Consider the following 118412-nt stretch of genomic DNA (forward strand, 5'->3'; position numbering starts at 1 on the left):
ACTTATGCTCTCTCTCTCAAAAATAAATAAACATTAAATAATAATAATAACAATACTTTGGTGAAAGGAATGTAATTAAATAAGTCTTTTTTTTTTTTTCAAGTAGGCTTCATGCCCAGTCATGGAGCCCAAAATGGGCTTAACCAACTGAGCCACCAAGTGCCTCTGAAAATAAGTCTTTTTATAACATTGTGGTTTGATAATCTATAATAAACTGACTTGATATTCTGAACCTAAGTACAATGTATTTCTGCATTTTTTAATAGTTATTATAAAATCTATAGGTACAAAAATCACCATAACTTGATTTGGATGGCTATAAAGAAAACCTCTCTAATACACAAAGATAGAAATCGAGAAGATAATTGTTGGCGGATTATATTTTCTCCAGTCTTTTTCTAGGTTCAGTATCTTCATGTTGCCAAGAGGTATGGGCTTCCTCTCGAGATTCACTTCCTCCTGATGATGTACCATTTCTGTGGTATTCCCTCTGAAGAGCTAGACAGAAAATGTTTGTAGATACCGTCATGTGGATTCACCAGTTTTTCCCCTATCACCTTCTGCCCATACCCGAAATTCACATCAATAGGTGGGTGATGTCTGGAGACTTTTCCTTTGAAGGAAGTCACATGACCCCTTCATCTGATGAGAGAACACCAGTCACTTTTTATTGATACAAGACACCCAACTGGTGAATGAATGAACAAAAAAGGACAATTATTAGGTTTGTGCCAGAATAAGAGTTTATTAGGAAGTTAATAAGGGACCCGTACTGTAGTATCTCCAAAGACCAAAAGAGTGACAAGGAAGATTTTTTTCCAATTATGTTCAGTTTTGTAGCCTGCCCATCAGCTCCATCATTCTTTCATGCAATTATTTTGAAATCACATTTAGGTAAGTATTTGTTCAAGCATAACTTGTTACACGAGTGCATCATCGTGATAATAGATATTGCACGATTCTGTTGTAGATTTCTCTATGTGCTCAGAAGACGAACGAACTGGTACAGACTTTGCCATCTAAAGGATCAAGCCAGGCAAATCAGTAGAAGGTAGAGTTGACACTTAGAAGCTGGTGCTGGTAGAAATTTTTCCTTTGTCCAAATTGTGGTCGCCATAGGAGATGCTTGCATGAAGTAGAGTTGACATGTGACTTTGAAACCCTTCCCCTCCTGCTGGCACCGGGGCTTCTAACGCACAAAGGTGTTGCAAGGCCCGCACCGAGCACGTTGGACACAAGGACTGGTGACGCAAGGCCCAATGGGTTTGTCACATGCATTGGTTGTGGCACATGGGTTGCAGGGGAGCCTGGAGAGAGAAGATCATGGGGGCAAATTAGAGGGAAATGAGCTGAAGACATAGGAAGATACTAAATGCACTCTGTGTAAGAATATAGCACTTCCTCACACTGCCTCCAACCAAAAGCTTGAAATTATAAATTTGTCTCCATCAGGATGATTTCTCATCCCCACGCAACCTCATGCACCCCCAAGGGAAATAGTACTAGCTTCCCACTCACTTGCAATCCTCGCTCTCCAGCAGGCCCCGGTACGTGTTGATCTCGCCCTCCAGCCGGGCCTTGACGTCCAGCAGCACCTGGTACTCCTGGTTCTGCCGCTCCAGGTCACAGCGGATCTCGGCCAGCTGGGCCTCCACGTTGGTGATCATGCACTGCACCTGGCCCAGCTGGGCGCTGTAGCGCGCCTCGGTCTCCGTCAGCGTGTTCTCCAGGGAGTCCCTCTGTGAGGGGAACAGACGGAATGTCACAGAGCCGCTTCTCAGGGGGCGACTCCGTGGGATTCCAGAGAAGTCACGGGCTTCACCAGGTGAGGAGAGGGTGGGCAGCACCCCGAGCGACACCCACCAGCTTGTGCTGGGCCTGCAGCTCGATCTCCAGGGCGTTGACCGTGCGTCTCAGCTCGATGATCTCCGCCTGATAGGACTGCAGCTGCTCCGAGCTGGACACCACCTGCTTGTTCAGCTCCTCGGTCTGAAACAGCACAGGGGACGAGACAGGGTGAGACCCTGCCTCAAGGGCCGCGAGGGGCCGAGGGGCCCGGGCGGCCGCGTGCCGAGATGCCCACCTGGGTGGTGAACCATTCCTCCACGTCCCTGCGGTTGGTCTCCACCAGGGCCTCATATTGGCTCCTGGTCTCGTTGAGCACGCGGTTCAGGTCCACGGTGGGGGCCGCGTCCACCTCCACGTTGAGGCGGTCTCCGATCTGGCAGCGCAGGGTGTTGACTTCCTAAAAGAGGAAGGGGAAGATGGAAAGAATCACAAAGGGTTCTGGTGCTCTCTTCTAAGAGAGCAGGTCAGCTTGTGATCATTCTTCAGCTTTCAGCAGCTCTGTGCCACCAGATCCTCTCATAACTGGGTTCTGTAATCAGTACCTAATCCGTGTATTCCACTTGGCAAAGTATTTCACCCCTAGGACCACTTTCCACCCCCATATTCGGGCTACACCTCCTCATTTAGAGCAGCGATTCAGCCTCCAAGCTGAGATATGAGAGACCACCATGTACACTGTGGACCCCAAGCACCCAGTTCAGTGTTTTTGCTCATACACCACACAGCCTCTTAGGTTTGATTCTTAACCATGGCTAATAAAAAGGATAGAGTCCTACTAAAGAAGAAATAAAGAGTGTTTACTTCAAAATCTCCCATCTGGGATGGAATAGACCTAACTGGTGGTTTGGTGATTCTATCAAGCTAGATTCTGCTGAAGGAAATAAGTATCCATTCATTTCCCTGCTATCTCTTCATAAAGCCAATATAACTTGGTCCTTGGGCTTAGGTGGTTATCAAGCTTGAGTTGAGGGCCATCTCTACCACTTACTATATGGCTTCTAGAAGCTTCTAGGAGTCTCAAGCTCTCCATCTACAAAATGAGAACTACCTCTGGAGTTCTAAAACACTTAGCACAATGTTTGGCACACAATAAGCTCTTGATTACTATTAACCATCGCTATTTACATTGTTCTGGTATTTAAGGTTTGCACGAAATGTCTGTCTCCTTTATCACGCAACTGACCAAGAAGTGACAGTAAGCATTTTGCTCAGCATTTTCTCCAGACAGCACTGACTAGCAGAGAAAGCTCTGGAGGAGAAGGAGGAGAGGTGGTTTTGTTTCCAGCTGAGCCCTCTCTGCTGGGTAGCCATCCTGGCCTCTGCAGGTGCTTAATGGGGAACTGGGATACAAGATCTCTGCATCCCTGCAGAGCGGAGGAGGCTGGGAGCGGAGGAAGCTGTGGGCACTGCCTGGTTGTTGGTCTTTCCTCATTACTGGGCTTGCCAACTTCCTTCACTCTCACCCCCGCCTCTGGCAGATACATCCTACTCTCATATCACAGGTTTTCAATTGCTCATTCTCTACAAATCCTTTTGTTTGGAAGACAGATTCCTCAGCACGTAGAGCCTCTCCCACACCCCACAGCAGTTGGAAACAGGCTTTGGCGAGTTTCAGCCTGTTGCTCTTTGGGGAACCTCACCTGCTCGTGGTTCTGCTTGAGGCTCAGCAGCTCCTCCTTCAGGGACTCCACCTGGGCCTCCAGGTCAGACTTGCACAGGGTCAGCTCGTCCAGGATCCTGCGCAGGCCGTTGATGTCCGACTCCACCAGCTGCCGCAAGCCCAGCTCCGTCTCGTACCTGTGGTACAGGGGCATCAGGGACCCGCCAGACGGGAATAGGCCTGGCCCTGACTCTGGTTTCGTTCAGTGTGTCAGACAACTGGAAGTTTGGGGCTTATGGTTTCTACAGGCTTGTCTCTCATTCAGGTTTTTAACACTGAGCAGTAGCTCCTAGAGGAAAATGCTCTGGGAATCGGTTTTTGGTTTTGTTTTTTGTTTTTTGGGTTTTTTTGGATAAATAAAGAGCCAGTAGACTTAGGCAATAAAAGTTGATACACTGTGAAATTTCCGAAATTAATTCACCTCTCACATTCTCCTGATTGCATTCTGTGCAGAGCAGAGCAATGGCGGGAGACGGAGGGATGCCTGACTTCTCTCCTAGATTGGAGGGATGTCACCTTACAGAGAAGCTGGAGGAAGGGTCTGCATCTAGAGATGAGAGCTCTGAGCTCTGCTGAGCAGTGGCTCTGTGGATCCTGGGGGAAACGTCTAGGGAAAAGCTTTGTCAGTGTTGAGGACCGGCTAAGGGGCAAGAGGAGAGAGGGGACACCCCACTCGTCCACTCACTTGGTCCTGAAGTCATCTGAGGCCAGCTTGGCATTGTCAATCTGCACCACCAGCCTGGCGTTCTCTGCCTTGCTGCACAAGATCTAGAAGACCCAAAACAATCTAGGATAAGCTTGGTTATTTCTAACCAACACCAATTCCTGCTGATGCACTTACATGGAAGGGACAGAATGAGAAATCACACTGGATCTTATATAAGATTATTAAATGCTGTCCACGCACAATAGGTGCTCAGTAAATATTTGACAAATCAAATTTGAAAAAAGAATACTGAAATATGCGAGAAAAGTATCAGTAGCTAAGTAATCTTTTTCTTTCCTAGTAAGCAATACTGAGAGGCTGATAATAATAATAACTAACATTTTTTTGAGATACATATAGAGAGAGAGATAGCACGAGTCGGGGAGGGACAGAGAGAGGGGGACAGAGGATCTGAAGCAGGCTCAGTGCTGACAGCAGAGAGCCCTGTGTGAGGCTTGAACTCACAAGCCATGAGATCATGACCTGAGCCAAAGTCAGACACTCGACTGACTGAGCCACCTAGGTGCCCTTAACATTTATTTTTTTTTTTTTAATTTTTTTTCAACGTTTATTTATTTTTGGGACAGAGAGAGACAGAGCATGAACGGGGGAGGGGCAGAGAGAGAGGGAGACACAGAATCGGAAACAGGCTCCAGGCTCTGAGCCATCAGCCCGTAGCCTGACATGGGGCTCGAACCCACGGACCGCGAGATCGTGACCTGGCTGAAGTCGGACGCTTAACCGACTGCGCCACCCAGGCGCCCCAACATTTATTTTTAAAAACCCATCATAAATCTGGCATTGTTCTAGGAACCGAAGATACAAAAATGAGTCAACACTGGATCCACCCTCAAGAAACGTCCACTCGGCTGGGGAAAATGAATTCGTAACTGGCCACTGGAGGCACTGGGTCAGGGAAGCAGCCATGCCCTCCCAGCCATCCTGGATGGCTTTGCACGATTTCCTCCTAGGAGGTTTCTACCCTTTCTGATTTTAGCTAACCATTTTATGCCCTCACTGAACACGGAACACCAGGAGAAGTCCAGAAGCATCCAGGTCAGGAAAATAATTCGGGTAATTAAGTACCCAGAAGAGGACAGCAGCAAGAAGTCAGAGTAGTCAAAAGTCCAGATGAGGCAGAGAGAAAATGGTCCAATTCTTACAAAAGGTTCTGCTTCCTCAGCTTCCTTCTTGGGTTCGGTGCTTTTCTTTTACCTCAGGGTAATAAATCTGGAGCTTGGCAAATGCACAGAAGCATTTGGAGGCGGCTTTAATTACAGCTTATTTATGCAAAGTGCTGCTACCTTCACATAGACTTGCACTATGCAAATATTGAGGCCTAACAGTCCTGAGCCTCATATAAAATGGGCCCTCAAGAAAACAAAATGGAAAAGCCGGACATAACTGAGAACCTGTATTGTTTCTTAATCAGACCGCAGATTCCCTCCCTACCATTCCGGCTGGAGGCCATGTGGTGCCCACCCCCTCACCTTCTGCTGGAGCTCCTCGATGGTCCGGAAGTAGGACTGGTAACTGGGGCACACGAAGGGCACCTGCTGCTGGCACCACTCCCGGATCCTGGTCTCCAGCTCCGCGTTCTCCCGCTCCAGCTGGCGCACCTTCTCCAGGTAGCTGGCCAGGCGGTCGTTCAGGAACTGCATGGTCTCCTTCTCGCTGCCATTGAAGGAGCCCTCGCAGAACCAGCCGCAGTTGCCCACGTTGGCGGGGATGTTGCAGGCCCCGGGCAGGGTACAGGTGTGGCAGCTGGGGGGCACGCAGGGCCGGGTGCTGCAGGTGGAGCGGCAGCTCAGGTTGGGAAGGCAGCAGTTGTAAGGCATGGTGCAGGAAGGAGGGAGCGAGACGCCCGGCTGAACACGGAGTTCAAGTTCTCCAAGCCACAGAGCTATGGGTCTCCTGCCCCTGGGAAGCATTTATACCCCTTCCACAGAGGGTGTGGACATGGAAGGCCTCCCTTTTTTTCTTACTCATTTGGTGATTGTCAAAAGCCCTTCCCCCCGGTTTGTTATGTTTCCTCAGAAGAGTCCCTCACCTCGTAAAAGACTTTACTTGGGCTTCTCGCTAAGTCAGGACTCCTCTGCCATGCTGTGCATCAATGAAGTATGAGCTTCATAGAGTGGCTTCAAAGAGCTGGGCTCATGAATGCCCTGGGCTTCATTAGTGGGGTGGGGCAGGTCCGGGGACACTATTGTGCTTTGCCTCCTGGCTTGATGGCCCGGACTCCTTGGCAAGCCCCCAGCTCTTCTTGCTAAGATGCGAAAGCACAGTTCTTGCCCGTGTATCTTTTGCCAGATCAAATTTCCAAATGCCAAATGCCAAATTCATGGTTCTCAGAGAGAGGAATAGATCCCTTCTGGAATACTTAAAATAGCCTGGCTCCCAGTGGCTCTGTTTCTTGATATGGCAGAAATTTCCATGATAATATAAATCAACCAAATAACAGATAGTCACCAGGATAACAGTATGTCCGGGGCACTGTAAGGAATGGAAGTTTGGCCCAGAGCTGCCAGAAGGAGCTCACACTTGTTGAGCACCTGTACAGGCTCACCTTGGTGCTAAGCCCTTTTCACAAACATGATCTCATTCATGCCTCACCATGACCCTACAAGGTACATGATATTATTCCCATTTTACAGGTGGGTAAATGGAGGCATAGAGGGTAGGAGGTAATGTGTTGTGAAGCCAGGATTCCAACACAGAGAACAGTGATCTCTGTTCATCACCCCATGCTGCTTAAATACAAATGAACTATCTCCTTCCCTAACTTTTTCAGACAGATAATTTCTTCCTCCTCTGTGAGGTCTCATCTCACTTTAAGCATGGCAGTGCACAACTTCTGTGCTCATCTATCTCTGTATCTGAGTTCCCTGAAGGCAGCAGCAGAGTCTAATTCTCTGAATCCTCAGCTTTAAGTGCATGGTACTCAGTAGACACTCAATGGATGTGCGTTGAGTGGATGAGGAATGAATGTGGAATCATAATCTAAGGCAGGGGATGGTAAGTGATAAGTGAGAGATTGAGGAAATGGGCAAGAGGGCACTGCCAGGATGGGAAGTTCACAAGAGCATATATGTGCTGGGGCGCAAGGCTTCTGAGACGCAGAGGAGAAACATGGGCCCTGCAGGTGGAAGAATGGCGTGCACACACAGCGGGCAGGTGTGACACACACAGTCAATGAGACTAGTGGCTGGGAGGGAAGAGGTGTGTAGGGAGGTTGGAAAATAAAGCTGTATGGGGAGGTCGAGGCCATATGGTAGAAGTTCTCTATGGCAAAGCTAAAGAGCTTAGACTGTCCTGGAGGGAGATGTTTTAGGAAATATTTAGCAAACATTTATCTTTTTTAGCAAAATGAAGGTAAGGCTGGAGGCAGAGGGGCCAGCAAGGAGGCGACTGCAGTAATCCAGGCCAGCGGTGAGGTGGGGCTTCATTTAGGTGTCTGCAGAGGAAGCATAAAAGAAGAAATGGTGTTAAGAATCATTCTCAAAGAAGACATTTTTTTTAACCAGCAATCATTTAGAAAGATGAGATGTGGGAGAGGATAAAGAATGAACCCAAAATTTGGCAAGCAAAATATTTGAGAGGAACACAGACTGTTTTGCTCATCAAGGATGAGCTAGCCCACTTCCTTTAGCAGACATTTAACTGAGCCCTTCATGTGCCAGGAACCGAGCAGGCACGGTGAGCGAGAGAGGCAAGCCTACAGTCTGGTGGAGGATGCACACCAGCTGGGTGCAGGATACATCTGTGACAGGGCAAGCCCCAGCGGCTCTAGGAACGAGCAAGAGGACCTTACCAGACTGAGTGGGGGGTCTAGTAAGGCTTTTTGGTGCAAGTGCACATTGTATTCACGCATGCTTCCCATTTTTCACACAAAAGCTTATATAGGAAATGATCACACTTTGTGGCTCACTGGGGCAGTGACTGGGCTGCCTTGGCCAGCCACTCCAAGGATTCAGAGCATGAGTACCATGGACCCTCCAATCCATTCACCTCAGTAAGGTTAGGAGGTTCTGCAACAGAGGAACCGAGAGAAGCTCAGTAAGCACCATGTAAGTCAGGGAGTGATAGATGAGGGTGGAGGAGAAGTAAACTCTGTCCATCATCTCATGTTGTTTAGATATAAATGACCTAGCTCTTTCCCTAACTTCTGACAGATTATTTCTTCCTCCTCTGTGAGTTCTCGTCTCACCTTGAGCACATGGCATTGTCATGACCTACATTCTTCTCTCTCTCTCTCTCTCTCTCTCTCTCTCTCTCTCTACTTGAGTTCCCTGAAGGCATGGAAAGACTTTCATATGAAGGACCTTGTATACCTCCTTGAGGAGTTTAGGCTTCCTCAGGAGGTCAAAGGGAAGCCATTGAAGGTTCTAAAGAGAGCAGTGATATAGTTTCATTCTTGATCAGCTATACTGGAAGGAATGGTGGAATCTATACAGGAAAATGTTCATCAGGTCCTTGGAGTAACAAAGCTAGAATTCATGGTGGGTATGAGCCTAGTGAAGGTGTGAAAGCTGGAGAAATGAACCAAGAGAGAATGTACGAAGAGAAGAGCAACAAGGGCTTGAGGACCAAACTTTGGGGATTCCCCAACCTAAGAGCAGGAGAAGGAAAAAGAGTCATAAAGAAATGGAGAAATGGTTGGAGAAAATGAAGAGAGCCAGTTCATGGCATCAGAGAAGGTTAGGGAGGAGAGCTTCAAAGTGGAGGTGAAGGTCAAAAGTGTCAAGTGTGGCAAAGGGACCCTATAAGATCAGAATCATGGAAAGGGTCTTGGATACATTGGCCAACAAGTTGCCAGGACCTTTCCATGGTCACATGAGTGTGTTTACTGTAAACAGTACCTGTGTTCTTGAAGTACCTCCACACTGAACTTTAGGCAATCAAGATTTTAAATAACCCAGAGGTGAGATGTCCATTGTTTAAAGAAGTCCTGCCACAGTCCGTTTGTACACCTGATTATAAAGATTGTGAGCTTTGGTCTTACCAATACAAACTTTCTACAATAATTAGAGTGTGCTTTAAGTAGTTTAAAGATGTCAAGCTTGTTTGGATTTGATGATTCATAATAGTTGATGATTTAGGAACATCTACCCAAGAAGCACAAGCAATCAGAAATGCTCATGAATAGAACACAATTTCTGGGGGTTTTTTTCAAGGCATAAGATGAGACTTATTTGGTATCTTAAAGAGAAGCTATGAGGAAAGAATTCAGTTGTGTGCCTAGGTGAAGAGAAAGGCTCCTTACTGCTGTTCTAGCGGAAGACAGCAGAACTCAGGGACATGCTCACAGCAAGAGTCCACGATTCAGCTATAGCTGCAGATCCAAAACCAGGCTGCTTTGCATTTGGCTTTTCTGATCCTCCCTTCCACTTCCTAATGTAAATCCCAAAAGCCAAAATTGTCAGAGAGGGAGAAAATCTTGGAAAAAGAGTGAGATCAGAGATCATCATGATCATCTTATCCAAGCCTCTCATTCTATAAATGAGGGAACTGAGGCTCAGAATGGAGAAATGGCTTACTTAGGATCATATAATTAGAAGCCAAATCTGCTAATCCCCATGGATTCCCAGCCCCCATCAGCAGACTGCAGAAATGTTGAATAATTTCACAACCAATATGATCTGTCAACTACTTAGGGGCAGATATCAAAGACAATAAAAAAAACAGAAAAAACACACTTGTTACCCATAGATATGCCATGTTGAAGAAGAATAAAGGGTGAATATGGAAATGATACAATTCAGTGATATTAAGGTTCCTTATTGCCATCCCGATTTCAATCATTATTTCTAAATTGATGATACAATTTTGTTTCAATAGTTTGGAACAACTTAGATATAATTATATCCCATTGGTTGAAACAACTTAGAACCACAAATAGTGACCCTACTCAAGAGCAGTATAGTTACCCAAAATAACACACAGTCATAACAAAATTAATGTACATGATTTTAACAATGGGGACAACTGAGAGATAAAAAGAACCACACTATAATGATGACACTGGATGCTTTTAAATGGTATGGTTATGAATGCTTCCCCCGCCCTTCTCTGTACTTTTTTGTTCTCTCCAAATTTTTTGAAAACATACCTATTCCTCCTACACAAGCAAAAAGAATAAAATTTACATGAAAAAATCCAAAAGGAAATTCTTGTAAGTGTTCTAGATAAGTAAAGTGTTGTAAAAAAGACCCAAGTAAGCCTCCTATTCCAATATAATCACTAAATTACACTTGAGCTTGTTGTTCCGAAAATAAAAGTTTTGTCACGATTTTCACTGTCACAACTTGTGATAACTGCTGACTTTGCCAATTCTGAAGGGGAGCTATTAGGAAGTGAGGAAAGGACACCAAGCTTCCTATGGGATCAAACAATCTGTAGTTCAAAAGTGACTGAGGTGTGGGTATGAGCTTCAGGCAAAGAGAATGCCAAAAGGAACAACCCCTGGAAAAATGTTCTGCCAATTTACTGCCAGTCCATAGTCCAAGATCATGTATTAGAATCACCTCACACTGAGCCACACTCTAAGAATGGACTTCCCACACAAATAAAGGATTGTAAATTTTCTCTTCTGGAAATCATGTCTGAGTCAGACAAAGCCTAGAATCTTAGAATGTTGGAGCCACCAAGGGCTCAAGTGATCATCTCACCCAACTATGTTACAAATGGGAAAACGTTAACCCCAAAGAGGAAGTGATTTGCTTAAGGTCATACAGAGAGTTTGTGAAGAGGCTAGGTTGAAAAACAGTGAATTAGAAATGAGGGACAGGGGACAAGACCTTCAGTCTATATGAGAGAGTTGGAGCTCAGACAACAGGAAAAACCCGTATCTCTCAAGGGACTGTACCCTTAGTGAAAACGTGATCTAGAAAAAGAAAAAGAGAAAGAAAAAAGTATGCTTATTGTCACAGAAAGATTAAAAAAAAAAAAAAAGCTGAACTTTTATTTGGTCTCTAAATTTAAAACATTATGTAAAAGAAGCCAGTCCAAAAACACCACAGATGTTACGATTCTATCCACATGCAATGCCTAAGCTAGGCGACCCTATAGACACCATCGTGGTTGCCTAATTTGAGGTGGGGTGTCCTAGGGAATGACTTCTGGGTAGTGGGTACACGGTATCTATTTGAGGTGATGAAATGTTCTAAAATTGTAATAATGGCTATACAACTCTATGACTACAATGAAAAGCACTGAATTGTAAACTTCATACAGGGGAATTTTGTGGCATATGAATTATATTTTACATAATATGAATTATACTTCAATAAAGCTATCTTTTAAAAAGGAACTCAGACGTGGAAAATTGAATAAGACAGAAGTAATACACAAACAACACAATGGCTGAGAATGTTCCACTGGTTCTGAAAAGCATGAATCAATTCAAGAAGCACATCAATCCTAATTAGGAAAACAAAACCAGACCCACCCCTAGACAAAATATAGTGAAGCCACACAGCACTTCAAGACAAAGAAGCAATCTTAGAAACAAAGAGAGGGGGAAATAAATAAAAGGATTACCAACATGGAACCATACTTAGATGGGTAATATGCTTTTTAGCATCAGCAACAAAATGCGAAAGACAATGGTATGATAATCTTGAAAAGACCGGAGGAAAATAGCCACCCTTCTGGAACTCTACACTGAACTACACCATCGTTCAGGAGGGACCACTAAGAAGAGACATTTTCAGACAGAAACTGGGAGAAATTATCACAGGTACTGTAGGAACTAACTACCAAAGAATGCATTTCAGAAAACAAGAAATTAAAACCAGGGGCGCCTGGGTGGCTCAGTCGGCTGAGCAGCCGACTTCGGCTCAGGTCATGATCTCACGGTCCGTGAGTTCGAGCCCCGCGTCGGGCTCTGTGCTGACAGCTCAGAGCCTGGAGCCTGTTTCAGATTCTGTGTCTCCCTCTCTCTCTGACCCTCCCCCGTTCATGCTCTGCCTCTGTCTCAAAAATAAATAAACGTTAAAAAAAAAAAAATTAAAAAAAAAAAAAGAAATTAAAACCAGAAAGGAGGAAGAAAGTGAAAAAAGCATTGGAAGCAAACAACCCAGTAAACATACAGGAAAATCTAAAAATAATAGTAACAATGACCAAATTTTTGAGCACAAAAACAAGGCAGAACTAGGGGCATCCGGCTGGCTCAGTCAGTTAAGCGTCCGACTTCAGCTCAGGTCATGATCTCACAGTTCGTGAGTCCAAGCCCCTCATTGGGCTCTGGGCTGACAGCTCGGAGCCTGGAGCCTGCTTCATATTCTGTGTCTCCCTCTCTCTCTGTCCCTCCCCCGCTCACGCTCTGTCTCTCTCTCTGTCTCAAAAATAAACATTAAAAAAAATTTTTTTAAAAAGGCAGAACTTAAAAAATAAAGAACATAAATCAAAATTTCTTTGCACCTTGTTTTATATGCAAGAAGAGAGAGATTAGTTAAAATTAGCACTATGTCTGCACATTTAAAAATTAATAAGCAGCAACAAAGAAAACAAGATCAGGCTGATAGATCTCAGGAAAGGGGAAAACAATAAGCTAAGAAAGAAATCACAATTGATAGCAAGCACAAAATAAGATTTTAAAAATAAATCCAAGTGTGTCAGTAGTAAAATTCAATGCAATAGACTAAACCCTATTTTTCTGTCAGACGTTCAGTGCCCTGACCACCCTACCTGAAAGGCTTCTTCCCCCATCCTTCTCTGTCCCCTTGACACTGTCCCCAGTGTCTTAGTCCATCCAGGCTGCTATTGCAGGTTACCAAAGACTGGGCAGCTTATAAACAATAGAAATCTATCTGTCACAGTCGAGAGGCTGGGAAGCCCAAGATCAAGGCTCCTGCACACTCAGTGTTCAGTGAGGGCCCGCTTCCTGGTTCATAGACAGCAGTATTCTCATAGCAGGAGAGGTGAGGGAGCCCTCTGGGGTCTCTGTTTATAAGGGCTCCAACCCCACTCATGAGGCTCTATCCTCAGGACTAATCAGCTCCTAAAGGCCCCCACTTCCCAATACTGTCACAATGGGAGCTAGGATTTCAACATGAGGATTTGGGGGGCACAGTCTACAGCACCCAGCTTTGTTTTGCTTCTTAGCACTTACCATTTGACATAGTTATGTTTGTCTGACTCTTTTTACTGCCTGTCTCCCCACCTGAACGTAAGTTTCTTGAGGGCAGGTCTTAGTTTCTTTCACTCCCCTGTCCTGACACCCAGGACAGCTTTAGGTCATCGTGGGCATTCCATGATTATTGAGTTGAATTTATTGAGTTAATAAGAAACCCAAATGGCCAATCAAAAGATTCTTTAAAGGCTTAATTTCACTAAGAATAAGAAAACTACAAGCTATAACAACACGATGCCATCATACCCACATTTATTGGCAGTATTTGTATCTGTTGGCACTGCACAAATTTGCAAGTGAAAACAGATTGCTGGGTGAACAATTTGATGCTTTTATATACATACACATACATTGTGGAAGGATCACCACAATCCAGCTAAATGACGTATTCATCACCTCTACTGGGTCACCTTCGGGTGTGTGTGTGTTTGGGGGGTTGCAGGTGCACGCATGCATGCTGGGAAGATTTAACTTAGGATTTTTCTTCTTAGAAAATTCCCAAAAATACAATACAGTATTATTATCATCACCACACTGTACATTAGAGCTCTAAGACGTACTCATCCCGTATAACTGAAACTTTGTACACTTTGACCAACAGCTCTCCATTTCCATCACACCCCTGGTCCCTGGCAACCACCTTTCTACTCTCTGTTTTTATGAGTTCAGCTTCTTTAGATTTCACATGTAAGAGAGAGAATGCATAAATGAATGCAACATTGTGTGTCAGCTATACTCAAATAGACAAAGGTTTTTTTTTATTTTTTTTAAAAATGTTAACAAAAAATAGGCCATGCAGTATTTGACTTTCTATGTCTGGCTTATTTCACTTAGCATAATGTCCTCCAAGTTTATCCACTTTGAACACAAATGACAAGATTGCCTTCTTTTTTTCCCCTTCTATTGTGTGTGTGTGTGTGTGTGTGTGTGTGTGTATAATCTGTATTTATATTACAGTTATCTGTGTCTACAGACATTTGTTTCCACTTATGGCTTTTGTGAGCAATGCTGTATTGAACATGGGGGTGCGGTTATCGCTTTGAGACAGTGATTTCATTTCCTTTGGATGTATACCCAAAAGTTTTTACCAAGTTGTAAAACAAAACAAAGAAAAAATAAACAAAACAAAACAGATTGCTGGGCCCTACCCCCGGAGTTTTGGAGTTAGTAAGTCTGGGGTAGGACTGAAGAATTTGCATTTCTGACAGCTTCCCAGGTTTCCAGGACCACACTTTGAGAACCACGGCTCTGGAGAATGACTCACACAGGTACATAAAGAGAGATGTTGACAAGGATGTTCTTGCAACACTGTTTATAATGATTAAAGAAAGGAAGAAACACCCTAACTGTCCTTTAGCAGTGGAATAAGTAAATAAAAACATGATCTGTTTCATTATGAAATACTACAAAGAAGTTAAAATAAATTATAAGAATAATGTGTATTAACACAGATAAATCTCAGACACGTAATGTTGAATGGAGAAAATTGATGGCAAGCTTTATACCACTTGTATTTTCTAATTTAAACTGCTAATTCATACACACACACACACACACACACACACACACTGTACATGGATACCCTATGTATAATTTTTAGAAGTGTTTAAATTGGAGAATAATATATCACCAAATTTAGAATGGAATTTACCTTCAGGGGGACAGAGGGAGAGAAGAATGGGTAACGGATCAGTTAGAGGTCGACTTGTAACATTTTTTCCCAAAAACTAAACCAAACAAACAAAACACACACATAGCAATGGTGTAAATACAGCACAAGGTTACATCTATCAAATCTTGGTTGTGGATTTATAGGTGTCTTATTGTTTTTTTTGTATTTTCAGATGTTTGAAATACTTCATAATTAGCAAGTTAAAATAAGAAATAGCAGCAGTGCCTTGTTTCACCAGGTGGCAAATCACAGCTCACCGGCAGGGGACTTCAGCGCATGTGTCTTGCCCCATATACGAGGTGAGTAGCCCTGAAACCCACCCAGACAGCTCAGAAATCAATCTGGCTTTGTCCTGGGACAGAGTGATTTCCTTGAACTCCTTTCTCTTCTTCACCAAAGAAATCACTGTGGCAGAGACCAAGATTCAGGACAGCCTCCCCCAGACCTAGTCCTCCCATTGACAGCCTTGACTAACATAGAGACAACGTTTTGTTTGATGCTTTACACACTGAGCGGTAAGAGAAAGTGTATTTACTGCGCTGAAACATTGGAGCTCTCACTCGCGCAAGGCAGAGGACTGGTGTCTGGGAGGCACCTGTCCCTGATAAAGGCAGCTGCTGGTACCCATGGGTGAATGGTGGTCCCAGCACATACCCAGAACTGATTGCATAGAGTGCAGAAGTGTATTCATAGCACACATGCAGGTGGCTTCTGGGAAGGAAGGATGAGAGGCTGAAGTACACCAGCTGGATCTGGGACATTCTGAGCACAGCGTGGAGGGTCACTCTGTCATTGTCCAGGGCCACGCCTGAGGTCTGGATAAGGGAGCTCCAGCAGCACCAGTGAAATCAACGACACCGGAGCAGACACTAAGGAAGCTAAGTGTGTTAAGACAAGAGTTTATGACCAACACTGGAGCAGCCATCATCCTAGCAGCAGGACATAGCGTCAGCTGCATCTCAAGGAGAGATTACATAACTAGCACTTTAGCCCAAGATGGGACAGTTGGCTTGCATGGACTCAGCACGCACAACTGTGGGAACCATCAACCATGGCCGGACATCAGGAGGCACCAGCAGGAGCAGGGCACCAGCATAACTGTCGCTTCTGGGCTCCTTACTGGGGGCAGAAGAAAGAAAATGAGTTGTGTAGTTCCTGGTACTTGCTCAGTGTCCAATAAATGTTAGCTCCTGTCCTTCTTCTTGCAGGCACTTAGAAAAGAAAAAGGGGAACTTTCTAGAAATGTTAACCACTGTGCATTATTGAGTCAGCTCCCATAGTGAATATACACCATATTCAGGTGAATCCTGTTGACTTAGTGGTCCTACTGGTTTCCAGCTGGCCCAAGCGGACGCTGGGCTCACTGCACCTAATGAATGTTAATTAATGGTGATGAAGCCCTTTGGGGAGAGGATTAATGACACAGTCCTCCTGTGCTTTCAAGTGGTTTTATAAGAAGCACGTACACACAGAGTGAACACTTTGGAAAGAATGAATACAAATGAGAACCATCACTGCTTTGCAAGAGGAAAGTTTATTAGATTTACAAAGGGATTCGGGGAACTGCAAGGAAGGTCAAAGCAACAGAGAGAACCACAACACACGTCGTATGACACCTTCACAGCCCAGACCTGGCAGACCATCAGGTCACAGCATAACTACAAGAGAGCAGCCTTGAATGATGAGGGTCAGGTGGGCTGGGCTCAGTGCCGGGCCACACCTGGGCGCTTGCTCTCCTTCCAGATCGTGATTTATAGGGATGCCTGGGGCTGGCTCCTGTGGCTGATGCTCGTCAGAGAAGCAGGGCTGGCCCATCGATGGCCCCTCTGTCTTCATGCAATCCTCTTGCTGGCCCCTGGATATCTAGCACCCAAAGGTGTTGCAGGGCCCACAGCGGGAGCGTGGGCCACACGGGGCGCAGGGATTGGTGACGCAGGGCCCGATGGGCTTGTCACACGCATTGGTCGTGGCGCAGGGGTTGCAGGGAAGCCTGGGAGACAGAATTAATAGCTCATCAGCATGAGAGGGATCATTTTTAAAAAGGAGGGAGGTCAACCCAAGGAGACAGAAAAAGCAGAAGCCATTCTCCGACATCTTAGGAAGCCAAGCCTTGTTCAGACTGTTCTTCTACAAAGCTCTGAGACAGTGTCAGAGAAGAGCAAAGAAGACTGAGGGTGGGATTCCAGCCCTCATTCTATAACCCTGGAGCTATGGGGAAGTCCCTTCACCCTTCTGAGCCTCAGTCTCCCTGCCTGTAAGATGGGATTGGTAATACCTACCACACAGAATGTGTTCATGAAAACACTGTGTCATGCTCATATGTGAGTTGGCTATACTGTTCCCACTCCGCCTGCCTCGGATGACTCCAACAAGGATCAATGAAATAGTGGATTTGAAAGCGTGGTTTAAATCTGAAAGCGCTGCTCAAATACATGTGATGGTTGTTGACTTTTGTTTTCCCTTTTGCTGTGACAGGCCAACCGTGAAGGTAGAAGGCTTTATTTACCCATCAGCCTCCAAAAGCTCACAAGCTGGAGAAAACAGTCTAGTCTCCTGAGTATCTTTTGGAAAAGAAAATACCTTTCGGCCAGGCAATGACAACAAAAAATTCCCTCTACGGTACACTATTGTAACAGAAACCTCTGATCTCTACAGACATGCTGGCCTCTGAAACTTAACCCGAAAAGTCTCTGTTTTGTCCTTGAGTAGAACCATACATGTGCCTTTCAGGGATGATGTCTGCTGGCCACTCACTTGCAATCCTCGCTCTCCAGCAGGCCCCGGTACGTGTTGATCTCGCCCTCCAGCCGGGCCTTGACGTCCAGCAGCACCTGGTACTCCTGGTTCTGCCGCTCCAGGTCACAGCGGATCTCGGCCAGCTGGGACTCCACGTTGGTGATCATGCACTGCACCTGGCCCAGCTGGGCGCTGTAGCGCGCCTCGGTCTCCGTCAGCGTGTTCTCCAGGGAGTCCCTCTGTGTGGGGAACATACGGAATGTCACAGAGCCGCTTCTCAGGGGGCGACTCCGTGGGATTCCAGAGAAGTCACGGGCTTCACCAGGTGAGGAGAGGGTGGGCAGCACCCCGAGCGACACCCACCAGCTTGTGCTGGGCCTGCAGCTCGATCTCCAGGGCGTTGACCGTGCGTCTCAGCTCGATGATCTCCGCCTGGCAGGACTGCAGCTGCTCCGAGCTGGACACCACCTGCTGGTTCAGCTCCTCGGTCTGAAACAGCACAGGGGACGAGACAGGGTGAGACCCTGCCTCAAGGGCCGCGAGGGGCCGAGGGGCCCGGGCGGCCGCGTGCCGAGATGCCCACCTGGGTGGTGAACCATTCCTCCACGTCCCTGCGGTTGGTCTCCACCAGGGCCTCATATTGGCTCCTGGTCTCGTTGAGCACGCGGTTCAGGTCCACGGTGGGGGCCGCGTCCACCTCCACGTTGAGGCGGTCTCCGATCTGGCAGCGCAGGGTGTTGACTTCCTGAAGGAGAAGGGAGAGGAATGAACTCAGGAAAAAATGTCTGTCAATAAACTCTCTTTGAGCAAGTTCAATATGATGGGAAGAAGATTGCAATGAATTTAGGAAATATGAGTTAAGGCCCAGTTGACGTAGAACCAGCTGAGTTACTTCTGTGTGATACAGGCCTCTTACCTGAGTGTCTTCTCATCTGCATGATGAGGCTGCTTGAAAAAGTGATTGCTAATGCTTCTTCCCAATCCAGGATTCTATCATTTCTTTCCGATTTTCCCTTTGCTCAGTGATAAGCCTGGTATGGTAACTGGTTTATAATTATTGCTACTTCAATACAGAGAAACCAGGCATAACTCCTCCCATTTATTTCCTGGTCTTCTGCCATTATATATTGTATACAGAGTTTCCTCTTCTACGTTAGCCAACTTGACAATACATTATATTTTTAAAAATCTAATGTTTGATACATGCATCTGACATCCTCTATTACATTCAACCATGAGGTCTGAATCAACCATTATTTCTGTTCCTTCATCTCTCTCATTTTTCCCATCCATCCACCCACCCCCCCACCCATCCATCCATCCACCCCCCCATCCATCCAACCCCCCCATCCATCCACCCACCCATCCATCTATTCATCCACCCACTCATCCATCCATCCACCCACCCACCCATCCATCCACTCCCCCCCATCCATCCACCCATCCATCCATTCATCCACCCACCCACCCATCCATCCACCCCCCCATCCATCCACCCATCCATCCATCCATCCACCCACTGGGTTCTAGTATCTAGGTGACATATAACATGAGGGAGTTTGCTGTCTTCTTCCAGTCTTAGTCCTTCATTTGTCACCTTCAAAAGCTAATAGAACTTGTCAAACAGTAGAAAGTACTTTAAATATATTTGTGTGGACTTTTGGCTGTATATCTGGCCCCAAGGGAAAATAAGTCAGCTGACCACATTCTTTTAGTAAAAGAGGTAAGCTTATGAGCCAGTCCCTGAAAATTCCCCCAAGAGGGTTTTGAGCAAGCAGCAAACTGTTGTGTTAGTTCTGAGGCGCTTAGTAAAGACCGACCTTATCCTGCTCGGGGGAGGTATGGAGTGCTCCATTTGGGATGATGGGGGCTGGGACTCCCTCACCTGCTCATGGTTCTGCTTGAGGCTCAGCAGCTCCTCCTTCAGGGACTCCACCTGGGCCTCCAGATCGGACTTGCACAGAGTCAGCTCATCCAGGATCCTGCGCAGGCCGTTGATGTCTGACTCCACCAGCTGCCTCAAGCCCATCTCCGTCTCATACCTGCACACATGCCAAAAGGTCAAAGGGAGTAAAAAAAAAAAAAAAAAAAAGACTTTTTTCCAGGGCTTTACTTGGCTGGCCCAGTCGAATTAATTACATTTTGCAGGTTTTTGAATTTCTAAAAAGTTTTTTGGAAGGGAAAAAAGTGCTTCCATGCTGAATGAAAAAAGACTTATTTCTTCCCTGAGACCCACAGGGAAGGTATTGGTTGGGGGCCTATGTACAGTCTTAATCTGATATTGACTGCATTTGTTCTAAGAACCCCATGTACAGGCTGCTATGGATTAGGCCTTGTCTTCTTGCCTCTTTCAGTGAGTTGGTGAACTTCATAAGCCTGTTATATAGATTGTCTTACCATCCTTTCCAACCACCTTGAAAGCAAACTGATGTAATGAAAGCATTGAATTAGAAATCAGAACCATGGATAGATTCCTCAATGTCTCTGAGCCTTGACTCCTTCATCTATACAATGGAAACCAAACCAACACTTCACAGGTTGGTCCAAAGATGTAGAAATGGCATAATAATTACAATTACATTGTAAGCTATAAAGTCCCTTAAACATGCAAAGGATTCTTAAGATTGTAAAGATCACACCTAGAAAAAAGTCATTCGCTAAAATGGATTTTGCTTCCTATTTTTGTGATTTAGTAACTTTTTTCTGAGGGGCTGATAGTGGTGAACCTACAATAAGAAACAGGTGTGAAATTCACTTTTAACCTGGGCCCACATATTAAGTTGAAAAAGAGAATGGGTGGGTGGTTTCTTGCACTCCTTAAAAGGAGGCTTAAAATGCAACATTCTTGCATTCAGTGAGGAAACTGACATTTAACCTGGCTATGCAAGAATCCTCCCAGTGTCACCCCAGACATCTGCTTGCTCGCACCCAGGACAGAGTTCATCAGGTCATAAGTCAGCCTGTGTGTTACTAGAGTGCTCTGATCCCCAGAAAAACCTTACTTGGTTCTGAAGTCATCCGCAGCCAGTTTGGCATTATCGATCTGCACCACCAGCCTGGCGTTCTCAGACTTGCTGCACAGGATCTGGGGACAGGATTCATTATGAAATGAGTTATACTGAGAAGGAATGCCTGTGCCTTAAAGTGAAAAGCTTTTTTTTTTTTTTCCAAGCACACATTCTTTCCAAATAGCTTTCAGTCTTTTCAGATTTTCAGTTTGGGAATAAAAGGAAGATGAAACAATTAATAGCACTGTTCATTTCAAAACTAAAACAGTCAAGGAGAAATGTGCCCTTAGTCATTAATTCTTCCTCTCCTTGGTCTGCCTCTGGCTTCTTGCAGGAATTGAGCAAACTGGGTAATGAGCCTCACTTAGGGTGACCTGTGTCCCAGTTTGCTTAGAAATAGGGGGTTCTTGGGGCGCCTGGGTGGCTCAGTGGGTTAGGTGTCCGACTTCGGGTCAGGTCATGATCTCGCGGTTCGTGAGTTTGAGCCCCACGTCAGGCTCTGTGCTGATGCCTTGGAGCCTGCTTAGGATTCTGTGTCTCCCTTTCTCTCTGCCCCTCCCCTGCTCATGCTCTGTCTCTCTCTGTCTCTAAAAAATAAATAAATGTTAAAAAAAAAAAAAAAGAAAGAAAGAAAGAAAGAAATAGGGGGCTCTTGGAAGGCTAAGCCCAGAAGAATCCCAGCCAAACCAGGACAGGGTGGTTTTCCTACCCTTACACCCCTTTACTCCAGCCCTGCTGACCTCTTTCCACTCCCCCTCATATTACCCTTTTCCATGCTTTTGTACAAAGCTTCTCTCTCTATCTGGAATGCCCTGGGATGTCCTTGCCCACCCAGCAAGACCCCTTGAATGACCCACATTCCGCCTCCACCCCGTCCCCAGCTCCCACAGGGGGTCACATCCCCCGTGCATGCCCACAGTACTTTGCACGTAGCCAGTTACACTTCTCACCATGTGTTTCCATGTCTGTCTCCCCTATTAGACTGCGAGCTCCTGAAGGAAAGAGACTAGACTATCTTACTCTGAACTTTATCCCCCACTCAAGCACTGTGCCTTGTGTTCAGTAAATATGGGCAAATGAATACATGATCTTCAAATTGCATGGCCCCTTTTTTGGCATTCACTTTGCCAGCACTACTGAGCAGTGACCAGTCAATCTCCTTAGAGAATCAAAGGCTTGTGCCACTGGATATAAACTATTCATCCATCAAAGCCTCCTCAGATATTCCTCTTGTGGGAAGCCCTCCCTGACCTACAGCATGTATTGTCTCTCTCTCTCTCTATGCTGACTCTATACTTATCCCCACTTCTGCTCCTGCATTTCTGACCCTGAATTCTCACATGCATGCTTGCTCTAGTGGATGGTACAGGGCCTGTGTATATTAGTGAGGCTTATGGGGTCAACAGCTCTTTTGCTTTGCTATGGATGTAGTCTCTTGCTACAGCTTTGAAAGGCTTTAAATATTTGAGGATCTACTCAGGAAATTCCTAGCTGAACTAATTCAGGTGCATGCTTTTTTAAGCCTACAGGCTTATAGGCCTAAAAACAAGACCAGGATATCATAACAGAACTAAAAAATCAGATGCTCTGGTTTTAGGTAAGAAACATCTTACCTGTCTGATGCCTTATCCTGCCCCAGTCTGCATCCTTCCTATAGAGCTTCCCAAACAGATTTCCTAAGATGTCCTACCTAAGCCAATGAAGTCAATGTCTTTATTGGTGTAGCTTTGAACAGCCTTAGATCCATTAAGAAGTTGGTGCGTTAAGTTTAAATAAATAGTTAACCTGGGGCGCCTGGGTGGCTCAGCTGGTTGAGCTTCCGACTTGGGCTTAGGTCAGGATCTCACAGCTTGTGAGTTCGAGCCCCGCGTCAGGCTCTGTGCTGACAGCTCAGAGCCTGGAGCCTGCTTCGGATTCTGTGTCTCCCTCTCTCTCTGCCCCTCCCCACTCACACTCTGTATCTCTGTCTCTCTCACACAAATAAAAACACATTCAAAAAAATTAAACAGTTAACTAAGTCGGCAGTGTGGTGTCCACCCCCTCACCTTCTGCTGGAGCTCCTCGATGGTCCGGAAGTAGGACTGGTAGCTGGGGCACACGAAGGGCACCTGCTGCTGGCACCACTCCCGGATCCTGGTCTCCAGCTCCGCATTCTCCCGCTCCAGCTGGCGCACCTTCTCCAGGTAGCTGGCCAGGCGGTCGTTCAGGAACTGCATGGTCTCCTTCTCGCTGCCATTGAAGGAGCCCTCGCAGAACCAGCCGCAGTTGCCCACGTTGGCGGGGATGTTGCAGGCCCCGGGCAGGGTACACGTGTGGCAGCTGGGGGGCACGCAGGGCCGGGAGCAGCAGGTGGAGCGGCAGCTCAGGTTGGGAAGGCAGAAGTTGTAAGGCATGGTGCTGGAGGGCTTTTCAGCAGAGCTCTGAAGGTCAGTTCCAAAGGCTGATTCCTCTCTCTGGTGTAAGCCCTGGTCCTGTCCAGAGCTTTATATTCTGTCAGCAGTGGGTGTGGTGACCACATGCAGCATTACCCACCTTTTACCTTATTTACCCATTTTTCCACTTGTTATTTAGCTACCTCACACGAGTCCTTCACCTCATAAAACATTTTACTCTGGCTTCCTGCTAAGTCAGGACTCCTCGCCAATTATGCTGGTTGGTTAAGTAAGACCTTCAAAGTGACCAACCCATGACCTTGTCAACAGCAGCGCTTATTCATAGGGTTTTGAGTTAGAGTGACAGCTGTCCCCTGTCCCCCAGAGATGGAGGCACTTCTGTGCCTCTTTCTCCTAAAGGAGGAAACATTTGTGCCTCATCCAGCTCCCATTCAGTGAGGGCTCTGTGAGGAAAGCCACTTAAGGAAGCCTGCCTGGAAACTGGACTGTTCAGTAGGGAATCCTGGAAGCTGAGATCAGAGCAGACCTGTGAGGCCATCCTGTTCAACAGCCCTTTGCCCTTGCATGCGGACCAGTTGGAGGCAACTCTCTGCTCTCCTTAGAGGGGCTGCAGGAAGCCCCTCCGTCCACCACCAGACTCCATTTCTACTGTTACTCAGTGGTCAGCAACGTTAAGGAAACAAACAACTTGGGAGTACCCACCCTGCATGAAGAATGTATTGTGTGCTTACACACAACAGGAGTGTTATCAGAATGGCACCGGATTCCTGAGGACCACTGTTCGATGCACCTCATATGCATTATTTCCTTCCGGCCTCACAAAACCCTGCAGGGTTTGTAGAGGAGGACCCCAAGCCTCTGAGAGGTTGCCTATGGTCCCAGGGCTCCCACACTGTGAGCCAGCATTCAACCCCAAACCTCTCTGACTCCAACAGCCACACTCTCTCCATCACACCAACTGTCTCTTCCAGTCTCCTCACTACTGACTTGCAATAATGCGCAAGTGGATTGAGTTCAGTGAAGCTCAATCACTACCAGGCACTATCCCCTCCTACATTAGAGTGGGCCAAGAAACAAAAGCCTGTTCTCCATCAAAGAACCAAAGGTCCTTTCCATTCTAATGGAAGGAAGTCTGCTAAATGAGAAAGTGTAATACCTGCTAAAAGCTTGAAAAAAAAAAAAAAGAAACCTTTGGTTGATTTGACAGAGAAACATCTGAGCCCAGTTCTCCAAAGGATGTGATCCTGAAAAACCACCACGCCATGACATGCTTAGTAGCATCTTTGACCATCAATATATTTCTGCCCCGGTGCTATTCCAGATGGAGATATGAACTATGAGGATTTTACGTTTCATCTATCAGCACTCAAAATAGGACAGAGACACCTTAAAGCAATTCCTTCTGGAAGCTATGTGCTCATTCCTCCTGTATAGCCACCGCTCACATCACCTCTTCTACAAAGCTGACCTCACACTCTGGGACACTTTCTTTTGGTTAGCCTCATTGAAGACAAATCTTCATCTTCTGAGAGTGTGTCTCTTTTTGAAACTCGCCGGATATCATTTGGAACCAAGCCTAGTAAGTGGATAAGCAACGGAATTTGGTAGCATCTTTAATGGGTCAGAAACACATTGGGACTGTAAAATAATAATGTACTTTTTCTTGGGTAATTCTGAAAGTCATTGCCAACATGAAGCTTCAGATCTGCTCCCATAAAGGGCAGCGAATTTGCAGTAAGTGTGCAGTCTCCCAGAAGGTAATGCTTTGAAGACACGGACATCCTTACCCACGTTCACAATCCACAACTCTCTGCCTCTCCTGCCTGAATCTCTACATTTAGAGAGAGATCGGATGGGCGTGGTAGTTTAAAATCAGTACCAATAACATAAAGCAAATAGCTTTCATCAGATTCATCAGCTTTTCTATTTCGCTCCTTCATTTATTTCCCAACCTTCCAAAGAGGAAAACCGAGACAATGGCACTTTTTTAAAGAATAGGAGAGATGCTGTATTCTGGATTGATAAATATGTCCGCAGGGATTCCTAAACCATGATGGCAGCTTCTGCCTCAGAACAAAATGACCCAGAGATAAGTACCCTGTATCTTCAAAAGTGGAGGGCAGAGTTTAGAAAACATGACTACTCCCACCTGTTCAGCAAAAATAACCATGATTGCTGCATAGCTACATGGTAATTAGATTATAATAGCTGAGAGGACTTGGGTTTATTTAGAAAAGAGCCAAGTTTTATCTCCCAAGATTTCTGGAAGGCAGTTGTTTTTTATTTATTCCACTTACTGTGTGCTTGAATCCTTCCCTTTACATAAGCAATGTCATTGTCTCTAGTTAATGACTCTTCAATAAACATGATGAGCAGATCAAATCCTAACAAACAAAAAAGTTTTAGACCTGCCTGTGTAATTGTGGCAGACGCCACGGTAAGGCTTCTGGTCTCCAGATGTGAGAAAATTGCACTTGAGGTTAAAAGATACTATTTATTATGGAAGCCAAGACTATATCCGTGGGAGAGATCACATGCCAACCCACCGGTGGCACTCAACCACAGAGTGGATTCAGGGCAGATCTACTGAGACCATCCTCCCATGGCAGAACTTTAAAGGTATTAGGAAGCCTCCCTCCTCCTTCCCAAACCCATCTTCTCTGATGGCCAGGTACTGGCACTTGAAATTCTCACCACAAGAAATATAAATTGCATTATTTGGGAAATGCAAAATAACATACTGGGCCACTTACAGATTAATTCTATTTTAATGTAGACAAATGGCAAGAAGAGACCAGGAGTGCCATCGCTGGGCACACATAGACCAAGATACTGATGTTTGCCTAAGAGATGAAGAGTTATTCACTGGAAAATCCGAAAAGCAGAAACACTGTTCATTACCAACCCTAGCCCACCCTGCTGGGCCAGCCCCAGTTAGAGCTGCTTGTAAGAACAAGATATAGGGCTTCCATAGACTATTCCATAAAAGTGTCTATTGCCAGTTTATCGACCACTCAGTCTTACCACATTGAAGGGAGCAATTGTCATGGTGATCCAGGAATTAAACCAACAGGTTTGGCTTTGGGAAGATGTTCAAACAAGATTTGCAATGAGGAACAAGTAGAGGAGGATATGCAGAATGAGCTAGGTCAGTGGTAATATGGGCTGATCAAAATGTACCCCGAAATAGGATTCAGAGCCCATCACTCAAATCCTCTCCAGAACTGCTGTTCTGTCCCTTACACTCAGTCTTCGACTCTCAGTGGGAATGGAGTTTGGAGGTCTTTAAGGGACCAAGCCACATCATAAAAATGCAAAGCTCATCAGTATGTTTTTAACTCTATCCAGTCTAGAATAGAGAAGTCAAGAAGAATGTGAAAAAAAATCCAAGACAATATAACTTAATGGTCCTAATCTGCGAAAGCTGGATTCAGGAACCACTCAGAGAAGGAATGAACACCTGTTTATGTGACTGCTCTGCATATCAAAGGGAAGAGCAGGTGCTAAAACATTTTGAGAGTTCCACAGAGGGGGCACCTGGGTGGCTCATTCAGTTAAGCCTCTAACTTCGGCTCAGGTCATGATCATGGGTTTGAGCCCATGTTGTGTCAGGCTCAGCACTGACTGCTCAGAGCCTGTACAGATTTTGTGTCTCCCTCTCTCTCTCTCTCTCTCTCTCTCTCTCTCTCTCTCTCTGCTCCTCCCCCACTTGTTCTCTCCCCCCCCATCTTTTTCTCTCTCTCTCAAAAATAAATAAACACTTAAAAGAGTACACAGAAGATAAAGCAAAGTAAGCTTCATGTTTAGTATGAATACATTGTGTTGAACGTTTGTGTTAAGTTCACTATTAAGTTGGTAACTTGAAACAGATGTGAAAGTCACTGAACTATGACTTCTTTCCTCAGCAACCTATAGACCCTGCCCTCTCTATGGTCACCAGTGATCTCCCTATTACTATGTCCACTGACTTGTCTGAATTCTCCTCTTTCTCTCCCTTCAAGAGAGACAATATCTTCACCTAATTGAAGCCTAGTGTAAACCATAGAATACTGTAAGTGGAATAAATAAGGAACCATAACACTAATGAGGATTCATGAGAGGGATGCCATTGACCATTCCCTCATCAAAACCCCAATTTCTTTTGACTTCTTTTTTAAAATTTTTTTAATGTGTATTTATTTTTTGAAAGAGAGAGATGGAATGTGAGCAGGGGGTGGTGGGGGGCAGAGAGAGAGGGAGACACAGAATCTGAAGCAGGGTCCAGGCTCTGAGCTGTCAGTACAGAGCCCAATTAAGGGCTCAACTCATGAACTGTGAGACCATGACCTGAGTCGAAGTCAGACGCTTAACCAACTGAGTCATCCAGGCACCCCTTTTTTGACTTCTGTGTTGCTTCAGCTTCCCACTCCCAACTGCTTTTAACCAGATATCACCTCTCTCCTTGGGGACTGGGCCAAATCAAGAAGGAACCTCACGTCAGGGATTTTGGAGAGCCTGAGGCCACTCTGTCATTTCTACCAGTGGTTCCCAAGGTTGTCCATAGTGTAACATCATCCCCTTGACAGTCTTAACAACTCCTATGGTTCTAACTGATCATCTCTGTTTAGGTAACTCTCCGACGTCTCTCCCAAATCCAGTCATTCTCTTCCAGCTTTCTCCACTGGAGCCCCACTGGTGTTTCATTTTCTCAGGCTCAAAAAATGTCTCTCATGTTGACCCAAAGCAGGTATTCAATCAGTACTAGTTTCCTTCCTTCCCTTTCCATTGTTCCTCTACCCCCAATTTGCTTCCACAACCCAGGCTGTGCCTCTGAAATCCACCCCACCCTTGGCTCCCCAACCACCACCCCCATCTCAGTCCTGTTGTCTCTCACCAGCCTCCCAATGATTCTTCCTTCTTTTCCACCCAATCTCACCAACTTCTAGGACTCATCACAACCCGCCTTATACATAGCTCTCGATAGATCATATCCCAAACTTCCTTACAAATAAAGCTCACAGATAACCATGAAAAGCACTGCCAGATATGGTGCTCCATGACTACTTTGCAGTTTCATCATCAGCCACTATATTTATGCTTTGCTCCAGTTAGAAATTGGTCTGCCAAGCTCTAGACACATTTCCTGCTTCCTCTTCTCCTTACCAGGCAACGTTCATGTTTGGGAAAACTTTCCCTCTTGTCAGACCTGCATATACTCATCTGTCCAAACATACCCCATCAAACTTCGTTTCAGAATTATGCTAATATCATACAGTAATCGTTGACTGAAGTTGGAACAAGGGAAGTATATTGAGTTTTAATAACCTTCTCATGAATCCTCATTAGTGTTACTGTTCCTTTATTCCACGTACAGTATTCTGTGGTTTACACTGGGCTATAACTGGGTGATGATACTGTCTCTCTTGAAGGATAGGCAGACAGTATTTATATGAACAGAATATTTGGGTTTTCAAAGCTCTGATTGAGCACTACCTCCTCTCTCTTTTTACCACTCTCTCACACTTAAACTATAGAAATAATTCCTGAAATCATATAGTTTTTTTCTCACAGGTCAGAAATGTATCATTCTTTACTTACACCTTTCTTGGGCCACATGGATGTTTGTCTGCATAAGGGTTGTCTCTTTGTCTTGTCCATTCTAGATTGTGAACATGCTGTGGGCCAGGACCAGGGCTCATTTATTTGTGTATTCTCAGTGCTCCACATGGAACATACACAACAGATGGTTGGTTGCAGTTGTGTAGGTTAGATAGGGTCAAATCGAATGAAGACTTGACACAGTGACCAAGAGAATTGAGAGCTCTAATAATTCAGATATGAATCACGTGGGAGGTAGGGTTCATGTCTGTTGGGGGAGACAATGAGCACTGGTCTTTCTTGAAATTATAAGAAATGAAATGATACAGAAGTTACAGAAGAACATTGTAGATAGGAGAGAAGACCTAGAGGAAAGAGGGAACTTGAAAAGAGGGGGAGGTGGGGAGATGCGCTTACCTGCATTTAAAGGGTCTTTAGATTACGAAGTGTTGGGTGTAACAAGTGGGTAACAAGAGGAACCAGTTTGATGAAGATAAGTTTCAGTCCAATTAAATGTGATGTGGCAGCCTAGTATCAAGTGAAACTGTCCTATGGGCAACTAAAGACCTGGGACTTGAACTAAAATGAGAGCAAGATTCGGAGTTGTCAGCATAGAGGTGCTAGTTCTTCCTGAACAGGGATGGAGGAGAAAAAAACACAGCTGAGGATCTAGGCATTTCCTCCAATTGGGACAGAAAGGAGAAGGCAGGCTAATCAGGAGCTGGAAAATGGGTAGCAGGAGATATAACGAGAGAACCCAGAGTGTGCTGGTTTATGGAAATCATTGAAGGCACGTCTTCAGGGAAAGGCAGGTAATCTACAGTGGGGATGCAGGTACAGTTGACAGGTTGAAAGGAGAGGGTAGCTGCTCTTTGAGCAGTTTCTACAGAAGCTGGTTTTTAGGCAGTTTACGAGAAAGGGGAACAGAAAATCAACCCCTGAATGATGAGGATGACCGTGGGAAATAGCAGTCAGATCTGGGGAGAACTCAGTATTGCCAAGGACCCTGCAGCCAAGGAAAGAGGGGCATGAGTGTTGGAGGCCAGGTTTCCTTCATGGTCGCCCCTTGGCAGGAGCTTCCCAGGAGAACAGTCCCTCCCCCCTCCAGCAGTATTTAACAGTGGAGCATAATGGCTGGGGTTAGTCATTTAACCCATTTCATCCTAACAAAGGGACGTTTTTATGAAATAGCCACAACAGGTACTTTACAGTGCATAAATATGATGAGAAACACATTTATTATGCCAGAGAAATGAAGTTTATTGGGAAGTAAATGAAGTAGCTTCCTTGCATTCCAGAGAATACCAAAGAAGCAAGAAAAACAGGAAACACAATACATACAGGAAATGGCCTAAAAGTAATACCTGGAGCTCAGACACCATGGAGGTGGACATCTTCAGAAACAAAGACACTCGAACTTCAACAGAAAGGGATTTCCCAGACATTGGAAGTTAACCATGTGTGCCTTTGCTTGTTGAATCTGGAAGGCATTTTCATGTCTAGAGATATCATATTTGGCATGGCTAGGCTCCAAAGAAGGCAAGACCCGAGGACCTTTCCTTTGCTTGATCAGAGTGGCTTCATTGTTGTCTTCAAAGAGGGTGCAAGTTCTTAAATTAAGAGCAACGCGTTTGAGAGGCACCACAGGACCCGCAGGAATTGCCACAAGCGTTGGTGGTAGCACATGGGTTGCAGGGAAGCCTGGGAGGACACAGAGGTTTAGAGCGGATTGGGGATGGTTGTGGAGAGAGCCCTAAGGTGCCTAATGAGACAACCCATGAATTCTCAGTGGTTGGAGATAGTTGGAATCAAATTTGATTGCCATCGAATCCTTCTCCCCATCCCAGAATGCCATGTGCTGAGGTGGAAATTGTCCTTTTGAAAAATGTTACGCTCTTGAGCTCTCCTGAAAACAATACACGCTGCCTTACCCAACAGTTATTGTTGCAACAATCTGTCCACCACCACTTCTCTATCATTAGCTCCCTGATGCAGGGGATGTATGCCCTTCACCTCTGACCTTCCTTTTCTGCTTAACTGTCACATCATGGACTCTATACATGCACGTTGTTCTGTGAGTTGAAAACGTGGCCGCCATGTGTATGCTCACAATATCTTGTAGTCCCACCACATGTCCTCCAGAGTTCTTTGCCTCGCACTCACTTGCAGTCCTCGCTCTCCAGCAGGCCCCGGTACGTGTTGATCTCGCCCTCCAGCCGGGCCTTGACGTCCAGCAGCACCTGGTACTCCTGGTTCTGCCGCTCCAGGTCACAGCGGATCTCGGCCAGCTGGGACTCCACGTTGGTGATCATGCACTGCACCTGGCCCAGCTGGGCGCTGTAGCGCGCCTCGGTCTCCGTCAGCGTGTTCTCCAGGGAGTCCCTCTGTGAGGGGAACAGACGGAATGTCACAGAGCCGCTTCTCGGGGCACCGCCATGGGACTCCAGAGAAGTCACGGGCTTCACCAGGTGAGGAGAGGGTGGGCAGCACCCCGAGCGACACCCACCAGGTTGTGCTGGGCCTGCAGCTCGATCTCCAGGGCGTTGACCGTGCGTCTCAGCTCGATGATCTCCGCCTGGCAGGACTGCAGCTGCTCCGAGCTGGACACCACCTGCTGGTTCAGCTCCTCCGTCTGAAACAGCACAGGGGACGAGACAGGGTGAGACCCTGCCTCAAGGGCCGCGAGGGGCCGAGGGGCCCGGGCGGCCGCGTGCCGAGATGCCCACCTGGGTGGTGAACCATTCCTCCACGTCCCTGCGGTTGGTCTCCACCAGGGCCTCATATTGGCTCCTGGTCTCGTTGAGCACGCGGTTCAGGTCCACGGTGGGGGCCGCGTCCACCTCCACGTTGAGGCGGTCTCCGATCTGGCAGCGCAGGGTGTTGACTTCCTGACGGAAGAAGAGGAAGAAATGAACCACAGAAATGGATCTGCTGTATATCTTCCTACTGTAGGAAAGTGAGCACAACCCTGCCAAAAATGTATATTCTGATCATTCCCAAAGACTGACACAGATACGATGTAGGATTAGACCCAAATAGGGATCACATCAATATATTTCCCAAAAAAACTGAAAAAAGCTCACATTTCCAATAAGACTTAGGTCCAAACTCCCTGGCCTGTGCAAATCCTACCTCATTTCCCAACTCACCCCTATAGGTAATGCATGCCCAGCCATATCAATCCATGTGCCAAACTCTAATATACCTGCTCTTCCACTCTGTGTCTTTGCTCAGTCTCTTCCCCCAGATTGAAACATCCAAGTGTGAAAGCCTCGTTCTTCCCATGACATGTCTCTGAGAACATTCCCTGTCTCCTTCCAGGTAGACTGGACTATTCCCTGCATATGTTGCTCATACTTCTCATATGGAACTACTTTCCTCTGTCCATATTCTACCATCGTTTGTACATAGCCATCTGCCTAGACCACTGGGAGCCCGTTGAAGAGAGGGAACATGTCTTAGTTCTTTTTTTCCTTCCATCTCTACCACCAAATTTAAAAACTAACAGTGAGCAGCAGCGAGCAGGGCTCAATAAATGGATGCCTTTTCTCAGCATCTCCAACACCTGCCCAACCTCACCCAGTTGCTGGAGAATAAGCAACCCACCTCCCTACATGCTATGGGTATAGTATCATCATTCTCTGAAGACTCTTGAGTTCTTCAGAGAAGAGTCCCAGCTCAAGAAGCCTGATGGCACTTGCCTCCTGGTTGCTGATGCTAAAGGCTTGGATCTGAAACCTACTTTTTTTTTCCTTTTCCTCTCACCTCCTCGTGGTTCTTCTTGAGGCTCAGCAGCTCCTCCCTCAGGGACTCCACCTGGGCCTCCAGGTCAGACTTGCACAGAGTCAGCTCGTCCAGGATCCTGCGCAGGCCGTTGATGTCTGACTCCACCAGCTGCCTCAAGCCCATCTCCGTCTCATACCTGCACACACAGATCAGAAAGGATGAGGCAGGAAAGAAGCCGGTCCCCTGTTCTGTGTCTTGTGTGCATGGACTGGCCTCCATCTCTTTGAGCTGGTACAGTTTTCTTCCCCTTTTCTTCCATGTTTCCCTCAAGCTCTGCACAAATAGATTGGAGAGGGCCCTGACTCACCCTAACACCAGAAGGTCCCCACAAGAACTCATAAGATGGAGTCTCTCATTTTCCTCTCAGTTTTGTTGGTTAATATACCACCACTCCCCATAGAACAGTCTCTGTCAATCTCTGAATTTGGGGATTTAAGAAGGCCTTCCATAGATAGCAATATAGGCTGAAGTGCACACAGCATATGAGTCTGGATCTCTGTTTGAAACCAGTTTTAGATAAAGCCAGGCTTGAGAAGAGAAATCAAAAGGGAAAAATGGCTGCCTCTCCCCTTCCAGGAAATGTTAGTCCCACGGGGCCGTGAGAGAGCCATAAGGACCTTAGGGGTCACCTAGCCTAAAAGTCTCAACCTACTTGGTTCTGAAGTCATCAGAGGCCAACTTGGCGTTGTCGATCTGCACCACCAGCCTGGCATTCTCAGACTTGGCACACAGAATCTGAAAACAAGATTCTACTGTGAGGGCCACTTGAACTTGAGAATGTCTTATTGTTCAAAGACAGTCAGCTGCTGCTGTGCCCCCACATGGCACCCCCTCACCTTCTGCTGGAGCTCCTCGATGGTCCGGAAGTAGGACTGGTAGCTGGGGCACACGAAGGGCACCTGCTGCTGGCACCACTCCCGGATCCTGGTCTCCAGCTCCGCGTTCTCCCGCTCCAGCTGGCGCACCTTCTCCAGGTAGCTGGCCAGGCGGTCGTTCAGGAACTGCATGGTCTCCTTCTCGCTGCCATTGAAGGAGCCCTCGCAGAACCAGCCGCAGTTGCCCACGTTGGCGGGGATGTTGCAGGCCCCGGGCAGGGTACAGGTGTGGCAGCTGGGGGGCACGCAGGGCCGGGAGCAGCAGGTGGAGCGGCAGCTCAGGTTGGGAAGGCAGCAGTTGTAAGGCATGGTGCAGGGAGAGGTGATGGAGAGCAAGTAAGCTAATCTAGGTGGATGTGGTGAGGTTTGAGTTTCTCCTTCCTCCATGGTCCTTTTATACCCTTAATGGTGGGTGGGGGTTGGCATACAGCATAATTTCCTTTCCTAATGCTTCAGCTAATTTTTTCTCCAAAATATGCTAGTTAGATGCCTGCAAAGAGTCTCCTCAACCCATAAAATTATTCCATTTAGCTTGTGTCACACCAGGTTCCTCATGGGTGCTAGTGGTTGGTGAAATCAGAATTTCATCAGATGGCTTCAAAGGAGACAGAATCATCACAACCCCAAATGTCTCTCTCCATTACTCAGAGGGTAGGACAGCCAGGGACATGGGGTGGAGTTGTTTGGAACTCCTCACCCATGAGGTTATGCCACTAGATTCCCTGGAAAGAGAGTCTGGAGTGAACAGTCTTCCAAGGGGCTCTCTTTTCCCAGTCCTACCCATGGTTCAGTGTTTGGTTCAACTTGACTTCATAGCAGAAATTTGTCCTGTATTAGTTGCAAGAAACCTGGGCCCTACTTATGAGAGTATTAATTGGGGCTGTGGAAATTTATCAATACATGGAGATTGAAAACAATGGAGTGTTCATGGCTAGGAAGTAAAACTGGCTGGATGGATGGGAATAGCCCTGAAGCAGATATCAGCAAACTAGGGCCCACAGACCAAGTTCTGCCTCCTGCCTTTCTTTCTAAATATAGTTTTATTGGCACAGCCATGTTCATTTATTTAGGTATTGTCTATGGCTGATTTTGTTCTACAATGGCAGAATTGAATAGTTGTAACAGGGACCATATGGTTTGCAAAGCCTAAAATATTTAGTCTCTGGCCCTTTATAGAAAAAGTTTACCAAACTGTACTGAAGCAACAATCTTCCTAAAGATGAGAAGGAGAAGAAATATCTAGAAGGAAAATTATGCCTGGACTAGTCCATAGAGAGAGTTCAAGTGGCAATGTTGAAGCAAACTTCAGACTCAACAAGAATGGAAAAACCAGAATGAGGAGCTCAGAGCTATCTTTGTGTGCATGGTGACCTTATCTCAAAGTCTCTGGATATTTCTCTCTCCTCGTTCCTAGACTTAATCCTCTTTGTGAGAGCATCATACGTCCCTAGAGTTGTGACTCTGCCAACCTGAGATGCTCCCAAAACCAGTCACAACGCCCATGAGAACGCACCTTCACTCTGTCATCCCTAAGAAGTGGACACCATCCCTGATGAGTGGGTGCCTCTCTATCACCTGTGGGGTCAGATACCCTTGGACCCTTCCAAATTCCTGGGAGTCTCCCTATTGCCCAATAAGGAATCTTAACGAAGTAGCCCTCCTCATCTCACCTTCTGTTCCTTGTCACTCTGTCTGTCCTTTATTCCACACAGAAACAAAATCACGGTTCAGACAGAAGTCCCAAAAAGTTATTTGTGGAACACAATATGAGTCATTTATGAAGGATGTGTCCAGATTTCAAAGGCAGTATCAAGGTAACAGAAAAGCACACACTTGGAGCTAAACCACCTGAGTTCACATTCTTACTGATGATATGAGCTCCAAGAAGTGAGTTCCCCTTTTTCACTCTTGTTTTCTTCATCACTTAAATTTAAGTAGGAATAATGCTGCCCACCTCATAGTTCTGTTACAAAATTTAAGTAATGTATTGTGTGTGAATATGGTTGGGGGTGAGACCAGTGATTCTTTCTTTAACTTTTATCCTTACTAGTGTTGGCCAGGTGGCCCAGACGTAGAATTTTTTTGAAAATTCAATTCTGTTGAGCAGACACATGGGTACATTGCCCAGGCCAATCCAATAGTGATAATACCTCATTCACCTACCTTGCGAACACTAGGGACATAGAACTAAATTCATGAATTAATCAACAAAAATACAAATTTTAACATTGACTTGGTAGCCAGAATAGGAAGTTGGCAGAGGGCACACTGTGCCTACATTCTCTGCTAGGTTACTGATCTTGTGGGTTTGGTTATCTTGTCTGGGGTGGTTTTTGAGAAGACAAGTTCTCTACATGGAGATTGTATTGCCACCAAAGCCTCCTTTCTTGTATTGGCATTGAAATGGGCTCTACTCATTTTCTGAGATTTCCCCAGCCTTGCATTTCTGTGCTAATATCCATAATAATGATGACAGTGGTTTTGGTGATACTGATGATGTTACCACTTCATGAGTACTTATTCTGTGCCAAACAAGCTAGGTGCTAAGTGTTATGGCACATTTCTTATTTGACCCTCTCAACAACCCTATAATATCGGTCTATAAAATTATTCCCATTTTACGGATAAATTAACAGCTTAGGGAAGGCTCGGAATTTTCCCAAGACACAAATAGTAAGTGGCAGAGTTGGGATTTAAACAATTCATTGTCTAACTCTTGAGCCCAAATACCTAAACACAATGCAAACATTTGGCACAGAAATTTCTCTGATTTTTTAAGGGGAAGAAAATCTTAGATTCCTTTCTTCCCATTGCCCCTCTCTTTATCATTTTTGCTTCTGATTCCCTCTGGGACCCTATTCCCAACCCTTTCCCAACCCCATCAGTCCTCCAAAGCCTTGTCTGCCCAAGCAGCCCTTTCCCTCAGCTACTTTTTATGGTACCCTCTTGAACCAAAACCAAGTTACACTTATTACTTTTCTCCACAGGGAAATGGTTGTCCTTTTGCATTACTGATTGACACATCCAGATTGGGGATTACACTGCCTCTTCTTAGCATCTAAACAAATCAAAATGCACAATGGCAGGACCTAAGGTGATTTAGAATCTGAGAGACAGGCTTTTTGCCTCACCCTGAACTTTTAGCCCTGTAAAAGTTCACCTCTCAGAAGTAAGATCTATTTTCTAAGAATCAAAGAATTCTAAAGCTAGAAAGACCTGAATTTATGGAAAAGAAAACTGAGGTCCAAATGGTGAGGCAGGAAAGTAATGAGTATCAATATGTCATTTCCTCATCGGGTAGTCTACTAGAACTCTTCACGTATGGTATTCTACCCTCACCCCAAACTATGAATGCTTCAATGCCATTATTGTCACCATGTATCAGAGATAAATAATCTGAAAAGAAGTGAACTTGTTCAAAATGATACAAATAAGTAGACTTGAGTCTGCTGGGCCCTCACTGTGAGGTAGAGAGATGAGACACTGGCCAGGGTGTGACAAAACACGAGAACTAGAAGAAAACAAAGAGGTGAGCTCATGAATTCCAATGCCAGCTCTGAGCATGGATGGCAAGACACACCTAGGCTTCCTGCATATTGCTTTGCTTCTTAGTAAACTGGAGGTTAAAAAGTGACAAATCCCACAAGCTTGTGATGAGGCATGCCTCCTGGAAGTAATGAAATGGGCTTTTACAGAGAAAAATGCTATGCGTTCCTGGACCATCCTGCTCTTCCTGCAGACACTGACAGTAGCCTCAGGCCTCAAAGAACTCAGTGAATGACTTTGACCCCAGATATAAGGATGCAAAAAAGTGCCTTAGCTTACCCATAGCAAATACAAAATTTTCAAGGAAACAGGAAAAGAACCAGCAAAAATATTCAGGACACAAGCTTGGAGTTGGGTCAAGTCTCTGAAGATGATATTCCCAGTGGGCTAAGAGTTCAGACCAGGACAGCCAAGAGCCAATAAAACAGGTCACCAAAGAGCACTGGGCATGCCAAATGAGAAGGGCATTGGGGCCCATCAGAAGATGGGTCTGGAGACAAAGAGCATCAGATAATGCTGAATAGAGCACGTACACCAGGTGCAGAGCTAGGTGGGGGACTTAAAGAAAGAAACAATGGTGTGAAAGACAATAGGATGGTATACAAATTCTACCGTTGGGCAGGAAACAACAACAACAAAAATGACTAGGTTCTCTATTCTTAAGAAGCTTGTCTATGTGTTAAGTCATCAATAATCAAAATAATAACTCTGATAAAAATGTCTGGCTTGCAAAGTGTTTCCATGAACACAATCTTCCATGATCCTCTTGGCAAGTGTATAAAGCAGGTAGAGAAGAGATTGTTACCTCCACTTTAAGGAAACTGAGGCTCAGAGAAGCTACGTGTCTCGTCCAAGGACACGGAGTAGATGAGAGGATAAGCGAGAACCAAAACCCTGGTTTTGGCAAGTGGGTCACAACCTTGCTCATTAGAACCCCCAGTAGAGATTCTAAAACTCCTAGTGGCCAGGCTGTGTCCCAGACCAATTAAATCAAGCTTTCTAAGGACAAACTCAGTCTTCAGCACTTGTTTAGTACCCCAGGTGATTTCAAAGCACCACCAAGGTTTAGAACCACTGTCCTCATGTGTGATGATGATGACAGAGTACTTGCCAACAATTTAAAAGCCACATGGGAGGTAGAGCACATTTATTTACAAAATTAAGGTTTAACTCTAAGGATTGAGAGTTGTTTTGAAAGAACATGACAGAATTTGCAGATCCAAAAAGCTTTGCCTCTGGCCAGAATCTTCCTTTGTTCTAATGATGGCCTCTCTGTTCAAATCATGTTTGGAGCTTTATGTTTTGGCAACGTATGTATCTTTTTAACATCCAGTTTGTTGATAGCAAACCTTTGTCTTTTAAGGATGGATTTGATTTTTTGGAAGCCATTCAACAAGAAACCTTGTGAAAAAGATAAACAACCAACTTAGATAATTAAAACAACAATAACAACACCAGGGCACCTAGGTGACCCAGTCCATTAAGTGTCCGACTCTTAATTTCAGTTCAGGTCATGATCTTGTGATTCGTGGGATAGAGCCCCACGTAGGGCTCTGCACTGACAGTGCAGAACCTACTTGGGATTCTCTCTCTCTCCCTCTCTTTCTGCCCCTCCCCTGCTTATGCTCTCTATCTCTCTATCTCTCTCAAAAATAAATGAATAAAGCTTTAAAAAGGAAAAAACCTCCATATGTGGCTTATAATTGATTCAAAAGCAAACTTTTTGGGTTTTTTTAGAGAATGCACAAGATGAGGGAAGGGCAGAGAGAGAGAGAGAGAGAGAGAGAGAGCATCCCAAGCAGGCTCCATGCTCAGTGCAGAGCCCAACATGGGGCTTGATCTGTGACCCTGGGATCATGACTTAAGCCAAAAGCAAGAGTCGGAGGCTCAACTGACTGAGCCACCCAGCTGTCCTCAAAAGTTAATTCCTAAAGAGACTTGCCAAAATTAAGTTGGAATCTTTATGTAGGGAACAATTTTGAAGAATATCATTGGCCTGGATGTATTCATTCTGCTCTGATTTTTAAATCATTCTTCATACTCTATAGTGGTGTCATGTGCACCTGTAAATAGAACCTGGTTCAAATATGATAAATGCTAATAACCAACTGTGATTTGAGCAAGTTTCCAAAGTTCAGTTTCCTCATCTGTTAAAATGGGTTTAATCTGAAGCATTTTATAAAGATTAATATTAGTTCCTAGTGTTTTACCTAACCCATAGCTGATATTCAAAAGATGTTCGCCATATTAGTTCCTTATTGCTACCATCACAAATCACCACAAATTTACTGGCTTAAACCAATACAAACATATTATCTTAAACTTCTATAGGTCAAAAGCCTACCATAGGTCTAAAATCAAAGTTTTACTCTCACTGGGAGTAAAAAAAATTTTTTTAATTACAGTAACATCAACAAGAGTAAAATACTTAGGAATAAGTGTAACCAAGGAGGCAAAAGACTTGTATGCTGAAAACTGCAAAACATTACCAAAAGAAAATCAAGAAGATACAAATAAATGGGAAAACTGACAGTCTTTTCAACAAATGGTGCTGAAAAAACTGGATACTCACAGGCAAAGAATGGAACTAGACCCTTACCTCACACCATATGCAAAAATGAACCCCAAATGGATCATAGACCTGAATGTAAGAGCTAACTTTATAAAACTCCTAGAAGAAACCATAGAGGAAAATTGCATGACATTGGGTTTGGCAATGATTTCCTGGCCATGGCACCAAAAGCACAGATAACCAAAGAAAAAATAGGTAAAATAAACTCCAGAAAATTTAAAAGCTTTTAAATTTCACTATCAAGAGAATGAAAAGGCAATCCACAGAATGGAAGAAAATACCTGCAAATTATATTCCCAGTAAGGAATTAATATCCAGAATGCATAAAAAGCTCCTACAACTCAACAACAACAAAACTAAATGACCCAATTAAAAAAAAATGGTCAGAAGACTTGAATAGACATTTCGCCAAAAACATGCAAATGGTCAACAAACACATGAAAAGATGCTTCAGCATCACTAATAATTAGGAAAATGCACATCAAAACCACAATGAGGTACCACTTCACACCCACTAGGATGGCCATTGGCAAAACCAAAAACAAACAAAAAACCCAGAATTTAAAAAGTGTTGGCAAGGATGTGGAGTGATTGGAACCCTTGCGCATTGCTGGCAGGAATGCTAAATAGCATGGCCTCAAACAATTGAACATAGAATTGCCATGTGATCCAGGAATTCCACTTCTAGGTACATACATAAAAGAAACAAAAGCATGGACTTGAATATATATATATATATAATATATATACATATATATTATATATATGACACATTTTAATATATAACATATATAAAATATATAATATATGTGTATAATATATATACATGTATATGTATATGTGTACATATATATATACACACCAGTGTTCACAGCAGCATTAGTTACAATAGCCAAAATACGCATCCATGGATGAATGGGCAAACAAAATGTGATACATACAATTGGATATTATCTAACCTTTAAAAAGAACAAAATTCTGATACATGCTACAACATGGATCAGCCTTGAAAACATTATACCAAGTGAAATAAGTCAGACACACACACAAAAGAATGAATGCTGTATGATTCCACTTATATGAGGTACCTAGAATAGTCAGATTCATACAGACAGGGGAATAGAGGTTACTAGGGGCTTGAGGTGGAGGGGTTAGAGAGTTTGATGGGGACAGAGTTTCAGTCGGGAAGATGAAAAAGTTCTGGAGATGGATAGGGCTGATTGATGGACAATAATGTGGATGTACTTAATGTCCCTGAATTAAATGCTAAAACAGATAGATAAAATGGTCAGTTTTATGTTATCTATACGTATTTTATCCACAATGAAAAAAAAAAAAAATCAAGATGTTGGCAGGGCTATGTTCCTTTCCGGAGGCTCCAAGGAAGGATCCTTTTCCTTTTCTTTTCCAGCATCTAGGAGCTACCTAATTCCCTTGGCCCATGGTCCCCTTTCTCCATCTTCAGAGCCTGCAGTGAAGGGTCCAGTCCTTGTATCACATGGCTCTGACATGTGTCCTCAGTCATATCTCCCTCTCCCTCTCACTGTCTTCTGCCTCCCACTTCTACTTTGAAGGAATTCTGTGGGATTCATTGGTCCCACTGGATAATCCAGCGTAATCTCTCCATTTTAAGGCCAGCTGATTAACAGCTTTAGTTCTATCTGCACCTTTAATCTCCCTCTGGAGGCTACCTAACATACTCCCCGGTTCCAGGAAGCAACATGGGCATCTTTGCAGAGAAAGGGGGTAGTCATTCCTCCCGCAGCAGCTAGTAGCATTACTTTTCCATTATTGTAAAATAATATATGTACACAGGATGCGGGATAAAGGAACAAGCAAAATCAGGAAGGGCCTCTGAACTGAGGTTGACCTTGGATTTGGAGGAAATCCAAGGTAGGGGACCACATCAGAGACGGGATTCCAGGTCAGAGGCTTCTCACAAACCAGAAGCAAGGTGTGCAAGTCTGAATCCACCCTGGAATTTGCGCTTTAAAAATAAGAGTCAAGGGGACAATTGTGGTAGAAACAATAAATAGTTCCTTTGTCAAATATATATGTAATTTCAATCCACTTGGTTATTCCAGTACACAAGATTGTGTTTCACCAAAGTGGGGTCCAATATCTGCCTCAGAAAGCCTGGTGTGATGGGAAGGTTCATGGGAAAAGATAGAAACCTGAGTGGTCTCTGATCCTTTCATGTCAAAATGGTCCTCTGGGGTTTTAGCGAATCAGTGTTTAGCATTTCCATGGCTCTTCTTTCAAGTTAAAGAGTCAAGTTCAAGCCTTTCTTGATGAACACTGATGTCACTTCCAGTACTCGGAGTTTTGTTTGCAGCACAAGCCTGCGTGTTCGGTGTTTGGGGATAATGCCTTATAATAGCACTACTTAGGGACTAGTTTTATCCCTTTAAACAAGTTGTTGGGGCGCCTGGGTGGCTCAGTTGGTTAAGCGTCTGACTTCAGCTCAGGTCATGATCTCGTGGTTCGTGAGTTTGAGCCCAAGTCTGGCTCTGTGTTGACAGCTCAGAGCCTGGAGTCTGCTTCAAATTCTGTGTCTCCCTCTCTCTCTCTGCCCCTCTCCTGCTCATGCTCTCTCTCTCTCTCTTTCTAAAAATGAATAAACGTTTTTTTAAAAATGTCTTTCTCCGTATGTCTCTCCCTTCCCCACCATCCAGGGTGTGTACAGGGTAAGTATTCAACAGGTGCTGGATTGAGAAAGGCAGAAGTCTCAGATGAAGAGTGAGGAGGTCTCTAAGCCCCAGAGCTGGGAGGGGAAGTGAGCTGCTGGAGCCCAGGCTGATAATGACCCACCTATGCAGAAGGGGGATGTCCTGAACACGGCAGGCAGGCAAGCCAGAGCATTGCTTTGCTGGGTGTCCCTGAGGCTGCTTGGAACGCTCCAGCCACCAGCCCCCAGATCATACAGCACTGGACCTGAAGCCTCCTGCTGAGAAAAGATGAACTTTCCAGAGCCTCTTTCTAGCCCCCACTCCTGCCTCTGCACTTCGGATTTAGATGCAATCAGCTCTGGGAGACATCCAAGTCTCGAGAGGAGAGTGGGGAACATCCAAGAATGGTCAGGGGAAGGTGGGGGCCACCTCATGGCAGCTGCCCTGCCCTCCCTCCTGCCAGTCTGCCTCACCCAGGCGTCCAGGGCGCCGGGCCAGCCGTCTGCCCGCCAGGCAGAGAACGGCTCTGGTATCCAAGAGTCAGGCCATTATGTAGCCTGACTTTCAAGTGGCTTTTTATAGAGTGCTCAGGTGATGGGCGCGGTGAAACAAATGAATACCAATGAGAAAGGTGTCTGCTTTGCCAGGGAAATCAAGTTTATTAGCAGGTTACAAGGGAAGGCCCTGGCACTTGCGAGGATTCTCTGGGCAAGTGAAGAAAGAACACTACCTCCATGAAGGAAAGGGTGGGCAAGGAATGGTCTGCAGTAGGTGGGGTGAGTTTCGTGGCTGCCTTACTGGGGCAGCTCCAGCCACGCAAACTGTGTTTTCTGCCCTTTTTTCTCGAATGAACCAGTGCCGGGTCAAAGCTCTGGAACCGTGGGCCCGGCCTCCTTGCTCCTCTGGTAGCCCCTGGGCTCTAGCGCATGAAGGAGTTGCAGGGCCCACAGCGTGGGCGGGGGACACAGGGCGTGCAGGGGGCGCAGGAATTAGAGACGCAGGACCCAGTGGATCCGCACGCATTTGTTGTGGCACAAGGGTTGCAGGGCAGCCTGGAGAAAAAGAACCATGTGGAAAGGTGAATTGAGGGGGGCTCGTGGTACACACAAGAGAGACCCCAAGAGTGGAATTGCCTGTGGGATTTGGCCTGACCTATAACAGAGAAGGCCACAAGCTTCCCTGCTGCAAAGCTCCCTATCAGACCCCTCCTGGTCTTCCCACCATACAGTGCCCAAAGCGCTAGACAGAAACTCCAGAACCTTTGACTCCCCACACTGTCCATTCCTAGCTAGCGATCTTGGGAAAGTCACCTTAGCTTCTCTTCACCTACAGAATGGGGAGAATCCTGATCCAACCTGCTTGGCGGCAACTGCAAGGTCAGATAAGGCAATGTATGCAAATGCTCCCTCTGCGCAATACGGTCTTGTAATGTGTGAGCAATCGCATAGATCTCATATCTGTGTGATCAGAGAAGAATGCAAAGAATTGGCTGTACAATTTCAGTGTGTGCCTCAAACAGTTAGTGCTTCCCTGTATTTTGAATGATGGCCATATTGTGTTTGCTGAGTTCTGTTTGATCATGCCTGGGGTGGAGGCATGATTTCCTTTTGAAAGTGTGTGTTCTTTGCCCGGGGTCAAATGAGAACCATCCTCCTGTGAGCATGGCTTCATCGGATCCCTCCAGCTGGCCACTCACTTGCAGTCCTCGCTCTCCAGCAGGCCCCGGTACGTGTTGATCTCGCCCTCCAGCCGGGCCCGCACGTCCAGCAGCACCTGGTACTCCTGGTTCTGCCGCTCCAGGTCACTCCGGATCTCGGCCAGCTGGGACTCCACGTTGGTGATCATGTACTGCACCTGGCTCAGCTGGGCGCTGTAGCGCGCCTCGGTCTCCGTCAGCGTGTTCTCCAGGGAGTCCCTCTGTGTGGGGAACAGACGGAATGTCACAGAGCCGCTTCTCGGGGCACCGCCATGGGACTCCAGAGAAGTCACGGGCTTCACCAGGTGAGGAGAGGGTGGGCAGCACCCCGAGCGACACCCACCAGGTTGTGCTGGGCCTGCAGCTCGATCTCCAGGGCGTTGACCGTGCGTCTCAGCTCGATGATCTCTGCCTGATAGGACTGCAGCTGCTCCGAGCTGGACACCACCTGCTTGTTCAGCTCCTCGGTCTGAAACAGCACAGGGGACGAGACAGGGTGAGACCCTGCCTCAAGGGCCGCGAGGGGCCGAGGGGCCCGGGCGGCCGCGTGCCGAGATGCCCACCTGGGTGGTGAACCATTCCTCCACGTCCCTGCGGTTGGTCTCCACCAGGGCCTCATATTGGCTCCTGGTCTCGTTGAGCACGCGGTTCAGGTCCACGGTGGGGGCCGCGTCCACCTCCACGTTGAGGCGGTCTCCGATCTGGCAGCGCAGGGTGTTGACTTCCTGTGGATGCAGAAAAGGCAAGAGTGACTCTCCTCAACGAAGAATGGACTTTGCTTGTTGAAGCCCCGTTAGTCTATTTCCTTGGGAAAGAGACCTTGAGTGGAGCAGTCTGTGACAGCTCAAGGCAAGGTGCTCTGTGCTCCATGTGGAACAGCTCCCTCATCACAGGACTGTGCCCTGTACTTGGATTCAAAAAGACTTCCCAAGGATTTGCTCAAATGCCACCAAAAGATGGACTAATGCCTAACTTTCCCAGTTTCCAGATTGTTTGCATAAGACTTCATAATGCAAAGAATTGGCCATACAATTTCAGATCGTATAGCAAACAATTCTGGCCAGCCAATAAGATGATGGTGTGACCCCTCCAGGAGAGAAAAGGAGGAGCCTTGGCTCCTTTTGCACCAAGACTTTGGAAGAGTGGAGGCTCAGATTCACCGGCTTGACTTGGTGACCTTTGGGGAGAGAAATGACTTTGCACAGCATGAATAAAGCAATGCTGAGACTCTTTCTGCAACTCAGTAACCAATCACAAGCCGATGGGGGAGCACTGGGAAATTCCCATGATGCACCAGTTTTGAGTGAAAGTACATCTTCTCTGGGAACATGGAGAGGTTTCATCTCTCCATTTTTTTTCACACATCATGAAGTTTTGTTGTCTTTAAAGGAAAACTATAAAGTCAACCTCAACCTTGTGTTCTGCATTCTGCCACTCCAAATCACTCAAGTCAACCGGAGGCTGAACCAGGTTTCTTCATTTCTCATGTCCAGTCTCACCTCCTCGTGGTTCTTCTTGAGGCTCAGCAGCTCCTCCTTCAGGGACTCCACCTGGGCCTCCAGGTCAGCCTTGCACAGAGTCAGCTCATCCAGGATCCTGCGCAGGCCGTTGATGTCCGACTCCACCAGCTGCCGCAAGCCCAGCTCCGTCTCGTACCTGCACAAGGACAAGGTCAGAGCAGTGACCAGCAAACATTCAAGACTCACAGGAATGATCTTTGATAACCCCATTCGCTTAGTCTTCCCACTTTCTGCAATGAGTAGACCCAAGAGACAGAGGGTTCTGGAGGCTCAGTCCAGAACAAATATTGATCCAAAAATAAACAGATTGATCTGAGTCCTCATCTATTTTTGTGATTCCTTTGCTTGATTCCCCTCAATCTCTGTAGAATGTCTCACCACCAATGGATGGGAACTGCTGCTCAGTAAAGCTATGGAAATCCCTTTCCTTTAACCAGAGGTTAAACAAAAGGGGTGGACACCAGTGTGAATTCTGAACAACTTACTTGGTTCTGAAATCATCTGCGGCCAGCTTGGCATTGTCAATCTGCACCACCAACCTTGCGTTCTCAGACTTGGTGCACAGGACCTGGAGAATGAGAGACTGCTTAGTGAGGACTGAAAATAAGGATGAAACCAGCAACTTCTTTAAAATGGCTTCGAAAGCTATTTCAAAGATAAAGGGGGAAGCAAGAATCACGGTCACATAGAAGCAAGAGACAGACACACTGCTCTACTACAGACTGAGAATCACAGCAAACTCCTCTTGCTCAGAGATAACAGCAAAGACCTTCACCTTCTGCTGGAGCTCCTCGATGGTCCGGAAGTAGGACTGGTAGCTTGGGCACACGAAGGGCTCCTGCTGCTGGCACCGTTCCCGGATCCTGGTCTCCAGCTCCGCGTTCTCCCGCTCCAGCTGGCGCACCTTCTCCAGGTAGCTGGCCAGGCGGTCGTTCAGGAACTGCATGGTCTCCTTCTCGTTGCCATTGAAGGAGCCCTCGCAGAACCAGCCGCAGTTGCCCACGTTGGCGGGGATGTTGCAGGCCCCGGGCAGGGTACACGTGTGGCAGCTGGGGGGCACACAGGGCCGGGAGGAGCAGGTGGAGCGGCAGCTCAGGTTGGGAAGGCAGCAGTTGTAAGGCATGGTGCTGGAGGGAGCAAGACACCTGGCTGAACACAGAGTCCAAGTTCTCCAGGGAGCTTGTGGATTTCCTTCCTCTGGGAAGCACTTATATTCCCTCCACAGAGGGTGTGGACGTGGTATGTAATGTCTTTTTTCTTTCTATGTCTTCACTGGTTTTCAAATGCCCTTCCCTCAGTCAGTCTGTTATTTGCCTTCCTCAGAAGAGTCCCTTATCCCATAAAATTCTTTACTTGGGCTTCTTGCTAAGTCAGGACTCCTCTTCAGGAGGTATACCCATAAAGTCAGAGTTTTGTGGTAGATCTTGAAAGAGGCCACACAGTCTGGTGCAGGTATCTGCCCTTGTTAATAGGGAGTTGGTCCATCCAATGACATTCCTCTGTCTTGTGTGATCCTGTAAACCCATATTCAGACTCATTTCCTGGCCCACCTGGCATTTCTAGGGAGGGACTGGGATTGAGTCGAAGCAAAAGTTGCAGTGAACTCCCTTTCTATCTGCTTTCAGAGAAGAATTCTTCTATGCTGCAGCATCCCAAGCCTTGGAAGCCTTGGGGTGGATAAGGACTGAGTTTGGTCATGGCTGAAAAGAATGGGCAGCTTTTTGGGGAATGCCTCCTATATATCATGTGCAGGGACTGTAGAGGAATTTTTAAAGGAAGAGGCTTTGACAATTAGCTTAAGAACAGGGAAGGCTCTGGAGGAAGAGATCATTTGGAAGGAGGGCTGAGAGACCCATATACGTGTATTTAAACTACCCAGAAAAAGCATCTCAGGCAGATGCGGACAGGAAAAAGGCATTTCTTATGACACCTTACCATCGAAATGTCCATTGTATTAGACTAAGGTGAGCAGATAATCGAGAAAGTCAAGAGAGCACCCGAAGGAGCCTCCTCAAGCATGAAAACTTTGAAGTTCATCTTAAAACCTCATGTGAATAGGCCTTATATTCCATCATATACCTATGTGGGCTTTAACATTAAAAACAAACAAACAGTTTTACAATTTCCAGTTAAACTTTCTAAGGTTTGGCCCCATCCTCTGAGCAAAATCAACATACACCCATCCTGTCCTGGGCTCCCATCTCCGGCCTTACTGGGTTACACGCAATCTGGTTTGAGAACCAAGCATTAAAAGGTACCAAGGAGGGCTCCGTGGTGGTGTCATTGAGTCCAAAGACTTGGGCACCAAGACAGAAACTGCTCAGGCATAGAAGAAGGAGAAGATTTGGCAAAGCAAGTTTGGAGTCATGCAGGGTTGATTTGGGAGCTGAGGGAAGGCACCAGAAGGTCTGAGGAAGGGGGTGGCCAAAGTTCTGACTATATAAAGGTTGCGTAATTATAGGCACCATGGGGGTACCACCCGCATCTTGGGTAGCAGCATCTCAACTTCCACTGTGGCTTTGGCTGCCAGCCAGAGTGGCAGTTTTATTGACAGGTTATTGGAGTCCTTCCCCCCAGCAAGCTTTCATGATGAGATTCATGTGGCATGGCGCTTGGGTCTCAGATAAAAGGTCCTTCATCTACCCCCTCCAAGGTCATTATTTCGCCGCTTATTATAATGCTATTCTGATGGAAAGTCCCACCACACTACAAAGAAGCCCCGGACTTATAATAAAACCAAAATTTCTTTGTTTTCCTCCAAGGCAATTAAAGGGGCAGAAATAGGTGGGTCCTGAGGCAGGCATTACAGAGACTTTCCAGAGGCAGGACGCAAGTCTAGGTGTAAGGAGCTCCTTTCTCGCTTCGGCTGGGCTTGGGACAGATGGAAACGCCTATCAATCAGACTGATGAACATTTACCCATAGGGCACAGCACAGGCCTCCTGCTTCCTGACTCTTGTCAGCCTGCTCCAGAGGCCTGTCTTTCCAGCCTGAAGCTGTTCCCCAATCCTGCCTCCCTCCCTATCCACGGAGACTTGCGCCTGAACACAGACCAATGGCAGCACCTCTTCAAGCTTTTTGGTCGCATCCATTGATTGACCAGTGCAGCCTCATGGGGGCTTTGTCCAAGAAGAGGGTTTAGCTTGTAAATATGAGAAGATTCAAGAATTGGGTCGACAACAACAACAACAACAAAAACACCAAAACTAGAATTTGCATAGAGTGCCAAGAGATCAGAGGAATGGAAACTGAGAGCACGATGTTGAATAAGAGATAAGAACACACAGAAGAGGCCAGGAGAAAACCAGAAGAATCCTCAGAACCACACGGGCTCATGCTGCTCAGACAAAGCTAGCCTACCTTCCAGTGAGTGATCCCGGAGAGTACAAAGCTGAGAAGTAGCCAATGCAACCAAATCTACGGTCAGAAGACTGGCCCACCCTGCCGAGTGTCCTGCATGATATAAATCGAGATGATTCAGGAAAGATCTACAGACACGGGACCACAGCCTCTGAGGCCTCCAAAAGCAGTGACATTTTCCAAGGTGCCCAGACCAGAGCATCACCTCCATGATGCAGTCTGAGATTTGTATGTGGCTGAGAAATACGGTGTTGCCTATACCAGGCAGCATAAGGTCAAAAGGGGACAACGTTACCTGTTCCTGAATGAGTACGGAGTGTGGACAGGAGAAATGGAGAAAGGAGCAGAGGAGATCATACCTGTACTGGCTTCGGGTCACAGCCAATCGGCAGCCACACAGAGACGCAGGAAAGTACAGGTTACAAGCGGAGATTCCTTTTTTCCCCTGATGGTTGCCCCACAGGTGAAATGGCCGGGGCCACAGATGGAGTGACAGGTGAGTGGACATAATGTTGCCGTCCCTTGTAAATCTAGCCTCTGTCTTGCAGTGTTTTCAAAATATCAGTAGGCTTGGGTGAATTTGCTTTTTGAACTAGTGGGGAAAGGGGACATGGGCGTTATAAGGTCTTCAAGACTTTACACAGGTTGGGAGCAGACTTCGTGTACTGTCTTGATTTCCTAATTGAAATATCCGCAAATTGTATTCGTTCAAAGAGAAATTGAGTGGTCAAGGGACTATCAACCCCACTTTCTTTATTTAGATAAATTTTATTCAAAACATTTATCGCGCGGCTTCTCCGTGCTGGGCACGGGGCTACCTTGAAACAGAAGAATCATAGCTCTGGTAAAGGATTGTGTTTTTGTGAGCAATTCAGGCTAATATGGGTCCCCCCCAAAATATATCAAAAGCAACAAGAAAGTAAGGAGGTGAGATATTTAAGAGGTGTGAGATGGACGTATCTGGAAATATGTGTGTATTTAACGTAACTAAGAGACTGCATATACGACATCAAGGGCGGCTGTCATTTACTGAACATCTGCCAAGTGCCTGGCACAGCCCCAGAACTGAAGATGGGGACGCGGGGACAGTGGGGAGATGACAAGGTACCGTCCTCTGTGAGTCCTCGGTCCTGCGGAGCGGACAGGCAGGCCCACAACGAACTTTAATGTAGGAGATATAATTGGGCCCTTCCCTCCAAGAGTTTCTTCCTTCTCCCTCCAGTTCTTCCCATACCTGTTCCTGCTCCAACCTCCGGTTGGGCCATTTGGACCATTTTCTGATTCTCTGCCCCAAGAGGAGGAATGAGGCCATTTCAGGTTATTTATCTGTATCCCGAAGGAGACTTGGTAGTGAGGCGACTCAGAAGTAGAATTCAAACAAGTGGCCTCAATCGAACCCTAATCCCTTTAAGACCCTTTCTTCCACTGGGCGGTCATTAGGGTTTTTTTGATATGTGGTTCTTGTTGCTTGGGAGACCACAGTTCAGTGGTGTGCCTGCCCCCACAGAGGCTCCATGATTTTGGGGTGAGTTTCCGAGCAGATGGAAGTGGTTTCCGAGGACACAGAAAGAAGAGAGGCAATGCTAAAGCAAGCAAGTGAAAGAGGAAGTGTCAAAGGGCCTGAGATTCGTGGAGGGAAATGGAGGTGATGTGTGAACCTACTGGTGAGCACAACACAAGTCTGCCACCCAGGGGACGAGAGGCATCTACTGCAGGGCACAGGCATCTCGGCGGGGGACCTTTGGGGGCCCGTGTGGATGACCGAGGCATGTGTTTGGGATCCGGCAACCAGGCAGGGATAAGGGAGAGGCAAGCAAGAGACTTTCGGTACAAAATCCAGCATAAATGGGGAGCCTGGGCTGGAGAAGGCCAGGGGACAGCCGAAGCCCAGAAGCACTCTGTCTGAAATGGGGTTGGGTGAGGACGCTGTGGGATGGGAGTAAACACCAAGAAAATTCTCCCTGGGAAACTCCCAGGTCCTGTAAGATCCCTGTGACCCACCTCACCCCAACATCAGACAGCGGGTCCGAACGGGCAGTTTTATGCAGATGTACCACTAGCAAAGCCCTTCGCAGTTGGGTGCAGGGCCAGGTGGTGGGCTTGAGTGAGAGACCGCCTGTGAGACTCCTTGGCTCATTTCCCTCCCTAACCCCGAACTTCTCTCCCTGCAAAATGGGGACTGTGGAGCCTGCTCTGCATCTCCCAGGAGTTTGGGGGATTTCAAATTGGACAGCCTGGGTGAAAGTGAGCTTTAATGGTGGTAAAGCAACAGACGTACAAGCACGTTTGCCTGTTTCTCTTCTCTTCTTCCCCAGTAGACAGAGTGTTTTTAGCAATGGCAGGGGGTGAGTTGAACTTCTTTAGTGATTCCCAGTCATTACAATTGCCAGGGTTCTCAGGCTATTTTGAAATGCGCTGCCCCTTTTATCTCTTGCACAGCCCTTTGTGGCAGAAATTCTCAACAGTGGCTCCTCTAGTGTAAACACTCTCTCGTTTCCCTCAAGGAAAAGGAATCGAGACAATGGAGTGATTATGGTTCTGTCATCCTGCAGACACAACCCAACCAGAAACTTGGCTTCTGTGAAGCACAGGGGTTAGCAGCACAATTGCCGGAGGTAGACTGCTTGGATCTGAATCCTGGCTTCACTGCCTACCAGCTGTGTGACCCTGGGCATGTTACTTACCCTCTCTGAGCCATGGTTTGTCACTCCAAAATGGGGATTATATGAGTTTATATGCTTAAATGTATCTGTAACTTAGATCGGTGTGCGGCTCATGGAAAGAGCTGGATGAATGTGAGCTTCAGTGCTGATGGTGGTGGTGATGGTGGTAACGAGGGACTGTTTGGTTTCCAGGGAAGCTCTTCACACTTCCCCAAGCACAGTGATCCCTCCACCCAGTATTTGTTCCCAGGAACCCAAACCACTTCACACACACATACACACCACATACACACACACACCAACAATGTCTCATCAAAGCTCATCTTTTAATTATAAATGACAGGGATGTGAACTTAACAAACACAGGTCAATTACCTGGGGCATCACTGACTCATTTCATGTCACCTGACGAATCCCTCAACCACTCAGTCCCTCAATGACTCACCTCCTCTCCCTCTCCTTAAAAGGGAAGAACAATGCTTACCTACCCTGTCTTGATGCAGGAATAAGTGGGTTTATTTTGTTAGACAGCTTTGAACTTATTGGATGAAAGGAGCTATTTAAGTACAAAGGAAGTGGTGAAGGCATTTGGGCCAGGTGCTAAATTAAGACTTATCAAGACTGGTTTTTTTCTTATTGGGACCTACCCTCAGAGATGTGTCACCTATATGCTGTACAACTTGGGAGAAAGAGCAGAGGCCCAGTAGAGGGGAAGAGAGGAAAGCGTGTGACCACCTCTGACCCTTCCAGATTCCCTATGATGGAAGTCCTGATGCCTCCCAGGCAAATCAGTCCTGTCCACACAGACAGTGGCCAACAGGTAGGATTCTGGACTTGACAGCAGTTGGAGGCACACCAACCAGCCCCTGGCTTAAGATCTCTCGGCCCTTGGGGCTTGGGACTGTGGTCCCTTCTGCACTGAGATGGGCTGGACTTTGTAAATTTCTCAACAGGCTACTCTGATGCAAATTGCTCAGGCAGCAGAGGGAAGATAAGAACCAGCTCCACTTTAACATCTATAATCTCACTGATGAATAAGACCTAGCCCGCAGGAAGTCATAGAATTTGGGGCTAGAAGACCCTCTGCAACCATCTCATCCAGCCCCATCAGATACCTGAGTAACCTCTCAACGTCCCCACAAAGTGGCTGTAAGGGCCCTGTTTGAATGCCTCCAGTGATGGGGAGCTCACTGCTTCCCAACTTTGGCCAGCTCTGACACTGCTTTCTGGAGACACGCTGTTCCTGGCCATGGCTGCCTAAACATGGAGCTTCTGGTTCATGTGTCTACTGCCCAGAAGACCCGAGCCAGGCAGCTGCCCAAGGGCTTTCTGGTGGAACCTGTGGGGGAGCTTGGATGGGTCAGTTTGGCCTTTTCTCAACTGATAGCCTAACAGGCTCAGAAATTGCCATCATTTAACACATTCAGCATTTCACAGCATGGAGGGGAAAGTCACGATCTTGATCGGATGAAGCCTTCCTCACACATGGGCTCTATCAGGAGCCTGTGGCCAACTCCTCCTGGGATATACCTGGCCTGTAAGGGGCTCAGTCCCAAAATAAACCCCCTAACCCAGTGGTTCTCAAATTTGAGTGTACATAGAATCATCTGGAAGGCTCAAGAAACTGGACTGCTTATTCAGAAAGTCTGAGGTGGGGTCCAAAAATTTGCCTTTCCTAAAAGTCCCCAGGTAAACTGGGGGACTCTACTCTTAGATCCGCCACCCTAAATGCCCTCGTGTTTAATCTTTTTCCTTTCAAAGCTTTCAGAGTGCAGGGTTTGGGCCTGATTCAAAGAAACCAGAGCTCAAGTCTTGATTCAGCCACCCGCTGCTCCCCTCTTTGCAGGGTTTGTGTGGGACGCTGCATCCCAAGATTCATAAAGCCTCACCAAGGGCATGCTCCCCATGGGCATGTGAGCACAAAAGCTAACTTTAAATGGAGTCTTCTAGGGGGTCTGGGCAGAACCTCGAACCTGAGCTTTTCCTTTGCACAAGGACCAGAGGCTTCATCCTGACAAGAGGTGGAAGGCGAGGGGCGATATCTGTTGTGTGTATTTTAAAGCTCTGTGAATCAGGCTTTAGATACCCAGATACAGCTGGGTGTCTCTCAACTGTGCCATTCTGCCGCAGTCCTGTTTTCCACTGCAGTCCTTGCTGGCTTTGCCATCTCCCAGAAGCCCTCCGGTGAGGGAGCCCCAGCCCCTGCTTCCATCAGCGGGCTCCAGGACACCTCTTGGCACGGCGTGGAGACCTTGGCTACAGGCCCTGGGCTCTTCGTGCTGCGGAACTGAAGTTTATTAGCAAAAAGTTTCCCTACCACATCTCAGACTGTGAGGCCACAGAAGAGAGGAGAGAGGAAGCACAAATCCAGGGGCGAGGGCTGAGCCGCCGGACCGGACAGCCCATCAGCTGAGAAGCGCTGCCTGGCGTCGTCAGTCTGCAGCCGGGCCAGGCTGAAGGGGCAAGACCCGGGAGGGTAGGGGCTGGGGGAGGGGGCAGGCCCGCAGAAGGGGGCCGGCGGGGCTGCAGACATTCCCCATCCCCCGATCCCTCAAGCTGAGGGGAACGTCAGCAGTCAGCATCGAGACGATGAGTGGGAGGCACAGGAGGCCCGAGGAGGAGGAGGCCCGGAAAGGCAGGGAGAGCAGGACCCAGAGGCCACAGGGGCCGGGCAGGGCTTCCTGGAGGCCGGGGTTGCACAAGGGTTGCAAGGCAGCCTACGGAGAAAGAAAAGGTGTTTCAAACATTGGCGTGAGACGGGGCATGAAAGACAAAAAGTATGCGCTTTAGCATCGGAAACGCCAAAAGGGATTTTAGAGCTCAGAGGTCCTGCCAGGCCTAAAGACAGGGTAGTGATGTGGTTGGAGCCCACTGTGGAGCTGGGATGGGAGCTCAGGGGGCCACGTGCAAAACCTGAGCTTCCTGCCACAGGCGAAGGAACACGGCGGAGAAAGGCAGAAAGGCTGGCCGGGCGAGAGCAGGCTGGGCGTCAGCTGCCCTCCAGATTTACACACAGCCCGTAGCCTTGTCCTTTATTGCTTAAAGGGGAGTGTGTAGCCCCCTTAACTTTCTCACAGTGCAATGGAAGGACAAAATGAGACAATGGCTGCAAGTGCCCTTAGCAATATATTTTAACGTTGAGTATGAAGATTCCCTGTTACCGGAATACTTCCTCCAGGGAGTTTAGCAAAACCTAAATGCACTGAGCTCTCCAGTATGTCAGCACCTCTCCCCCTCCCCCGTGGCAGTGACTGGCATCTGGGAACGTGGTCAGCAAAATGGAAGGCGTGAGCCGAAAAGTCCCCACGGGCCCTCCTCCACATCCAGGCAGCTCACCAGGTTTACCGGGTACCAAGTCTGTCCCCAGAGATGTGGTCGGCAATGCTGCTCCTCCTTTCAAATCACTCCCATGAGAGACCTCTGCTTTCACACCCGACATTGACACGAACGTCAGGGCACGTACTTGCGATCCTCGCTCTCCAGAAGTTTCCGGTACGTGTTGATCTCGCCCTCCAGCCGGGCCTTGACATCCAGCAGCACCTGGTACTCCTGGTTCTGCCGCTCCAGGTCAGCCCGGATCTCAGACAGCTGCTCCTCCACGTCGCGGATCAGGATCTGCATCTGGGCCAGCTCGGTGCCGAAGCGTGCATCCGACTCACACAGGGAGTTCTGCAGACAGTCCTTCTGTAACACAAAAGGGGGAAGCAGGTGGGAAGTCACGGAATGCAGCCCTCAGCCTCTTCGGTAAGACCTTGACACCCCAAGGCACTGCCCAGGCCCAGAGAACATTCTGGGTCCCATTAGCAGGCCATCAGCTGGAAGAATGAACATCGTGCTATTGCTCGTCACTGGAGACCCTCAGGAGAAGTTTGCAGAGCCTCTCTCCCCTGGGTGAATGTTCATGCCCTCAGCCTCCACATCTATGAGAAAGTCAAGGTTTGAGCCGTGTCCTGGTCTGTATTCAAGGGAGGCACGTCCTGACCCGGAAGTGCCCTTGGGCGTGGGAGCCAAGCCGGGTCTGCCAGGCGTACAGAGGGGCTCACCAGCGTGTGCTGGGCCTGAAGCTCCACCTCCAAGGCCTTCACCGTGCGCCTCAGCTCCAGGATCTCCGACTGGCAGCACTGCAGCTCCTCGGAGCAGGACATGTCCTGCTTGCTGATGCTCTCGGACTGAAGCACAAGGGCACAGAGACATCACATCACCCCCCTGCCCAGGTGGAAGCCGGGGGGCCCTCCCTGCTCCAAGGCGGCGCCCTCACCTGATCTCGGAACCACTGCTCCACGTCGTTGCGACCGGTCTGCATCATGGCCTCGTAGTGGCACCGCATCTCGTCCAGCACCCTGCTCAGGTCCACGGTGGGCTCCGCGTCCAGCTTAATCTGGAGCTTGTCCCCCAGCTGGCCCCTCAGGATGTGGACTTCCTGTGGGCACAGGAGGAGGACATCCCATTCGTGGGACCCCCCCCACTGCCCTCCACCCAAAGCCTCGTCCCCCACTTCCTGTCCCTCCCCCGCCCCCCAGTGATTTCCCTGTGCCCCTCCGAGGCAGAGTCACCTACGGCACCAGCCCCACAACTCGTAGAGGCTGCGGAGGAAGAGCGGGCCCCCACCAAAGCAGGAGCTCACCTCTGTAGCTCGTGAGGCTTAACCATGAGGCAGAGCCTGCAGAACTTCCATCCTGAGCAGGACGAAGAGCTTTATTTCTTCCCCCAAATGAGCGTGAATTCCCCCCCCCCCACCCCCAGAAAGTCTCACGCAAAAGGCCATGCACCTGCTCGTGGTTCTTCTTCAGGCAGAGCAGCTCCTCCTTCAGGGACTCCAGCTGCGCCTCCAGGTCACACTTGGCGAGTGTGAGGTCGTCCAGGGCCCTGCGCAGGCCGCAGACGTCGGCCTCCCCCAGCTGGCGGAGGGAGTGCTCCGTCTGGTACCTTTAGCAGGGCACGTACAGAAATCAAGGTTAGAGAGCAGAGGGGCCCCAGGACACTGGCAGTCGACATTTCCTATGTGGCTACACGCCCAGCCCGGCCAGCAATGGGTGTTCCCCATGCATGTGACCCTGAGCACCTAGGACAAGCCTGGCAGAGTGGCCGGTACTGAGAGTGCCAGGGTGGGCTGGTGGCCAAAGGGGAGGCAGCCGAATCACACCAGGCAGTTGCCACGCCAGGTGACCCCTGCAGACCCTCCTCGTCCCCGTCCCCTACTGAGACAGAACCTGGGTTCTCTCTCGGATTAGAAGCCAAATGCCAAAATAGGAGGATGGAAATGGCTTTCTTTAGCTCCAGAGGAGTGAGACTTCTAAAGGGCCCTGAAAAAAAAAAAAAAAAGAGTAAAACACAATGCCCCTTCCTATTCCCAGGTTGGACCTTCTCAGGTGGCATAAACCTTTTGATCTTCACATGCCTCCCATCATAGACTGAAGCATGATTTCTGTCATGAGTTACTAGTGCTTACAAATTGGTCGGGCTGCAGTGTGGAAACATCCTCCCGGAGGCATCAGAATTTGGTAGGAAATGGCCTCGGGGTAGGGAATGCGGGGCCAAGCTCCAGTTCTAGCACTCAGGAGCCACATGACTTCAGGCAGGTCGCTTCAGGGCCCTGTGCTTCTGTATCCTCACAAAGATGAGGCCACCACTGCTCTGCCTGCCTCCCCAGGTTCTTGCAACAGTAGCAGCAAGATGCCTTCGCAACAGTTGTGAACTGTAAAAGCGAAACAACTGAGGAGCAGGGTGGGTGTTCTTTCAAAGTCTCAGGCATAAGGCTCTGTGTTTTCTCCTGCTGTAACTGTCGGTCTGGGATCTTGGTCAATTACGTCTCTGACGCCGGCCGCATCACAAGACCGAAGAAGTCAGGGAGGCCCCTGGCTCCTCCCTCTGCGTGCCCTACCCCAACTCACTTGGTCCTGAAATCATCTGCAGCCAGCTTGGCGTTGTCTATTTGCACAACCAGCTTGTTGTTCTCAGATTTGATGCACAGGATCTGGGGAGAGAAAGCAGGCTCAGTAATTCACTACCTCCAGAACCATCAATGGCCTCAGGTCAAAAGACGTTCCATTGGCAAAGATTCACAGCATCACCTTGGGACAGCGCAAACTCCCAACACGTAAGAGATCCTGGTGTGGTGCAGGACGGGGGGTGGTGTGCAAGAAGATGCTTGGCGGAGGCTGAAGGCGTACGGCCAAAGAAACTGGGAGATAGAAAGGAGTAGCAAACCGAACATTTGACAGAGACTCAATTTTATTTCTCCAGCTGTGATGCTTCCCCTGATATAAACAAGATCTGAAATCTAGGCCACGGAACAATGGGCTGGATATGAAAGGTTTACATAAAGGGGGACCTGTTCTTTTTTTCTATACATAATTTTTTAATGTTTATTTATTTTTGAGAGACAGAGAGAGACAGAGCATGAGCAGGGAAGGGGCAGAGAGAGGGAGACACAGAATCCAAGGCAGGCTCCAGGCTCTGAGCTGTCAGCACAGAGCCCAACATGGGGCTCAAACCCACAAACTGCAAGATCGTGACCTGAGCCAACGCCAGACGCTTAACCGACTGAGCCACCCAGGCGCCCCAGGGAACCTGTTCTTAAGAAGTCCCTCATGTTGGTTGGCCAACCTCCCCAAGGGTCTTCTGTGAATCTAGCCAGGTTTTTTGGCCCCTATTCTGACATTCTTTGTCTCCCCATCTCCAAAACTAAGATGTAGGCTCTTAAGAAGCATTGCATTGACCTACAAAGGGGACAGCAGATATGCAGAAGAGACCAATGCTACTGAATGGCCATATACTGGCTCATGAAGGACATTACAACATTCTACCTTGTGCCATGCCAGAAATCACATTGCACTGCTTTTGCAACTACAATGTTAGATTTGTAAGGACTGAGACTAAGCAAACATAAATCCTGGAGAGCCAAATCCTACATCTCGTCTTTTACATGTTCCCATTCACCTCCACTCAAGAGATTCTCTTCCCACAATCAACAAGAAAAAAAGAAAAAGGAAGAAAGAAAGAAAGAAAAAAGAAGAAAGAAAGAGAGAGAGAGAGAGAGAGAAAAGAAGAAAGAAAAAGAAAGAAAGAAAGAAAGAAAGAGAGAGAGAAAGAGAGAAAAAGAAAGAAGAAAGGAAGAAAGGAAGAAAGGAAGAAAGAAAGAAAGAAAGAAAGAAAGAAAGAAAGAAAGAAAGAAAGAAAGAAATTTCAGCTATGGCTGTTTCCACTGTCAATCCAGGCCCTCAAAATTCTATGCAAGTGTCAGTAATCTTTTTCTGTAAAGGGCAAAACAGTAAATATTTAAGGCTTTGAAGGCCATGAATCTCTGTCACAACTACTCAACTCTGCCATTATAGCACAAAAGCAGCCATATACAATGCATTAATGAATGAGCATGGCTGTGTACCAATAAAACTTTATTTACAAAATCAGTCAGTAGGGCAAATGGGGACATAGTTTACCAACCCCTGACCTGGAGCACCACAGACCTCACCTTCTGCTGGAGCTCCTCGATGGTCCGGAAGTACGACTGGTAGTCTGGACACACGCTGGACTCATGGCATTTGCTCGACTCTCGGATCTTGGTCTCCAGCTCCGCGTTCTCCCTCTCCAGCTGACGCACCTTCTCCAGGTAGTTGGCCAGGCGGTCGTTCAGGAACTGCATGGTCACCTTCTCGTGGCCAATCGGGGTGCCTTCCCCATAGTTCTCACACACTCCGATGTTGCCGGGAATGTCGCGGGTCCCTGGCAAGGGGCAAGCGGTTTGACAGCTGTAGGGCACACAGAGGCTGGGTCGGCCCAGAGGCGTTGCCCCCACACGCACCCGGTTGGCATGTGCCAGGGTGGCGGAGAGGCACAGGGAGGCAGCCGTGGGCTCTGAAACCTGTCCACTGAGGAGAGAATCACAATGAGTAGAAGTCATGGTGTATAGGCCAGGCTCGTGCTTTGCCCGCAGTTGAATTTGCTTAAAGATGAAGCCTTCCTTCTCCTCCAGAACTTATATAGGCTTGTAGTGGGTGTTGGTGCAAGAAAATAGGCATTTTCCTCATTAATATTTATATTGATTCTCATACAATCACTCTATTAGTCAGTGATTTTGTCTCTCATAAAGAGTTAATGAGCTCATGAAAGAGGCCTTCACCCACACAGGAAGCTTCCCCCTCACTGCAGGGTCCTAGAATACAGAGAAAACGAGGTCTTCTCCAAGTGGCCCGCATTCTGTGGTTTATGTCCCTTTCCCCTCAGTCAGCTTATCTCTGTGAGATCATCAAGACCCAGAGACTCCCAATATCCCCCCAAAGTCTCTCCCATTCTATATTCTTTTCCTGCCTCCAAATGTTCCCATCATGGCAAAGTCTAAGATAGTAATCAGGCACATTGAGGAAAGAAAATCAAATCACAATTAGTTTGTTTCAGTGGATGTGTATGGAGTGTCCAATGTGGGACATGGCTTAGCTTGCTTGGAGGGAGGGGGTTAGATTTTTAGTAAGGGGAATAAGAAAGTAAATGACCTTAATATTATAAAGGCAATAAGAGAGGGTGTTAAAAAAAAAAAAAAAGTTGCATAGATTTTAGGAAGAGAAAACACTGAGTGACCAGAAAGACTTCATGGAACAGGGAACATTTAAACTGTGTTTCTGATCATGGTTTCCAGGAGGGGTTGAGGGAGACAGCATCTCACATAGAGACCAAAATGAACAGAATCAAACAAGTCTGGGAAATGGAAAATAGTCTAGCTATGCTGATCTTATAATGAACACACATTTGCCAGCACTGGAAAGTTGCATTTAGTCCAGGTTGTGGGAAGCCTTGAATGCCAGGACCATCCCATATATAGTCTTCAGGTAAAGGTAAATCAAAGGTAGGAATCTGCCCCTGGAAGCTGAGTCTCCTCAAATATGAGGGAAAATAAATATCCACGCTCCTTTCAAAGCAAAGTAACAGAAGAGAGATGAAAGTTTCCTGTATAAACATTGGAGAACAACACCGGGCCAGAACAATGAAAAAGAAACCTAACTTCCAAATTGATTTTGGTGTTTGGAAACTGAATAGACACTTTTTAATTACCCATGGGTCAAGGGAGACATCAAATGAGAAATTAAAGTATTTTAAACTGAATTAAGACGAAAATACAACCTATCAAGCTGATGTGGGAATTAAAACTTTCCCTGTGCAGGCGTGAAACAGATAAGTAGTTTTGGAAGTGGGAAAAAAAATCATGAATGAAACGGGGTAATCTGTGATCCCAAGAAACAAAATTATGTTTTTGTGTATTAGAGTCTATAGACTAATTAAGGCGGGCAGTGATTAGCACTTTATGGTGTCTGTTCTCAGGCACCTCCTCCTCTTTTCTGGCATCTTCCCTTGTAAGACACTGGTCATCCCACCGACTGACTCCCTCTTCACCTTGTTTAAGAAGATACACACTCAAGAACTTTGATCTTTCATCTTTTGAAACTTTGTACATTTCAAAGAAATGCACGTACCTTGATTGTCCATTACTTAGCAGACTCTAGAATAAATTTAAATTTCCTTAATCTTCAGACACACTCAGAGCATCAGAAGGTTTATGGCCTCCTCTATTCCTAAATAAGTCAGTGGCCGGTTGTTCAGTAAGCCCTGGAAAAGGGCAGCCTGCCAGCTTCCAGGCTATGCTAATGAAGACGCTTTGACCCCATTCCGAAGATGAATGCATTCACCAGGAGGGCCCTTGAAGAAGCAGTACGTGTTTTAGGTGGCTCTAAAACATGGAATCTGAGCCGAAAGGGATCTCAAAGTCCTCTAGTCTAGGGGCCTTTGGCATTGAATCCCTTCTGATAACCTCCCAACTCAGCATCCAGTCCACCACTCTCCAGAAGGTCTATCCCATCATTGGCCAACTGGGCCCCTGTGGCCCACAGTTTCCCAGGCTTTGTGCAAGACACTGGGGTCAAGAGATAAATAGCAGCCAGCTTTGTCTTCAGGGGCTTACAACATAGGGGACTATTAGAAAGTCCTTTCTGCAGAAACCTATCTACCTCCATGCTATTTATGTCCATTGCTTTCGTTTCTTCCTTCATTCATTCAACAAATATTGAGTGAGTACCCATTCTCTGCCAGACAGGCTCTGATGCTGGATGCTGGTGGTATGTTAGCAAGTAAGTCAAAGAGTCTGTCCTTTAATTTACTTTCTAGCTCTATCCATGGTGTCCCATGCAGGATAAATCCAATCATTCTGCCACAATGGCTGACCTGCAGCTCTTTATGACAAATGGTTCTGATCCCCCTCACCATCCGGAGTACATCCCTCTGAATACATTCCATGGAGTCTCTACCACTCTTAAATGAAGGCTCTAGAATGGAATTTTGGATGAGCAGGAATTAAGAGGCTGCCAGCAGATGGCCCAGCAAATCTTCTTGCCCAGGAATCTTGTGTGGAGTGTGCTGGTGCCACCAACTCTTCAACCATGATATCCACCCAGCCACCAGCCAGTCCCATATACGATCAGCAAGACCCATGAGGACACTCCCTCTTAACTACTCCTTGTAGAGATATGGGCAGTATTCACCAAGGCAGGGTTCACCACCATCCGTGAACTTGTCCCAGTGAGCTACTCCAAGGGATCCAGTATTCGTATACGCTCCAATATTCAAAGCCCTCTCAAGGCACCACGAGGACGTCAGGGCTGAATCAGACAAATTCCCGTCGCAAAAATCGCAGAGCAGAAGGAGAAATAGGTCATGTCACTCAGAAGAAAGAGAAGTCACAGAGAGAGCTGGGGTGAGGGGCTGACATCAAAGAGACTTTATCTGGAGCTTCAAAGATAGATAAGATTTGGACAGGCAGAGGAAGGAGAGAGAGGATTTTCTAGAAAAAAGAGGTAAGCACAGGTACACACTCAGAAGCAGAGACACGTGTGGTGGGCTCTGGAGAAGCAGGGGTGCAAGCTTGGGAATGTAAATGTGCAGCCAACAGAGGCCCTCCTGGAAAGAAACCACCTTGAATGACACAAAAACGTACACCTTGCAGAGTCAAACCGCATTTTTAAACCCTATGAAACTGAAATGTGTGCTCATTTACGCTAAAAATGTGGTCGCCTTATATCTTCATAACTTCTACACAGGTGATTCTCAAACTTTAGGCCACATCAGAATCATCCAGTGGGCTTGCAAAAATGCAGATTGCCAGGCTCCGCGCCAGAGTTTCTGATTCAGTAGGTTTGGAGTCAGGCGCGAGAGTCTGCATTGCTAACAAGTTCCCGGGTGATACGGACTCTGGGATCTGGGGAGCACACTTTGAGAACAGGACTTCTGCTCTCAGGGAAAGAGGAGCCTCATGGTGTTTGTCATCCTATGTAAACGAAGCACAATGTAGCAAAATGGTATTTTTGCGGAACATTTGTGCACGGATGTTGGGGCACATTTCAGATACGTGAGCGCGTATGTTTTCCTCAATATAATAAGCAAGTTCTGTTTGCTTTCTTCCTGGTTTACTCTTCTTCATAGAGGTTTGTTTTGCAAGGACATCTAAGACCGGAGAAGGGAGGGACAAAAGGGGAAACCCATATAGTGTTTGTTAAACCAGTGGTAAGCCCACATGAAACAATGTCTGTAGAGGACAGATGAAGGTCAAGTGAAGTGATACACTTTAACATTACTAGGTGCTGGGATTCTGGCTTGGCACTTACACAGGATTTCATCTCTCTCTCTCTCTCTCTCTCTCACACACACACACACACACACACCCTTATATATCCAGAGTTGATATGAACTATCACATTTGACCACCTACTATGTGCTACACCGTATTGTACCTGGTGCTTTAATCCTTTCAACCACACTGAAAAGTAGTTACCAATGTACCACTGTAGAATAAGAAAAAGCTCAGAGTGGTTAGGTAACCTGTCTGAGCTCACAAAAGTAGAAGAGGAAGTCCATGAAACATTAGCTCAGGTCGGCCAGACGCTCAAGCCCAAGCTGTGGCTCCCAGCCAGGAGCCCAGACACCCATTCCATCCACTCCGTTCATGCAACAAACAGGTGCCGTCCTCCTCTGGGCTGCACCCTCGTCCAAAGAGCTAGAAATATATGGGGAGACAGAACAGAGTCCTCTGGAAAGTTTTGGGCAGACAAGAGAGATGACCAAAGTAGCAGTTTAGGAAAAGTAGTACCCAGTAAGCACCCATGTGATGGGAACGCTGAATCTCGATTTTGTGGGCTCTCTAGTAAGTACTGCAGCACCTGATACAAAATGCACACTCTGGAACCATTAAGCAAGAGAGTGAAAGGCTGGTGGTGTGTGCGGCATAAAGGTGGCACAGAAGAGACGGGGCAGACAGAAGAGGAGAAGGCTCTTACGAGACCCCGGGCAGCACATGATGGAATCCAAATCCCGCCCCAGCAGTGTCGACAGGTAGGAAGAGATGGGAGGCAGAGGTGTTACAAGAAGATTCTGCCGAAAGAGTCCATGAGGCTGAGTGATTTGCTGTATATGGGGGTCAAAGGAAGGAGGGACACCATAAGTGCTCTTGTGGTCCCTGGGCTCCTGGAACAATAATGTGCTGGGAAAGGGAGCCAGAAGTCAAGGCAAAGAGTAGGCTCAAGGGGGAGAGGCTGAAGTGAAGTTTGGAGAATGTGAAATATAGCCAAGTGGGACTGTCCACCAGGAGATCCAAGACCTGAATTGCTTGAACTCACTGAGAAACTCTCCTGAGCCGCTAAGTTTTCTTCTTACACCTGGCAAGCAGGTAGGGCTGTTGAGTTAGCCCAGAGGCTCATACCTGAACAGGGCAGCAATTCTCAAAAGGAGGGTTCCCTCCTCCCCCCGCCCCCCACTAGAGGGGAGGTGGCAAGGAAGATAATTTGGCTAGAGGGAGTGTCACTTAAAAACAAATACAACCTGTATTTGAAATGAGCATTTGGCCATGATTGAGTTCCGTATTTATATTTTTGAAAGCTAAAACAACATTAAGTGACAAGTGAGGGATTTCTTTTTTTAACACTTATCTTTGAAAAAAAATGTTTATTTTTGAGAGAGAGAGAGAGAGAGAGAACACAAGTGGAGGAGGGGCAGGGAGAGAGGGAGAAGAGGACCCAAAGAGGGCTCTGCACTGACAGCAGACAGCCTGATGTCAGGCTCAAACTTGCGAACCACAAGGTCATGACCTGAGCAGAAGTCGGACACTTAAGCACCTGAACCACCCAGGCACCCCAAAGTGAGGGATTTTTTTTAACATTTATTCATTTTTGAGAGACAGAGAGAGACAGAGCATGAGTGGGGCAGGGGCAGAGAGAGGGGGAGACACAGACTCCAAAGCAGGCTCCAGGCTCCGAGCTGTCAGCACAGAGCTGGATGTGGGGCTCGAACTCATGAACTGCGAGATCATGACCTGAGCCAAAGTCAGACGCTCAACCGACTGAGCCACCCAGGAGCCCCAGAGGGCTTTTTTTTAATATGTGTCAAATGAGAAGGCATGGATGAGAAAAAAGTTGAGAAACACTAAATTAGGTGGAGAAAGACAAAGACAAGATGAGCTCGTGAAGATTATTATAAGTGGTCCTCAGAAGGGGCGAATTTGATTTCGTTCTTTGTAAGGAGGATGATGCAGGTGTGACGAGGTGGAGCCTTAGGTATCATACATCGTGGACCACAACACACGAAAATTGGTGCCTAAATAAAAAATGCTCCTGTTCCGGAAAGTCCAGAATTCCACCTCGATATTCTTGGCTTCCAGGAGCAGAAGTGTGGGCCCTTCCCCCGAGCTCGCTCAGTGATGGCAGCATCTGCCCCTGAGGACGGCAGCGGGCCACCCTTACTCCTTCCACTTTCCTGGCATTTGGGAGAAATGGCATTTGAGTGAAAAAAACAACAAACAAAACAAAACAGGCAATGAGTACAGGGGCCTGCAGAGGCCTGCCTGGTGTCATAGGTGAAGCCTGGAAGGAAATATTACAAACCAGCACACTGGTAGTGCAGGGGTGATAATCCGAAAACCAATGGGCTCAGTACTTTACCAGGTGGCTCAGAACCGGATCCGGTCCCAAGTCAGAGTCTCAGGGGAAGAAAAATAATCAGTCAACCTGGTTGAAATTATTGTGACCACAGCAAAGCCTAATAGTGCATCTAGGCTGTCGGTCCAATCTGGGAGGATAGCGAGATGTAGGGGCCAGAACGCCGCCGAGGGGAAGGTGCAGAGATGGGAGTCACTCTGTGAGTGCCCGGGTTTGGGCACCAGAGGGCGCCCTGAGCCCTCAGGCCATAATTACGGATGAGGGTAAAACCGCCTTGTCCAGGTGCCCTGGGCCAGGCTGGATAGACACCTGCCAGCCTCCCTTGCCTGCAGCACCCATCCTGCATCTGAATTGCCTTTCTTGCCACACCCAGGAGCTTCGGGAGTCCCACACTTAGCCTGGTCAGGCTAGCAGAGGGACAAGGCCCGATTTTCATGGCGCTGTTGCATGAAAACGTATGGCTACTCCTTAAAACATAAGATTCTTGTGAGGTATTTGTTAGAAGAAAGCCCACAGAGCCCACTGGACATTTGGACATTTTTGTCCTCTGACGGCCCAAAGAATGCTTTTTTTTTTAATGTTGGTTAGGACACTTGGAGTGAAAAACTAAGCTCCAATAACAACAGTGATTGATTTTATTATTTATTTATTTATTATTGCTTATAAGTGGACAAGGAGGGTGGTCAAACTTCTAGGCCACCAACTCAGAAATACATGGCCCCTGATACTGCTAATGGGTTTTGCTACCACCTCCTTAGTCCCTCTTTCCTTCTAAGAGGGAAAGATTATCCCTGCCGGTTCCCAGGGAGTCCCATAAACCAATATCCACCTTCTCTGTGCCAGGAGCATTGTATGGATTATCCCTCAGCAACGGTGAAGGAAAATAGAATCTTTCTAACCTTACAACTGAAGAGTGAGTCTCAAGAGAGTGTCATGGCCCGGTGACTTCACTTAACTGGTGTCACAAAGGGTGGCATTTGAGCCCAGATCTGCCCAACTCCAGAGCAAGTGCCCTTCCCACCATACTGTGCTACTAGGCAGAAGATCCGAATTTGCATTGATCTTGGGACCAGGTTCCGCAGGTGAGCCGAAACCTGAGAGCTTCATTCTGGGCATGCTCAGCACATTCCAGAAGCTAAATTGAGTAGCACAGCAAAGAAGGCACATCATCTCTTGGGTGGTCTTCCACCGTGTCTGACGGTGACCCACCTGGGCCTGGGTCAGAGCCATGTCCAAGAGGCAGATTCATGCCTACTGTGCTCCTCACCTTCAGCACCCCAAAGGCAACAGCAAATAGACAAGGACACCTCTCTTGGGAGGGAAATATGCCCAGGACCCAGACAACTGTCCTGAGTACCCAAGCTAAGAGAGCAGGTAGTAATTCCGTGCCTCCACACAGGAGCCAGTTTGAATGAGAGAAAAATAAAAAATAAAAACTTGGCAACCTGGCCAGGGCAGTTCTCAGCATGACCTCCCTTTGGCTAGATCGGAACTCTAAGTTGTGTGATTTTGCTCTTGGACAAAATACCAAGACGCTAAAGATGCCAAAAGCACGGCAGGGACATGTTAGTTCTGAGCTGTTCTGAAGGAATTCAACCTTGGCAACCAACATGTCTTCCTTTCACCAGCCCATAGAGATCGATGGGCAAGGTAAATCGAATGACAGCAAAGGGCTTTCATCCAGAGGCTAAGACCCCAGTGCCCCAGTGGAAGATCCTGGCAGTGACAAGACATGCCGGGGCCAAGGATCACCCAAGGTCTTGAGGGCCAGAGTTGTTTATCACACTGTATACATTGCCAAGCACGAGAAACGTAGCACTTAATACAGGAAGGAGATTTATTGACCGTTTCATACAGGAACCCAATTACATCTTAGGAGACTCTGAAGCATGGGACTAGAAGGCAAATCCCAGAAGAGGTACTGGGATCAAATGATAGCTTAAGTGAAAGACAATGATAGCATTGGATGGGGAGGGGAGGGGCGGATGCGGTGTGGGGACACACAGGGAGCCATGGCTTAGAAGTTTCTGTTATGCTCTGATTCAGTGAACATGCCTCCAGTGAGTTCAGTCTTCCTGGAAGGAAGGCTAATGAGCAGGTGAAGGCAATCCTAGCCTGGGTACAACCAGCCTTGACCTCCTGCACCAGCACTCAGACCTTCAGAATCACTTCTCAGCACCGAGGCCACTTGCTTAGAGAGGGCAGGTGGCTGGGACACAGCTTGGATGAAGGACACAGGCAGCAGCCGTAGAGCAGGGATTGATGGGGAGTCTGCAGGGAGAGAGAGAGAGAGAGAGAGAAAGAGTTAGAAACAGGGAGTACAAAGATGTCTCCGTGATGCACGGAAGAGGCAAGACCAAAATGGACAAAAGACAAGTCTGCCACCAAGTCACAGAATGCAATGAAATCTGTGTGAGTAGTTCCTCTTCCAGTGCCATCTGTGTCTCTCCGTGTCCAAGAGTCCTCTAGGGGGACTTGGCTTAGGAACCAGCTATAGTTTATGTAACAGTCAATCCACAGTGCAATCCACATACACCAGGAGAGTTGAGTGCATCACTAAGCCAGTGTGGACAGGGAGGCTTGCTCTCCGTGCTGAGATCTCCTTCCACAACCATGTCAGTTATCTGTGAGGAACTGCTTTATAGTCAGGTATGTGCCTTGGTGAAAAATTGACTCGATCACACGTACTTGCAATCCTCGCTCTCCAGAAGTTTCCGGTACGTGGCAATCTCGCTCTCCAGCCGGGCCTTGACGTCCAGCAGCACCTGGTACTCCTGGTTCTGTCGCTCCAGGTCAGCCCGGATCTCAGACAGCTGCTCCTCCACGTCGCGGATCAGGATCTGCATCTGGGCCAGCTCGGTGCCGAAGCGTGCATCCGACTCACACAGGGAGTTCTGCAGACAGTCCTTCTGTAGTGGCAAATAACCGGGTAAGAGACCGAGGTGTCCCAAAATTCAGCAGTAGGAATCATGGCCAACCTCACCATGTCATAGGACATGCCCAGAACTCTGGAGAAATCGCTGCCCATATCACCACGACTTTTCACAAAATTCTACCTGGAGGAAGTGTTCATCCCTGTATTCCCAGTACCTGACCAAGTAGACACCCAGTGATGTCTTGTAGAATGAGAGCCTGAATCGCCACCCTTTATTGTAAAGGAAGTGGAGTTGGCTTTTTAAAGAACCAGTTTTGGGGGTCAAACCAACCTTGATGGCGAGGCATCTCCCCCAGGGAGAGAGGGACCCAGCCCCTGAGTTCTGATTGTTAGTGGGACTGATGAGTGGGACTTCTAAGACACGCTGCTGCCAGGCCGTGGCCTGTGGCACCAGCAGCACGGTGAGGGCAGAAGACCGTACCAGGCTGTGCTGGGCCTGAAGCTCCACCTCCAGGGCGTTCACTGTGCGCCTCAGCTCCAGGATCTCCGACTGGCAGCACTGCAGCTCCTTGGAGCAGGACATGTCCTGCTTGCTGATGCTCTCGGACTGAAGCACAAGTGCACACAGACATCACATCACCCCCCTGCCCAGGTGGAAGCCGGGGGGCCCTCCCTATTCCGAGGCGGCACCCTCACCTGATCTTGGAACCACTGCTCCACGTCATTGCGGCCGGTCTGCATCATGGCCTCGTAGTGGCACCGCATCTCGTCCAGCACCCTGCTCAGGTCCACGGTGGGCTCCGCGTCCAGCTTAATCTGGAGCTTGTCCCCCAGCTGGCCCCTCAGGATGTGGACTTCCTGTGGGCACAGAAGGACCAACACTCTGAGTGAGGAAAGGGCTTTGGACAGAGCAGATGGCACCTGAACCCCTTCTCTGATGAGCAGCATGAGGGGTGAGCCCACTTGCACACGATGTGAAAGATCTTGTCCAGAATCCACTGGGAAGAGCCCAGTGGGTCGCCTTCTTAAATTCACAAGGCAAACCTTTAGAGACAAAGAACCCCTCCGCCGGCCCCACCACCTCTGCTATGTCCTACAGAGTCAGCCTGACTCCCACACCCAGATCAACCCCTCATCCTGATGCCAGCTGAGCCTGGCTTCTAATCCTACAGCCACAGGGTGGGCGGTGCTCCCTTCTCTGCTCAGTGCCCTCTCCCATGGGTCTGCAGCCCCAAGCCCAGACCTGCTCGTGGTTGCTCTTGAGGCAGAGCATCTCCTCCTTCAGGGACTCCTGCTGGGCCTCCAGGTCGGCCTTGGCCAGGCTCAGGTCATCCAGGAGCTTGTGCATCCCACACATGTCCGCCTCCACCACCTGGCGTAGGGACAGCTCACTCTCGTGCCTTCCAGGACAGGAGATGAAAGGTCAGCAGGATGACAAGGACAGCCCCTTTCAGCTGCCCCCAGTTTCCATTTCCTTCACCAACTTGGATCCTCATTTCCTTGGTTAATCAACATTCACTGTGTTGGATCCTGTACCTACAGAACTCATTGTTGGAAGAAATATCATTATGCCCACTGGATGGAACTACATGGGAAACTGTGGCTCAGAGAGAATAAATGGAGTATCCAGGATCGTATATCTTGGTTAATAGTAGATACATGGATTCACCCTAAGTTGTCAAATTAACGCAGTATTCATTCTGCTATAAAGGAGTCATTTAGCTAGGAAAAAGAATAGCTTGAAAGTAAGCCTTCTGGACCTACAGTTTTCTAGTTTACCCCTTGGATTAATTATTTCAGATGATTTTTATGCCTTTCTCATTCATTCAGTTGCAACTCTTGATACCAAAAAGCTATAGTGACAATTCTTCCCACTCATAAATTTAGTGAAGAGTCAGTGAATCTGTCAATGACCAATGAACTGAAAGTTTATTCTTGCAATGATTTGATTTTGTTTCTGGCTATAACACAAAACCTTATCTTCTAGATGGGGAGAAAATGACATAGGACCTGACCCATCTAGATGATTCTTCCTCATTTTGTTTCAATGCTTTTGTTCACTTTCAACCATTTGTAGGTTCTAGTCAGTAACCACTTTTTAACATCTACTTTGGGCCAGTACCATGATGGGCACCTAGAAATAAAATAGAAGAGGAGTCAATCTGAGCCTTCTTCCAGCCCTACTTACTTGATTCTAAAGTCATCGGCAGCCAGCTTAGCATTGTCAATTTGAGTTACCAGCCTGGTATTCTCAGCCTTGCTGCACAGGATCTGTGGAAAACCAGGAAGACAGTTCATGCACAAAACATCATACTCTGGGCTCCAGCTCTATGGGTGACATCTACGCTCATGCTCAAGAGAACCCAAGAGCACAAACACCCTTGAGTCTTCAATGGCCCTTTGACTGCCATGCCCTTCCACCTTCCTCAGACACAGCATACCCCAGGCTACTTCAGACCTCACCTTCTGCTGGAGCTCCTCGATGGTCCGGAAGTACGACTGGTAGTCTGGACACACGCTGGACTCGTGGCATTTGCTCGACTCTCGGATCTTGGTCTCCAGCTCCGCGTTCTCCCTCTCCAGCTGACGCACCTTCTCCAGGTAGTTGGCCAGGCGGTCGTTCAGGAACTGCATGGTCACCTTCTCGTGGCCGTTCGGGGCACCTTCCCCATAGTTCTCACACACTCCGATGTTGCCGGGAATGTCACGGGTCCCTGGCAAGGGGCAAGCGGTTTGGCAGCTATAGGGCACACAGAGGCTGGGTCGGCCCAGAGGAGTTGTCCCCACAGGCATCCTGTTGGCATGTGCCAGGGTGGCGGAGAGGCACAGGGAGGCAGCCTTGGCCTCTGCCCCAGGCTGGCCCCCAACGTCAATGCAGGAACCGCAGACATTTGCAGCTTCGGGCATCTGAGTGCTGCCCAGACAGCGGGATGAGCTGATGTAGCAGGAGGTCATGGTGTGGGCTGAGGTAGCACAGGAGCTTCAGAGCAGCTGTGAAGGCCGAGCCACTGAGTGTGACAACCCCTTTCCCTGCTAGGCCTTTTATACCCCATCCCAGGTGGGTGTTGGCTCAATGCTTTGACCTCAGCACCTTGATTCTCTACCTACTGTTGTACTGTCATCCTGTTACTCAGCTGTTGGTTTACCATTAAGAGTTCCTCGCCTCATTAAAGGAATGTTGATGAATTTGACATGCCCCTTGCTGTTTGATATCAGGTTGTCGGTTGATGAAAGATCAAAGATGTATATTTCTACTCAACAATCACCAGCAGTTAATTCAACTTCCAGATGCCTTTTTGCTGGACTGAGCCAGTCTGTCTGTGGATATAGCCTCACTCAAGGATTGAATCTTTCAGTCAGTGATCTGTATGACAGGAGGGACAGTGAATCCATCACCAGCATTTAGACTCACCCAGCGTTTCCTCTGAAGAGAAAACACCACTTTATAAAACTGGGAAGTCTACAGATATTGATTATTGTGAGGTCCCCTTTCTTCTCTCTTCTATCCTTTACACTACATACTCTTCTTGAGAAGCTTTAAAGCATCAATGCATCCCGAAACATTAGTGCTGGCTAAGTTTTGGTTGACTAGTCAGTATCAGCTTTCAGTCATTCACTTGTTGAGCATGTTTCCTGAACATTCCCTTGAACTCAGGCAGTGTGCCAATTCTTGAACATGCAGGGGTCCCTATTCCTCAGGAAAAAACAGTTCCCCAGAAATCTCAGGATATCTTTAACTTGAATGAGAACCATAGATCAACGGGGGTTAGTGAAAGACAGAGGATCCATGGTCCTGATCAAGGATGTATCTAGAGAGAAGCTACTGATAAAAATAAAATAAAATAAAAACTCTTATTTGATGCAGAAAAGGGAACTGGGCCCAGAGCTCAAGGGGTATCTCAAAAGTTTAAAAACCAAAATTTATGGGGACGTAGGTATATATTGCTATTATTATTAGGTGTTCTTTCCTATTGAACCCTTACTACCTGTGATGTAGCTCTTGGTGGCCTCAGTGTGCAGATGAGGTAACTAAAGTCCATCTTCTGATTCACAGAGAAATAAATTGGCAAGGGCTCGATTTGGTCTGCAAAGCCCATTCATTCTCTTTCCAACCCACCATGACCCCCAGTTAGAACGACCTGTGTACTGCCTGTGTTGTTGCTCAGGGGGATGCAGAAGGCTTAGTAGTTGGACGAGAAGCTGACGTGAAAAGAAATAAAATATCTGAGGGTCCTTGTGTTCCAGCAAAGGAAGATATTTAGACATAGAGCAGGGAGAACAACAAAATGCACATAGAAAAATTATACTCAAAAATCAAGAGTCTAAAATAGACCTCAAATCCCAGAGATTTTCATTAGAGCCAAGGGACCAAGGCAACCGGCTCAGGAGGTGCCCCTGCGGAGTGTTGGGACCGAAGGACTGAGGGAGATCTAATGGAGGAAGACCTCAGAAAAGTATAAGTAGGTCTCTTCTCTAAGCAAAATTCAAGAACAAGCAGCCCCGAGAAAACCAAATGGGAGGATGTTGAGTATTGGTGAAACCTGGACTCTTAGAATTCTCTCAAAAAGAAATAAAGGGATCTGGAATTCTTCCCAAAAAGAAAACCCACTCTAGGGTCAGTGCCAGTTACCCTGAGGTCACCAATGAATAATCCCCTTACAAACACCATAAATTAGGAGACCTCACGAGGCCAAACCATCCCATCCTTCAGAGGCCTCTGGGTGCAATCTGCATATATTCCATCTTCAAACACCCCTTTAGTTCCCTCTTGCCTCATCACAGAGCATCACTATAATCCAGAGAATTGGACCATTAAAACTGTTTCCTTTGATTTGCTAAATAGGCTCCATGTTTTGACCCTACCCCCTGGGAGGATTTGTTCCATCAACTAAAATTATGGTTCCTTCCATCTCAGAACACCCGCGGTTTGTTACTTCTTAGGCTCCACAGCTGAAGTTTTGACGCCCTGACACCTCTCTGTAAAGCCCTGGCTTGGGCTCAGCAAGGTGTTTTGCATGACACTGATGCCCGTCTGTGACTCTGTAGAGAAGTGGGTTCTGCCAATTTCTTCCCTATCAAAGAACTGGCAGTAAGTGGAAAGCATGAGGCAGGTGTTTGAGATGCACTCCGCTGTGTCACTGAGGAGGAGCCCATTCTTGACACCCCAGACCGCCTCCTTCGCTCCCCGTAAAGAGTCGCTGGCCCCAAAGAACAACGTGAGAGCCAGACTGCATGAAGGGAGGTCCCGGCGCTGAGGGGTGAAGAGGGAGGAAGTCCTGCAGCCCCTCCTTCATTCATAGGGGCCACCTCATCTCTCTTTAGGAATAAAAGTTTTGGAGTTGAGTCCGTCTTCAAGGTGGGGGGTAGGACACTGGGTCTGGAACAGCACCATTCAATGCCATGGTGATGGGACCTACTGAGGCAACTCAGAGTGAAAGAGAAAGCAGTGAACTCGGAGCAGCCCACGGGGTTGGGGTCTGATCTACAGCTACCTTATCTGTTGCAAAAGGGTGACTCTGAAGTTGTCTAAGGAAGCAGGTGCTGTCCCCACGCAGTGTGCACTGTGTACACCCGGAAGAAGTTGGCAAACCACAACAGGTGGTCCATCCTGGCACAGCTGTGCCTGCGACACCCTCAGACACTCTGGGCCAGGAGACGGGGCTTCCAGAAAGGACACCCTCACGGAGCTTTGTGATCTCAAACGTCCAGCTCTAGAGACTTTGAAATAGAGGCAACACTGCTGAGGTCTTCTCTATTAAGTGGCATTTAATAATATGATTATTTGGGAATCTTTAGTCTGATTTTAAATGTGTTTATTATTATCAGTCGGCTTTATTTCTGTCCCAGGTCTCCGGGTCATCAGAGACTAGCTGACAAAATAATTGTCCTTCTCTTCTCCCTCCTGCGTTGATGGCAGGCTTCCCTTATCCACATTCTAGGGCAGCACATTTGCCCTTATTTATGTCTTACCTGGGCCCATGACAAAGCCCTTTAATGCAGCATAGTAGCATGGTCAAGGCCAAGAACTCTGGGGTCAGCCTGCCTGGATTCAGATTCTGGTTCCACCATTTACTAGCTGTGAAAACTTGGCCTGATGGCTTGACCTCACTGTGCTGTGGTTTCTGCACACGCAAAACGGAGGCAGTAATAGCACCTAGCCCACAGATTTGTTTTAACCATTAAAGAATTTGATCTCTGTAAATCATTGAAAATAATGGCCAGCACGTGGCACGGTAAACACTAAATAAGTGTTGGCTGTTTTTTTTTCAAGTGGCTTTTAATCACGGGTCTAGATGCTCACACCATTTACAATTCAAAAATGCTTATTAAATTACCATTTTGTACCTATTTAAGTTAAATTAACAAAGATCAAAAAGGCTAGTGGCACAATGTTGGCAAGGTGTAAGAAAACAGGCATCGTCAAACACTGTTGGGGTGGGGGGTGAAACATGCAGCCTCTTCAAGGCAGTTTAGCAATATCTATGCAAATGACAATTGCACCTACCCCGTGACCCGATAATTCCACTTCCAGGAATTTATCCCACAGACGCACTTACACGCGTACAAGGATAATAAGAATATTTATGGCAATATCTGGGGAGTCATAGCAGACCGAAGAGAAAATGAAACGCCTACCAAAAGAAGCCTGGTTAAGCAAATTGTAGTGCATGAATATAGTGAAAAGCTTGTAGCCATCACAGATACTAAGGTAGATATAGACACAGATCTAGATCTAGATCTAGATGTAGTCATAGATATAGACGTAGACATAGATATATACTACCATAGAAATGACAACTACAATGGAATTTTCAGTGAAGAAAAGGCAAAATGCACAACAAGATACCCAGTATGCTACTTTTTATATTTACCCAAAGGGGGACATATCTGAGCTTACATTTATAGCAAAAATGAATCTCAGACCATAAAGTCAGGTGTGAAAAATATATACCTTTATTTTCTTATACTTAAACCAAATTGTACTTTTAATCTTCATCCCACACTACACCAGGTAGCAGAACCTTAATCTCAGTCATCTTGAGGACCCCTTTCCAAGAGGTCATCCCAAGTGCCAAAGGCCTTTCCTCCAGGATGTTGGGAGACAGGAAGTGGGCAGGGCTCAGCCCTTGGCATTTGCTTCCATCCACACGGCCACAGAGACCCACTGGGGAGCTCTGGCAGCCGAGAACTGGGCAGGAGGACCCACGTGGTCCTCCTGAGGACCCCGGGTCTCAGGATAGTCTATGATTTTTTTCTCAGGACCTTCTGTCCAGACTCCCCTGGGGTCTTGGTGCCTCTCCACATTCTACCTGGGAAAGGGAGGACATATGCCCTCTGCTCCTACATCCTGAACCTATTATCCTCCTGCCCTTGACTCTGTATCCCAGCCCAGGAGAAGGGGTAGGGCAAGCAGGACCCACCAGCATCTAAATTCTCTTCCCTTCCCCTCCTTTTCATTCCCTGATCCCAGCGTGCCTTCCTCTAACCAGAGGGCAGGACATTTCCCCTTACTCATCTCATCCAAGTCCATTCTCTGGTCAGCTCAGGGCTTGGACTCGTGAGACTCAAAACCTTCTTCCCTGCCTTCTACTCTGCCATCCCTCTCCCAAATCACTGAGTGCTGCTTGGGCTATAGCTACTAGAAGGTCCCCGGTGTACAGTGAAAAATACAGTGAGAATCATCTGTTAGAACCTCACAATACCTCCCCCCCCTTCCCTTGTATACATATGGAAACTAATTTGTGGAGGAGGGCTATTGGTTTAGTGTAGCCTTAACTTCTTTTCAAGTTTTTGCAGGATGTGTGTTCTATGTGTATAATTTCTGTAAGCTAGGCTTTTTTAAAGAAGACCTTCTACAAACAAAAATAAAAATGCTTGGTATTTTGTGAGAGTTTGGACACACTTGGGCTCCATTTCCCCTTTCAGGGGCCTATGTCTTTTGTGCTGAGCCAGTTGGGTTCAGATGTGCCCTGTCCCAGAGTTCAGCTCTCCATAGCCCCACAGCTTCATCTTTGATTCTGGCTGATGAGGTCCCTAAGGCACTGGATTAGGAGCCATCTCCTTTGTTCTGTGCCCCCCAAAATTTGTGGATTTCCCCTCAATGTAGGAGTCCATTCCTCTGAGCTTCTCAGGGGACCACATCTTGTGGATGTGATGCTAATAAATCTCTCCCTGATCTGGCTGGAGACAGTCCTGGGGCAAAGGTGTGCTGAATGAAAAGGAGGAAAATGCAATTGTAGAAACTTGTAGAGTAGATGATTTAGGAAGTCGGGAAAATATGAAATTCTGAGTAAGTCATTATAGAATTATTTACTTGGCCCACTTCACAGATTTTATGCAATAAAAATAGGGAAATATTGACAACTCTGCTTTATTTTGCACATTGACAATCCATTATTAAATACCCTAATTCTGAAACATTCTGAAGGTCAAATCCATCCCTGGGAGTTCATATTTTTCAGCTCAAGAGCTGCCTTCAAGTGAAAGCTTCCACTCATACTGAATCCTCAGTTTACGTCCTGGTAGTGTGCTTTGTTGTTGGCTTATGCAGAAGACCCTTGCAAGCAAGGATTTTGACTTATTACTTTTGTCTTGTTCGTCTCTGGGGGCACCTGGGTGGCTCAGTTGCTTGACTATCTTGTTCATCTCTGTAATTTCCAACACGGCATCTGACTCACACAAAATACCCAGTCAATGTAAACATGAAAGAAAGAACCAAATGAGATCAGCTATGGAGCAAATCATACCCAGTTTTACCCTCCACAGTGCCTAGTGCATGGTGATGCTCAGCAAGTGTGTGTTGAATGAATGAATGAATGAATGAATGAACGAACAAATGTGATATGAAACCAAACAATAGCTTGTTGTTCCAATGATAAAAAATCCTTGACTTCTAAACCCTGTAGTCCTAAATCAAATCAAAATCAGGTTGACATGTTTTCATCTAGGAATGTATTTCTATGAAAAGTCCTACAGAGCATTCAAAAGTAGATCACACTGAATTATGTGTTTAACTCATGTCCTTTTGGGAAAAGAATAGAATTATTTAATGACAGCATCAGTCGCTTTGGTTGTACTGGTATTAGTCCTTCTCTGCTAATGATGTACTCTCCCCTCAAAAGTCATCTTCTGTCCCTTCTCAGATACTGACATTGACCCATGAAATGTTCAACACAGACAAGGCATTCAGGAGGAGTTAGCAGTGAGCTGGGGGCAGACTAGCTGGTTCAGGAACTAACAATACACTGTCCAGTAAGGTTTGTACTAAACTGATCAAGCAAATGACATGATTTCAGCGACCCTTTCCAAATTACACTGTCAGTGACCCTGAGTGTGAAAAATAGGGACATCCAAGTCTCACATTGCAGGGTCTTCTTATTTTGTATTTTTATTCAAGTATAGTTAACATACGGTGTAATATTAGTTTCAGGTGTACAATATAGTGATCCAACAATTCTTAGAGTACTCAGTGCTCATCATGATAAGTGTACTCTTAATCGCCTCTATTTCACCACCCCCCTCCCCATCTATCTCCCTTCTGGCAACCACTGGTTTATTCTCTGTATTTAAGGGTCTGATTTTTTGTCTTTTTTTTTTCCTTTGTTCATCTGTTTTGTTTCTTAAATTCCACATATGAATGAAGTCATACAATATTTGTCTTTCTCTGACTGATTTAGTTCACTTAGCATTATACCCTTTAGGTCCATCCATGTTGTTGCAAATGGCAATAAAAAGATTTCAATCTTTTTATGACTGAACAATATTCCATTGTATATGGAATATCTCCATCCATTCATCTATCGATGGACATTTAGGCTGCTTCCATGTCTTGGCTATGGTAAATAATGTTGCGATAAACTTAGGGGTGCATATATCTTTTCAAATCAGTGTTTTCATTTTCTTTGGGTGAATACCCAGTAGTGGAATTACTGAATCACATGATAATTCTATTTTTAGTTTTTTGAGGAAGAAGGGTCTCTCTTTAAAAGGCAGCTCAATCACTCAAAGGAACAGAGGATAAATACGTAAGTGATATAATGAGAGTTGCTTTGTAGCCAAGCAATCTAGGTCTGAGTCCTGGCTCAGCCACTTGCCAACTCATATCTTTAGACAAGCTGTTTAACCTCTGTGAGCTTTAGTACTTCATATTTTAAAAGCAGTTACAATGCCTACCATGTAAGAATGCTAGAGAGTGGTATTAGCTTCTCAGGAAGAAGCGGCAGCACTTAACATCAGGCAGGAGGAAGCTACCACTATATAAAATTCCATTTGGGGGCACCTGGGTGGATCAGTCGGTGAAGCATCCAACCTTGGCTCAGGTCATAATCTCACAGTTCGTGAGTTTGAGCCCCAAGTCGGGCTCTGTGCTGACAGCTCAGAGCCTGGAACCTGCTTTGGATTCGGTGTCTCCCTCTCTCTCTGCCCTTCTGCTCATGCTCTCTCTGTCTCTCTCTCTCTCAAAAATAAACATTTAAAAAAATTTTTTTAAACCTCAATTTAAAAATTGTGCAGTTCTATTCAAATGTTTAACCATCAAAGAGGAAGAGAGCAAAGCAGGTTCCGTGTTTGACGTAGATGTTGCTGTTCACAAGAAGCAAAGAAATGCACCAGACACAGAGTCAGGGGACTTAAAGTTGGCCAGAAGCAGGAGCCTCGGTCTTTCTAAAAGGCAGTGCTCCAAAGGTGGGCCCCAACACAACAGGCCCCATCTCATTCATTTTGCTTCTCAGAAAAAGCCAAGGTTGCAGAGGAAGCTTTCTAGCTCAAATCATGGACAAAAACCAAGCCAGTTTCTGGAAAGACTCCTGTTCCTGCCCCCAACCCAAGCCAGTCAATCAACATCAGGCAAGATGGTGCCTTGTTATCATGAGAAGTTCTTCCTGCAAGTCACCCCTCACCACCAAGACCACATTCAACACTGGAAGTTGTAGCTCCTAAATGCCAAGAAGCATTTGTCCCCATGAGGATGAAGCTGCCTTGAGCCATCCCAGTCTTACCCTGACATGGGTGGGTGAAGTGATTTCATTTCCCCATATTGCCCTTTCTCGTATGATGGCACAAGATCTGAGAAGGGAGGCTAACAGGAGCTATTTTTTTTCAAGCAGCTATCAACCACATTCAGAAATCAGGACTGCAAATAGGCATAATCTGCACTCCCCCCAAAACGTAGCCTCCAAAATGAAGTTCTACAAGAATCACAGTGGCTCTTAGAATTACTGAGTGTCCAGGGCAGTAAGGTACCTTTGCACATCACGTCACCACTGGTGGACCCAAAGGGGGAAAAAGGAAACGAGAGCACCCATACAACTGGGCCCTGTCTTCTTGGATGGATTCAATATAAGGGAGTTGCTAAGAAGGCTCTGCCTCCTACCCCCGAAGCAAAATTTTCTCATTCTTTGAACTAATGCAGATACTCAAATCAAATTTGCTCTGGAAAACAAGTTATTAAGTACACAATTTCATTTCTGATCGCCTATAGCTGCTAAAGGAAACTAATTCTAGCTGCCCAGAGGAAACAGCCTGAGGCCACAGGTGAATTGTGAGCAGTCTGGCTCAGCACCCACACTCCTAATTATATGACACTGGCTCTGCATGAGGTCAATATGGTGCTTTCTCCTTTTCAGACTTTTTAAATTTCTATCATCTCACTTAATCCTAGAATCCATAACAGATCTAGGATGTGAGTGGGAAAGATGACATAACCCTCACTGTATGGCAGGGGAAAGCGCTGAGTTAAGTGATGATTCTCAAGCCCCGTAACAAGTCAGAGATAAAGTCAGGAAGACACATTCATTCTTTCAACAGATGTTTATTAAGCATCTACTCTGTACCAAGCAGTGAGCTAGGCTCCAGGGAAGCAGCAGTGCACGAATGCTAATCTCCAGTAAGCATTTCAGTGAGGAAACAATGGAAGAGCTGGCAATTTTAGCTGTTGATGATGACAATAAGCAAGACAGAGAGTGACGAGGCTGTTGAGTATGTGGACTGATGGCCAAGCAAGAGCTCTCAGAAGCAGTAACATTTCTGCCGAGGCCTGAATAACAAGAAAGAGAGGGGAAGCATTCCAGGAAGGAGGAAGAACAGGGTCCGGTCTCAGGGATGTCCAATGGAACATACTGGCCAATGTGGTGGCATTGTGGTCAGGAAGGGGGAGGGTGGGAAGACACGAGGTGGGAGCAGAGAAGGTAAATAAGAATAAAAACTTTGAAAATATTGTAATAATATATTTTCCATCACCCTAAATCATCAGGCTTAGCAATGGTTTAATATTTCAGGAGAAACTACTAGAAAAAAATAAAGTCATTGTCCAAATTTTACTGTAAAATTAGATGAAGAGAGAAGTATAGCCAGACAATAGTTATGAGAGTCCAGATTTCTAGAGAAGAGAGATTTCTTAATCTGAAAGTTCTCTTTACATAGCAAGAGGCCAGCCTGGTCCTTTGTCAAAGAAAGGAACTCTGAGTGAAGAGAGCTCAGATCTGATACAGGGAACTCCCACCTTACTAGAAAGGAAATGAAGCCACTTCCAAGGCGGCAGAAGGACAGGAGGAAGGAAGTGGATGAGGAATTGTTCACATATGTCATATCTAGTTTCATTGCCCCCCTCACTGGGGCCATTATCTGGGGCTGCAGATGTTAGAATCAGTACATCGCGGGGGGGGGGGGGGGGTGGACCCAAACAGTGAAGTTTGTTTCTCACTTTCCTGGCCACAAACTGGAAATTTTTCAAGCGAAAGTTGGTGCTTGAAATGCAAATGCAGTTTCAGGTCCTGCCCCATCCTCACCCCATGATACTTCTTCAATCTGATCCAATGCCTGAGTCTCTCCAATGTAGATAGTCCCACCAGTGGTGGCTGGGATCCAGCCACTGAGAGCATGGAACTAATCTGGGAAAATCTGGAGCTGGGAAAGAAGCCTCCTGACCAAGATTCCACTTCTCCTGATATCTTCTGGCCTTTGGACAGGCTCTGCATGCAGAAAGTCAGCAATAGTTAGAAGCCATATTTTCTGGATGTATAACAAGCATTTCTCTTTAGGCATCCCCTTGCTCTAACCACCCTTGCTGGTACACGGGCACTCAGAATCGGCTCCCGGTGCTGACTCCACAGGTCGACCCAGGCCCGCAAGTGGTGCGGGGGGCACAGCTTGGACGAGGCGCACAGGGGGGAGTCACACAGGCAGCAGAGGTGGAGCATGGATTGCAAGGGAGTCTGTGGAGAGAGAGAAAAGGTGAATGAAGTGAGGGATGGGAAATGAATGATGTGTGATAGAGCACAAGCAAGGAGTCCCCCTCTTTAAAACTACAGGACGGGGACCCAACAGATGCCCTAGCCATTGACCCCCTATTGTGCACCCCTAGTGCTAGACTGAGGGATCTCTATCTACAATGTCATCCAGAATTAAGGTTTTCTAGACGAGAATCGGGTTCTAGCCTACAAGATAAAAAATACAAACAAAGATTAAAAAGAGAGCAAAAGTGAGTTCAACAAACCTGCTGGGATCTATACTCAAATTGCCTGTTCAAGATACAGCCATGTTTCTACTCTCAGCAGTGAATGGCTAGCCAAGCAGCCCCACTGGAGACCTGGCAATGGATCCTAATGGATGGTCACTCCCTTCATATTCCGTCAACGAGGCAGAGTATGAGAAGAGGAAGGGCAATGGGTCACTCAACAGGAGCATAGACTGCCTTCTGGTTTATAGACAACACCACTGTTACCATAAGGAACTCATAAGAATTGGGCAAATGATTGGCCAAGAGTGCCTAGATCACACATACTTGCAATCCTCACTCTCCAGAAGTTTCCGGTACGTGGCAATCTCACTCTCCAGCCGGGCCTTGACGTCCAGCAGCACCTGGTACTCCTGGTTCTGCCGTTCCAGGTCAGCCCGGATCTCAGACAGCTGCTCCTCCACGTCGCGGATCAGGATCTGCATCTGGGCCAGCTCGGTGCCGAAGCGTGCATCCGACTCACACAGGGAGTTCTGCAGACAGTCCTTCTGTAGTGGCAAATAACCGGGTAAGAGATCGAGGTGTCCCAAAATTCAGCAGTAGGAATCATGGCCAACCTCACCATGTCATAGGACATGCCCAGAACTCTGGAGAAATCGCTGCCCATATCACCACGACTTTTCACAAAATTCTACCTGGAGGAAGTGTTCATCCCTGTATTCCCAGTACCTGACCAAGTAGACACCCAGTGACGTCTTGTGGAACGAAGGCTTGAATCGCCACCCTTTATTGTAAAGGAAGTGGAGTTGGCTTTTTAAAGGAACCGGTTTTCGGGATCAAACCAACCTTGATGGCGAGGCATCTCCCCCAGGGAGAGAGGGACCCAGCCCCTGAGTTCTGATTGTTAGTGGGACTGATGAGTGGGACTTCTAAGACATGCTGCTGCCAGGCCGTGGCCCATGGCACCAGCAGCACGGTGAGGGCAGAAGACCATACCAGGCTGTGCTGGGCCTGAAGCTCCACCTCCAGGGCGTTCACCGTGCGCCTCAGCTCCAGGATCTCCGACTGGCAGCATTGCAGCTCCTTGGAGCAGGACATGTCCTGCTTGCTGATGCTCTCGGACTGAAGCACAAGGGCACACAGACATCACATCACTCCCCTGCCCAAGTGGAAGCCGGGGGGCCCTCCCTGCTCCAAGGCGGCACCCTCACCTGATCTTGGAACCACTGCTCCACGTCGTTGTGGCCGGTCTGCATCATGGCCTCGTAGTGGCACCGCATCTCGTCCAGCACCCTGCTCAGGTCCACGGTGGGCTCCGCGTCCAGCTTAATCTGGAGCTTGTCCCCTAGCTGGCCCCTCAGGATGTGGACTTCCTGTGGGCACAGAAGGACCAACACTCTGAGTGAGGAAAGGGCTTTGGACAGAGCAGATGGCACCTGAACCCCTTCTCTGACGAGCAGCATGAGGGGTGAGCCCACTTGTGCACGATGTGAAAGATCTTGTCCAGGATCCACTGGGAAGAGCCCAGTGGGTCGCCTTCTTAAATTCACAAGGCAAACCTTTAGAGACAAGGAACCCGCCCCCCCCCACCCCCACCGCTACCTCTGCTACATCCTACAGAGTCAGCCTGACTCCCACACCCAGATCAACCCCTCATCCTGATGCCAGCTGAGCCTGGCTTCTAATCCTACAGCCACAGGGTGGGCGGTGCTCCCTTCTCTGCTCAGTGCCCTCTCCCATGGGTCTGCAGCCCCAAGCCCAGACCTGCTCATGGTTGCTCTTGAGGCAGAGCATCTCCTCCTTCAGGGACTCCTGCTGGGCCTCCAGGTCGGCCTTGGCCAGGCTCAGGTCATCCAGGAGCTTGTGCATCCCACACATGTCTGCCTCCACCACCTGGCGTAGGGACAGCTCACTCTCGTGCCTTCCAGGACAGGAGATGAAAGGTCAGCAGGATGACAAGGACAGCCCCTTTCAGCTGCCCCCAGTTTCCATTTCCTTCACCAATTAGGATCCTCATTTGCTCACTGTGCTCAGCACTGGCTTCAGAGATTAATTAGACTCAACCCCTCTACTCAATCAGCTCATGGTCTAGCAAGGTATTCATAGTAGGTATCATTTTTACCATTCGGCATTGAAGAAACTTTGGTTCCAAAAGATGAATTAGCTTGCATGAGATCATGTATTTCAGGATCCAGTACAGGACTCACACCGCTAGGTTAAGCAACATCCAGGTACCTGGTCAATGATTTGCTCCCTTATTCCTTGTGTTGGGCTACTTGTCTATCTCTGACCTTTGTCTGGTAGAAATGCCTGGTATTTGAGGTCCCCATAGATAAATTTGGACCCTGACCTATCTGTAAATGGTTCCTCTAACTTACATGTGAAATTCAGTGACTGTCCTTGCTCAGTTTATTCTTGAAATCACCTTATTCTGCTCCTGATGAGTGAGCTCAAGCAGCCTTACCTTCCATTTTAGAGAAGTAAATGAAGGAGGCATAACTCTAGGCTACACCATACATACTGAATTTGATGTGTTTTTTTTCCTCAGCCACTTTCTATTAGTTTTGTTTGTAATAAAAATCTTTATTTGGAGAATTTAGGAAAGAAGAAACAGGACAGTAACTCAGTCAATTAAGTAGTTGGCCATTGTGACTTAGGGTAGAGGAAGGAGTCACTCTGAGACCTCTTCCAGCCCTACTTACTTGATTCTAAAGTCATCAGCAGCCAGCTTGGCATTGTCAACTTGAATAATGAGCCTGGTATTCTCAGCCTTGCTGCACAGGATCTGTGGAAAACCAGGAAGACAGTTCATGCACAAAACATCATACTCTGGGCTCCAGCTCTATGGGTGACATCTACACTCATGCTCAAGAGAACCCAAGAGCACAAAGACCCTTGAGTCTTCAATGGCCCTTTGACTGCCATGCCCTTCCACCTTCCTCAGACCCAGCATACCCCAAGCTACTTCAGACCTCACCTTCTGCTGGAGCTCCTCGATGGTCCGGAAGTACGACTGGTAGTCTGGACACACGCTGGACTCGTGGCATTTGCTCGACTCTCGGATCTTGGTCTCCAGCTCCGCGTTCTCCCGCTCCAGCTGGCGCACCTTCTCCAGGTAGTTGGCCAGGCGGTCGTTCAGGAACTGCATGGTCACCTTCTCGTGCCCGTTCGGGGCGCCTTCCCCATAGTTCCCACACACTCCGATGTTGCCGGGAATGTCACGGGTCCCTGGCAAGGGGCAAGCGGTTTGGCAGCTATAGGGCACACAGAGGCTGGGTCGGCCCAGAGGAGTTGTCCCCACAGGCATCCTGTTGGCATGTGCCAGGGTGGCGGAGAGGCACAGGGAGGCAGCCTTGGCCTCTGCCCCAGGCTGGCCCCCAACGTCAATGCAGGAACCGCAGACATTTGCAGCTTCGGGCATCTGAGTGCTGCCCAGACAGCGGGATGAGCTGATGTAGCAGGAGGTCATGGTGTGGGCTGAGGTAGCACAGGAGCTTCAGAGCAGCTGTGAAGGCCGAGCCACTGAGTGTGACAACCCCTTTCCCTGCTAGGCCTTTTATACCCCATCCCAGGTGGGTGTTGGCTCAATGCTTTGACCTCAGCGCCTTGATTCTCTACCTACTGTTGTACTGTCATCCTGTTACTCAGCTGTTGGTTTACCATTAAGAGTTCCTCGCCTCATTAAAGGAATGTTGATGAATTTGAGGTGCCTCCTGGCTCTTTGATATCAGGTTGTCTGTTGATGGGAAGTAAGAAACTTTTATTATTTTTCAAAGAACAAAATCCTTTTAGCCATCAGATGTTCATACCTTGACTAGAGCTGATGTGCCCACACTGAAGTCATGACTTTCCTGTTGGTCATAGGATAAACCCTATGAGAACAATGATGCCCACCTGGGTTAAGACTAAACCAGCCTTCTCTATCCAGGGAAGAGCTTGGTTTCGGGCTGATAGATGTTATGGGTTTTGGTTATCAAAAACTTCACATTTCTTCTTTCTTCTCTTTGCCTTTCAAACTCACTTTGAGGGGCAATAAGACTTTGGTAAGTCCATTCATTCAACATGCATCTCGTGGCACATCCCATGTGCCAGGCACTATGCCATGCCCCTGTCATACAACTAGTTAAGCCTGACATAGTTCCTGTCCATCAGGAAGCAACCCAAACTTAGGTAGCCATGGATGTTTTAAATAAGTTGTCTGCAAAGATCATCAGTACAAGGGTGACCTTGAACCTTGCCTGATCTGGACCAGGAAAGATAAGCTCAATAAGCCAGAAACAAGCAAAAATGAACAATAACCTTTTTACGTTCCAAGGCTGTGAAACTCAATGGACATTGAGTTATCAGAGTCAGTATGGTGGTTTTTCCTGCCCTACTTCCTTGATTCTAAAATTCTTTACTGAGCACTTAACATATGTGTTAGGGGGCTTATCAACAATATTGTTTAATCCTTCTTACCATCCTGTAAGGTGGATATTCTTACCATAACTTTACGAAAGAAAGAAAAGACATTGAGGACCAGAGACGTGAAGTTGTTTTTCTAAGATCAACCCCCTTATAAAGTGGCAAAGCCTGTTGTTAATATCAGTTTCTTTCAACTCCAGAGCCCATTCTTGTTCTCTTCACCTTGCACACCCCCCAGTAGGGGAATAAGTGTGTCATTGCCAGAATTAAGAAGGATTATAAGGTCTAGAAATTGTACAAGAAGTTGAAATTAAGAGATAAAATAAGAATTTAACATTCTATATTATTCTTTGTGTCTCAGAAAATACAATGTTGAGATACCAGAACAATAGGGCAAGGCTTCTCCAAGGACCATGCAGAAGGATTCCTAGGAGAAATCTCCATCCCCAAAATTATTATACATCTCATACCCCACTAGCTCTTGGCATCAGAGAGCCAAGACTGCTGACTACTAAGGTCCCAAAAGTTCTCTTAAAATCTGTGGCAGGAGATAGATTGCCCCCTAGGACTGAGAAAGACCTAATATGGAGTAAAACTAAGTTATCAGAGTCAGTATCAGGGTTATAACTAAATCTTCGTGAAAATGAATATTTTCCAGTGCTCTAAGCATTGAGCAAAAGCGGAATAGACATCTCTATAGGGACCAGATCTGTATATATGAAACATAAACTATTGGAGTTCTATCAAGAAGAAATACAGAAATCTGAGACTTCTATTCAGGATGGGTTTCCCAGGAAGGGTAACTAGTGGTCAGCTCTGTCCTAAGGGTTACTCAGAGCTCATCAATGAATAACTCTTTATAGACATCATAATTAGAAGACCTCACCAGGCCAGCCCATCTCATCCTTCAGAGGCCTTTGGGTGCGATCTGCATAGGTTACATCTTCAAACACTGCTTTGTTACTCTCCTCTGTCTCATCACATAGCAACAAGCTTCTCTATAAACCAGGGAACTAGACTTATAAAGTCATTTCTTTTGACCCGCTAAATCGAATCTATCTTTTGACTTTATTCTCTGGCAGGATTCATTCCATTAGCTAAAACTCATGATTTCCTCCATCTCAAAATACACAACACTTGTTACTGCATAACATCGCTGCTGAGGCTTTCTATGTCGAGGTGACGCTCCTCTGTACTGAAGCTTCATCATGGTCCTGGCTTGGGCTTCAACCGAATGTGCTGTTTTGCATAATGACACTGATGTTGCGTGTCTCTTTGTAAAGTTGCTTGGTTCCAATGAGTTGCATTTTTCTCAAAGGAGGTGAGTGTGGGGTGAAGATCCTTGCCCTCATATCTAAGACTGCCTTTCTTCCCAACCCTTTAAAAAGAGTCCCTGTGGCCCTTGGTAACCAAACATGAGCCAGAGTCAGTGACAAGAAGTGGCGAAGACGGAGTGTGAGAGACAGAAGCCTGTAGCCCTCCTTCACTCACTTGTGTGCACACAGTTCTCTCACTGAGTCTGAGTTCAAAAATACCAGTCTCTAGAAGCAGGAAGCCTACTGCAGATGGAAAGGCAGAGCTGTGGTCTTGGGATGCTGTTTTCAAACATGGTGGTGTTACAGATGGATGCATCTCAACCAGCGGGAGAGAAAGCTGTGGACCTGTAGACTAGCCCCCAGGAATCGTGCCTAGCCCACAGCCTACTTTTTCTACGCTGTGGCTCCTGCTGCAGGAAGATGCGTGAGGCATCCAAGGGTTTGTGCCGTGTAAGGGAACCTCGCCCATCACATAATATAGGGGGTGCAAACGTGGAAGACAGCTCCTGTGTGTGGAGCCTCATACTGCCGTGTCCTCTGGGTGTTAGGAAGTGGTGCCAGAGAAAACTATAGGTCAAGAAAATCATGAAGACTCTTAAAAGAAGAGTAATAAATAATAATAATAAGTAATAAATGATCTATTATTCTAGGTATGCAACTCTTGAGGCTTTGATGAATGGAAAAAGCATACTTTTATTCAAATTAGATAGGATTTTACCATCAGGTTTCTTAGATCCAGCTCCATAATCCACAAAGTTTATGCACTTAATCAATGTTGTTTTCCTCCTACCATGACATCATCTAGACACTAAGAGTGCGTCTATAAAAGACACAGTCCCTGCCTTAGAGTAGGGGAGGCATTTGTGACAAGGCACCACAGTGGCCTGTGGAGGTGGTGCCACACTCACTCTGAGGCCTTCAGACATGTTATCATCTTTCTCCCCGTTACCCATTACCCTGTGGATGGCCCCAGAGCAGAATCCACTTTTCCCTTGCAGCTGTCTATTCCGGATACCAAGTAATTCTCTGTGGCACCAGCTGGGTGTCCTATAGTTCAATTTAATCCCTATGTTACCCACCTGGATTTAGCATCAGATCTCACAAGGTAAAGGCTCAGTCCCACAGGGCTGCCCTTCTTCAGACACCAAGCATAAGTTCCAGGTTGTCACCTGTCCTTCTGAATGACTGGCTATAACTCAGTGTTCCCATGACCCCTTCCTTGGGTTTGATAATTTGCTGGAATGACTCCCAGAACTCAGGGAAACATTCATGTTTACCAGTTTAGCATCAAGGATATGATAAAGGACACGAAGAATAGCCTGATAAAGAGACACATAGGGCAAGATATGTGGGGAGGGGTGCAGAACTTTCATGCCCTCTCTGAACTAGCCAGGCTCCCTGCACCTCCATGCGTTTGTCTTTGTACAGTGTTTATGTATCCTACTCAGCAGAACTTTCCATACACTTCATGGCAGAATCAGTAAGGAGTTCGTTCACAAGAGCTTCCCCACGGCCATCAGAGGTCTGGGAGAAAGAGCACCCAGCCACCGGGGGGCTGGGGGGAGGTAGAGAGGGGGACTCTGTGAGGAATCCACCTTCTCATATTCTTTGGGTACCTATAAAGGTACTCTTTATACCTTGAGTATATGAGTATAGTATAGTATAGTATAGTATAGTATAGTATAGTATATGAGTATGAGTATAGTCTCATACTCTTCGGGTACCTATATAGGTACTCTTCGGGTACCTATAAAGGGATGGCCAGGATCATAATGTTGAATCTGGTGTGTGGTTGAAGCCTGTGAGAGTAGAGCCACTCCCCTGGGCAACATGGACACCCATCCAATATGTCCCTCACCTGCAGAGGAGGGGCATTCACAGAAAGGAAAGAAGCATTCAAGGGCTTAGGTCCTCCTTGACCTAGCGTCTGGGAAGGAGCTCCTGGGAGCCCAGGGGCTGGGTATGGTATCCAGCAGACAGAGGGAAATGGGAGCTAGAAGGAGAGGGTGTCAGACAAGATCCCTTTCATCCCAGAACCATGAGATTGGACAGGTCTGTGTGCCCCACAAGCAGGCTGTGAGTTGGGTCTTCTAGACTCATGTCCCATAGATCCCTTTTGCTATTATCAAGGTAGAGCTGAATCCCCTCTCAACCACCCATCCTCCACCCAGCCACAGGGAATCTGGGGTCCTTTATGCACTCTTGACCAGTATCAGAGTGACAGAATGCTCCAAGTCCTGGCCATGGAACTTAGTGCCTGAGGACAGGTGACCCAAAAGGCAGGACCTAATTATTTGGCCCCTTCTGCACCCCAGGAGAGCCTCCTTCTAGGGCTGAAAAGGCAGGATTAGGGCTGTGTTTTCATTTAAGGAGGGGGTATTTCTGGACAGCCTCTGCTCCCAGCGCTGCCCCTCACTAGCCAGGTGGCCCAGAGCAAGTCAGCCAGCTCTTCTGGTCCCTGGTTCCCCACTGAAAATACAAGCTCTGGAACAGACCATGGGCTTGAACTCTTGAGCACAACCCAAGTAAGAATTACACTGCACATTTTGCAACTATACATGTGCAAAACACACATACATATTATTTTTTATTCTGTTCTCTCTTTGTCTCACTCTCTTGCTCTCTCTCTCTTTCGCCCTCTCTCTAGCTGATCAAAATCCACTAAAATGACTTCACAGACCATCAATGGATCACAGCCATAGTTTAAAATACACCACACAGGTGCCCACTGTAACTCGGTGAAATAACCTGACAACAGTAGACACACACAACAGGCATCTTCATTTATTAATTTATTCTTTTAACTTATTGGCCAGGAACCAGAAGACAGATGTAGCTCCCCAAGTGCTGCAGAAGGAAAATGGCCCCGCTAAGAGAACTTGAACGTCAAAACACAGGCGGAAGTCGTGAGAAGCCGCAGAGCCTCAGGGACGCCCCACCCCAGAGATGAGCCGTCTGTAAGGTGGGTGTCAGCCACGGGGGAGTCTCTGGCTTCCCGTGTCTGTCATGTGCGGCGACGGGAAGGTCCCCACTGCCCTGTGTACGGGATCTGCTGCTACCATGGCAGCCTTGGGCTCACAGGGTGGGCTCAAGGAGGAGGTGCCGTGTGGGGCTTGTGGGGTGCAGGTCACGGGACACGCTTGTGGGTCGCCCGAGGGAGCGGCATGTGGATTGAAGGCATTCTGCAACCCAGATGCACAGAGACGTCCATCCTCAAGCCCAGCAGCTAAGAAAAGACAGACTTGGCCTGAGTCCCTGCCCTCCTGCCTTACTAGCTCAGGGGCCAATTGCGTTCTTTGAGCCCCGTATCTTCATCTACAATAACAAGGACAGTAATGTTAACTGCATGGCCTCCTATTAAGTCTTAGGGAAAATAATGCTGAAATCCATAGGAAGAGAGACAACAGGGCTCATCAGAGAGGACTGGGTCTTCTGTTCACACATAGGTGCTCTTCCCACATGCAACACTCCAAATACTTTCCTGCCACATGAGTTCTTTGCTGCCATCATTCTCTGAGCCTCTGTTTCCTCGATTACAAGCTGGGGACCCTAGAACCCTCACATACTCCTTCAGCTATGGCACAAGCAAAATTGACTAGGCCTGATAGAGATGAGGGGAGTCCCGTCAGACTTTTGTTTTTAGTTAAAGAAAAGTGGCATATCTTTATTTTAATTTTTTTTAATGTTTTTATTTATTTTTGAGACAGAGACAGAGCATAAGCAGGGGAGGGGCAGAGAGCGGGGGGAGACACAGAATCCGAAGCAGGCTCCAGGCTCTGAGCTGTCAGCACAGAGCCCAATGCGGGGCTCGAACCCACAAACCGTGAGATCATGACCTGAGCCAAAGTCGGGCGCTTAACCGAATGAGCCACCCAGGCGCCCCCTTTTTTTTTGAAATGTTTTTATTTTTTTATTTTTGTATTTTTGTATTTTTTTAGATGTTTATTTATTATTGAGAGACAGAGAGAGACAGAGCATGAGCAGGGGAGGAGCAGAGAGAGGGGGAGACACAGAATCCGAAGTCAGGCTCCAGGCTCTGAGCTGTCAGCACAGAGCCCGATGCGGGGCTCAAACTCAAACTGCGAGATCATGACCTGAGCCGAAGTCGGGCGCTTAACCGACTGAGCCACCCAGGTGCCCCTGTTTTTATTTATTTTTGAGACAGAGAGAGACAGAGCATGAGAAAGGGAGGGACACAGAGAGGGGGAGACACGGAATCAAAGTGGCATATCTTTAAGAAGAAAAAGAAAGAAAGAAAGAAAGAAAGAAAGAAAGAAAGAAAGAAAAGAAAGAAAAATTTTAGGTAGGCCTTATCATGTTGCATGGATTCAGTGAAGGAAGACAAAATGCCCAGCACATCAGAAATGTTCCAGCCACAGATATTCCTCCTTCTCCCTCACCCTGCTCATGGCCCAAGGCCACCGGCTAAAAGGAAAGAACCAAAATTAAGGGCCAGGCATGAGAGCAGTTGGGCACCCTGAGGAAGCAGAACCCCAAGTGTCCGCTGGGACAGGGGGGCACCCGTGGCTGAGAAGGAAGGAACTCAAGAGCTCTGGGCAGGTGTGTGATGTAGGATGGTCACAATACACGCATCAGCGTCCTGGAGATGCTACAAACACTGGCCCTCCTCAGCCTCACACGTACCCGCAGTCCTTGCTCTCCAGAAGGTTCCAGCACGTGGTGATCTCGCCCTCCAGCCTGGCCTTGACGTCCAGCAGCACCCGATACTGCCGGTTCGGCTGCTCCTCGGCCAGCTGGGCCTCCACGCTGCCCATCAGTAGCTGGATCACCGCCGGTTCCGGTGGTAACCGGACCCAGGCCTGTCCTAAGAAACCGCCCTTAGGCAGTGGCCGGCCCCATGAGTAGCTCCCCCCCCCCCTCAAATCAGAGAGGGCTAACTGCGCTCCTTGCCAGTGCCCTCTGTTGCTAAAAGGGAGGTTTCATGTCATCTCTTTGGAGAAGCTGAGTTCTGTTCCCCGAGCGACCATCTGGCGTCTCCCTGGAGGGGCACGGCCTTGAAGATGCAACAGTCACCTGGAAGAGGTAGAGCTCAGTGAGCACCGGGGCCTCTGGTCTCAGCGCCGGCGCCCAGAGAGATGGGGCAGTAGAACGGAGGGGTGCCGACGTGTTGGAACTAAAGGAAAATTAGAGTGGCTTCGACCCCTTCCTGCCCCAACCAGAGACCAGAGGGGCTGTGCGCTCCCTGGGGACCCAGAGCAAGTCAGCCACAGGGTCCGGACTGCGGCCCGGTGCTCCTGACTCCAGCATGTTCTCTCCCTCTACACCAAACCTGTCCTGTTAAAAGGCCAAGCGGTAAACATTTTGTGCTTCACAGGCCATACAGGCTGTTTGCGCTAAACTTCTCATCTCCGCCGTTGCAGCGCGGGGCAGACGCAGACAGTGTGGCTGTGTCCCGGTGAAAGTATATTCACCAAAACAGACAGCAGCTGGGTGTGACCTGTGAGCTGCAGCTCGCTAACCCCACTCTACACGACACAACGAATGAGGCCTGAGAATTGGACCCCTCACAGCACGTGGGGAGACCCTTAGCCCGCCCTGGAGCCAGAGCGCTGGGACAGGGGAAGGGCATTGCCCAGGTGGACTCCAGAAGTGGGCACTGCCCCGTCCCCTGCCCCAAGACATTTAGACCGAGACCGGCAGTCGTTCAGATGCTCTTTAGCCTCAGAGCAAAGCAAAAGCTGCCCGGGTAGGGGCGGGTGGGGGGGTGGTTGATGTGGTGGCCTCCTTACTGCTGCTACTTCTGTTCTTTCTGAAACTTGGGTGTCCAAAGGCTCCAGAAAGTAACTCAGCTGCTGAAGTCACTGGAGGGAAAGTCAGAACGGGGAAGTGGGGGGACTTGTGTGCCAGCCAAAGCAGATTTTCTTTAATTGGCATTAATTGAGCACTTATACTATGCCAGATATCATGATAGTTCAGATGCATTCTGTGCCAGTAACGCGGTGAAGGAGGTAGAATTACCCCCCTTTCCAAAGGGGGAGGAGCTTGCAGTTTACAGCGGTTAGGAGACCCGCAGAAATCACACCGCGTGTGGTGGCGGACCGAGGATTCCAGGAGATGTTTTTTGAAGCCGGAGTCACTGATGGTTTCCATTATGGCAGAGGCTCATCCGGGTATTTGGTTACTTATTTAGGGCTAAGGGGCAGGGACTATTTGGAAATAAATTTGCCTCGACCAGTTGTTCAAAAGGATAGAATGCAAATGATCGTAAGACATTTCTATTTAGCAAAATTGAGATCATCACACTCATGTGCTAAAATTTATGAAACATCAGACGAGAATTGTTTTATTGTTAATGATCTTCCCAGTTACCTCTCAGCATATCCTTTTTTTGATCATACCGGAGAAGTCTTCCCAATACTATAGGGAGGGTGCCGATCAGTGTCATTCAGTCCACGAGCTGTCCTGGTGACTCTGCCAGTCACTGTGTCCGACTGCTGGGCCTTTCTCTCTGGAAGCTGTCACCCTCTGGCCAAGCTTCCCCGAACCCAGCTCTGCCCCGTGGGCCCTCACTCCCACGCCCAGGAGGAGGCCTTGCCCTTGGACAGTGAGAGACAGACCCAAGGCTGCACACCAGTCTCCTTAATGGCCTCAGGGAAAGTCTCATCTTTGAAACACATGTCCTCTTTCTTTTCCAGTCCCCACTCAGGGAGGATCCTGCTACCTGTGGGAGTTTCTCCCAAACATCAAATACGACAGAGGTTTTATTACTTTACCGTGGTCCTAAGTTTTCCTGTAAAGTGGAGTTAATGAAATCCAAATGCTTTGATATGAGGACAGACTTCCTCTGAGGATCCCCATATGTGTAACACGAGGTCCACTTTCCAGGCGGTCCTGGTGCTGGTGGGCAGAAATATTCCCCAGCGTCTACATCCGTGGCTTCTGCATCCCTCACAAAGTGGAGATGGACCAGGAGGGAGGATAGCTGTCAACCTCTCTAACTTGGAAGCATCATCCCAACACAGCGGATGGCGACCATCCATGGCCAGCAGAGGGGGCAGCACTAACTGCGCCTGAGCCTTGGGGCTTGGTATCCTATAAAAAGCTTTAATAGGCATTTGGGTTGTCAGACAGGTCCTGGCAAGTCAGATGACACACAAGGTGGAAAGAGGAGCCAGGTTGGATTGGACAGTATGCTCTGAGGGAAAAGGAGCCTGCACAAGTCCCCAAAGGGCCCAGGGGACCTGGACTCCTGGCCTACAACCCCTGTGTCATTGCTCCTGGCCACAGCCTGAGTCTGTCCTCTTATTGAGCCAAAGGCTCCAAGGATAAGGAGATTCTGAATTTGGTGGTTTCCAGATATTTTTTTAATTGGGAACTACAGTCCTGGGAAGGAGTTTCAGCATCTCAGAGAAAATATCTCTGTTCTTAGGGACAGGAAAGAAGGCAAAAGGAAAAGTATTTATTAACCTGAAATAATAATAAACCTTCCTGCTTGGAGAAAACATCAAGGAGACCCGCTAGGCTTGGCGTGAGACCACTTACTTTGATTCCCACCTGTTGGTTGGTGAGTGCATCTTTCCAACTCTCTGGGCCTTAGACTCGCCATCCATAAAGGGGAGAGGCTGGGCCACATCATCTGGAAGGCTCCTTATGATTCTGATAGCTTAGGATAGTGTTGTTGAATAGAACTTTCTGGAATAACGGAAATATTCTATATCTGCAATCTGGTATGGTACCCCTAGCCACATGTAGGTACTGAGCACTTGAAATGTGGCTCGTGTATTGAGGAACTGAATTTTTCAATTTTATTTCATTAAAAATTCAATAGCCACATGTAGTCTGTGGCTACCATATTGGACAAGACAGAACAGGTCTAGGATTTTAGAACCATAGATCTGGTTCTGTTCAGTCTATTGTGTTTATCAAGCTAAGCACATTCTAGACAAATTTGCACGGGGACTGAAATTAAGAGGGATTGCCAGTTTGTACTCAGTTATGAGAATATCCACATGGCCAGAAGCTCCTCTCTCTTGGCATTCCAGATCACCGAAATGCTACCCTCACCTCCCCACTCAGGAACCACAGCTGGCTAAGCAGTGTGTTTGTGTCTCCCATCAGGCTCACAGCCTCGCCTGCCAAGCCTGCATGCCGGATCCTGTCCCGAGAGCCCCAGGCAGCTCCAGGAGCCAATTCACTTCTCATCATTTCTTGGCAAGTCCAGAGGGCAGATCTTTAATAGAAACATCACCTCAGCTCATTAAAGAAGAACAGTGTGTTTAGAAGTTGAGGTTCAGAAAGGTGTACAAGATTCCTGTTTCTGGCCCTTTCCTCTTAATCCGCCATGGCCAGTCTTGCCAAGTCAGGTCCTCTGCTGAGCCTCTCAGATTGAGCCCTGATTTTTTCCTTCCCACTGTCACAGCCTGAGCTGAGGCCCCATTAGCTTCTTCCACATACTAGTTATCAGCTCTGTCCCTGCCCCTCAGCCATCTTTTTTATACTCCTCGGTGAAACTTTCTAAAAGGCCACTCCGGCCATGCCATCCTTGGGCTCAGAACCTACAGCAGCCCTCCCACAGCTTTCTGGATGGAGTCCAGGCTCCATCAGAGATACCTGGGGCCTCCCCGTGGTCTGACACCTTCCTACCACATGAGATTTATTCCCACCAACCTTCCACAGGGACCCGCTGCTCCAGCCAGCAAGGCCACTCAAGGCGTCTGGAGCCAGACCTTGGCTTCCACGCAGGCCCCACGTGCCTCTACCTCTTTTTTGCTCAGTAGACATTCAGGCCCATCTCAAATGCCACCAGCTGCAGGAAGACTTCCCTGCTCTCCCCAGGCCAGTACTTTGTCCCAGCCTTTGTTAGCATGTGCTCTTTCTAGGTAGCAATTTGCCATGTAGTGGAGTGCTTCGAATAAGCGCTTCAGGGCACACAGCTGGACCTGGGTTCGAATCTTGGTCCTTGCATGTAACTTTGGGCAACTGACTAACCCATTCTGCACCCCTCAGTTTTCCATTTCTAAAATGGACATGAGGCCTCCCCTACACGGTGGTTGTGCAAGCCGCATAGGCCGGTCTATACAATGTGCTCGGCACGGTACCACATGCACCATATGTGCTCAGGAAGCGGTAGTCATGGTTATTATTATTTATACTGGCCCCAGCTCGGTCGCCAATCATAGGCTTCCGGACAGTGGGGATCACTTGCATATTTTTTTTTTTGGTAGCCCCTCCCTGCACAGAGCTGTAGTTTGCAAATACGAGGACTCAGAATACGAATTGCTTGATTTATCCCTGAGGCCTAACAGCCTATACTGAGTCCTGGGTCCACTACATACTAGTTGGATGACCTTTGGGCAAGTTTCTTAACCTCTCTGGCTCTCAGCTTGCTCATTTACAAAGGGGAGAAATAATGGTACCTTTTTTCACAAGTTGTTGCAATGTTTAAATGGGGCACTAAGGAAGTATCTGGGGGATGACCCTGGGGGTATCTACATGTAAGTAGGCCATTAGTGAAGACTTTTTGAATGAATGAATGAATGATCCCATTGTAACAGCTGTAATGAGGTGGGGAGGTGGGGTCATAACAGTATTCTTCTCAATTACAGTAGTTTGGCCTAGGTTTCAGGCATAATTATCTCCCTCTTCTCTTTATTCCTTTATGACTTGGCTCTGGACAGATTGCCTGGCTCTAACTGGCTTATGGCACGCGGGCCTTTCTAGCAAATGCCTCCCAAGCCTCCGTGGAAACAGACGAGGCCCAAAAATAAGTATAGAATTTGGCCACTTTCCTCTTGAGCCCAACTGAGTAGAACTGGCTGGTGGATACAGCAGCAAAGGCGACAAATAGAGAAAGATGCTTTTGCAGGGCCACTGGATGAGGCTTTATTTGCCAGTTTACTAACAGCACGTGCCCTTGAGTCAGCACAGACAACCAGAAACATCAGCCAAGAGAACAGTCTGGCTGTGGAAGTGAGAGGCAGTTTTCCAAGACGTGGGGGCCCGGGGCGCCCCCTGCAGATCTGAGCATGTAGCACACAGCCCACCTCCCAGCTGGAGGGCTTCCTTGCTGACCACTGAATGGGGGTCAGACTCCGCCTGAGGAGGCTCCAGCCTCCCAGCTCCGGTCTGTCCAGGATCCACCGACCCTGAGGGACTTTCAGTAGTGGACCTGAGGACAGGGCACACAAGGCACGCAGACGGTGCGGGGCACACAGATGGTGCGGGGCACGCTGGGGGAAGGTGCACAAGGGGGACAGGAGGGAGTGGAGCACGGGTTACAGGGCAACCTGCGGAAGACAGGCACAGGGGGCAGGATTAGAGAAAAGCCCAAGGCAGCAACGAGTGCGCGGCTCTGCCCCCAGATGCCTCGCAAACTCACCCGCTGCTCACCTTCTCCACTCGGCTTCCCTAATCCCACCTCCGTCATCTTTGCCTGTGTAACCCTTAACTGGCCTCCCCAGCCCCACCCCGGCCCCTCCTAACCACTGTCAGCTTTGTGGCCAGAGTGATCTTCCACAGACACAAATATAAGTATGCCACTCCCTGCCTAAAACGTTCGGTGGCTCCCATTTGGGCCAGGATGGAGAGCAGCTTCCTTCAACTCAACTGTCACATCCTCCTTGAAGCCCTCCATGATCTCTCTGTGTCAAATCCCCCAACGGTACCATGTGCCCCCTCCCAGAGTGATGTGTGATTGTCCTGTTACGGTCTGTCTCCCCATTAAACAGTGAGGTCAGCAGCCGTGTATGCATGCACATCCTGCATACCTGGCCTGGAGCAGGCACTTAATAAGAATGTGTTGGATAAGGTGAACTCAGTAATTAAAACAGAAGGAAGACATGGCAAAAGGAGAAAGGATGATCTCAGAGACCGACAGGTGTGGGCTCAAAACCAGAAACCACAGCCTGGACAGTAGATGGGAACCAAACAGCCCAGAAACTGGACAGGGAGCCCAGGGACCACATCCAGCCTGAAATATGTTTTGTGTGGCCAGCAGCATATTCTTTTCTCATTTGTTGAAAATGTTTAAAAATCAGAAGAATTTAACATTTAAAAGACATCTAGATTCCCAGTTTCTCGTGAGCAATCAGAAGATCCAACCATACTGGATGTGCCTCTCACACGGTAGAAACGGTCCTCATCGGGGGTGGCGCCCTCGCCGGAGTAGACATCGCTCTTTGGTTCCCCAGGGTCCCACCGTGACCCGCGTCACACATGTGCATCAGCACCCTGTTCCTTGAAAAGCATTTGATTTTGCAACCCTTGCCCCAGAGGGTGAAACTGAATGACAGACAAGCAAAGCTGAACATGGACTAAGAGACCGCCTACAGGGAGCGCCTGGGTGGCTCAGTCAGTTGAGCATCCGACTTCAGCTCAGGTCATGATCTCACAGTTCATGGGTTCAAGCCCCACGTCGGGCTCTGTGCTGACAGGTCAGAGCCTGGAGCCTGTTTCCAATCCTGTGTCTCCCTCTCTCTCTGCCTCTCCCCTGCTCATGCTCTGTCTCTCTCGGTTTCTCAAAACATAAGATAAAATGTTTAAACAAATTTTTTTAAACAAAAAAAAGAAACTGTCTACAACAGTAATCAGCCCAGCAGGTGTCCACGGGCCCGAGGTATCCTGTGCCCAGGTGACCGCCAGGCCTTGCTGAGTGCCTGCCCCACCCGGATTCCGACTCTCCCCACTGCTCACATGACCAGGACCTCCTGGACAGTTTCCCTGCCTGGACCCTCTTCCCTCTACTTCCTGCAACCACCTGGGCCGTCTTCCTGAAGAACAGCTTTGAGCTTTCACTGACCCACTCAGGAAACATTTACTAAGCATCTACTACATGCCAGGTGCAGGAAATAAAAATAGTTTCTACGATCTCTGAGTTCTAGATGATTACCATCTCACTGGGGAGATAGGCCGTTAAGCAAACTCTATCATTTCCTCCTCAAAACAAAACAAAACAAAACAAAAATGAGGGCATCCCACTGCCTATTAAATAAGGTCCTCCCTCCCCAGCATGGCCTTTATGGTTCCCCATGAACGGGCCCCACTGACCTCTTGTGTCTTCCTTCCTTCCCGCCATAGCCCAATCACGTTAAGCCACCTATTGGTCCTCTCGAGTGCAGAAAAATCTTTCCCCCAAGTATGATCTCCAGTTGCCCGTCTCCCTAACCAGACGGAAACAACCTGAGAGCAGATGCCTCGTCATCATCTGTCTCCACATCCCTAATGGCACCGGGTACATGGGAAGCCCTTGGAAGGAGTTTGCTGACTTGGGAAGGAGCGCAGTGGCCTCCAGTGGGCCAGGTTTGGGATGACAGCATGAACGCCTGCCTGACTTTCTTTGGATCATACCAGCTTCCTAACTGCTTCTTAATCACGACAGGGCTCTATCTCCTGGGTAAGCCCTTGTAGCCTTCTCCTATAGCCTCCTATAGCCTTCTCCAAACCCATGTTTGCACCCATGTGTACAGCCTCAGCTGGGCCCACTCACCTGCAGTCCTCGCCCTCCAGCAGGCGGCGGTAGGTGGCGATCTCCGACTCCAGCCGGGCCTTGACGTCCAGCAGCACCTGGTACTCCTGGTTCTGCCGCTCCAGGTCACAGCGGATGTCGGCCAACTGGGCCTCCACGTTGCTGATCAGGCACTGCATCTGGGCCAGCTGGGCGCTGTAGCGCGCCTCCGTCTCCGTCAGGGTGTTTTCGAGAGAGTCCCTCTACAGCAAAAGGAAAGACACAGTAGCTGAGGAGCAGACCTATTCTCCTGGTTCAGAAAGAACCAAGAAAAGCCAGGTCTCTCTTTGGGGTTGGGAATGACCCCCTCCCTACCTAAGTCACTGTGGAAACTGAGGCCCAGGAAGGTTGAATGACTTGTTCAAGCTTAAGCAGCTGGCAGGTAACAGACTGGGATGTGAACCCAGGTCCCCGTGACCCTAAACCCCTTATTCCTTCTTCAGCCTCGGTCTGGCTTCAGACTTTGGATCTGAGGTTCCCCAGGCTCCTCCCCGACAGCATCATCAAGACCTGTGGCCTTCAGCCCTGGCTGTGCTTTGAAGTCACATGAGCGCCTTTAAAAGGTCCTTGTGCCCGGCCCCCACCTCCAGAGACTCTGATTTCACTCATCCAGAGAGGAACTAAGCATGGGGAGTTTTTAAAACTCCAGTAGGAAGCCTGCGTTTAGAAGGTTCAGACCAAGCAGAGAACACGCCTTCCTAGGGAGTTGTGTTTGACAGTTGTCCACCTAACCCATGTCAGGGTTGAGACAAGCCCCTTTGATCTCTGGGATGGGTCTTGGGAGCAACCTCAGCCTAGGAGAGGTCAGCTGGGCAAACGTCCGTGGTGGCTGAATCGGGGCCCCCTCCCCCCGCCTGGATGCCAGCACCTAAGTGCATTTGCCGCCTGGGATCCAGAGACCACCCGGCAGCACCCACCAGGCTGTGCTGGGCCTGCAGCTCGATCTCCAGCGTGTTGACCGTTCGTCTCAGATCGATGATGTCTGACTGGTAGCTCTGAAGCTGCTCGGAGCTCGTGGCCACCTGCTGATTGAGCTCCTCCATCTGCAAAGGGGGAGACAGAAGGGCAGGAGAGCCTTCTCAGGGACCCTAGGGAGGCCGGCCCACCTGCGAGAGGCCCACCTGCATGTTGAACCATTCCTCCACGTCCCTGAGGTTGGTCTCCACCACAGTCTCATACTGACACCGCATCTCCTCCAGCATCCTGTTCAGGTCCACAGGCGGTGCAGCGTCGACCTCGATATTAAGGCGGTCCCCCAGCTGGCACCGGAGGGCACTGACTTCCTGAAAAGGCACGAGTGTGAGGTCACGTGATCCCACTCACCACCCCAGGGAGACACAAAATGGTGGGACAACAGATGCTAGGATGTCTATGTTACAGGGGCCCTTTGAGGCTTGCCGTCCACTCTGCGGAAGCTCTGTGGTCTTCCAGACCCGCTCCGACCGGATGTTCCCATGGTGGCGGGAGCGCTCCATCACACTTCCTGTCACTTTGGCAGAAGCCAAGAGCAATGCCAGGGTTTGTGTGATCTCCTCGGGCCAGAATGGGAAACCCATGCCCCCGTATTCCCAGCCACCCTCCCAGCCTGTGTTCGTCTGGGAGGGAGGACAGCAGGAGCCTGGCTTCACTTAGTTCAAGGCCTGAGTGAGAGCAGACGCCTCCCCAGGCTTGGCTGCCAAAGAGAGAAAGTTGTCTCAGAGGCTGCCCGAGTGTGCGATAATGCCTCATTAGTGGCCTCTTGGTGCCGTTCCCAGTTCTCTGATTTAAGTAGGATGAGTCAGGTACCTTAGGGCACCCAGTGAGTACATGGTGACTGATTGTTACTTTGCATTTAAGCCTAAGGAAACCCAGCCAGGATTCAGAGGCACTTGCTCTTTCAAATCCCAACTCAAGAGGTTGAGAGTCAATGCAGAGAAGGTGGAGGGTGGGGGGCGCGTAGCACCAGAGGTCCGGTGGTCTATGCAGCACACAGGTGCCCAGGCGGGAGCGATCTCCCTCCGCGGACGTGCCGGAGATGAGGAGGAAAGTCAGAAAATAAAGTGTCGACCGATGGATTTTGGATTAAGTATATTATATGCAAACAGGAGCAAAGAAGAAGGATAGGATGGGGTCAGAAGAAAGAAAACCACTGCAGTTGACTATCCCTTGGAAGAGCCCCAGCGGCCGAGCCTTCCGGAGAGGGACAGGCCATTCCATGTGAGTTCTGGAACACAACCCCCTCTGGGCCTCAGGCACCACTCTGCCCCCAGAAAGTGATTCTCATGAGAAAAACACAAGCATCTGGCAGTCACACAAGACCAGGAAATGCAGAAGAGAAGGTTGCTTGCATTTCTGAGCAGGGACCGAGTGACGGGTGTTTCACACCCATGACCTCATGGAATACTTGCAGTAGCCCCGTGTCATCGTGCTGCTCCGTTTTACAGGTGAGGAGGCTCAGAAAGGTTCGGTGAGTTGGGCAAGTCACAGAAACAACACACAGCAAGCCTGGGAATTTCAACCCAAGTCTATCCAACCCAAAACTGCACGTGCTTCCCATTCCGCTTCCCGGGGCCACGTCAGCTTGATTTTAGGGCTCACCTCCTCGTGGTTCTTCTTGAGGCACAACAGCTCCTCCTTCAGGGACTCCACCTGGGCCTCCAGGTCAGCCTTGCACAGGGTCAGCTCGTCCAGGATCCTGCGCAGGCCGTTGGTGTCGGCCTCCACCAGCTGCCGCATGGCCAGCTCCGTCTCGTACCTGCACAGGGACAGGGTCAGCAACCGAGGGCTGAAACTGAATACAGCACTCAGGGAAGACCCACCGCTACTGGCACTTTTCCAACCCTCCCTGAAACTCACGGAGAGCTGCCCCCAAAGATGTGCGGGGAGGTGGCGGGGGAGGGGGGGTACCCCACCATCCCCAGGCCAGACTCACTTGGTCCTAAAGTCATCGGCGGCCAGCTTGGCGTTATCAATGTGCACGACCATCCTGGCGTTCTCGGCCTTGGTGCACAGAACCTGGGGGCCAAGGCACAAGAGGGCGTGCGTTCAGAATAAGAAGAAAAAAGAGCCCAGAGGAAAAGCTGGCGGCTGAAGGGACTCAGCAGCCTGGTGACCATCCCTGCAGGAGACCCTCTTCTCTGGGACTCTGGGGAATATTTGGTGAACTGCTAGTCCTGGAGAACTACTAGGATTTATATTTGAAGCACCTAGGTTCTTCATAAATCCAAACGCCCCACTTTGGTCGCAGTGACCAATGTGGAAGGAAACAACGTCGTTAAGTCCGAAGTCCTTCGTGGGACAGGCAGACCCTTAACAAGCGCTAACATTGACTAAAAACTCACCGTGTGCCAGAGGCTGTGTTAAACACTTCCCGTGCATCAACTCATGGAATCCTCTGGACAGACCCCTTAGGTGCGAACCATTACTGCAACCAGTTTACCGATGGGGACACTGGGGCCTAGGGAAGGGAAGGCCCCCCTCCCAAAGCCACAAAGTGGTAGAACTGAGTCTAGATCCCAGACCTCTTTCCATGTTAAGGACTCTAGCTGAACCCTCAAACTGTGAGACAATCCTATGCCCTGGGGAAGTCTCTTTCCCCTGAATGAGGCTTAATAAGCTAATGAGATTCACATCTGGAGCTCCAGGCCTTCCGGTTGCCTTCCCAGTGAGTCCTTTCGCCGCTTGCCCTCACCTTCTGCTGGAGCTCCTCGATGGTCCTGAAATAAGACTGGTAGTCAGGACACAGGGTGGGCACTTGAGACTGGCAGGCCTCTTGGATCCTGGTCTCCAGCTCCGCGTTCTCCCGCTCCAGCTGGCGCACCTTCTCCAGGTAGTTGGCCAGGCGGTCGTTCAGGAACTGCATGGTCTCCTTCTCGTTGCCATTGAACGTCCCTTCACAGTACCAGCTGCAGGTGCCCATGGAACTGGCGATACCACTGGCTGGCCGGCAGCTGCTGGGCCAGCAGGAGCTGGATAGGTAGGTCTTGGAGAGGCAGCTGGCTGGCAGGTAGGTGGTGGGCGTGCAGACAGAAGGCACGTATGTCATGGGCTGGCAGACGTAACCCAGGCACAGCTCGGGCCGGCAGCTCATGCTGCTGGAGCAGACAGAGGGGGGCCGCGGGCAGCTCTTGATGGAAGCTGGTGAGCAGTTGGATACCATGTCAGGGAGGCCCCTTCGCAGCGACAGCTACCTGGATTGTCAGTGTCCACAGACCCCATCCTGCTTGGGCCTTTTTATACCCCTGGAATGAGGGGGCTCACGCTAGAAAGTCACCATGGGGTGGTGTTGATGTGTATACACAGCCCCAGAGGAAGCTGCTAATTAATTTATAATTTGGTTTCCAATAAGGAACTCCTTTCCTTGTAAAAGAGGCTAAGCTAGTCATTTGGCTAAAGCAAGACTCTGGGCTCCTGTCATTGATCACCAGGGGAGAGCTTCAGGACACATCTTCAAAGGATCAGCTTTGGGCTTGGGCCCTCATTACCCGGGCGGGGCCGCCCGGACACCACAGCACCTGGCCCTGTGCCGCCAATGCCCGCTGCGCCCCCGCCCGCTCGGGCCCTGAGAAAGGGCCGCAGTTCCGTGGGGTAGCTCTTCCTTTTAATGAGAGCATTCCCTGTGGGAAGAGGCCTGACCCTTAAGGAGGAAATGTGTGGGTGCCAGAAGTTTCACCGATACTGGCAGTGCTATAAATCGAAGGAGCTGGGAAACAGAACCTCAGAGCCTTCTAAACCTGCATCACCGCCCTACCTAGGGGGAGAAGTGATCTCAGGGAGGAGAGATCCAGACAGAACCCGAGACCCAGACAGAAAGCCTAAGAATCAGGGGCATCTTTTCAGCTGGATGCTACTAAGAAAGAGAGACGTGGGGATCCCGCTCTCGGGAAAGTGTCGTGATCATCCCGGTGGGGCAGACGCTCTATCTTGACCATCTCTGGATCCTCCCTTCGTGAATCACCGCCCCCATAGACAGAGATGTCGAGAGTTCATGACTGTTAAAAGGACAGGGGTGGACAGGCTGGAACAGGCTCTACTTTCGCTTTCTACAGCGCAGGGCTCCCCGCGGGACCTCAGAGATGGGAGGCAGTGTGAATCAGCTCCCTGGAGAAGTGGCACCCTGCAGCCCTGGTGTGAGCTAAGCCAGGGGACTGGAGCAGGCGTCTCCAATTATAGAAGCCTCGGGTATTCCTTAAGAAAGCGACAGGCAAGACCAGTGGTTTCCTGTCCTGCCTGCGATACCCGTGGGCTCAGACACTTCACGTTTAACCTATGGGTGTTACATGGCCACTTTTTATTCATTAATCTTCTCAATATAACACTGGGGTGTGAGTGCTTGTCTTTTTCTTTCATATATTTCTAGAAGTATCGGTGAAAGGGTAGGGAAGGGAAAATGCCACTCAGCCCTGTTCCCTGAAATCTGTTGCTTGAGAGAAGTCAAGATCGAGAATGCTACGTAGAGCCAGTGATCTGGCTGCAATACGCACCGATAAATAGGCAAGAACGGCTTCGGTCTATGGGAGGAAGGCAAGAAACAAGGCTGATAATTCGGTTTTAAACGGTCTTCAAATAAAAGGAAGAATTCTTGAGTTTTTTTTTTTTTTAAAAAGATAGAGATGCTAACCTTCTAATTTGCTGTGTGACCTCAGGAAAATTGCTTTCCCTCTCTGGGTTTCCTTTTCCTCATGCATATCGAAAGGGTTAGACTAAATCATCTCTCAGTTAGAATTCCTGCACCAACCATCAATTCCAGGTCCTTTGTCTGGATGAGCTATTTAGAGAAGACAGTAGCATCAGATGGGAGGAGGTATGATGGTGATACCAACCAAATGGAATGAGGCGCATTGGACGAGTCTTCAAAATCATAACTAGCATTTATTGAATCTATGCAAATACCAGGCACTGTGCTGGGTGCTTGGCATTAATTTGCCCACTTAATCCTCATCCAAAAAAACTGTAAAAAATTATTATTGTAATAAAGTATAGCAGTGGCTCTCGAAATGTGGCCTCCAGACCAGCAGCATCAGCATTGCTCAGGAACATGTTAGAAATGCAATTCCTGGGGGCGCCTGGATGGTTTAGTCAGTTAAGCGTCTGACTCTTGATTTCAGCTCAGGTCATGATCTCACTGTTTGTAAGATCGAGCCCTGCGTCGGGCTGTGTGCTGACAGAGCTCTCCCTCTGTCTCTGCCCCTCCACTGCTCACACTCTCGCTCGCTCTCTCTCAAAAATAAATAAACATTAAAAAAATAAATAAATAAAGGTAGGTGGGATGCATGCAGGGGTCTGGCCCAAGACTGTCTCCGTTCTTTGAAAAACCAGAATGATTCCAGACAAAAGATTATAAAAGCTGAACTTAGGTAGTTCTACCATCCAACAAGCCAGTTTGGGGGCGCCTGGGTGGCTCAGTCGGTTGGACATCTGACTCAGTTTCGGTCATGATCTCATGGTTCATGGGTTCGAGCCCCACATTGGGCTCTCTGCTGACTGTGCGGAGCCTGCTTGGGATTCTCTCCCTCCGTCTCCCTCTGCCTCTCTCTCTCTCTCTCTCTGTCTCTTTCTCTGCCTCTCTCTCTCTCTCTCTCTCAAAATAAATATATAAACTTTAAAAAAAAAGCTGGTTTGCCAACCCGCCCGTACACACAGCACATTCCATCAGCTTTTTAGTGTCATGTCTTCAAATATAAGCGGAAGGATCACCAGACATTTGAGAGAAGTTTCCAGCATCGCAAAGAGAGACAAAACAAAACAAGCCAACAAATTGCTGAAGAGGAAACTGGGGGAGACTGAAGCAAGGCAGAATTTAAGACAATCTATTAATACATGCGTACGTGTGTGTATGTTTTTTAATAACCTCAGGGGTAAAAATGGCAGTCTTGAGACAGTGTTATGGAAGAGGAACAGAGAATAGCAAAAACATAACTCTTTGAAATTAAAACTATGGGAACTGAAATTTAAACTTCAGTGCGGGTGTTTGAAATTAAAGGAGAGAGTAAAGCCGGAGCTGAGGAATAGTCAAAAAGTACAGTTCAGGAATCCGCTAGCCCTCAGGGTGACGTCAGAGCTGCCCTGAGCTCCCAACTGCTTTGCCAAAAGGCCCTCCCGTTAATGGAGGAGCCCTCAATCCTGGCTGCACCCCGGAATCACTCGGGGAGCTTTCTAATATCCCAACACCAGGCCATATCCCAGACCAACTAAGTCAGGATAGCTGGGGGGTCAGACCACACATCCCATATGCCCCCCAGGTCATTGCAATGTGCGGCCAACGTTGAGAATCTCTGACCTAATGGAATCAGCATTATATTCAAAGTTGAAGTAACTAATAATAAGGAATAAATAAATAATAGTAAGTGGCAAGGCTACGCAGGATCTGGTTCTCTCCATCTGGGGAGGGGAATTCAGATGGGTTTGGAAGGGGTTTGTACCACAAGGAATGTCCTAAAGAGGACGTGTGGCTGATGGTAAACGGAGTTACCTGGAGCCTGTGCCCTCGAGACAGCGCGCACGCATTGCTTGCTAACTGTGGCTCCCCTACGCCCGACTTTCTTCCGAGTCAGAAAAAATAATAAGTCATGGACCTGCCTCTCCACCTCAGCTGCTAGGCGTTGCTGCTTGGAACAAAAGCTCAGAAATGAAACTCCGGGCAGGGAGAATGTAGACGCCCACCCTCACAGCGATCCAGGCCTCCAGCTAGCATAGACAGTCAACAACACGAGCCGTTTTCCAAGGCCCGGCAAAGGCTTGGCAAAGCAGGATGGACCTTATAGTACAGTAAGTGTCGTGGCCTCTGTTTTACTGATGAGGAAACTGAGGCTCGGCAAGGGGCTGCCCTGTGCCAAAGCTCCCACTGGCGGTAAGTGGCGGGGTCGGGATATGAACCCCAGGTCAGTCTGACTCCACGTTCAGAGCCCAATTTCATCACACTAACGCCAAGGCCCCTTCGCCGGGCCTCATCCTGCCACTGAGGCAGGGAGTGGGTGCCCTTGCTTTCCCATCCCAAGGCCTCCCTCTGACGAGGGTCAGTCCTGTTCCTGGCACCTGACACACTGTCCAGCCCAGGGAGGCACCCAGTAAAGACGTGTTGAATAAACTGAATGATCACGAGACCATCAGCCTCTTCGGGGGCTGAGCCTCAACAAAAGCAGCCAAGGTGTTCCAAGAAGGCCAACATGGGGGTGGTCAGGATTCCAGAAGTCAGGGGGCTGGGAGACACCAAAGCCCCAGGCCCTCCTTTACAGGGGGTTAGAAAGGGGCGACTCTAGGGGCACCTGGGTGGCTCAGTCGGTTGAGCATCTGACTTCAGCTCAGGCCATGATTTCACAGTTTGTGAGTTCAGGCCCCACATCGGGCTCTGTGCTGACAGCTCAGAGCCTGGAGCCTGCCTCAGATTCTGTGTCTCCCTCTCTCTCTGCCCCTCCCCTGCTCTCTCTCTCTCTCTCTCTGAAACAAATATTTTTTAAAAATTAAAAAAAAAAAAAAGAGGGGATAACTCTGAAGTAGAATCAGGGTGAATTATACCAGGCCCTCTTAAGAGGTGGGGGTCTCAGGCCCACCTTCGTCAGCATCTTTCCCCGATCAGTTCCCCACCTCCCGTGCTATTACAACTCTCTAAACGTCGCTAACATTTCATAGTGGTCCTGTTGGCATCTTATGCATAGCACAGGGCTATCTGGAGAAACCGGCTTCCTTTCTGCCTGAGAAAGTTTTACCTTCGTCTCCATTTCCCATTGGGATCCACAGAGCTTGGAATTTACCTGGTCTGGACATAAATGAGAGCCTTTGGGCCAAGATGCTGGGAGCGCCCACTGCCATGCAGAAATGCTCTGAGGCCCAAAGGTGCTGCGTGTGGTAACAGGTTCCAAAGGCACACAGCACACGATGAGCCTCTTATGGACAAGAATCTCTAAATCGTGGGTGGCAGTCACAAAGGCGGGCTCACTCTCCCATCTCCTGCTTTTGATGGGGTGTGGGTTTTTAGGGTGCTTGCTGGACCGGGGGGCTGTGGGAAAGTTCTGCAGCGGAAGAAAGAAACGCAAGTCCCCTGGGTGTGGGATTTACATGTTGCTGCTCTTATGAGAACCCCAGACATGAAATGAAAAGCAGCCTAAGATGCTTCACACCGCACTGGCCTCGGCTTTATCCTCCCTCCTCTGGGATGTAGTCTCCTGAATAGACTAAGAAGGGTAGTGGGAAGGGGCTGGTAACACGGGTCACCACATCAGAACCTTGGAGAAGCGTCTTCTTCATCAGGAAAGCGGAGCAGCTGAGCAAGAAACCCCACTTTACACCCTTATCCACCCCAAACAGGGTCACAGGGGCCCTGTCATCCCCAGGGTCATACATGGTCAAACAGCCCTATTTGTCAGCCCAGGGGTCAGCCCTCTTCACCCAGCAGAGACACAAAACAACGATACCAACGTGGTGCCAGTCAGGCGTCGAGAGCCAAAGCAAATGCGCTTTATTATTCTGCCCACACAAGCCCTCTATTGCATTTCAGAACCCACTAAAAGAGCGCCCAGAAGGAAAACCTGACCCAGGAGGCAGCCTGAGAACAGAGAGCCTGGCTGGCACCCACTGAAATGATGAGGAGTTGAGGCTTTCGGGGGTGACCAGCCTTAATGACAGGCTTTGAGAGACTTTGCGGCATGTATTTGCAGTGAGACCGCTCAGGGCCAGGCCCCAGGGCCCTGGGCTCCGCACAGAGAGAGGGGATTGGGCTTTAGGGTTAGGGTTGAAAAGAGGCCAAGCCTAAGCCCTGGAGACAATGGCCAGTCACTCTCAGAACCGGCCCCCCGGGCAGGGCACACAGATGGGGCGGGGGCTGCAGGTCGTGCGGACAGCGCCCGGACCACAGGAGGCCGCAGGAAGACAGGGGAGGCAGGCCTTGGAAGGCGAGTGGTCAGGAGCACACGGGTTACAGGGCAGCCTAAGAGGAAGAAAATGTTCCAATTACTATGATTTCCCGGTTGCTGTTTTCAGTAACTCAGAGCACCTTCAAAATCACCCAGTCCTACCCCCCCAGTTTTATCAATGGGGAGACAGAGTCCCAGAGAGAAAAAGGACTTGCCAGGGTCACGTGATGGATTTGTAATATGACCAGAACTAAAGCCCCAGGGCTCCCGACTCCAAACACCGGGCCCTTCCCAGGCACCGTGCCGTCTCCCCAGATTTTGCAGACTGCATTCGGAAGACGGGGGAGCCTGCGGCGCCACTCACTTGCAGTCCTCGCCCTCCAGCAGGCGGCGGTAGGTGGCGATCTCCGACTCCAGCCGGGCCTTGACGTCCAGCAGCACCTGGTACTCCTGGTTCTGCCGCTCCAGGTCAGCCCGGATCTCGGCCAACTGGGCCTCCACGTTGCTGATCAGGCACTGCATCTGGGCCAGCTGGGCGCTGTAGCGCGCCTCGGTCTCCGCCAGGGTGGATTCCAAAGCATCTCTCTGTGAGGACAAGGATTGGGGAGGGAAGACAAAGGTGGGAGGTCCGAGAAGGAGCAGGGAATCACTTTGAGCCAAGATGCACCACCACTGGGCATCTCATTTGAGATAGCCAATGAGCCCCCGTAGCCCCCCTGGTCTGGAGAGTAGCTCCCCTATTAACAACACCTCCGAGTAACTGACAATTACTCAGAATGAATCTACAAGAGCTGCTGCCAGGACACGTCGGTTGCTATAGGTCTCCTGTGTTTTACCTCTGGGACATTTGTGAATGGGGGCTAGGACCTCATTCCCTCTACACAGAAAGTCCCTGATGCTTAAGACCTTGGACCCCTGGAGCCTGCCTGTGTGTTCAGAGCATGGAAGCCCAGGGGGCTCATGTGCTGCCGGGTTTGGTCCCCCAGCAGCCTTGCTCAAGGCCCGGGCTCACCATGCTGTGCTGGGCCTGCAGCTCGATCTCCAGGGCGTTGACCGTGCGTCTCAGCTCGATGATCTCCCCCTGGCAGGACTGCAGCTGCTCCGAGCTGGACACCACCTGCTGGTTCAGCTCCTCCGTCTGAAACATACACACACAGGACCTGGTCAGGAACGTCGGGACTCAGCTTCATGAAGAGGTCTACAGAGGCCACACAGAATCATGAGCCAAGAAGGACCTTCCAGAACACCAGTCCATCCCCTTCATTTCATCCCCATTTCAGTAACGTCCCTGAGGACATTATTGCTTAGAGGACAGCAACCTGCCCAACGTGCATAGTGAGGTCGAAACAGAGCTGGGGCTCAGACTCAACTTCTTCGTTCAGAGCCCCAAGGTCAATTCTGTTTGACCCACCTTGTGTCTCCGTTGCACTGACTGTTTCCAGGCACGTACCTGGGTGTTGAACCATTCTTCAGCATCACGGCGGTTACTCTCCACCAGGGTCTCATACTGGCATCTCATCTCATCCAGAACACGGTTCAGGTCAACAGGCGGGGCAGCGTCCACCTCGACATTGAGCCGGTCACCAAGCTGGCACCGAAGTGAGTTCACTTCCTGTGGCACAGATCAGGGTCGGCACTAACTTTCCCAGCTGGCTGCCTCGCTCACCCTCCTCCCCTGTGCCTACCTGCTCCCGATGTTCACCTTCTTCCCCATGCTCACCTGCTCACCTCCCCCCCTGTGCTCACCTCCTCGTGGTTCTTCTTGAGGCACAGCAGCTCCTCCTTCAGGGACTCCACCTGGGCCTCCAGGTCGGCCTTGCACAGGGTCAGATCGTCCAGGATCCTGCGCAGGCCGTTCATGTCTGACTCCACCAGCTGCCGCATGGACAGCTCCGTCTCGTACCTGGCAGGCGCATAACAGGGTGCCTGAAGCTACGTCTCCTTTTATGTCCAAGTCAGATCCCACCCCAGGCTGGCCTGGTTCTGTGTGTCCCATCTTAATGCCTCAGCGACTTTAGTGCGGCCAAAACCCTGAGTCCTGGCCTCACCCATGTCCATTTCTACCAGCCCCCGGCCGAGGGGCCAGCAGAACACTCACTTGGTTCTGAAGTCGTCTGCGGCCAGCTTGGCGTTGTCGATCTGCACCACGAGCCTGGCGTTCTCTGCCTTGGTGCACAGGGTCTGGGGCAATAGAGAAGTGACATCAGGGCAAGGAAGGACATTCTGTCAGCTGGAGCTCCCCAAAGCTGCCAAGGGCCACCTCCGGAGGGAGTCAGCCATCCCGGGACTCCCGGCAACTGAGGCTCCTTGAAGGCTTATTACGGGCACGCAGAGGGGGTCAGAGAAGGAAGCCTCGGCAGCCTCTGAGACCCGTAACCTGGCTTGGACAGGGGCAGATGGGGAAAGGCTCCAGCAAAGACTGGCATGGTGGCTGCCTCTTGTCTTCCTGTCTCCAGACCACTGGGGGCTCAGGGTGGGTCATGAACAACAGCGTACTCTGTGATTCCTTGGTCACAAATGGTCCCTCCCAGGAGGCAGCTGGGACTTTCAGGGGATGTGGGCTGGACAAGAAGGAAACATCTGACGGGCCCTTTCTTCCCTGAGTTCTTTATAGAAAACCTGATGTGCACCAACAAATCAAGTCCAAGCCCCTCACCTTAAAAAAAAAAAAAAAAAGAAGAAGAAATTAAAACTCAAAGAGGTAGGCCATGCTAGCAAAGGTTACACAGTCCATCAGTTCACGGAGCCTGCGTTCAAACTCTGGCTCCACCAACTGCCAGCTGGACCACCCAGAATAAGTCACTTAACCAGCCTCAGCTTCAGTTGTTCTCTTCTGTAAAATGGGCTAACGATACCTCTCTCATCAGATGACAGGGAGGAGCAAATGAGGCCACAGATGTGAACATGCCCTGCGACCTCTCTCAAGTACCCCGTGGGAGCAGGGCTACCGCCACAGCTACTCTGGCTTCCCCGTCCAGTGCTGGTGACAGCAGACTCCCGGGCAGCCAAAGCCACTCTGGACGTCTCACCTTCTTCTGGAGTTCCTCGATGGTCCGGAAGTAGGACTGGTAGTCGGGGCACAGGTAGGGCACCTGCTGCTCACACCACTCCCGGATGTGGCTCTCCAGGCTGGCGTTGTCCCGCTCCAGCTGGCGCACCTTCTCCAGGTAGCTGGCCAGGCGGTCGTTCAGGGACTGCATGGTCTCCTTCTCGCTGCCGGCGAGGACACCTTCCCCGAACCAGCCCCCGCCCACGCTGGAGCTGGTGGCAAAGCCTCCGTACGGGAGGCAGAGAGCGGGCAGGCAGCTGGCCGCCCTGCAGCCGCTCCGGCCCAGCCCCACGGAACACGCAGAGAAGCTCCGGGCCCCGGGGGAGAGGCTGGGGAGCTTGCAGGAGCCACTGGAGTACATTGCGGACACGCGAGCGGAGCCCCCGCCGGCCGCTCCCGGGCCCTTGAGAGACCCCGAAGAGAAGCTGGCCTTCAAGCACTTGGAAGCCATTGACCTCAGCCGCCCAGGCACGAGCGATCGGTCTTCGAGGCCAGGCGCCCCCCCAGTGTGGACAAGCAGCCCTTCACCCCGCGTTTATATCTCTGCCCCAGTGGGCGTTGGCCTTTACAAAGGGTTTTCTCCTCATTAAAGTTAATACCACTTTCTAAAAGAACCCCTCATTACCCTGTTATTTAGCTTCCCGTGAACGTTTTCCGGCCTCGTAAATCGGGAGCCCCGTTGAACTGGTGGCCACGACGAGACGTCTCCTCCGCCCCATGTTGCCGGGAAGACCAAGTATCCGTCAGTTCTTCAAAGGGGCCTGTCATCCGAGCCCAGACCTCATCAGCCTCCGCCTTAGGAGGTGTGGGAACCCACAGCCACGATCTTGACTTTCTCCAGCATTATCTCCTTTTATGGGCCCAAGGGAGTAGAGGAGGCCTCTGGGTTGGCCCCTGGGTGTTGGAAAAGCAAGCCCGGCTGTTGCAGGAAACAAAGACCTCGTGCCCAAGGAGACACAGAAGGCTCTAGAATGGCCCAGAAATGTGGCAATGGTGACCAACTATCCCAGTTTCCTCAGGACTGTTCTCGATTTAGTGCTAAAAGCCCCATATCTCTGAGAACCCCTCAGTCCCCTGCAAAATGGGAGAGTTGGTCACCCCAGACAGAGCAGAGCCTTGGGGTGAGACCCCCACTCCCTCCCTCACCGGGAAATATGGCCGGTTGTATAGCCCTACCATCAGCCAAAACAACTAGAGGTCAGCCTACTGAGCGCCTGTCCATGGTCACACTTACCATGTGTAGGAAGGTATGTCTTCCCACACCCCGGCCAAAAAGTGGAGAAGCCTTTCTTGCTGGCTGCCTCGGGACTGAGGGGGAGAACGGAGACATGATTCACAGACCTCATCAGAAGACACAGTCAGATCTTCAGAATTTTATCTCTGCTGCAGGAGCTGTCTGGACTGATGTCCAGAAAGCTTGACTAGCGGTGGAGTGTATTTTTCCAGAACATCCCATCTGCCAAGCGAGTGAGGCCTGGGAGAGGGTCTGGGAGCCGAGCCAGAGGGCAGGCAGAGCCCTGTGGGATTTGCCTTCCAGTCTGCCCTGCAGTTCGGGGCCCTGCCGACTCTTCTGGAGACACGTTTCACCTTCCCATCGGGAGAACGGCCTTGAGCTGAGCGCCAGCAGCCTTCCCGGTACATGGTCTCACTTCACCCCCATGTTGCCCTGTGAGCCCAGGCTTGTCATCCCCACCTCAGAGCTGAGGAACCCAAGACCCAGGGATGATAAGAGCTTGCCAAAGTGCCACCACCTAATGACCGTCAGAGCCAAGATGCCCTCTCCACCACACCACCCGCCTCCGCCTCTGCTGGGAACCCCTCCCGGGCTGCCAGGTACTGCTGGGCTCTGCAAAGGACAGAAAGAACGAATAGTGTGGGCTCCACAAGGGGATGACCAATAGCCTCTGGTGTCCCAGGAGAAGCAGCCCAGAAGCATGTGAACTCTGCGGGTTCCAATCCCAGTCCCAACATGTACCCACCGGGTGCTTGAATTTCTCCCCATCTCTCTCTGTTTCCTCCTCTGTAAAGTGGCAAGAAGATAACAACACCTACTTCCTAGGGCTGCTCTGAGGATTAAAAAGCAGAAACAGCACCTGCTCACGGGAAGTGCTCGAGAACGCCAACCGCTGTGATGGGTGGAGTCTTGCTGTGCTCAGACTGACAACGCTAAGAAGCTGTCACTAGGGAGTGTAGATAGGCTCTAAGCACCTAGGCCACCATCCCATAGGCCAGGTGCGTGCGTTTGGGGGCCCTCAGATATAGAACTCTCATGAGTCACCATGCCCTTCCCACACCCAGGAGCCTGGTGTGACCAGCACCCGCCCAGCACAGTTCCAGGGCCAGTTGGCTGCCTCACCTTCTCCTCCCTGGAAATCCATGCCTCAGTGCAAAGGACGCGGCTGAGCTAAGAGCCTGGATGAGCCTCCTCTGGTGTTCTGATCTCCCATCCATGTGAGCACAGGGCTCCACCCCAGCCCTGCTAAGCCTCCTGTGCTCTGGGCTCAAGGGCCACCCTGGATCCACAGGGCCCAGAGAAGCCACAGCAACAAAGGCCTGGGAAGCCCCATGCTGTTTATACCTGTGACCCCTGGGGGGGGGGGGGGGGGGAGGGTGGCGGTCACATGGGTTCCTAGAAAGGGCTCCACACCTGTGCTGCCCGGAACGGGTTTGCCTCCCCGACACAGCCCTGTTAAAGGCAAGGCTGATGGCACTTAGTTCCTGCCAGGCCCCATGCTGAGCTCTCTCCAAGCATTCTCTCATTCATTGCTCACAACAGTCTCATGAGATTGGCATCGCCAGTATCCCCCATTTAGTAGATGAGTAAACTGAGACTTGGAATGTTTCAGAAGCCCACCCCGCTCCAGCCCAGCTTTGCCCTCCTGGCTCTGAACGCCCATGGCAGTGACTGGTGGTTGATCTGCTGGCCCTCCCTTCACTGATACCCTCCAATTGTCTTGTGTTTGAGCCCTGTGTTCCCAGGGAGACTGTTTTGGGGGCAAAGACAGACCTCCTACTTCTTTTGAAATCTCTATAGTTCAAGCATGGAGCTAGGCTCCCAGATGTCTCAGAATGAAAGAATAGATGAAAGGAAGAATGAATGAATGAATGAGTGAATGAATGCTTGGCCCATGGTAAGTTGTGCTAAGTGAGAAAGAAAGGAAAGGATTTTGAGAGAAAAGGAACATTAAGAAAGGGGACAGGGGGGATAAGGAAGGGAGGGGGAAAAAAGTGGGTAGGGAGCTGGGAGGGAAAAAACACTTCCAAAGTCAGATTTACTATCCCTACTGTTATAGATGAGGAAACTGAGGCTCAGAGATTGGGCAGCTCTGTGTAGGGGAGCAGCACTGCCCAGACTAACACTAACAAAGTGTTCTCTGGGCCAAAAGCCATTCTGCCAAAGGGAGACAGGCCCATAAGCCTATTCTGTGGCTAAAAATTCTTGATAAGTTTTTTTAGATAATTTTATAAGACATATAAGTAATATTTTTAAAGCTATGAAGTAGCCTCTAAATCATTCTGGTCTATTTCCATTCTTCCTCAGCATTCTTTTTACTAAAACGAAATAATGACCTAGAATGCCTTATCAGCAAGAACCAATCTTGTTAGTAAGTATCCTAATTACTTTTCGGACAGGACCTGTGCACCCCGCCAAGGTAGGGTCTGTGCTGTCCCCAGAACATGCCGTGGGTGCACTTGGCCATACTTTAAAATACCTCTGCCCTCCTCCTTCCTGCTCTGCCCATCCTTCAAAGCTTCCATTAATTCCAAATCTCCCCTAAACCCCCAGCTCTCAGTGACCTCTCCCCATCCTGAGAACCCGAGAGCCTGCCCCACACCCACACCCGCCATGCCTGGTGCTGCATGGAGCGCAGGCGGCTGTCTCCCCAGCTGGACCATCAGCTTCTTGAGGACTGGAGGGCCCGTGACCCACCGTTTGATCCAGCTGTTTCCCCCGCACCCCCTCTTCTCCCTGGATGTTCCCCTGCATTAGCACTTGTTTCATGCATGAGGTGTTGGTTGATTAATTGATTGGAGCATGAGAAAGATAGCCAGATAGCAGCTCTGCAAGTATAAACAAGATGAGAACCACCTTGAAATAAAGGATTATGTTCACTCTGGAGGAATTTGATAAAATGTAATGTGTGATATCATCTCTCCCTTGGTGTCAAAAAAGAGCAATGACATAGGAGTCAAAAGGCCTGCAAGGGTGTCCTGTCTGCCCTTTACTGTGCCAGTGCCCAGCAGTGCTGAGCAAAAGTGCTGAGTTCTGGTTTCCACAGCAGTTAGTGATTTAAACTGGAACACAGTTAATTGTGGGTGTGAGGTCGAGGATAGGAGGGGTTCCTTAACCAGTGCAGATACTCTGAAATTTCTTTTTTTTTTTTAATTTTTTTAATGTTTATTTATTTTGGAGAGAGAGAGAAAGAGACAGAGCCCAAGCGGGGGAGGAGCAGAGAGAGAGGGAGACACAGAATACAAAGTAGGCTCCAGGCTCTGAGCTGTCAGCACCGAGCCCAACGCAGGGCTTGAACCCACCAACTCGAGATAATGACCTGAGTCGAAGTCCGACGCTTAATGGGTGTTATCAGTCAGGTTTCTCCAGAGAAACAGAACCAATAGGATGGAAAGAAAAAAAAAAAAAAAAAAAAAAAAATATATATATATATATATGGACTCACGTAGTTGTGGAGAGGCTTGCAAATCTGAGATCCGTAGGACAGGCTGGCAGCTGGAAATTCAGCAGGATCTCTGTGTTACACTCTTGGACTGAGCCACCCAGGCGCCCTGATGCTCTGAAATGTCATAAACAGCTAGACAACGCTACATAAAGAAAGTGCCTACAGGGACACCTGGGTGGCTCAGTCAGTTAAGCGACTGACTCTTTTTTTTTTTTTTAATGTTTAATTTTGAGAGAGAGAGAGAGAGAGCGCGCGTGAGCAGGGGAGGGGCAGAGAGAGACAGAGACACAGAATCCGAAGCAGGCCCCAGGCTCTGAGCTGTCAGCACAAAGCCCAACACGGGGCTCGAATTCGCCAATCGTGAGATCATGACCTGAGCCAAAGTCGGACCCTTAACCGACTGAGCCCCCCAGGTGCCCCAGTGACTGACTCTTGATTTCTGCTCAGGTCATGATCGTGTGGTTGTGGGATTGAGCCCGCATTAGGCCCCTCACTGAGGGTGGAGACTGCTTGGGATTCTGTCTCTCCCTCTCTCGCTCTCTCTGTCCCTCACCCACTCGTGTTCTCTCTCTCTCTCTCTCTCTCAAAATAAACAAATAAACTTTACAAAAAGAAGAAAAGAAAGCACCTACAGCCACACAGGGCAGTCTGAGTGCCTGAGACGAGGCTGTGAGTACACCCCATAAGCTGTAGAGGGCACACATAAAGGGGACATGCTGTACGACAGAGTGAGGCGCTGACGGTGTGATTATTTGCCAGGATACACGACCCGGTGTGGTCTGTCTGCCTGCAATAGCAGGGCAGCTCGAGCGGTGGCCAGAACAGAGGGCTCAGTCCACCTCCTGCTCCCTGGCCGTCTCCACACACCAGCAAGCAGGGCTGGGATGTGCTCTGTGCACACCCTGCGGCCCACCGTCTCCAGAGCCTCAGGCCAGAGCAGGGAGTGGCAGACATCAGCCC

At 48.5% G+C, this 118412-nt stretch overlaps 8 protein-coding genes and 1 long non-coding RNA gene across 9 annotated transcripts; 1 reads left to right on the forward strand and 8 right to left on the reverse strand.

Moving 5' to 3' along the window:
* Positions 1-717: 717 nt before the first annotated feature.
* KRT33A (keratin 33A) lies at positions 718-6126 on the reverse strand. The gene is made up of 7 exons (XM_053211466.1): positions 5705-6126; positions 4194-4276; positions 3489-3645; positions 2084-2245; positions 1864-1989; positions 1519-1739; positions 718-1307 (listed from the first exon to the last, which is right to left on the reverse strand). The coding sequence occupies exons 1-7, from the start codon at positions 6050-6052 to the stop codon at positions 1190-1192; spliced, it is 1215 nt and encodes a 404-aa protein (XP_053067441.1). The 5' UTR covers positions 6053-6126; the 3' UTR covers positions 718-1189.
* Positions 6127-16534: 10408 nt separating this feature from the next.
* LOC106972584 (keratin, type I cuticular Ha3-II) lies at positions 16535-23239 on the reverse strand. Its single transcript, XM_053211467.1, has 7 exons — positions 22809-23239; positions 20758-20840; positions 19641-19797; positions 18339-18500; positions 18119-18244; positions 17774-17994; positions 16535-17009 (listed from the first exon to the last, which is right to left on the reverse strand). The coding sequence occupies exons 1-7, from the start codon at positions 23154-23156 to the stop codon at positions 16883-16885; spliced, it is 1224 nt and encodes a 407-aa protein (XP_053067442.1). The 5' UTR covers positions 23157-23239; the 3' UTR covers positions 16535-16882.
* A 6729-nt stretch (positions 23240-29968) lies between these two features.
* KRT34 (keratin 34) lies at positions 29969-33758 on the reverse strand. The gene is made up of 7 exons (XM_053211468.1): positions 33356-33758; positions 33172-33254; positions 32499-32655; positions 31460-31621; positions 31240-31365; positions 30897-31117; positions 29969-30434 (listed from the first exon to the last, which is right to left on the reverse strand). The coding sequence occupies exons 1-7, from the start codon at positions 33701-33703 to the stop codon at positions 30350-30352; spliced, it is 1182 nt and encodes a 393-aa protein (XP_053067443.1). The 5' UTR covers positions 33704-33758; the 3' UTR covers positions 29969-30349.
* A 9057-nt stretch (positions 33759-42815) lies between these two features.
* LOC106972583 (keratin, type I cuticular Ha1) lies at positions 42816-46591 on the reverse strand. Its single transcript, XM_015069580.3, has 7 exons — positions 46173-46591; positions 45883-45965; positions 45377-45533; positions 44441-44602; positions 44221-44346; positions 43878-44098; positions 42816-43233 (listed from the first exon to the last, which is right to left on the reverse strand). Exons 1-7 carry the CDS (start codon positions 46518-46520, stop codon positions 43101-43103), a joined length of 1230 nt encoding a protein of 409 aa, XP_014925066.2. The 5' UTR covers positions 46521-46591; the 3' UTR covers positions 42816-43100.
* Positions 46592-47443: 852 nt separating this feature from the next.
* LOC128313355 (uncharacterized) lies at positions 47444-105441 on the forward strand. The gene is made up of 3 exons (XR_008293934.1): positions 47444-49252; positions 90251-90396; positions 94281-105441. It is a non-coding gene; the product is annotated as an uncharacterized LOC128313355 (long non-coding RNA).
* On the reverse strand, positions 51728-59378 carry LOC113596309 (keratin, type I cuticular Ha8-like). The gene is made up of 7 exons (XM_053211465.1): positions 58891-59378; positions 57311-57393; positions 56189-56345; positions 55678-55839; positions 55463-55588; positions 54883-55103; positions 51728-54136 (listed from the first exon to the last, which is right to left on the reverse strand). The coding sequence occupies exons 1-7, from the start codon at positions 59317-59319 to the stop codon at positions 53995-53997; spliced, it is 1320 nt and encodes a 439-aa protein (XP_053067440.1). The 5' UTR covers positions 59320-59378; the 3' UTR covers positions 51728-53994.
* On the reverse strand, positions 67200-71285 carry LOC106972582 (keratin, type I cuticular Ha8-like). The gene is made up of 7 exons (XM_015069579.3): positions 70725-71285; positions 70450-70532; positions 69505-69661; positions 68958-69119; positions 68743-68868; positions 68075-68295; positions 67200-67657 (listed from the first exon to the last, which is right to left on the reverse strand). Exons 1-7 carry the CDS (start codon positions 71214-71216, stop codon positions 67579-67581), a joined length of 1320 nt encoding a protein of 439 aa, XP_014925065.1. The 5' UTR covers positions 71217-71285; the 3' UTR covers positions 67200-67578.
* LOC106972552 (keratin, type I cuticular Ha8) lies at positions 80051-85241 on the reverse strand. The gene is made up of 7 exons (XM_027049050.2): positions 84692-85241; positions 84417-84499; positions 83479-83635; positions 82926-83087; positions 82711-82836; positions 82042-82262; positions 80051-81472 (listed from the first exon to the last, which is right to left on the reverse strand). The coding sequence occupies exons 1-7, from the start codon at positions 85181-85183 to the stop codon at positions 81340-81342; spliced, it is 1374 nt and encodes a 457-aa protein (XP_026904851.1). The 5' UTR covers positions 85184-85241; the 3' UTR covers positions 80051-81339.
* Positions 105442-109294: 3853 nt separating the features above from the next.
* KRT35 (keratin 35) lies at positions 109295-117515 on the reverse strand. Its single transcript, XM_027049051.2, has 9 exons — positions 117453-117515; positions 114008-114081; positions 112754-113534; positions 111823-111905; positions 111471-111627; positions 111175-111336; positions 110737-110862; positions 110089-110309; positions 109295-109798 (listed from the first exon to the last, which is right to left on the reverse strand). Exons 3-9 carry the CDS (start codon positions 113222-113224, stop codon positions 109651-109653), a joined length of 1368 nt encoding a protein of 455 aa, XP_026904852.1. The 5' UTR covers positions 113225-113534; positions 114008-114081; positions 117453-117515; the 3' UTR covers positions 109295-109650.
* Positions 117516-118412: the final 897 nt, after the last annotated feature.

Source organism: Acinonyx jubatus, chromosome E1 (genome assembly GCF_027475565.1).
Source record: "Acinonyx jubatus isolate Ajub_Pintada_27869175 chromosome E1, VMU_Ajub_asm_v1.0, whole genome shotgun sequence".
Classification (NCBI taxonomy): Eukaryota; Metazoa; Chordata; class Mammalia; order Carnivora; family Felidae; genus Acinonyx; species Acinonyx jubatus.

What these genes read in the sequence shown, in the direction of transcription:
- KRT33A (XM_053211466.1), bottom strand. Translation starts at nt 6,052, where the DNA reads ATGCCTTACAACTGCTGCCTTCCCAACCTGAGCTGCCGCTCCACCTGC. An exon ending in TCAGATGACTTCAGGACCAA is followed by an intron (nt 3,646 to 4,193) that starts GTGAGTGGACGA and finishes CCTGTACCACAG; the next exon opens with GTACGAGACGGAGCTGGGCT. An exon ending in TCAAGCAGAACCACGAGCAG is followed by an intron (nt 2,246 to 3,488) that starts GTGAGGTTCCCC and finishes TTCCTCTTTTAG; the next exon opens with GAAGTCAACACCCTGCGCTG.
- LOC106972584 (XM_053211467.1), bottom strand. Translation starts at nt 23,156, where the DNA reads ATGCCTTACAACTTCTGCCTTCCCAACCTGAGCTGCCGCTCCACCTGC. An exon ending in TCGAGGAGCTCCAGCAGAAG is followed by an intron (nt 20,841 to 22,808) that starts GTGAGGGGGTGG and finishes TCCTGTCCCCAG; the next exon opens with ATCCTGTGCAGCAAGTCTGA. An exon ending in CTGGAGAGCGAGGATTGCAA is followed by an intron (nt 17,010 to 17,773) that starts GTGAGTGGCCAG and finishes TCTGTCTCCCAG; the next exon opens with GCTTCCCTGCAACCCCTGCG.
- KRT34 (XM_053211468.1), bottom strand. Translation starts at nt 33,703, where the DNA reads ATGCCTTACAACTGCTGCCTTCCCAACCTGAGCTGCCGCTCCACCTGC. An exon ending in TCTGATGACTTCAGAACCAA is followed by an intron (nt 32,656 to 33,171) that starts GTAGGTTGAGAC and finishes CTGTGTGTGCAG; the next exon opens with GTATGAGACGGAGATGGGCT. An exon ending in CTGGAGAGCGAGGACTGCAA is followed by an intron (nt 30,435 to 30,896) that starts GTGAGTGCGAGG and finishes GTGTCCTCCCAG; the next exon opens with GCTTCCCTGCAACCCATGTG.
- LOC106972583 (XM_015069580.3), bottom strand. Translation starts at nt 46,520, where the DNA reads ATGCCTTACAACTGCTGCCTTCCCAACCTGAGCTGCCGCTCCACCTGC. An exon ending in TCAAGAAGAACCACGAGGAG is followed by an intron (nt 44,603 to 45,376) that starts GTGAGACTGGAC and finishes CTGCATCCACAG; the next exon opens with GAAGTCAACACCCTGCGCTG. An exon ending in TGCAGGCCCAGCACAACCTG is followed by an intron (nt 44,099 to 44,220) that starts GTGGGTGTCGCT and finishes TTCCCCACACAG; the next exon opens with AGGGACTCCCTGGAGAACAC.
- LOC113596309 (XM_053211465.1), bottom strand. Translation starts at nt 59,319, where the DNA reads ATGACTTCTACTCATTGTGATTCTCTCCTCAGTGGACAGGTTTCAGAG. An exon ending in TCGAGGAGCTCCAGCAGAAG is followed by an intron (nt 57,394 to 58,890) that starts GTGAGGTCTGTG and finishes TTCTCTCCCCAG; the next exon opens with ATCCTGTGCATCAAATCTGA. An exon ending in TGAAGAAGAACCACGAGCAG is followed by an intron (nt 55,840 to 56,188) that starts GTGCATGGCCTT and finishes CTGTGCCCACAG; the next exon opens with GAAGTCCACATCCTGAGGGG.
- LOC106972582 (XM_015069579.3), bottom strand. Translation starts at nt 71,216, where the DNA reads ATGACCTCCTGCTACATCAGCTCATCCCGCTGTCTGGGCAGCACTCAG. An exon ending in GCCGATGACTTTAGAATCAA is followed by an intron (nt 69,662 to 70,449) that starts GTAAGTAGGGCT and finishes CTGTCCTGGAAG; the next exon opens with GCACGAGAGTGAGCTGTCCC. An exon ending in TCAAGAGCAACCACGAGCAG is followed by an intron (nt 69,120 to 69,504) that starts GTCTGGGCTTGG and finishes CTGTGCCCACAG; the next exon opens with GAAGTCCACATCCTGAGGGG.
- LOC106972552 (XM_027049050.2), bottom strand. Translation starts at nt 85,183, where the DNA reads ATGACCTCCTGCTACATCAGCTCATCCCGCTGTCTGGGCAGCACTCAG. An exon ending in TCAAGAGCAACCATGAGCAG is followed by an intron (nt 83,088 to 83,478) that starts GTCTGGGCTTGG and finishes CTGTGCCCACAG; the next exon opens with GAAGTCCACATCCTGAGGGG. An exon ending in AGCAGTGGTTCCAAGATCAG is followed by an intron (nt 82,837 to 82,925) that starts GTGAGGGTGCCG and finishes CTTGTGCTTCAG; the next exon opens with TCCGAGAGCATCAGCAAGCA.
- KRT35 (XM_027049051.2), bottom strand. Translation starts at nt 113,224, where the DNA reads ATGGCTTCCAAGTGCTTGAAGGCCAGCTTCTCTTCGGGGTCTCTCAAG. An exon ending in TCGAGGAACTCCAGAAGAAG is followed by an intron (nt 111,906 to 112,753) that starts GTGAGACGTCCA and finishes CTATTGCCCCAG; the next exon opens with ACCCTGTGCACCAAGGCAGA. An exon ending in TGCAGGCCCAGCACAGCATG is followed by an intron (nt 110,310 to 110,736) that starts GTGAGCCCGGGC and finishes TTGTCCTCACAG; the next exon opens with AGAGATGCTTTGGAATCCAC.